Below are 127,118 nucleotides of genomic sequence, written 5' to 3'. Positions count from 1 at the left end.
TGATGGACGATTCTACTTTAACTGACTTAAGTCAAATGACAGTAAATGTCAAAAGTGACACCACTTCACCATATATATGACATAAAAGTACAGTTTTTAAACTAAGTCAAGTTACGGATTCCAGCTTTAAAGCAATAGTTTGGATTAAAGTTTAAAGTGTGGTTGCATGAGGTACAGTGTACAGTAGATGGCAGAAGGAATAAGGACACTTTTTATTTAGAACCAATCCAGGGGGATCTACTGGGAACCTTTTCATATTTCAAAGGTTTTATCTAGAACACATCCATGAGGTTTTACTGAGAACCATTTTATATTGAACAACGAACCCTTGACAAAAGAGTTCTTCAAGGACTTCAACCCTCCTTGAAGAACTCTTTCTTCTAAAAAAAAGTTAATTGGATAAAAGGGGTTATTAATTAATAATAAAAAAAAATAAATAATTAAAAGGGTTCTCTATCTTACAACGAACCCTTGAAAAAACATTTCTTCCAAAAAGCGTTCTTCAGAAGAAGATGGTTCTGGCTAGAACCTCAGCCCTTCAAGAAGAACCATTTTGAATGCATTATTTCTAAGAGTGTCAAGCAGCAACTCCTGAGTCCTGCGAGCTAAAATTACTGATTTTATCAATGGAGTTTGGTTGGTCTGGAAACAGTGATATTTAGCTCATATAGAAGCAGTTTTCTGTCAGAAAGGTCCGTCTGACAGCAAAGTGAAGTGGTGAAAATATTCTAAATATAGTGTTCACTTAAACTGACATGCATCCTGCACCAGTACTCCTGCTGCTTCTCCATCTGCTGCAGGTAACACAACCTCAAGGTTACACACACAGACACACACACACACACACACACACACACACACACACACACACACACACACACACACACACACACACACACACACACACGCTGCAGCTTCCCAAAGTATGAGGAAAAGTTACTTGGAACGTTTCTGTTGCCTGAGGCGAGACAATATAACACAATGTTAGGTGGACACACACACACACACACACACACACACACACACACACACACACACACACACACACACACACACACACACCTCATCTGTAATAATAACTTTATTTCACAGTGGAGATCATTAAAATCACAGCTCTCCTCCTCTTTTCTCTGTGATGACATTCCTCTGTGCAGCTGATCAAACCTGATAGACAAACAAGACAAACACACCTCAGTGTGTGTGTGTGTGTGTGTGTGTGTGTGTGTGTGTGTGTTGACCAATCAGGAGAAAATAACAGCAGACAGCAAGTCCACTGATGCAAATACTACAGTGCTGATAACCAAATGTGTGAAACAGCAGCAGCAGATTGTTTCAGAGCTTCAGAGATCAGAGTGGAAACAGCAGGAGGAGCGACTGCAGCTGACACATTCAAGTGTCACAGCTTCTCTCACACACTGATGTTTAGGATAAGCACTTACAGATAATGGATGGATGGATGTTTTACTACATTTCACAGAGATATGTTGAACTATTTTTCCTTCCCTTCCTTCCTTCCTCCTCTCCTCTCCTCTCCTCTCCTCTCCTCTCCTCTCCTCTCCTCTCCTCTCCTCTCCTCTCCTCTTTATTGGTGTAATAAACCAAACATACTTTATGTCTCTCCATTAGAGCGGCACTCAGTGCAGCCATTTGCAAGGTGTTATATCAACAGTGGCACCTTTACGCCTCCTCTCAGTCTCAATTTCAATTTTCAATTTAATGACCTTTATTGGCATGAAAAGACAGTGTTTTATTGCCAAAGCAAACAAATATCAACAAAAATAACAGCTAGGTATAAACAGCTAATAATGACAACAGTTATTAAAAACAATACACCCACTTGTGCAATCACAGTCCCTGCCTCTCTAAAGCTGTGCTCAGAGACTACAGAAGTTTTAAAACCCTCACCAATTTTGAAATCTGGTTGCATCATGAGGAGAAACTTCACAGATGTTGTCTTTAACCTCAAACACACAACAAGAAAATAGTGTTGCATCACAAACTATAGGACGCTGTTGGGGTTACGAAAGAGAGCTCGATCTCAGGTGATTTCCTGGGGAAGCAGAGGAAAACAAAACTGAGACTGACGAGGAGCAACAGCTTGTTGTAGTGACACTTTGTAATGAGAAAAACAAAAACAAAACCACGAGGATAAACAAGTCTGGATGAGGAGACCTGGGTTGTCTGTTCTTCAAAAAGAAGTGGAGGTGAGATTAAAGGTTAGCCTCAAGGCCTACGAAGTTTACTGTTGCTTAGCAACACTGTTACCATCTTGTTGACATATATGTTATTGGCTCTCAATGGACTGTGGTAAACATTCAGATATTAACTTGCGGCCCAAATGAGTCTGCAAGCAGGTCAGGAGGTTATTATCATTAAGAAAACAGTCAGACAAAAATGCAACACTCAATAAAGAAATCACCTGGAAAGCTCGCATGGCGTAAAATCATTTAAAAGGTAATATAGCTCACAGAGATGGCTGCAGGTGGGAAATAGGGTTCCTCTCCCCAGTAAGTATGAGCACATTCACACACAAGGCACAGCAGTGCAACTTCTTTCTAATCATTAAAGTAAATCATTAAAGAAAACAGACATCAATACAACACACAATAAAGAAATCACCTGGAAAGCTCGCACTGCTCATAATCATTTAAAAGCATATATAGCCTACAGGGGTGGGGAAATGTGTGTGCATATTTACGCACAAAGCAGAGCAGCGCAACTTCTTTGATGATCTAATTCTGTTTCCTCTGTCCTGTCAAGTTATAACCATCAGAATCTGCTGATAAATGGAGGCTTCGTCACATCGCCTGTAAATAAATTTAATTTAATTTGACTTGGCTGTGATTTTCACTGCAGTCTGATTAACACACAGGTTGAAACGTATCTGTGTCCTCAGAGGAAACACTGAACAAATAATACTTCCTGCAGGGTGGAAATGTCTTCATTGAGTCTGTGACAAACAGTCACACTCCCAAAACTATACTTTTTACTTTTTAAAAAAATATTTCCTGCAGTAACATTACTGTGATCTCTCTAATCATCAAAGTAAACTGTCAAAGAAAACACTCAGACATCAACACAACACACTAAAAAAATCACCTGGAAAATTTGCGCTACTTGACATAATTTAAAAGATAATAAAACCAACAGACGGGTAGAGGTGTCAGTCTCTATATCAGAGAAAATAAAATGCTCAGGTGGGTGGCAGGTGGATGATTTATGCATCCATGCAGATTCAGATGAAGAGGAGCAGAATCCTTCATCTGGCTGCTGTAAATCAGATCCAAAATAAAACTTTGCAGCCTCTTCACTCCCTGATGAAAAGATGCTGCTGCACTGTTAACTACTACAGAGAGACATTACCACAGAGAGGCTGAGAGAGGACATTTCCTGTCTAACAGCAGGAATCATTAATAACATGTGAGTGTGTAATGAGTGGAGGATTACTGCTGGCACAGATGCACACATTTACATTTAGATGGGTGGATGGTTTTGGCAGCGTGAGGGCGGCGGTTTGTCACAGCCTGAATGAAGACATTTCCACCGTGCAGGAATTAATTTGAGATGTTAAGACTTTATGGCCCTGACATTATTGTGCGTTCAGTGTTTCCTCTGAGGACGTTTCAGCCTCTGAGTCTTAATCGGATTGCAGTGAAAATCACAGCCAAGTCAAATTAAATGAAATTGAATTTATTTACAGAACATGTGGCGAAGCCTCCAATTATCAGCAGATTCTGGTGGTGAAACAAACGAATACCAGATCATTTGTTTATTAATGTATATTTATACTCTGGCTCAGGGTTCTGGGTCATCATGAGGAGAGAGGAGGTGAGGAAATGAGACGTATGGAGAGGATGAGGAGGAGAGGACAGGATAGAAAACTGTAAGGAGGCGAAATGATGACAGGATATTTGAGAAATGAGAAATGAATTGTATGTTATTGTACCTCAAGTCTTTAAAAGGAAAATTCTGCACTTTTCATGAGGATGTCCAGTCAGTGTTGATGGTAAATTGAAGTAATAAATTTGATAAGATTTGATGAGTTGGGAGAGGAACTGGGAGGAAACGTGGCAAAGGAGTGGAAGGAAATGAGAAAGTAAAATATTGGAGACTAAATAAACATCATGTACAAAATCAAAAATCAGTTAACTAAAGTAGAAACTTAACTTAAATAACTAATGTACTTTTTTAAACACAAACCATCTTTTCAAAAACTGCAACCATTTCACAACATTAACAATGATGAAGATCACAAAGACAACGACGGCTACCTGAACATGACGATGAAGCGGACCCAAATATTGTTACCATGGTGACACCATGACGTCACCTGACCTCACTGTTTCTTGCATGTCTCATAATATGCAATAGACTAGACAGCTTTAAATCAAACACACAAAGCTGAATATTCTGAAGTGCTTGAAATGCTGTAAAGAGCATGAACAAAATCAGCTGTTTGCCACAACCTTCTAAAACCACGTATAAAGAGTTTTTCTGCTCTGAAGACGTTACTTTCAGCTCCTCCTAAACTGTTACACAGACCCAAAGAACCGTTTTTAACCTGCCACTTCCTTGGATGAGGTTCGGCACAAACTGACTTGGTAAAGATTAAGAAAACATGGTGATGGTTAAAGGAAATTGTTGGCCATTAGAGGTCGCTGTCCAACCATAAATATCAAATATAGGCTGTAAAAAGCTGTTTGTAGGGACCTATACAGTCATTTTTCAGCTGTTGACAGCACATTTTTAACTATGCATCATATTAACAGTTAAAAGTTTGAGAAGGACCAAAACGTTCAGGTGATTAATTCATTCTGAAAGGAACTGTAGTCTGCAGATGTCGGCAATATATGTGTTCAAAACAGCAAGATCAGTGAGTCATCTGTGTGTTTGTGCTTCAATAAAACTTTACTGAGCGCTGATGACTCAACAAACTCTCAGTTTCAGTCTGTGTGTGTGTGTGTGTGTGTGTGTGTGTGTGTGTGTGTTTGTGTGTGTGTGTGTGTGTGTGTTTTGTATAAAGTGAGAGGTGACATCAGGTTGGGCTCCGGCTACTGGGATGGCCTGCTGTTTTATGAGCTTCTGTGTGTGTGTGTGTGTGTGTGTGTGTGTGTGTGTGTGTGAGTGTGTGAGAGTGTGTGTGTGTGTGTGTGTGAGTGTGAGTGTGAGTGTGTGTGTCACACTTTTACTCACTTGCTCTAATTCACCCTCCAACGTTTCCTGACACCTAAAAAAATCCTGTGACAAGCAGTTTCATGCAAACAACATGTCGCCTTAATGATCAACAGTCATTTAATGTGTGAAACACGTCAACGAGCTCAGAGGACCACGCTAATGAGACAGTGTGTGTGTGTGTGTGTGTGTGTGTGTGTGTGTTTGTGTGTTTGAACTGCTAATTACCAGCTTTACTTTGAGTGAGTGTGACATAAAGTGTGTGTCTTTCAACATAAGGCTACTTTGTCTCCTCGCTCTTTGGAATTACACACAGAGGAGAAAAATATTCAGTATATAATCAAATTAGTTTTACAAGTATTAATTTAAATTTTTTTGAGTCCACAGCAGCAGGACGTCACTGAGCACGCTCAGAACCTTTTCTTAAACATTTGGTCCAAACGAGGTTGACTGGCTGAAAATGAACAAACAGGTTTTTTCTTGTCAGTTCAGTCCATACTGTCACAGCTTATACCTCATTACTAGTTAAAACCATGTCACCACTAACCAAAAGTTACAAAACATAACCGTTAGTAGAAATTTAAGTTAAACTTACTGCTTTACTGTTAAAACAAACTCAGTATTTCCTGTTTCCATTTCATATTAAAAGCCCTCTGGTGTTTCAGTGGACAGAAAACCTCCCATTTCTTAAGAAGGCTTTTATTGTGAAATATTTGCAGGAACTGTTGTGTTCAACTGCAGCTCCACTTTCATTCTCAGGCTCATTATGCCGCACCCTAATTCTAAAATTCATTATACTGCTCTGGTATTTGGTTTAATATCAAGCCAGTTGATCTATATGGCTGAAATCAGGTGTAGTCAAATGGATGAGACACTCATTTTCAGATTTTTATAATTGTCTCATCACCTTGAGAAAATAAAATGTTTTTTTCTCATGATAAATTCTCGTTATCTTGACAAATTGGCCTTTTGCTTTCTTGAGATAACAAGATGAACACTTTATCACCAGTAAATGAGTTCTGCTGTCCCAAAATAACAAAATAATTAAGTCATGATCGTGAGATAATTTAAAACATAACATTAAAAATCTGCAAGCATGGCCCATCTCAGCAATCCAAAATTTATTTAACTTTAATTTACAGATACAAGAACATAATTCTCATATTTGAGGCCTTTTAACCATCACATATTTACTTATATCTTTACCATAATTATCATCTATTTGGCTTTTCCCTGTTGACTAATTGATTGCCTTCATTCAACAGTTGTTCTGCCATGTTCCCACATATGAATCGAAACTGACAGTGCTGACAGGATGCCATTAATTGTGAGCTGAACCTTGAAAAACTTTTTTCTCATCATCCTAAAACTACTCAAAGACTGAAGACAAGTGCAGCAGAGCGTCTACAGGAGGCTGATGAAGATTTGACTTTGCGCAAATGTCTTCAGACGTTGTGAAACCAAAGTGCTGAGTTATTTTTCAGCTCCACTCCACCATGTGAAACAACTTCTGACAGAGTGGTTGCAGTCAACAGCTTCCAAATTGTCTCCAATATCATTTAATGAGCGAAGACGACCTGAAAAAGAAAAGCACTTTACTCCAGAAATAAACTACTATGTCTTGGGGCAACAACAGAAAGTAAAAACCAAAATCTAAGCTGAGTATGTAAATTTCACTCAACACAAACGTCTGCGAGCGTGAGACTTCAGCAACAAGAGGTTTCCTCTCATTAAGGCTCAGAAAGTTCGTCTCATTCTCTTCTCTTCGGACAGATTGTCTCAGAAACTCCTCTCACGTGCTGCTGCCTCCAACATCTTACCACAGATTAGTGCGCTGTTTTCCACGACTGTCGACTGAGATATCAAAGAATTTTATAACATTTGCAAATAAAAAAGAGATGAACTGACATTCTTGGACCAATTCAAGGAGAGTTAAGAAGTTTGCTAATAAAGAAAGCGGACTTGCTCACGGTCTGATACTGTTTCAGTTATCTAAGGCTCAGAGTGATGTAATGGTTTGGTGTTTTTGGAAAGCTTTGTATCTACTGAGCTGCACTGAGACTGGCACCAGCCACTGACCAAATATGGCTCCTCTCACCCGCTGAGGACGGTCTTATTCAACAGGACAGCTGGTAAAATGAGAGAAGTGAGTGATGAAAGTTCAAGATGAGCCAGCTGCTGCTGCTGCTGCTGAAAACGCTGATGAAATGAAGACGTTTGTTTCCCACACAGAACATTGAAACCAGCCGTCACAGGAACCTCAACATGTGGGTACAAGAACGTCAGCCAGAACCTCTGTTCATTTACCCCGTCTGACAGCGATGGGAGACAAGAGGTCTTTGTTTTCCAGCTGACGTTGGACACTGGAGGTCGGCTCTGCTGCAGATCAGCGGCAGCGTGGATCTTTGAAAAGACGCAGCGATCATTAAAACATGAGTGGAGGACTGAAGGGGTATATTTACACCCTCCGGCCAGATTTACAAGGAGAAGCATGGTGGAACAGTTCATTAACTGTGGCCTTACAGCAAGAGGAGGGTTTTGTATCTGACCCAGCTTGTTCAGTTTCCATCCTACACTATCACCACACAGTTCTTGTAAATACCACAAAGTGACCCGCCCTTACAAAGCTGCTGAGCTGCAGATAAAAATCATTATCTCATGATCACAACATCAACAGATGAAACATTACTGCATGTTAATGACAGCTGTGTGTGCTGTGAGATCAGTTGTAACAGAGAAGGTGTAGAAACAGCCAAAAAACATCAGTCCCCAGGTGTAAATTAGCTTTATTTATGCAGCAAAACACACAAAACGTCTCCACTGTAACAATTCTTCTAATGTGGCTGCTGAAATCATTTCCAGTGTGTGTACATTCAGCATCAGGATTACACAACTACAGCTTTCTAAGGTTAGGGACAGCAGGTCTAAGGTTATGTTAATTGCAGGTCAGGGACAGTAAACTCTGGTCGTTTGCCAAGAATTTCCAAAACCAGCGACAAGCGTACTGGACCTTCATGATACCGGGCCTTTGTTGGCACATGGTTAACATGAAAGGGTCACAAACTACTTGATAGGTGCTGACACAAACTTTGTTGCTCTTGTACTACGTCACCCGACTTCCTCCTTTGCTTCCATCACAGCCACTAGAGGTCGCTGCCGTACCATGAGACTTCAAAATAGGGAGGATTTCAGAACCAAAGTCAGAGACCTGGTGGTCCTGTCCCACAAACAAACAAAAAAAACAAAAAAACAAACAAACATGAGTTTCACAGACTTTGTTTCCTGCATTCTGGTGACTTTTAAATAATAACAATAACAAAATAATAAGTAACACAAGTGACACATTTTCTTTGCAAGTAGATGCCTACAGATAACTTACAAATGACAACTACTAGTTAGAAAACACAATGGGCGCACAGCATTTAGCTTTGCTTAATGCTGCCATTTAAAATTTGATTACAATAAGACAGAACATTTTACAAATCTTTTTTCTAAGCTCTTAGAAAAAAATGTTCCCCCATCCTTTCAAACCTTCAATAATGGGAAAAAAAACAAAAGTTGTGACTGTGACCTTGGGATGAAACTGAGACAGGGCAATGAAAAAATGACCAGGAAAATCAGGAGGGTTGGCAAGTACGGTCTCCACCTAACAAAAATATGGGCTGTAATAACCTGCTTGTGTTCAATCTTTTCCTAAACCTTACCAAAGTGCAAAAACACCATGTTAACCATGACTAAGATCACCATGACGACAAAGGTTGTCTGACTATTGTTCCAACGTCCAAAACTCAAACTCTACCAGACTAACTGGTTTTATTTAGACCATGTTGTAGAGCTCTGATATACCCAACTTAATGCTTAATAACACACATGGCCTGAAAGACAAAAACACTTCACGTCATCCAGAGTCCGTCACTCACAGTAATTCAACCCAGATTTGATGAATATACTGTAGAGCTACGCTGTCAATGCCCAGTATTTTTAATTCTAAAACAACAACCCCTTGCTTGTTGAGTCTAGTGATGAGAATAAAAGTCTTTGTCATCGTGGCATCCCAACCCCTCACCAAAATCATGCAGCTTGCCAACCTTCTGAAGCAGCCAGACTGGTGAGACAGTGAGACCACATGAGAATCCATCCTTCCAGGCTTCAAGTCCTGCTCTTGTGACTGAAGGACACTGCTTCAGACCAGTCAGTGTCCTTAGAGGAACCAGTCTATTGGCAGCTATGTGCATGGTTTCTGTGTGATGAAAGTGAAAAGCAACTGTTTGTTCAAAAACAACAAAGGCAGCTCTTAAAGAGAATAGAGAAGCTGCTGTAGCATCAGTTATATCAGGACTGGAGAGAATTTCTTCACTGAAAGAAGAGCAAAGAACGACAGTGAAGATTTTCCTCGATTTCGCTCTTCTCTCGACCAGTTACAGCAAAACCTTTGACATACGTTACATGTTTTGTTTTGTTGATCTGATTGGTTGAAGTTAGCCCATGACAGACGGTGACGGACAGATGGTTCATCCAATCACCTGCCAAATATATTTTTTGATCAGCTGCCTTAATGCTCAGCTTCACAATAATTCACCGTGAGCTACGAAATACAACCTTTCTACCATGAGCATCCACATTAAACTGTCTTAGAAAGGTTAAAGAAGAGTTGCACACTCCACAGAAAAACCTAAAGACACTTTAACAAGTCCAAAATAAGGAGACTATAATATATTTCCCCTAAAACTATCCCAACTTCTCTTTGACTCCTGAATAGTTCAGACCTTTTAACTTGGAGTTAGCTCTGACACCTTTTAAAGTGGTTCTGGGTTGCCCATTTGACTTTTAAGAAACGTCTCAAGTACTCATGACCCGTTACAAGGAAGGAAGGTCCCTGATATCAACAGTAACTTTTGAGGGATTAACAAACCCTCTTATCAACACAAACTTAACAATCAGTCCAACAGAGGGATTATATTCAGGAAACACTGGAAGATGATCACAGTCAGTCAGAGTTTGCAGGCCTGAGCTCTCTTACAGAAAACGTAACAAAGCTTTGTTGTGACCCTGAAATTAGAAAGTGTGATAAAGACGAGCCAAGAAACAGGAGCTGAACAGAAAAGGTAGAGCGTATTTTATTAAATTCTTAAACTTTTTCAGTTTTTACTTCATATCAGATACCTGACAGCTATCAGTGTGCTGCTGGCATTTCAGTGACTGAAGGAGCTCAGTGATACTTCAGCTGATAACTGATATTCTTCAGCAGCGCAGAGATACTAAAAATACCTCTCAGTCTTTTTCAGACACTAATCCTGCAGATTAGTGGGCTTCCATCAACCTGCCCTTCTCTCTTTTCACCTCTCTGTCCTTTCTAGCGTTTCTCTCACATTCTTCTACTTGCATTCCTCTCTCCTCCCTCATTCATTCCTCCTTCTCCTTCGGCCCTTTGTTGTTATCTCTCTGCTGTTTTCTTTTCTTCATCCCTTCCTTTGCTTTCCTGCTTGCCCTCCGACACAGTTTTATCCACAAACTGTGCACTTTGGCTTCTACCAAAATGAAACAGCAGCCTCCTGTACCTGATGACATGTAAGAATGTCTTTGTGGTCAGCGTCTTGTCTGCGGGACAAAGACATCAGATTCATGCTGTGAGAACATTAAACCTGCCTTAAAGAACAGATTGAGGTTCTTCAAATTACAAACAACACAAAAGCTCAGAGGTTCTTTGTAGATTGTCTTTACAAACTGAAGCAGTTTTCTCTCGAGACAAAGCCTACAGTCAAGAACTCAGATAAACTCGGGTAGTTTTCAACATTCAGCAGCTTGTTTCTTGGAACCACAGGAGAAGAAGAGGAAAATGGACACAAACTGCTTTGTCTGATGTCCTCTGGCCACTTTGCCTCATCTCTCTGTGATTTACGGTGTTTCCTGATTGACAGATGGCTTCACTTGTTGGTAAAGTAACTGCTAGCTACTGTTATCCACCATAAGCTAGTTAGCTTACCTAGGTTTTTAGCTGTGCTGCGTCCAGTTTTCAAATGTAAAACAAACTACAGGATAAAAACATAAAATGCCTCCATGCTGCCCGTCTGGTGTAATCCACATCTCCTAAAGACCCAACATGCCAAGTTGACTTGAAAGACATCTTACTCCATGTTTTTATCCTGAGTCTTCACTGTAGATCCTTAGCTTGGAGCCACATTCACGTGCACACTGTCTGAACTGATATGGTACTGGTAGCATTTCATGAGTTTCTTTAAGTGTTTTTTTACATTTGAAAAGTGGCCACTATTCACTTCCTTTGTTTGGAAGATTGTGCAACACATGAGGCATGAGGGTGAGTAGATAATGACTGAAGTTCCATTTTTGGGTGAACTACCCCTTTAAGGGAAGGTGTAAATGCAAGTCAAACTACCTCCAGATGTGATCAGATCTGTCAGAAAACATCTGGAGGTGTAAACACAGTCTGAACAACAATCCGGATAAGATACAGATCAGATTTAATACCAGGTGTAAACAGGAAGTGAGAGCCTGTTTACACCTGGCATTAAAATGTGTCTTTATCTTAATGCTCCAGCATACAATGATATTATAAATAACAGTGTTCCTCCATCTTTGTGTCAGCAGTTTGTGTTCGTCTCTTTCCTGTTTCTATGTGACAAAGAAAAGGTTTGTCTGCACAGAACCTCAACATGTACTGATGCACCTGAACACAACACTGTGTCTCAGAGGGAGGAACTGGACATGAACTCTCTCTCTGCAGGTGAACGCTGACTCACTCTCACAGGTGTTTGTACTCCTCCTCCTCCTCCTCCTCCTCCTCCTCTTGTCTTTCACTAGGAGATAATTGAGAGTGGCATCCGAGGGAGGAGGAGGAGGAGAAGGAGGAGGAAGGGAGGAGGTGACCAGAGAGGAGAGGAGTGAAAGGATCAAGGAGAAAAGAGAGGAGAATTAAAAGAGAAAACTGTAAAAGAAAACAAAGCAGAAGAAGAGAGGAGATGAGGGGAGGACGGCGGTCTGGCTGATATAATCTGGCCCGTCCTCCCCACCAGCTCACATCCACATAATGTGATGAAATATGTATGAAGAGACCAGGAGGGATGAGTTTAGGGAGGAGGAGGCGAGTTTTTGTGATTACAATATGAATTAAATGTCACTTTGTCCTGAGAACGCGGAGCTGCAGATGTGATTTTAATCATTAACTGTTGACAGAGTCTCACATAGTATTTCTCTAACAGTCAAACTCAATATCTGTGTAAAATCCACCTCCATCTGCCTCTGAATCCTCTCTAATCCTCCTCTCTACATCTCTCTATAAACCATCTTCACTCTCTGAACTCTTCAGATTAATTGAATTTGTTTTAAAGAACCCAGAGAGCAAAACTGCCAGATATGAAGAGAAAAAAGGCTGTTAAAGTTAATCGTGTTTTCTGACTAACAAAAACTTTGGCCAGTTTCAGTGAGTTGTTTTAATGTTCAAAGATTAATCTGAGGAAGAAAGTTGGAAGAAAAAACTTTATTTTCCTACTCAAAGTAGAATCAGGGGACATGTTGACCAGCAGCTACTGTAGGTTTTTATATCACGTCGACACATCTGTCTCTGACTCCCCTGAGACTGTGAATATAAAACTGCCATTAGCCTCCTGATTCTAGTGACACTCTCCTCCCCTTCTGATATCAGCGTCCTCTCGCTATATGAAACACAACAACCTCTGAGTTATGAACCTGCAGGCTGAAAATGGCTAATTGCCCAACCTGGACACAAACTAGCAGCTGTTAGCTTTTCTTTTGAAAGGATTTAGCCATTTTTATGCCAGGGCTCACCTCTCCATGTACAAAAAAAGTTCCCCTTGACACTATTTTGCAGGGAGTCCATCACTGCATCCTGGGTTTAGCCCTGCCCAAGATGACTGTGATTGGTTTAAAGAAGTTTTTTCCCTTGCCTATTCCAGAACGATGATGTGTGGAGCCAGAACTTTGACCAGTAACAGACAGAAGAGCACTAAAACAAAGTGTGGAGATCGATCTGGCTGCATCTGCACTCCGAGAAATATTAATATGAGCAGATGAAATAGTGCAAAACATTTCTGAAGTCACATCTCTCACTGAAACATTTACAGCTTCCTGCTCCTCTTCTGTTCAAACCTGCAGTTTATCTACTGGTCAGCACACACACACACACACACACACACACACACACACACACACACACACACACACACACACACACACACACAGTGTACACCGCTAACCTCTGTGTGTGTGTGAGCTGTGGTTCATACTGCTGGGAACTTTACGAGTGTGTGTGAACCGCTCGGTTTGGCCTGAGGCTGCTGGTAGGGTATGGAAAATACATTAAACACACACACACACACACACACACACACTCTCACACACTTTCTCTCCCTCCCTCTTTCTGTCTTTCTTCCTACCATCTGTCTTCGTCTCTCTGCTTCAGTTTGAGTTTTCATTTTTCACTTAATGAGTTTTGTTGGAGTTAAAGTGAAAACATCAAAACAGCCAACAGTGTCTCCACCTTCTGTCTCCGTCCTCCATCACTACTTTGTCTCCTTCCATCTCTCATCATGGAGCTCATTTTAAGAGGGAATACGCTAAATGACATGGCCAAAACTATATGGACGCTCCTGTCCAGCAGATTGTTTTGGTTTCACTCCTGTTTCTTCATGACATGTCCCCATAAATCTGACACACTGGACATTTAAATAGGACCTAACTAACAGGAAGGAGACTTGACTGGACCGTGTCCTTGTCTCCTGAGCCGTGCCCAGACTGACACTTGCGCTACATTCTGGAGACCATCAGAACTGGGTCAACAATGTCACTTGTGGAGCGAATGTTCAGGTGTCCACTTACTTTTGGCAGAGGCAGGCAGAGGCAGCTGGCTCTGCTCAAACCTGAGAAATAAAATTTTAATGAAACACTTAATGAAACGCTCAGGATCAAATTACTGTGTGTGTGTGTGTGTGCGTGTGTGTGTGTGTGTGTGTTGTTATGAGTCTCAATTAGCTCCTCTGTTGTTTTTGGCGAAAACAACTTTTCACACTTTTAACGTTCAGACCTGCTGACACACTGACACACAGTGACATCATCAGTGACATCATCATTATCACACATACGTGTTTATTACGTAATTGAAATTTTACTGAAATCACAACATGGTCTGCTGCAGTTTTCTAATTGATGTGGAGGTGAAATGTTTGTCAGAATAAAATTTTAAATTAGATACTGTGGAGCTGCAGAGGTGTCCTGACCAACACATCACTCTCTACAGTGTTTGGTTCAGATCCTTGAAAAAAAGTGTTTTTTTCAGTCAAAATAATGGCAATTCACTATTTCTTCTTCGTTCAACTCTCACAGCCGAGCCAAAAATCAGACATCTACATGAATGAAGGAGCAAACAAATGATGAATTAACTGATTAACTGAATGAACAAGTGATCAATCAGGCAAAACAACAAATGAATGAATGAGTGATCTGTCCACACACAGACATATAACCATCTGTGGTTGTTCACTCTACAGCTGGTGTCATACACACACACACACACACACACACACACACACACACACACACACACACACACACACACACACACACACACACACACACACACACACACAAGGTGAGAACTCACTGTCACAATGACTGAAATAATCAACCAGTGAACAAATGAATGAATGAACAACTGATCACAACAGATGATGAGGCCAGCTGATCTGATGATCAATAGAATATTCTAACGATTGAACAAACTGCAGAATAAATGAATCAATCACATGATCGGTCAATCAATGGAAGTAAAATAAGACGTCTAAAGAACAAATGAACCAGCAGATGATTAAACAACAGTTTGTTTGAAAAGTCAAACACAGAGGATGAACGTTGAGACGTATGAGAGGATCAGTCCTGAATATTTAACTGAATACTTTTATTTTATCATCATCATGAGTCGTCATCAAACTAAGATCACTGGAAATTGAAATCGTTCAAAATTTCATTTCCTTCTTTGTTGTTATTCCTCCTTTTTGCTGAGGAGCCCTCACAACTTCTTCAAGACCCACTGTTGGTCCCTGGACCCCAGTTTGAAAACCCCTGGTCTAACAGATGACTGAATGACTGAATGAACAGACTGTCACTGATGTGATGTGTGACATTAAAACTGAAGATTATCAGCAGTCTTGACTTATCAAACATGTCAAACGTGCAGAAGAAGAAGTTTGTTTTGACGTTCAGATGCGACATTTTTGTCTTTAAATTTGAAGATAAATACAAACACAAACTAAACCTTGGACGAAACGGTGCAGACATCAACAGACAGCTGCTCGCAGTATTTTTGGATTTTATATTTGTAGCAGTGTGACAACAGAGGAGCTGAAGATGAATTTCTGATAATATCTGGAAGGAATGAATCAAAGCATCAAAGCGTGACTTCAAAATAAAAGCACTCTGCAGTGATGAAAGAATAAACCAGATGGAAATAATGTCTGACTGCAAGATTTCATGAAAGAGTCGTGACTTTTTCTGCATCATGACGAGCGGTTTTGTTAATGGAAGCACGTGACATGAAGAGGCCGAGGCGTTCTCGGGCACACGGGTGGAAAATATGAGTTTAAAAAAAAAAAAGAAGAGAGAGGACAGAAGTGGGATGAAGCGAAGAGGAAACAAGTGTGTGGAGGATGGAAACATGGGAAGAAGAAGAGACAAATGAAAGATGGAAATCGAATAAATCACTGCTGTCAGATGAAAATGCTGCATCTCTGAGAACACTGGTTTTCCAACGCAGTTTGAAAAACACACAAAGAGCTTTTCTTAATGTTGCCAAAGATTTTTTTCACGAGGAAACTCCAATACAAAACTTAACTTTCTGTTCAAGTGAGAAGTGCAGCGTTTTCTCCCGACAGCAGGAAAACACAACATGGAAAACATGAATGACATGAAGAACAAAACATGAATGAAGGAAAAAAAACATTTAAAACGGCAACAGAATTTAAGAAAAGTGCTGCACTGTGTTCACATGGTTTCATATTATCCACTGTGCTTTAATTAAATTCATCCTATAATGTGAAATTAAATCAAAGAGCACTTTTCCTCAATGTGAAGTCTCAAGTTTAATCATCTCACAAATATTTCATTTAATATCTTGTCATTAAAAGTACAGTTGCCTTGTAAAATATTGGACTTTCTGCAATGAAATCATTAGAATAATAATTATGGGCTCATAATGTGGCTTTAATGCCTCACAGACACTTAAAATAAAGAGAAACACTGATTCAATTAGAATAAGAGGATTAAACGTCTCAGTATCTCCAGATTATAATGAAATAGACTTTGGACACTGCAATCATTAGATTTAATTCCTGTACTGCTGGTGTGACTGAGGCTGCAGACGGTTTTATTGTTTCAGTCACAGACGTGTTTCTGTTGATTTGCTCTCACAGCTGTTTGTTTTTGAGGAAATCAGATCATTAAATTGATTGATTTCTGTGGTCGACGTGTTGTTTGTGGTTCTGACTGACTGTGTGATCGATGGAAGCTGGGAGTGTGTGTGTTGTTTGCATCCTGTTTACTGCACAACACCGCAAACCACCCTCCTCTACACCCGACACACTATACTTGTGAGGACCTTCACTGCAGGTGTGTGTTCACTTTCCACTGTGGAAGTCGGACTCCAGTGCAGGAGCTTTACTTCTATGTTTACACAGAACTCAACGTTGCACAGAAGCGAAATGGAACACATACATGGTCGGGTAGCGAACTTGTGTCTAGAAGGGAACCCTAGACTGGTGAAACTTGCAAGATTAGTGTGATTAACAGAGATTAGTATGTGCTGTTTCTTCCTTGTGTCATCGTTGTGTTGTGGACTCCATCACTCAAGTTAGAACAAAATCTAAAATGATATTTATAGTTATGAATCCTGGATGACGACGGCCCTATAGAGTTTGATTCCAGCTTCAGTTTTTGGTTTGAGGCTTCTCACGTGTTTAAGAAGCAGATGTAGATGTGATGTGGATTTTCTGCCTGTAAAGTGAATAAAACTCTTCACCTCTGCTCGGACGTATCGACTCTTCTGTCAGCTTCACAGCTGTGAGAGCAACTTGTTTATTTTCTGTCAGTTCAACACATAAATCATTCTGTCCTGACACGTTCTCATCTCGAAGAGACGCCACACGGTGACCGAGTCGGGTTCCTACCGTGTCTGTGCAGGGTCGTCCACAGCAGGACGACTGGGACGACATGACGGAGCCTCCACCTTCCTCCTCCTCCTCCTCCTCCTCCTCCTCCTCTGCTGCTGCTGCTGCCTGTACAGGACTCCCTGCGGAACAGAGGGGGAGAACATCAGTGAGAACAACACAGAACCTGTTGTTGTTTTCACACCAGCCGTCAACATACTCGTCATATTCGGACGAGTGTGTGATTCAGCTTGTTTACACTCCCACTGCTTCATTACTGTGAACCCTCAACGTCCGGGCCTCAGTGAACCCTGTGTGTGTGTGTGTGTGTGTGTGTGTGTGTGTGTGTGTGTGTGTATACAAGCATCACACCCTCAGCTCAGAGAATAACGTCCCCTGAGAGCCAATCAAATCGCTCCATCAGGTGATGATAATGTTGCTACAAAGTAACTGATAAACTGCAGAATGTTTTAAAAACGTGACAGGAGCAACAAAAGACTTTGAAAGTTGTGGACGTCGTGTCCTCTGGACTAAAGAGGAAAAGGACCGTCCAGATTGTTCTGTGGACTGTTGAGCAGCTGAAGACGAATATTAAGAAAGAATGAGACAAAAGTGACCTTTAAGACTTCAACAGTTCACAAACACTGACTGAGTGTTAGAAGAAAAGATGATGGATCACAGAGAGAAACAGGATCCTGAAACAACTTTTTTAGAACATGTTGAAGGCATCAAACTCAGAATGAGTGAATATTTACAAAAAACAAAAGTTGATCAGTTTGTACTTTAACTCTTTGTTCTGTATTTAATTGAACGTAGGTCTTTTTTTTTTTGCAAATCATTGCATTCAGTTTTTTATTTGTTTTACACAGAAGACTAAGTTTCCACAGTAAATTCATCTTTTAAACTAATTCAGATCATATCAACATGCTGCAGTTCTATATGAGACTTGCTACTTCAACCACCCTGATTTTCATACATTCAATTCAATGCTTGAATTTTAATCTCATGTTTTCGAGGTTTGAAAAAATATTCACATTTAAGAAGGTGAAATCAGAGAATTTGGACTCTAATACAATGACAAGTCTACTTACAGACACATGACACATTTTGAAATAAGAAACTTTGTTGTGTAGAATTCTGTCATGAAACATTCTGTTGGTTGTTTATAGCACAATAACATCTGATTTTAACATTTTGAGCATTTATATGTATAGAAATATGTCATTTACCACGGCTGTAAGGTGCTGGAAACCCTGAAAGTGCTTGAAAAGTGCTTGAATTTGACTTTGGAAAAGGTGCAAGAACCCTGTCTCCACCTCACTACATGAGGACACACTTGTCTGTGGACGAACGTCATGTATGGAATCATCTAACATGGATATTATTCATAGAATAATTCCAGTGAGTCGACAGTAACATGAATAAAAACTTGCTTTGTGCTAAAGAGTTCATGAAAAAATGAAAACATCACAGCAGTGTTAGAGTTATTAGACCATGCAGAACTTCTGTTTGTTGTAATTTAATGAAGCAAAACTACAAAACATTCACAGCTTCCTCATTGTGAATATTTGCTGCTTTTGTCTGTTGTGTTAGAAATATTTCTTATTTTTTATTCTCATGAACTGGCATACAGCAGGATGCCATGTTTAAGCACATTTTTCACGGCATGTTTTTGTATTTTATTCTACCATTTGGTCTGGTGCATTTTTGAGTTTTTGATCTTCATGTTTAATGCTGCGACATTTCTGACATTCTGACCTGAGGTTTTTTTTTATTTACAACAGTCTATCTTAAATATCTCTACATAAATCAGCACAGACTAAAAGGTGTGAAATGATCCATGAAAAAAAAAAAAACACTTGTGATTAAACAGAAATTGACCTACAGGATTTAGTGACATCTAGTTGTGAGGTTTGAGATCACAACCAGCTGAACTGTGTGCAGGAGAAACTATGGAAACTACTGAAAACATACTGATGGATAATAATATAATAATCAGTCTATTAATCAGAAAAATCATCAACTCATTAATCAATAATGAACAGATTTATTTACTGCAGCCATAAATCACAAACAACAATATTTACACACCACAGAACACTTGAGTCCAACTGAACGTTTCACAGCAGGAGAGACGAGGTCAGAGCAGAGTCACACACACACACACACACACACACACACACACACACACACACACACACACACACACACACACAGAGGTATTATGAACAGTGTGACAGCAGCTGTCAGCCGTCTGACACCTGAGTTCATGTGTGATGTGCTGACGGAGGTCGAGACGCTCTTATCAGCTCTCCTGAGACTCAGACTGAAGGTGGAGGACGTCCATCATCTACAGTTCATGAAGGTTCAAAACTCGAACACGAGAGAGACGAGTCTGTGGAGGAAACGCTGAGGCGAAGAAACGGCTTGTTTCATCAGAAAAACATCAGGTAGAGGAGGAGGAGGAGGAGGAAGAGGAGGAGGAAGAGGAGGAGGAAGAGGAGGAGGAGGAGGAGGGTTTTGGAAGAAATGTCCTGATGTTACAGAGTACTTTAGAGCGAGTTAATCTGGGCTTGAACTGTGAGCTTCCCATCAACAGGTATCTGTGTGTGACTTCACCGACGTCCCTGCTGTAACGTTTTTATTGTATTTGGCAGATAAACGTGATTCGTCTCGAGTTCTCGCGTGACGAATAACAAACTTTGTTTTATCTCAACACGTTGTTGCTTTTTCAGCGTCTGTTACTCAACACAGCTGATGTTTGTGTTCAGGAACTAAACTGATCAGAAAATCTCCTCATTTCCACAGAACAGACCCGACAGGGGGGAATTTTAAAGGCTCACGCCCCAAAAACATACAGTATGATGTGACGCCGCGGCTTATCTGGCAACAAAAAGCTGGTGAAAGATGACGTGATCGTGTTTTTATTCCCAGAACTCGTCTGTCTATCACAGGTTCTCTCTCAGTTCCACTCGTTCTCTTTCACTCTGGGAACCAGGGACTCGCCTCAGTAACCCCTGCAGTGATCCTGCACTCATGTGGTGTCAGAATAATCAGACAAATCAGTTCCTTACTGGAGAAAAACACGAGTGGAACAACATGTCAGAAAGTCTGCAGATATCAAACACGGCAGATGATTCGAACAGTTTCTGTCTATCATCCTGCTGATTACATGTTACACCTGTAACACCTGAACAGTTCAAAGATTTGGCAAATATTTATGTGATTAAAAAAACAATAGTGACCTGCTCACTGTACATGATGAATTTTAAAATGATTTTAGTGATTTATCAATGATTTTGTTGAGTCTGTGATCAGAACTGTGTCCATAACAACGGTCTGTTATACAGAAATAACAGACCTTAGGATGCTGCAATGAACCAATGAGCATCGAGTATTTAAAAAAGCCATATAATAATCTGTCATACCTACTTTAAATACTAACATTAAAGTATCTCTCGGGTCACTTTGTTATGTTTACTCTTTATTTTAAAGAAAAAACAGTAAAGTGTCAAACTTCAGTTGGACCTCTTTTCTCAGGCTGAAGACTCGTCCTCAGAATCTCACCATGAAAAATAGTTTGATTTTGATGATTTTTGATTTACTTTTTTTTTTAATCCATTTGATTGTTTTTGTGAGCAGCATGAAGGGAACTAACACCTTTATTCACACACCTACTCATTATTCAACTCTGTGCTGTAAAATGAGCCAGAAATTAAAAGAACCTTTACAAAATGTAAAAAAACAAACAAACAAACAAGGCACATCTATAAAAACTGGTCAAACAGTACTTAAGGAGGCAAATCAGATTTCTGGAGAAGCCAGAAAAATCTAAATCATGTTGTAACATAAAACTTCAGTCTGACACTCGTCTCAGCCAATCATCACGCAGACAGGTCAGTGTGATCAGGTACAACAACAACAACAACAACAACAACAACAACAACAACAACTCCTCTTTGCTTTGTAGCGTCCATGTTGTTTTCACACGATGAAGCTCAGGAACACACAGAAGTCTGGAGAACGACCATCTCAGGAGCACTTGAACACAACATGACAAACAGCTGACCTGTTTTGTTTGAATCTGAACATCACAGTTTGATTTCAGCTCTGAAGTTCAGAGTTCATGTTGTCAGACGTCTTCATCAGCAGGATGTCAAACCAAAATAAAAAAATGTTTCTGATCTGATGCCACTTTGATTAAAGTTTGATTGAGTAAAAAACTTTGATCAGGTTCAGAGAAACACTCCGTTTACTGTCAGAATACTACTTTATTAATGTGACGACGAGACGTTTGAGGACGACACCTTGGACTTGAGAAAGTGCTCAACCCTTTAATCGACCATGAAAATAATCAGAACTGCAGCTCTGTAATGAAGAATAATGAAGAACAGTGAACATGTCAGAGCTGCGTTTGCAGGACAACCTACACCCTGACGATCCTAAACACACACATGCGCAGCTTTCAGTCCAGCAGCAGCTCCATGTGTTGACATTTATCATGTTTCTGTTCAGCAGTGAATGAAGCAGCAGAAGATTCAGTCACATTACAGAGCATCAGCAATTAGAAGGTCGAAGGTCAGAGGTCACATGATCACCACAACATGACATCATCAGTGTACAATCTGCTCCGACTTCCACCACAACCAGCGACCGTCAGAGCCGCGGTCGACTGGAACGTATCAGAGCTGCAGACAGAAGACAAACACAACTCCTCCTTTAGAATCAAAGTCACACAACCAACGAACAAAACACCGAAACAAGGCGACATTTAACCGTGAGGCTTCAGTTTTAGACGTTCATCAGGTGAAAGGTTTGTCTGATGAAGACAGCAGATCAATATCTATGTGAACATCACTCTGTCAAAAAGGACAAAGTCTCAAATCTCAACACAAAAGAATCAACAATTAAAAGCACTGTGTGTTTCACACAAAGTATCAGGGAGGAAAACTTCAGGTAAAACAAGACTTTATTCTCTAAATCCAGCAACTTCTGAAGTTTTACACTGAGGACTAAAAGAGACAGAGTTTGTCTCACAGGTCAAAGTTTTCTCATGTTGATGTTAAACCGGAGACAGACAGAAAGTGTTTGAATCAGCTGATGTGACAGGTGCACACGTCCCGATCAAACTCACGAATCATTCAACTCACAGAGGACTGAAATTAAAAAAGTAGAAAGTAAAAAGAGATGAAGACTGAGAGGAGAAGTTTGAAACTGACTGAACTTTAAATTAAATTCTTTTTCTCTCTCTTCATGTGAAGTGAACTCCTCTCATACTTGGAAACACGGCGTGTGTGTGAGCATCATAAATATTAAAGCAGCGAGAACAGAACTCGATTTAATTTCACTGTCCGTCGTCGTCGTCGTCGTCGCTGCGTCCAGCGCTGCAAATTCATGCAGCTCCTGACATTAAAGAAAACTCGCCTCTTTGTCAAGTCATGCGTCTTGTTTCCTCGTTTCTCCCCTCCTCCCCGCCTCCAGCTCCGGCGTTGGAAACGGGAGTGAATGACAAGTGGAGCGAGGTCAGCGAACGAGGCCGCGGACACGACCGCATAAAGGGAGCGATTCATGTGTCCTGCAGGGGCTGGACGACAGCCGGCAAAACCCTCCGGCCTCCAGTCAGACATTTTGTGGGCCAGAAGTCCTCAATCACACAACCGCACCGCGGGTTTCACACCAAATAAATGAAGAAACGTGAACTACAACAGCTGCTACTAACTGATATTTTCACACTGTCTCATGCGTGTTTCCTGAAATGATTGATGCATCTGATTCTTTGGAAGACTCGGTCTGTCTTTGACTGAGATTAACATCTGAGTCTGTGATTTTCATCCATATTCATTCAGCTGAAATCTCCACATCTGGTCACGTGTAATTAGTCTAATAAACATTAAAGCTCTGTTTTCTGCTCTAATCAAATCTGGGGGTGGAGTTTGAATTAATGTGGCTCTTAAATTTCCCTCCAGTGTCACATTTTTAGGAATCTTTGAGCGTTGGTGGAGGTCTGAGCTGCACACAGAGACACAGCTGTGGCCGAGCTCCCGTCATACATGTGGCTGTAAATCTGTTCTCTCTCTGCTGAATCACATTGTGAGTGTATTTACATAAAACCGCTGCCCTCCACCCACTCACGAAATTAGGACAGAAAAATGAACTTTAAGTAGCTGTCTGTCCTCTCCTCTCAGAGACATGTATGATTTTAACCACACGTTCATGTCTGTATCGTGATTGGCTGATGGTGTGGATTTTTTTCTTACTGTGGTGCTTTAATAATAAAGTTTTATTGGACTTTGTTGAAGCATACCGTCATTAGCATAGAGTAGTATGCAGGTGCAGAATAAATAATGTTTTTTCTGGAGTTTTCTTTACTTAAACTCGTATTAAACAGTAGATAACTGACATTCAGAGAAGTTATAATGAAGTTTGTTAGCAACAGTGTCAGTCTCGACTGCTTTGTCTCAGGCGAGACATCTCTGCCCTTCAGGAAGGACTGAGGGGATTATTTTTGGTCCCACTGTAAATCAAAATGAGCAGGAAAGGCTAACATTAAGCTAATGCTAATGCTAGCACTGCACCTTTACAGCTTCAGCTCTGATGCAGTCGTATCCCTTGCTGAAGCTTTGTGATCCAGCCTTGAAGTGCAGCGTCTTTTTGGAGACGTGGTAAAACAAACCTAACACTGAATGTCTGCGCACGGCGTGAAGAGTTGAAAAGATGGCGTGTCGTGTCCACCATTCATCCATCAGACAGCTGATCGGACTGACAGTGGTCACTTTAAGCGATCATCCTCCACTTTTACACAAAATGATACAGACAGTGTTTTATATCAGGTTTATATGGTAAGAGTTCTCTGCTGCGCCCTCTAGTGGAATCAGGTATTTTGCTCAGGTGAGTGCGTGAAAAATTAAGTTCATTACACAGCTGACTGTCTACAGCTATATACTGTAACTGTTTACACATACGTCCACATGCAGGAGGTGAACTCTTGTCTCAGGTGAGGACGTCCTGCAGCCTCCTTCCTGAACAAACGTCACCAGTGAACCAAACTCTCTCAGTCAGTTTCCTGCAGAACAGATTTCAGCCAAACCAATCAGTGGTGTTTAAATGTCATTTTCAGGCCACTGAGCTGCTTCAACAGGTCAGATTCACAGGTTTGGGTTCGTTGAGGTGGAACTTCTTCTCTATTTCAGTTCCATTTTGTGTTTGAGCCAAAAACGGGGGCAGAAACGTCTCACCTCATGCGCTTTAATGTCAGCGGTGATTCCCCGGCCTGCCTGCTTTAATGAGGAAGGAGAGACGAGGGAAATAACGTCCTCGTTCTCCTCAGTATCACATCATCAGGATCAAAGTGAGCTGCAGGTGGAGATCTGATCTTCATCCTTCACTTTAATTAAACCACATTCCTCCCTGCACCACCTCCACCTTCATCTCACTCACTTTATCAGCTAAACCTTCACCTTTAAACCGTCTTCAGGGACCAGAGATGTCCGTCCACACACCTGAGGGGCAGGTAACCCCCCCCCCTCCTCTGACACACACTTCCAGTCAACAGGATGTTACCTGACGTCACCTCTCGTCTCTGTTTTAAAGACAGCCTGTTCAGACCTTCAGCCTTCAGGGACCACAACATGTTTTCTGGGCGTATCGCCTTCACAGGTTGTGTAAGAGCTGGCAGAGACGGAGCGAGTCCACCTTAAACAACACTTTCTTTGATAAAGTCACAATCACATCACTGCACTGGAACTCTGGACACTTTTTACTCTCATTCTGTCATTTTAATGTCCACAATAACGTCCCTGCGGCTGCTTTCACCTCTTTTATGTCTCTGAGAAGCTTTTTCTTTGGGTCCAACTTTGACCAAGTTTGATATCTGATGGGATTTTCCCATGATTTTGTGTCTCAGTGACTAACGGAGAAAACAGTTTTTAAAACTGGTCCAGTATTGATATCACAATTGAAATATGATTTACAATATGAGAGAATTTTTGCAGGCATGTGAACCAAACAAAGATGTTTTCTAAATTTATTTTTTATCTATTTGGAACCACATTAGCTGAAACTACAGACAGAAACTACAATAACCAATGAAGAACAAAGTCAACACCAATAAAACTACCAATGACAGCATCACATTCCTACATTATATCTAGAAACAGTCAGTGAGGCATCTCATTCTGCTCAGAGCAGAAATGACAGAACTAAATATAACTGAGTGAAAAATCAAATAATTCATGACCATCAGTTCATAAAGAGAAGCCGTTGTCTAACCAACCTCAGGTTGTGTACAAAAGATATTTTTAAAACAGTATTTTGACATAAATATCACCTTTAACAAATGTCGTGCCTCCTGCAGTTTGAAAATTGCAGCAGACCATATTGTGATTTTAATAAAATTCAATAAATTAGTGTCAGAGAGCGCTGCAGTAATGTCATCCTTATGGTCGATGCACGTCCACTAAAACTGCTTCATTTTGCAGAGACGGACCTTTTAGTCAAAGACTAAGACGTGTTTTGTTGAACCAGAAACAGACATTTTATTTCTCTCTCCAAACCCACCAGACTCCATTTACAGAAAGACTCATTTTATCATCGTCTTCATTTAAACTCCACAGAAAGTAGAGCTGCACAAAGTAATCAAAACACAATACAGTAAACTGCAGCATCTCAATAAATAGATGTTGCATCTGCAATTTTTTAATAAAAGAAGAATGTAACGAAACAGAATTATAATGAAGTCCAGTGCAGAGCTGCAGAAATGCTCTGGACTACAAATCCTGTTCTCCAGATGTAAGAAAACATGTTTTCAAATGTTGCATCATTGTTATTTTAATAGTTTTTTTTTCTGTGAAAATGAAAATTGTGAGATAAAAACTATCATTCCCACTAATGAGTGTCACAATGTAAGTCAAAATAATCTTAAAATAATAATCTTCTACTGTGACCAATCAGCAGCTCTGGTTTGGTCAAAATAAACTCTTCTGTCAGAGAGTTTGATGTGAAAGTATCAGGACAGGAGCGACGGAGACGTCAGACATCAGAGAAACGACGTGTAGAACCAGAATATTTTCACATCTAACTCTGTGAATTCAGAGTTTATCTGAACCAAACCAGAGTCGGTGATTGTTGGAGCAGCAGAAAGACGAACTAAGACGTTTTATTGAGTTTTTTATTGATTTTTGTAAATGGAGTCTGGTTGGTTTGGTTAAAGAAAAGTATCTGACTTTCCAACAAAAGTCTCTGTGTCTCTTTAATGTTGTCAGACGCTGAGAATAACAACCTGAGCCTGTCGGTGGAAATAAACAGGAGCTTTTAGTGGACGGACTTTGACGGAGCTCAGAGGGATCAAACTGCAGCTCAGTTTAGCTTCTGACAGCTGCAACTCTGGACCAGTTTCAACTGTCCTGGTCCCCTTCAGTCACTCAGACACAAAGTCCAGGACATTTTTTTTAACAGAGGGTCTGGTCTTTAAATTTCACCTGTATGGGTCAAAATAATTCTTAGGTTCACCTGAAGGGTCAGATCGAGGACAAACGGGGTTGTGGGAAACAGAAACACAACACAGTCTGACAGCAGCACCAACGACGTGGAAGAAGTAACGATCGATCGATCGATCATCATAAAAGTCAGTGATTAATTAATCTGTCAGGTGACTGATCAGTTCAGTTCTCTGTCACTTCAGTCTGTCCTAATTTTTTTAGGCTGTAAGACAAAACAAACACTCTGTGATCAGAATTTGAACAATTAAACACTTGTATTAAGTTTTTATTTCAATGCTGAATCCAGTATTTTTTGACTCAACTTTTAAACGAGACAAACAACAAAATGATTAAAGTTTTTCAGAACTTTTTCAAAAACACCTGAACATGATTTCATGATTTAGTCTTTAAAATGTTGTGAAAAATTCTCCACAATTATTTCCCACAGTCCAAAGTGATGTTTTCAAATGTCTTCTATTGCCTGATGTCCATATTGTTCTATAGTTTTATTTATCTTTATAACCAATTCCAATCAATCAATCAATCAATCACTCAAAGAGCAAACAACAGCAAAATCTCATTTAACATCCTGGTTGTGAAGAGAAACAAATCACTTTGTATCTTGGATCTATATATGGATCTATATTGTGAAAAATGGGTCCAGACTGACGTCTTCAGATGTCGTCTTCTGTCCAGCTGACTGGACTCAAACTGAAGCTACAGTCAATTATAAAAATTGTTGGCGGCTAATTTTCAGTCACATTTGCCGCCTGACAGAAGAGCTGAATTAAAAACAGCAGCACTGAGTTTGGATGGATTCACTTCCCGACACACACACACACACACACACACACACACACATTAACAGTCTGTCTGATCCTGATCTGTAAACCTGAATTTAAAGACCAAACCAGATGAGCTTCAGCTGGACGTCCTGAACACAAACAGAGTTCAGCTGCAGCTCTCCTCCTCTACAAACTGACACAAACACACAAAGAGCCACAGAACTGGAAACAGGACCAACAACCCCGTCTTTATCCGAACATTTGAAGATTTGGTCGACTTGGTTCAAATCAAGAGACGACTAAAGTGTCAGAAGCTGTTTCAAAGTCAGTCTGAGAAGAATAATCTGTGTATTCAGAGGGAAAGTCATCGCAGCACCGTCAGAGGAGCGACTGTACCGAATAACAAAATGAAAATATGTTCAACAATCAATAAGTTTAAAGATCAGACTGGATGGATTTGTACTGATCAGAGAGGATGTGAAGGATGATTTGTTTTGTTTTATTCTGATTGTTTGTTCTGGTTGTGTTATCAATGTTTACTTTTAATGGATTTGATTTTCGTTTGGTGAAATTTGGGTCACAGAGCTGGAAAATTCACGTTTAACACAAATATAACGTTTTCACCTCGAACTCCTTTAGGGACTCAAACTATTCACCATGAATTTTATTAAACGTTTGCTTTTCATTTGTTCTTCTTGTCTTTGTCTTTTTTCTTTTTTTTTGTAGGCCTTTTTATTTTTTACATTTTCACAATAAAATCTGATCTAATAAAAGAAATCCAGTCAGGCTTTTATTCTCTGTACAAACGGACTGAAAAGCTGCGACACATTCACACTTTATTTTATCTGTTTATGATCAGATGCTGTCTTAGAGCCACAACAGGGACATTTTCAGAGTTACAGCAGGAAAGTGGATGGAAAAAATATAAAGAAGCATCAGCAGCTCCTGCCTCCATCCTTTGATTTAATCATGATTCTACTAATAAATCTATAAAAGCATCATTATAATAATCCTGACTGCACATGTTTGATATTTTTACATGACTCATTTTCCCTGCAGGTTTTCTGTCAGTTTGTCTTCTTGTGTGAAGAGACTAAAGTGTCTCCATGTCCACTGAGCTCTGAGAGACAGATTGTAAACATATGCAGCAGCTATAGGCAGCCAATAACATCATGGAAAACAGCTTCTCTTTTTTTTCTGATTTTTCCAGAGCAGAGTTCAGCTCTCAGCCGAAAAACACAAAGACAGAAAACAGAAAACATTCACTTTTTTCTGTCTTTCCTCTGATTTTCAATCAAACTTTCACCTCAAACACAAACTGAGCTTTTGACTCTTTAATGAAAACGTTCTGGCAGCAGTGAGGAGAGAAAATACGCGCAGCTGCATCAGATCATCTCGGAGGAACTGAAGTGAATTTAAAGTAAAAACAAAGAGTTTGTCATTCAGACTCAAGTTCACGTTGGAATAAATTATTTTGCGCGTAAAAACGCGATCGACTCGCGTCACTTTGGATCAACTTGAGGAACAAACACTGAGCTCAACATGTTTCAGCAGCAGATTTCAGGAGCGAGGTGAAGAAATTCAACTTCAGACACTAAATGTTTCCTTCACCTGTTGCTTTTTTGACGCTTAAAATCACATTTAAGGGGAAATAAAACGCACAAACCCGCGTGTTGAAGCCAGAGCACGAACATGTTGGTTTGATGCCTCCATCAAACAGCGACATGTATATGAATCTATATGTGAGTACTTACATGTGTTCACTGGAGGGGCAGCTGGTCCCCCTGCAGGATCATTTCTCCTCCACAAACTTTCACAAAACTTTTCGGTTTCTTTTCCTCGCGCTGAAAAAGTTTGGAGACTCGAAAACCAACTAAATCCAGAGCGCAGAATCCAGAGTGCAGCGCACTGACGCGCAAAAGTCTCCAAAGTTTGGAGAGTGAGACACAGAGAGAGAGAGAGGGAGACACTCTAACGCCTGGGTGTGTTCGCTTTACTGATCCGGACTCCCCGGCGGTGCAGGCGGTGTGAAGATGCGTCCAGTCTGCACCGAATGCAGAGAGAGAAGAAGCAGCGGGGAAACTGGAGGTGAAGAGCGAAATGAAGCTGGACTGAGTGAAACAAAGCGCTTCTGGTCAGGCTGTCAAAATAAATGCAGCTGGACAGATGTAGGGCCAGATTTTCAAAATAAAATCAGTCACACAGACACACATCTCACTTCAGGTCAGAGACCAAGTTCATAAAAATAAATTCTACACCAATAAACATCTGTTTATGTTCAATAAATTAAAATAACCTGACAGAGAACCTGGTGGGAATGAATAAATGAAAGTAGGAAACATCTCAGATTACAGAAGTTCTGAGAAGCAAATGAAAAAAGTTCTGATGATCCATTTTATAAATCTGATATAAATTATTTTGTCTCTTGTGTTTATGACTGAAGAAAATCTGGGAAACTTTTTTTTCTGGGTGATTTTTCTAAGATTGTTCTTTCTTTGTGAAACAAGATTCCACCAAAACTTCATCCAGTGTTTCTCAAACTTTATCATGTAAAGAAATTCAACCACAGACCTTCACGTTAAGATTTTTGTTTTAAGATGTTATATTACAGAAGGTTTATGTAACACATGATAAAAAGTCAGGTTTAGAATTACAGTGAGAATAAATGATTCCCTTTTTTTTTTCTCTGGGAAGCTCTGATCCAGTACACAGCTGGACGCTGTCCACAGAGGACGTTTCATCTGAAAAGTGGATTTTAAGGCAAAAATATGCAACATTTTCCTTCAAAAAAATATTTACAGACTCATGTAAAGATAATCCCTGTCAGTCATGATTCTGACCTGCTGTCAGTGTGTGTGTGTGTGTGTGTGTGTGTGTGTGTGTGTGTGTGTGTGTGTGTGTGTGTGTGTGTCTGCAGAGACACTGCAGCCCTCTGCCTTATTTTATCATAAGTTAATGGTATTTTATCTTTCTGGTGCGTTTACGAACAGCTCGGACAATCTGACGCTACCTTTAAAACGAGCACAGAAATGTGCTTCTGTGATGCAGACAGAAGGTGGACTGTCTGTGTGTCCCTGTCAAACTGTTCAGTGAACATTGTTTTTCTCTTGTTACGTCTCTTCTGTCTTGTTACATCTTTTTTGTCTTGTTACATATTTAATGTTATGTTTTGTCTTGTGCTGTCTTTTTACTTGTTAAATCTTATGTCCATATTAACGAGAGCAGGAAGGTGTCTCACTTTTCACCTCAGACATGAAGTCTTGCTGGACTTTCTGTCCATCGTGGACAGCCTGGACAAACAGCCTGATGTGATGACAGATGTTGGACCTCCTCCATGACAGCACTTCCTCCTGACTGAGATGACGCTCTTTGACCTAAATGTCTTCGTCACACCAGGAAGCAGCTCACGGCTGCACTGATACAAACCTGACTGTCTGTCTCTGTGTGAGACAAACTGTTGAGGACGTTCTGTAATGATGAAGACTGACGGCTGAAGTGAAGAGAAGAGAATATTTGTATGTGATCAGGTTGAGTCAGTTTGACCAGCAGAGTGAATTCATGTGTTCATCATGAGGGAAATATCAGTGAAATTAAACATGTTGTGATAATCATGGAGGACAAAGGACAGACTCAGGTCTCATTTGCCTCTGACGTTTTTATCAGACAGGAAGCCCATTCAGCGTGGAGCGATGAGGATGCACAGATTTGCATCCTGATGAAAAAAAAAACAACGTGTCCATCATCACCTCATTCACTGAGTCAGACAGGAAACTTTTATTTTTACTCTTTTATCAGCAGAAACACACCTGAGACGAATCTGTGAATCAGAGATTTAAAGTGAATCTGTGTAACTTGATGAAGACTGATGCTGAATCGTGTCCTGCAGGTTTTATATTTGAGTCAAACAGAACAGACGGTGTCAGTTTGTGTCCAGAGCTGAAAACACAACATCATGACAGAGGAATCAGCTCAGTAAAGAACTTGGTTGCATAACATGAATGAAAAGAAAACTTTTTGTCCCTGGCAGAGACACACTCTCTGGTACAGAATAAAACCAGTTTTATGACAGAGGACTGGACATGAAGTCCAGGGACTCAGACTGAAAAACTTGGCTGATAGACTGACCTGATTTCTTCTAAAAATAAAATCAAACATGGACAGAACAGACACCAGGAGAGACACTAAACACAGTGAGACAGAAAAAGACTTTTATTTTGGAAAGCAGGTAGAGGACAGATGTCCTCCTCCATCTTCAAATGACTTCTTAAATCATAAAGGAATATTTTATTCAGAATCAAAACTGAAAAAGACCAAACAAAAACAAACAAAACCAAGATTTGAAAAAATCTTCACTCAACAGATTTTCAACATCAGAATCCATTAAAACTACATTTACTCAGCATTGAATCTTTAGATCAAAGTTCCCAAAAGACAACAGAATAATCTCTGATTTGTCCTCAAAACTTTTCAGTTCTCACAAACTTCACTTTGTCCTCAAACAGAAAAGTGAAGACGGAGACGGAAACTGTTCTTATCTGAACGTCGTCTTTGATTTTCTTGTGACATTTTATGCACAAATATCAGAGATAAAAATGTGTAATGAGTTCTGAAAATAGGAGCTAAACATTTAAAGCTGTCTTAAAATCCAAAGTTCAGGTCTTTTTGCAGAGCAGGGACAGACAGACAGTTTAAGGACGTGTTGATGTGTTTGAAGAGGTGAGACACTTTGAACTTCAGCTCTGTAACTTCCTGTCCCCCTCAGAAAACATCATCAGGAGCTAAACTGGAACCACATGTGACTCGTGTCTCTCCTGAAACTACAGCATCAGTCACTGATGTTTGTGCTGGTGTCCTCTTTAGCTCCGCCCATCACGAGGTGCACCTGGCCTGGGGGAGGAGCTTGAACACACCTGTAGCAGCAGCAGGAGGCGTGCAGGCTTTGTTTTGGTGATTTCACTGCAGCTTTTCTTAAAAGTTTTAATGAATGTTCAAATATTTTTAGGAAACTACAGGAAAAAGTCACAGATACAGATTTTTTTTTAAATATAATTCATTAAAAATCAAAAGCAGCTTGATGCAGAAGGAATAAAAATTTTAAAAATATTTTTTTTCTAAGCTCATCCAAAGGGCTCAAGGTTACAAAAACTGTTTTCTTTGCAGGGGTGGCAGTAACTAATTACAAATATTCAAACTGCTGTAATTAAGTAGTTTATTTTAGAACTTTAGGTTCTGAGTTTGTGAAGTTGGGTTCCTTTTCATTTTTAAAGTGTTCCTGATAAAAACCTCTGTGCTTAAATTACTTATTTTCTTCATGTTTTTGTGCTCAGTATCTTTTATGAATCAAACTCAAGCTGAAATCTAAGAACAGTTTTATAAACGAGGCCCCAGGAGAAGCAAGAAAATGATTCCAGTCGCCCAAAGAGGGAAAACCGTAAAGAGGAAAAAAAAAATGAAAAAGTAAACACGCAGCTTCATGTTTCAGATCTTACACACAGTGAGCGAGTCAGACACACAAAGAAGAAAACAACACATCATCATCTCAAATATTTTATTCAAATCCCTCGGAATCATCATCTCGCTGTAACCGAGTGAAAACCTTTAAAGTCCCACTAAAATAAACTCTAAGAAACTTACATGTTAAATAGAAACCAGAAGAGAAACCACAGAAATCCTCCCAAAACCAGAAATAATCTACATACAGACAGAGTGATATGTCAAACCAAAGGTCAGAGGTCGAGCTGTGGATTAGCGCCTCCTGTTGGAGAGTTTTATTCCCTCACTGATTCACTGGATTGTAAAGTTTCTTTCCTCCACATTAATTGAATTTATTGTCTGAGCTTTGGAACAAAAACTGAACAGATGAGACACTTTTATCTCGTCAAACAGCAAACATGTGGAAACGTTACGACAAAACGCAGACGCCAAACAAATTCTGTACTGTTTTTAAACAAACGAGAAAACAGGAGGAAAAAAAAACTGATTTTGTGGCTTCAGACTTTCAGATTTTCAGATTTTCCTTTCAGATGATGATGGATGAAGATTTTGTTCAGTCTCAGCTGGAAAACAAAACTTTAAAGTCAGTAGATTTTCTGCTTGTAAACGATGTGAAGTCTGTGAGCCGTCAGTCAGTCAGTCAGTCCATCGTTTCAACTTAAAGCATTTTAACTAAAGTCAGTCGTCTTTTAGTGTCCTCGTTAGCCTAGCTTAGCATCAAGACTGTAAACAGGGAAAAGGACCAGATCTGTCAACATTCACAACTGATTATTTGATCAATAACACTTTCAGAAGTGATTTTTTTTTAATACATATAAATATTGTAATATTAAGCTAAATGTATTTAAATTTATTGTTTTATCGATTTCATTACGGTCCTTAAAATTAGAAAAGTTTTCATTTTCTGACCTCCAGTTATTTTTCTGCAGTAGGTTTTTAATGTGTTTTTCTCACATCGTCCGACAGAAACATGTTGGACAGAAAAATGAAAAATCACTGGTCATTCTTGATTCCCCTTAAATAAACTGACACTAATCGATTGATTTCTCCCAATAAATCAACAATAATTAACAGAAGACACAAAGGATTTTCAGTAGTTTTAGTGTTAAAGTTTCCTGACTTTGAAAACGAGAGTTTGATGAAAATATCTGAACTAAAGGTCCATTCTGAACTTTTTTACAGCTTTGGTTTGATCGTTTACTGTTTATAGATTTAGTTTTAATGATTTGATCCCGTCTTATTCATTTTACACAAGTTGTAAACCAGTTTCAAATGTCTCCAGCCGTGTTTCTGTCTGTATATTTTTATTTTAAAGAATTGCATCAGAAAAGACTGATGGAAACAGAAAAAAAACAAAAAAACTTCCAGTTTTGATTTCAGTTGTTCTTTTCCTAAAAGGTGTTCATGAGAAATGTAAAGTATTTTTCTGAACACTTCAGTTTCCAGGTTCCATAATTTAGAAAGTAGGTGGTAATTACTGATTAATATATTTAAAACTTCTTAGAAATCCACCACAAATGTATGTGATAATTAACCAGTACCATATTTATAGTAAGTGGTAATTATGAAGCAACATATTTAAAAATTTACACGCAAATTACATGGTAAGTATGAGATAAATAGCCAGTCTCGTTTTCATGCAAGTAGCCGTTGTACTTAATTAATTAACTGCTGATTATCACATATTTACCCAGAAATTTGGGGAAACTTTGCAATAAATTAAAAAAAAAAAGTTCAAACATGTTGCTTTGCAAATTGTCGCCTATTTGCATGAAAACAAAAATTGTAAAATGATCACATACTTAACATGAAATTTGAGGGTAATTTCTCAGAAATGTTCCTTGATAATTATCTCCTATTACATGAAAATGCTACCTGCTGATTATCACATAATGATCAATGAAATTTGGAGGTAATTTGTGGGTAATTTCTAAGTATTTTCATACATATTACTCAGTAATTACCATCTATTCACTATGAAATTATGGGACCTGGAAACCGAAACCCTCTTTTAACGACGTCATCTTGTTACGTCCTCTTCTTCTGCAGTGGTGTCGTGTTTTTCTGACTGAAAAATTGGCACCAACTATTGATTATCTCAATTAATCAGTTGCTAATAATCACATCACAGAAACAAGCATTCACTCACATATTTTTACCTGCAAGTTTACTTGAAAATCAGATAAAATTTGTAAAATATATGGATGGAAACACAGTTACTGTATAAAGAATCAGCCTCAGACTGGAACCACAGATGCTCCAAAAAACAGTCAGTAAGTGAACCTTTGAGTTGAGATTATTTTGTCAAATTAATTTTATTTGAGCTGCAATGATTTAGAGCTCTGTGACAAAATTGATTAACCAGCTCATTATGATCGGTAAAGAAGGGGAGTTTTAATAATTAATAAAGAGTTGACGTGTTCTGCAGTCAGTCAGTCAGTCAGTCAGTCAGTCAGTCAGTCAGTCAGTGCGACACAGTATCACACACAGGCAGCCATTGTTGCAGACTGATTTCCATCATGTCCTCTGACGACGAGCTGAGCGTCTCTTCACAGGCCAGCCTCAGTGTGTGTGTGTGTGTGTGTGTGTGTGTGTGAGCGTGTGTGTGTGTGTGTGTGTGTGTGCGTGCGGGGCGTCCTCAGCTCGCTGTGTTCCAGATCAGTGACAGATAGAGCGGCGCTGCTGTGGAGAAAAGAGGGGGATGGAGAGAAGGAAGGAGGGATGGAGGGATCAGATCGACAGCAGGAGGACAAAGGCTTCATTCTTTGCCGGTGGTGAGGAGCTTCAGGGCTTTCTGGAGGTTCTGGATCGCCGTGCCGACGTCCTCGTACTGCAGCGCGCTGCCCGCGTACTTACAGTACTTCTGAGCCTTGGTGAAGTCGTCCGGGGAGAGATGGACGCCGCCTGGAGGGAGGGAGGGACGGAGGAAGGAAGACAAGAAAAAGATGAGATCAGAGTCAGATATGAATTAATGTCCAACAAAGAGGACGAATCAGTCCTCATTACTGAGTCACTCAGGATGTGACGAGCAGCACAAAGAGGTGGACAATTCAACAATTCAACTGTCATCAAACACCACAGAAAGATTCACTCAACCAACAACCAACCAAACTGAAACAGCATCAGTGTCTCTGTCTTATTCTGAGACAGGACACCTTTCATTTGACTCGAGGGACACAACTAACAATTATTGTCATTCTAGATGAATCTGTCAATGTTTAGTCTATAAAATGTTCAGTTAAAGTTTTGTTTGTCCAAAACCTGAAAGCATTCAATTTAGAGCTGAAAAAGGTTTTCGATTTTTGTTTTTTTTTGATTGGAAAACTACTACTTATATAAGAATTATGATTATTATTATCAAGATTTTATCAAGTTTCCCTTTTCTTGCTAAAACACAAAACAAACCTTGAAAGGAAGAAATGGACAAGAAAGACTGCTGAAGATGAGAGTGATCATTTTCTGATGAATATTTTCTGGTTTCTTTCCTCCACTCTGACATTAAACTGAATGATTTAAACTGAATAATAATATTTTTAGACATTTGAGGACGTCATCTCAGACTTTGATAGAGATTTTATGGACCAAACAACTGATTGATTATTGGAAAATTATGCCAGATGGTTGAAAAACAGGTCTGTGCGCTCCACCTGTTTACACAAGTTTGGACTTATCTTTCAATTAACAAGATTGTGACGGGGTTAATTAGTTGATTAATCATTCTGAGAGATTCAGAGGCTCTTTGAACAGCAGTTTAAATTTAAACTCTGAGGTGATTAAAGTTGTGAAGCTGCAGCTGAGGTCGAACACGAAGCGTTCAGTGTGTGTCGACAGTTACATTCATGCAATTTCACACGTTCACACCACAGACTCCCTCTGTTCTGCATCAGCCGCATCACGAGCAGCTGAAGTCGACGCACAGAGACGAATCAATAGAATCAATAAAGTCCAAACGATTCTTACGTAGAGAACATGAAGGGATCTTATGGTCCAAAGTGCAGAACTGTCTGGATGTCAGACATATTTGTAGGAAACTTCCTGTTCAAACTATTAAAGGTCCATGATGACCTGCGTCATGGAAAGACATCAGCACCAGCCCATCATCAGCTGTCAGCACCCAGGGGATCATGGGTAATTTATGATGGAGGAGTACCTGCAGCAGAGCTCAGAGGTCTGAACCGTTTCAAAGAAAGCCGGGTCTGTAATCTGCCTGATGATGGCAGCTGTCAGTGTGTGTGTGTGTGTGTGTGTGTGTGTGTGTGTGTGTGTGTGTGTGTGTGTGTGTGTGTGTGTGCGTGTAGCTTCCCTTTGATCAGCTCTGTAGTATTTAATAGAGACAGACTCGTCTGGTCCTCTGACCTCTGAGACAAACCACCTCCTGTGAGCTCATCACGTCCACCACATGTCTCTCCCTCTCTACAAACTTTAGCTTCATATCTGAACTATGAAACCAACTTCAAACCTAAACTTTCTAATCATCATTATTTTTCTAAATCTAAAGATTTATCAGTGACAGACAAGCTGAAGAAAAACTGCCGTATGAGTCGTCCATACAAGCAGCTTTTTAAGAACAATAATTACATTTATTCTGAGGCAGCGACCTCTAGTGGCCGTAGTAATTATGACAGCAGAAGTATAAAGAGTGAGCAAAATAAATGCTGACTAATTTAAAGTTCTAACTTAAATAAGTTTGATTATGTTTTTGACTTCTGTCATGTGGGGCTGCAGTTTCACAACATTAATCACATTTTAATGTGACATATTTATCAGTTTCCCGTCAGAGACGAGGAAAGAAACCACAAAATATTCACATTTAAGAATCTGGAATCAGAATTTTGACAGTTTCTGATTATTCAATTATTAAATTAATCACCACCTATTTTGATAATCGATTAATCGTTGCAGCGCTACACATCTTGTTGTGACCTTTTCCGATAACGAAAGAATAATTACAACGTGCCAAACTGAAAGAAATACAGAACCGAAACAAAACTTTGTCCTGGTTTTATTCAGTGAAGTTTGCTGTCTGGGTTTTCAGTCACTTCTGATACTCAGAACAGAAAATCTGCTGATATGAAAAGGTTATGGATAAAATTTACACCTGCTGACATTTCAAACTTTGATTTTTGTTAGAACTTGGATTGAACTGCTGTCTGAACAAAGCGGAGCAGTGATGACGATGTTTTCAACCGCAGAGACGGAGAAGAAATTTGTGAGTTTGTGCAGGAAACAAAGACTTCAGTTGGACTTTTTGCACGATCTGAGAGCAGAAAATGAAAATTCTTTTTATGTATGATGATGCAACATGATCTCAAAACCTGGGTTTACTTTATTCAGAGTCTCCTCTGAGCACGTGTCAAAATATTTCTTTTCTTGGACATACAGAATCAGATAAAACCTGCCGTTCACTGCCAAAGAACAGACACTAAAACATTTCAATTAAAACAGCGAGACAGTCCAACGAGACGTTGAAGCTAATTCGATATGTTCTGTCTCCTGTTGGGTTTTCTTTCTGCTGTTTTACATCATTCTACTTTGACTTTGTTTAGAGATTTATTATTGATTAGCTCTGTGTTGGTAAAGTTTTCTTTCTCTGTAATGTTCCACATAATTTTTGACTTGGTGTGTTTCCACAGCTTGTTACAGTCAGAGTCCTCCACCCCTCAGGGTCCCTGGAGGACATCAGCTGAGCCTGGACGAACTACAACATCTTATAGTGGGTGGAACACTATAGACTACATATACCCTCCTTCACATACAGGACTCCAGTGTATACTGCAGGAATGTAAAGCCCAGAAAAGCCCCCTTGTAGAGTGCAAAGCCTCAAAGATCCATCCTGCAGAAAAGAGTCGACTGTCTCAGGACACCGTCAATGTTTCTCTCTCTTCTTTTCATTTACTAGTTTTCTGTCCCTCTTCTCTCAACATCAGTGTCATCTCTCTGACATCTTAAGCTGCGTTTCCACCTGAAGTACTCTGAACTTTTAGTCCCATGAGCTTCTTTTCGAGGCACTAAAAAGGTTCCTTCTGCCTGTTGTTCTCTGTTCCTGCAGCAGCCTAAAGAACCATGAAGATCAGGTAAATTAGTTCACTGATGTATGAAAAAGCAAAAGCTGATTTTAAACTGACTTTGCAACAATGATCAAGTGACAGACAGGCATCATTACTGTGTGACTGAAACTGATTTGTTCCGGTTCAGGCTGGATTTTGTCGTCAGCATAAACGCTCAATCAGAGCAGGGGCCTCATTTATAAAACTGACTTACAATCAGTTTGATCTCAAGTCATACTTCAGATTAAAACCAAGCAAAAGTAGATATTTATAAGGACTGAGTCTGAAATGATCTCGTCTCTAAGCAAAGTCCTGGACTTGACTGAGGTGATTTTCCTGCAGGTTACTGCTGTGTGGGACACATATGCACCCAGACCTGTGGTGAACTCTGCTTCAGTTTTATGAACAATGTGACAGGAATTATCAATTAAAAGAGTGAAGCTTTAAGTGTGACAAGTGTTACCCAGATTTAATCCCCTCTAACACTGCTGTGCATTTTAAGTTCATTTTAAGAGATTTGTAGTTCACAGGTGTGTAAGTTACAAAATAAGAAACAAAAAGCAAACTTGTTTGCAGCTACAGATTTTTTAAAAAGGTGGCTGAAATAAAACGCTGCAAGTACTCGACCAATCAGAAACTAAAGTTCCTATATTTTTGGAAAGTACCACTCCTTGAGCAGGGACACTCTGGGGGGTAAAATAAAAGTAAAATATGTTTATGGGGGACTTATAAAAGGGGTGGGAGTCATTTAGCCACGATTAGATTAGATTGTGATTCAGAGAGCTTCGATTTGATTATTAAATGATTATTGATGCATCAAAATTTGAAGCTTGTAAGTCAGAGGCTGTTGGTTGGATCATATCCACCTGCAGCTGCTCACATTCAGCCGTCCTCGTTTGGAACATGTTTCTGTCTGATGTCTCCATCTGATTGGTTCAGCCATAAAAATCATAAAACCCATCTCACTAAATTATTACAAGCCATGATAATGTTGATATTTTTGAGATTTCTGCACGAGTCATAGTCTTTCAAGATAGATAGATTTTTTCTTCCAATGACATCTCAGAAGCAAGCTAACTAGCAAGCTAACGATTGATGTGGATTAGTTAGCTATGTTTTTGCTAACATAAGATGTGACTGGGAGAAATAATTGATTGAGAGATGCTGTGTGACTCACTAACTAACTGGCTAACTTAAGATGTGACTACAAAAACTGGAACCTCCCACCTCCTCCTGTGGTACTGACTAATGATTTATCTGTTTATTTATTTATTGGTAATCTATAAGGCTCGTTCCTTTTATATCTAAATGTGCTCACGGATTCGTACCAATAAAATGTCATATAAAGATACAGAAGTTCAGATTTTGTTTTGTTCAGGTTTGTTTCAGGTTTTGTTTTGTTTCAGGTTTTGTTTTGTTCAGGTTTGTTTCAGGTTTTGATCAGTTCAATGTTTCAATCAATGTTTTTTTTTTTTGCCACTGTTAGCGGCTAACGTTCCCTCAGATGCAGTGACACAAACTGGATCAGTTTCTGAACTGGTGAACTGCTGTGGGAGACGATCCTGCATCAGTCAAAGCCTCAGAGTCTTAATATGTTCACTTGTCAGACGGTGAAGCTGAGCTGAATGTGGTGAAATCCTGTCACAGCCGTGTTTATCTTTGCTCCTTTTTTTCTTTTGTCACGTTATATTATTTTTCTCAGTTATTTGGGAAGGCGGTCCACACACTGAGTTCCCCCAAAGGTTCCTTGCCCCTGGGGGAAGTTGTTGGGGTGGAAACGCAGCTATAATTCTTCTGAGAGACTCTAAGAAGAACAAGTTCCCCAAAACAACATCTGTTTATGTTCAAGTGAGAAAGCACTTTCTTCCTCTTCATCCTTTCATTACTTTCTTTTACATTTCTCTTTTCCGCTCCGTTGCTTTATCCTCTCTTTATATTCCACCCGATTTCTCTTTCTTCCCTCATATCCCCTTTTAAATTTAATATGTTTTACACAGCGGGTGTGTTATTGGCATATTGGACTCATATTTTTGTGAAACCAGCAGAAATCTTTCTTAACCGATGATAATAAAAATGCTGAAAGGTGTTCTGCCTGGAGGCTGTCAGGATTAATGGCCACCAGACTTTTAACTGAGTCACAAAATCTTGATCATATCATCCTTATTTCAGCTTCCTGCCTGTTTTAGAATTGATTTTAAATTTTAATCTTGATCTCGTGTGGTACGGCGCTGAGCTACCTGACTGAGCTTTTAAATCATACCTCACCGGCCCGGAGCCTGAAGTCCTCTGATAAGAACCAGGTCCCCGGTCAAGACTGAAGACCAAAGACAATTATTTTATTTTATTTTTTATACATTATTTTATCTTTACTCTTCTATTTGTTGGCTGTGATTCTGCATTTTATTGCTCTGTTCTCTTTTATTTGTCTGTGATTGTGAAACACTTCATTATTATTAAGGAGAGCAACGTGGATATTTTATATTTTTGATACTAAATTATACAAAATTTTAGTTTCTCTTTTATTTCACACGTTTGAAACTTCCCTTTCTGTCTCCTTTCTTTCCTGACTGTCTCTTCTTCCCCTCAGTCCCTCTTTCTATCTTTTATCCTTTCTTTCTTTCTTGTCCCCCCGACATCTTAACTTCTGTCTTTCCTCCTTTGTCCCCCCGACTCCTCTACTTCTCTCTCCCTCCCTCCATCCTCCCGTCCCCAGACGACTGTCTTTAACTCAAACCATGCCTGGGCTGTCCTCCGCCCTCCACACTGTGCTCTGTCAACAGGACATGAGACACACGCAGGACACGTTCTCCGTATCAAACCCAGTCATTCATATAGCTGCAGATTTCAGCTGCACGTTTCCATGAAGTGACTGATGGCACAAAATCAAACATATAACTAAGAATAATATTCAACAACTCGGCTTCACGCCTGACAAAACCACAGCAGTTTTACAGTAGAGCCTCTGTGTTTCAGAGTCTGAGGACTTCATTCACTGCTTTGTGTCTCAGTGTCTCAGATAATCCACAGACCACGCTGGACAATCTATCAATATTATCACATGAGAACAGATATCATCGTATTGTTACATGATGAAATGGCATAAATGTTGTCTTTTACTGTAGCTTTCTAAATGCTGCATTTAGATTAATAATTAATTAAATTCAACTATTTTGAGAAGCCCAAATTCTCTGATTTCAGTTTTTTAAATGTGAATATTTTCTGGTTTCTTCACTCCTTAATGACATTAAACCGAATATTTTTTAGATGTGGACTAAACGAGATATTTCTGGACGTCATCTTGGTGAACACATTCATTTCAAAACGGTTTTGTCTGCACTGAGAACTAGCACTGAGAATATTACACCCAGTGACAGTTAATGTTATTGATATAAAGTGTGAACAGAACAGAACTTTGGTTGAAAATATTGTGATACCCTTTATATTCAGTTGGGTAGTTTAATTAAGAGCGATGCATCATATTGTTCATCACTACGTGTGAGTTCACGTTGTCTAGTCGCTCTGGAGTTTTAGACGTGGTGACAATAATCAAAACAAGACGTTTCTGTTCGACATTTTTCAACATTTTATGAACCAAACAACTAATCAGTTAATTGAGAAAATACTTTTCCTGCTGTTTTATTATTTGACTTTAACCACTTAGTCATTATATCCACATTACTGATGCTTATTGACAAAAAGTCTCATCATGTTCATATTTTGTGAGCCTAAAGCAACAAGAGTCATCCCTACTGTATTGTTGCAACATCTGTATTCTAGTGATGTGTTTGATAAGTCAACTACATGATTAAACAATACACGATTAAAAAATAACAGCATCTGATTCTTGGTTGATGTGTATCTACCACCAAACTACCACTTGGACCTCCTCTGTGATTCTGTCTCTCCTCTCTGGTTACACCATGAAGTCACCGGTGTATTTTGGCGTCTAACAGCCACAGCAGGCGGTGGTTCAAAACTTTTCTTTCACACAACAGAAGTGATAAATCTAAAGATCCACAATCCAATCCTCCAGTCACGGAGTTAATGATCTGCACATGAAACAATAATGACACCAAATTATTTTTCCACTTAAATGTTAACACGTTGGGACCCCATAAAGGACCTCTGGAGGTCCCTGGACCCCAGTTTGAGAAGCAGAGCAGACTGAAGGAACAGAGCAACAGATAATGTGTCTCTTGACTCAGTAACAGTCATAAAACATGGTCCTCTGCTCTTTAAAATGTCCTGCAGAAGACCAGGGAAAAAAAAAACATGATTGAATAATGTTGCACCATAAGCCTCTAATCCCCCCGGCCGATTTCTCTCCTCCTCCAAAAAGCTGGGAAAGACTCGCAAATATGCTGACTGCAAACTCCACCAAGGATGGGAAGAGGCTGAGAGGAGGAGGAGGGAAAATATCAGAAAAATGAAAGGAGAAAGTCAGCAAAGAGATGGGCGACGGCCAGAAACCACAGCGCTCCATGGAGAGAGAGATTTGGAGAGGGACGGCACTGAAAAAGGTGCTAACGATGAAAAATGATCTGAGGAATCATTTTCTAAAAACCACATCATCTTTTATGATAGAAAGAATAAAACTGAGGAGACAATCAGCTTTTGTAAAGAGAAATCGATCAGTTCTCATCAAAATTAACAAAACAAATGTATTATTACTGCAACTGGAACTATTGTCGATTAATCTCAGTTATTTCTATGAGTTGTTTTGTTCACGAAATGTTAGAAAATATTAACAAATGTTGATCATCATTTGCAGTCATCAAATTGTTTGTTTGCTACATCCATCCAGGCATCCCAAACCCAACAAACGTTCAATCGACAGAAACTTCGCAGCAAAAATATCAAGAAAATTACACTAACAGCCCTCGGTGACTCTCTGACTGTTGACACCAGCTTTATTAATCTACCGCACCGTTTGGCAATCAATCAACATTTATTCCCAAGACACTAAAATTGTTCAATTGAGCCTGAGACGTTGAAGGACGGACCTGTTGATTGGACACAACGGGATACTCCAACAGCGCTGGTTTTACTCTTTTTGCTTTTACTTATGTTTGTAAGATAAATGTCTGAATTTCTCTGCAAATTTCCCGTACACCTTCATGCGCCTGCATCAAGAAACTGACTTGAGGACTTTCTCCTCCACCCTCACACTCAGCAGTGTACACTGAAGTTTAAGCAACTTCCTGTGTCATGGCGAAGCATTTGCGCCATTTGACGCAACATCACAGTTTTCAAAATACAGCGGGTCTTACGGCCTTTCTAATTTCAGTTGGATATGGTAAACTTGCTAGGAGGAGAGCCACAGAGCATCGGTGAACCGTGCCGCGGGGGCTCTTGTTCAGGGGGTGTGACCAAATAATTTGGCTACAAAATTTTTCACCTGCACGTGCCAAGTTTTAATCACCATCGAGAACATTGAGGCCCTCAAACACGTGACTGAAAACTGCAGAGGAGAAGAAGAAGAAGAAGAAGAAGAAGAAGAAGAAGAAGAAGAAGAAGAAGAAGAAGAAGAAGAATTGGATTAATTCAATCAGGTCCTTGCACCATTCGGTGCACGGGCTCTAAATATATGGTGCTCCAGTACCTTTAAAGCAACCTGGAAGTCCAACAACGTAATAAATGCTTAAGACCTTGAGCCCCCTTTAATTAAGGGTAGAGGATGAATGGTACATTGGAGTATTTTTTGTTGCTCTGCATTACGTCACACGAGAAGAGCTGAAAGAGGACTGCTGACTGAATGGATCACAAAGTTTCATACCTCCACTCCTGAATAGAAAGTGCAGGACAGATATTCAGAGCTTCTGAGCAGAAAACACATGCTTACTGGGTAATTTGCCTCCTCTTTTCAGGCTGGTTGACATCTTTTAATGGAGTGCTGCGAGCAACATTTCCCCTCATTCATCTGCATGGACTCAAAGGCTTAATGCTCCTCTCAAATGGGCTTTTTTCATTTTAATTGTAACAGCGATCGGACAAAAGTGTAATTGCCTGAGTCGAACGGTTTATCGAGCGCGCCGGGGCTCACGCTGTGAGGAGAGAAAGTACAGATTTGAAAAGAGAAAACTACTTTTCCTCTTTCAATGACTTGGCAGTTCAGTCTGAACCAAGTGTCCAAAAGAGGCTGAATTATTCATTTCACCTCTTTATACAGTTAAGGGTTCTGCTGAGCACACACACTAATCTGTATAGAAAAATAAAGACCAACAAAAAGCTGTTTCCACGCGTCTCAAATCCTCCTGTATCGGCAATATTCAGCTGAAGAATTGCAGCATGATTTTAATGTCATTTATCCACGACAGGCTGACTCAGCGACATGCTTCGTCTTTATTTAAAACTCTGTAATTTCCTTTAAAACAGTTACATATTAATGTAAAATAGGTAAATGAAGTGGGGTTGTATGAGGTACTTATGCAGCCTGTGTATTACCTCAAGAGTAGCAGGAGTACCAGTGTAGAAAGCTAAGCAATGTCCTTCTGTGGACAGGGTCAGCAGTAACATGTTTTTAGACACCTAAAAAAATCTAGTACACACTATATTTAGGATATTTTCAGCACTTTATCTCGCTGTCAGACAGTGTTCTGATGGGAAACTGCCACAATATGAACCAAATATCACTCTCTCCAAACCAACCAAACTCAAGAGGAAAAAACATTCATTTTACCTCACAGAACACAGGAGTTGTTGGTCTACTTCTGCCTCCACTGGTTAGTAGTTTAGTATTTTAAAAGGTAATGTCAGACTAATAATACAGGTGCATTATCATAGTTTCACACGTGTCTTGAGTTTCTGTCTCGGTGACAAAACATTTCAGAAATACCCAAAGCTGAATTGAACTAAAGCTCCCTCTGCTCTCTGGGGAAAATACTACACCAAACTCCCTTTAAAAAACATGACAATTAACAATTTCTTGCATGTCTGGAAAAAGACATAACCATAGAATCACAAGATAAAAGTCATCAAATGCTGACAATCTTCTTGTAAATTCGGCATCAATATAATCCATTAAAACACTGCATTTACACACAAACTTTACATTTTGGATTTTGTTGCTTCAAACCTACACCAGCCTCCCTTTGTTAGCTGCACAATTTTAGTCTAACTCAAGTGGACAGTGGAATCCACACCACAGTTCCTTTATATTTATCGTAATTGATGTGGACGGTCCCGAAGACCTTGGAAATGAGAGATGAACTGTTTCAAAAGTTAGATTTCTTGCTAAAATAAGTGCTGGTTGGTGGATCAGATACACGGTGAATTAAACACAGACTCATAACTCTGTTAACTCACCGTGCATCGTGTGTGTGATGGTATCTGAGGAGCTTTTTCAGCCATTACCGAAGCAATTACCTGGTTTGTTGCTTCCTGTTTGATGCGGGGGAGAGTGTGTGTGTGGGGGGGCTGCATCTTTAGATAACATTAAACATGACTGAATTTATTGGGACATTAAGGTGAAAAAAAGACTGACTGTCAAACTTTTTTTTTTTGCTGTGCTGGCAAATATTTTGTACATTTTATCTTGGAAAGTTGTACAATCAAAAAGTGTGGATGCAAAAACACCCCAATCTGATAGTGGAGGTGCAGCTGCTCAGGCGCCTTTGCATCAGCAAACCATCAGCAGCAGGAGGTGATGTCAAACTGTGTTAAAGATGGAGGAGTAAGTTCTCATCTGGGGGTCCAACCTGCAGATTTCCAGTCTGCTTGCACTCTGTGATCACATATCAGTAACCGGTTTTCTCCCAGTAACCTAGTAGGCACCGAAAGAGTGAATTATGGGAGAAGGATGCAGCTTCATGACGGTTCTCGCTCCCTCTGCGGCTAACCACCAGCAGCTAATGACAGTCTAGGCAGCAGCGAAAGTGGCGGCGGCGGTGCTTGAAATGATAGGTTGGGATGGCAGACAGACGACGACTGGTGCAGATGGCAACCGTCACCGTCACCACCGTCTCCCGCAGCGTCGCTTTTTCAGTGGTGACTCACCGGCTATTTCACATCCCCTGGTGTTCAGAGGAGGACAGAGAAGGGGGGGGGGGTATTTTTAGGATGGGACTCCTGTTGTGCTGTTTGGTAACAGAAGCCACGTTATCGTCCCTCCATCTTTCTCCAGACTCACCGCTTTCATGTCTTCTTCAGAGAATTTAAAAATAGTTTGCTGGATCACACCGTTTTTAACATAATAAAAGGAATGTGGTACTTTTTACTGTGATAAACTTTTTTTTAATCAGACGTGCAAAACTTTCAGGTAAACAGGCTTCTTAATTCAGTCGTCTTTGACTTTTCTCATCATTTTCTAACATTTTATGAACCACAAAACTAATTGATTAGTGGGAAAATTATTGCCAGATTGATCTCTTGTTGAAAAATAGGTTCAAACGTGAAAACAGGTGGAGTGCACGGACGTACAACCTATTTTTCAATTGATAAGATTGTGACAGGATCAATTAATTAATCAGTTAAACACTTTGAGTCAGAGTTTCAGTTGGCATCACTCTCCTCTCTGTCGTCTCTCTGTCTTTCTGTCCTCTTTACAAACTTTATTCTTGTTCCAGCTTTGAAAAGAGAGACTGAAGCGACCAGCTGACCTCCAAACACGACCATAACTTCAAAGTGGACTTCAAAGACCTCTCAGGACGGACCGGACGTGTCTTTTCTACCAACTCCTCTAAGCACCGATGTCCCTGAATGCAAAATACATAAACCGCATGAAAACGTGAGGAAATGTTAAAAATCCGCTGCACAGAAACGAGGAGAGCTGCGACAGCGAGAGGTTTTATGTTGTGATGACATCAGCGTATCGAGTTTGTGTCACCGTCTCATAATCCTGTCAGTGATGGAGAAATGTTCAAATGCAGGCTCAGATTTAGGAGAGAACTAAAAATCCTGCCACTTCAGCTCAAACACAGAAATCCTACATTCTGCAGGACCGTTAACGCATCACTCAGCAGATTTTAAACCACCCAGGAACATCCACTGTACGTCCTACATTCTTAACGGACAGTAAACGTCTCAGAAGACAGGAGATGAAGAGGACATGAAAATCGTCTCTTTAAATAATGTTTTCTGATTTTTCTCCTTGTCGGCTAATTTTTCATTTCCTCTCTGTCGTTACAAATCAAACCATCTTGTCAGAAAACAGAATCTGTCATGTTTTTCTGATTCAAAGTGAAAATGATTTTTGCAGAGTGACTTCAGAGGTCGTACCTGATAAAGATAACAGCTACACGACATCTAGAGTTCTTTCTTTTTTTTATTTCCTCCTGTTTTCTCCTCTCTTACTTTTCTTTTTCTTTTTTTGGTTTCCCTCCTGGATGCTTTGGATATTTACATATTTTCACACAAACAATAAACTGATGAAGTTTGTATTTTTATTGTGCGTCTCATCTTTTTATTGTTGTTCCATTACTGTCTTGTTTTTAATCTGGATTAAATGAATTTTGATGTGAAGGACAACTATTGAAAATTATTACTGAACCTGATGTTAGTGTGAAAGCCTCCCAGCATGCACTGAGGCAGCAGACTCATTTTATTAATGTTTATGGTGTTACTGAGCTGTACATTGTGTTCTAACATGTTCTCACTGTTTCCACAGGTACATTAGCGATGCTGTGTGCAGAACTGCTGACGTTTTCCCAGCATGAGTGTATAAAGAGCTGCCATGGAGGACTGCTGTCTTTTTTTTTTTTTTTGAGGTTTGGTGGTTTCGGCTTTGACTGACAGCTAGCTTGGTTTGCTAGCTTTAGTTAGTTCATTAAAAAAAACAAAAACATACTGAATGTATATGTGATGGATGATCAGAGAGGAGAACTGTCAAAGTCAGAGCAGAGGTGTGCAGGTTGATTTTGATTTGTCTCATTATTTGCTCTTGCTGTGTCATGAATTTTATATTTGATTTAATTGTGTTTGGTGAAAATCGGGGCAAAGAACAGGAGCACTCAAGCATTTCAGACACTTCATGGATGAATTATAAAAAAGGGTGAAGGACTTGATACGTGTCCACTTTTTCCTACTTCTTCTCAGACATAAATCATTTATTTTTGCTAAAAGTTTCCTGCCAAGTTCACTTGTGACTTTTGTTTGCTTTTTTCATACTTGTATATTCTATTGCATTTTCTTTTGTCATGTTTGAAATCTGATCTAATTCTAATCTGCTAAAGTACATTTTTGTTGTGGCTGAGCCAGCGAAGTGTTCACACAACTCCACCCAACAATTTGTACTCATTCTACAGAGTTTTTAACCTTTTCTGTTCTGAGCTCACTGTGAGGGGAAAAACAGTTTTTACAGACTGATCTGATCTTAGAGGATTAATTCTCCTCCAAACCTTGAAATAGTCATAGTTTATTAAACTGTTTTTGTCTTTGAGAGACAATGAGAAGAAGAAAAAGACCTGCAGATAATCTCTTGCTCTTTCTGTGCTTTGTGCTGCTGCAGCAACGTTAACACACTGTAGTGTAACGTTCAGAGCTGCATGAAAGGGGCTTTACATATATTTGTGGATTTTTTTTTGGTATATATGTTCAGTTCTCAGCACTGCCTTCCTCTGCACATACAGACAGTCAGGGCACAACATGAAGGATCATAAAGAAAAAAGACGTTCCTGCAGACAAACACTGATGTTTCCAGTGAACACAGATGGAGACAAACAGTCAGAAAGTATATTTCATCTTTAAACAAACACAAATATGTCTGATAGTTTAATATGGAAATACAGGATGACTAAAGTAAAAACAGAAATAATGACCAAGAGAAAAGAGGTTTAATGAAAAGAAAAAAGACAACTCTGCACACTTTCACAGTTTGTCCTGTAGTAACAGACTGGTCCCACATGGAGCACAGAGTGTGTGTGTGTTCTTACCCTGCTGCTGGGCGTTGAGCAGTGTGGGGTCGACAGTGGGCACTGATCGGGGAAGAGGCACTGGTTTAACTGCTTCTGCTGGTCAACAAAAACACCTCAAATTATGATCAATACTTAAAGAAAAACTAAATGATTAATCTGAATAATTCTTCATATATTGTCCTTTTATGGGTGATATTTTGAGTAACATAACGGGATATTTTGTGATTAAGATCAGTCCAACAACTCAATTTTCTCTTTAAAATGGGTCTTTTATGTTTTAATCTCGACGGTTTTGCACTGGATCTGCTTTTTCTGCAACATCTTACATCTCAGAAGATGAAAAGATGTGTCAATATTGGCAGCTGAGGATGTGGCATTAATATTTAATGATTAATTTGTGACTGACTTTAACTTCAGCAAAACTAAATTTCCATGTTTGTTTCTGTAACGTTTGTGAAGCAGAACTGACACTGTGATTTTTCATACTGAATCACTAAAAGCTATCATGTCCTGTACGTGTTCAGACACTGCTCACACATGAACTGCAGACATGACAAGAAAACACACAAAACACAGACAAAAATAAACAATATTAGAAATGTATGTGTTGAAAAACAGACTGCTGGAAGATCCAGTGATGTGACAAGTTCTTTTTCAGCCACCTGCCCTTTAGAGGATACCTGCAGAACTTTTACTTGCAGTGGTTGTAGTCGTGCTTTTGCACAAGTAAACGTCCAACCGTGGTCAGCACACCCACACTTTTAATACTGGCCGTGCTTCACCTTCAAGGAGGGTTTGAGGGAAACTTGTGTTTAACAGAGTTTAGTGGATTTGTTGTGAGTTTTTCCCAGTGTGTAGTTATGTTACTTTTGTTAGCCACAATGTGTGTAGATAAGCTCAGGCTGTGTGTTGTGTTTGCTGTCGCAGAAAAGAAATAAAAAGTCTGTTTTTTGTTGTTTGGAGATGCAGGGCTGGAAACCACACGGATCAGATCAATAAACTTTTCTTTTGAGAAAAAAGGCAATGACTCGTAGGCAATGCTAACTAGCTAGCTTTGAGCTCAGTGGAGTACACAGCTCTACAGAGTCACATAGTTGCCACTTCATGACGTTTCAGAAATAAATTCAGAAGAAGGTGTGGTGATAATGTTATATAACGGAAACACTGGCCAGGAGAAACACTGTGGGCTAAAAACAAGATGGCCACTCGTGTCTCCGCTGTGCAGTGCATTTGGTATCAAATATGCATCACAGTCAGAAACATGGGAAAACAGATAAAGACGAACAGACAACTACCTGAGTAATTTTACTTTCCCAAACACAGAGCTCACCTACTCCGGATGAGCTCTTAAATCCTGAAACTGATTCAGAAGTACTTTGTTTTTTTGTTTTTTTTTGACGAAACCAGACTTTTTTTTAAACTGTAACTGTGAATGAGGTTCTCTTGCAGCGGGAACACCTCATAATGATGATGGATGATGTTTCTAGTGAAGTGAAATTGAAAGTAAAAATGAAAACAGAATCCCTCAAAAGAAGTAAAACAACATGGTTAAACGTCAATGTTTGAACTGTTTGCACTTCACAAATTATTATTCAGAGTACAAACAATTAAAAGGAAGCAAGAATAGATGCACAAAATAAAGTTCTGCATGAGGTTTCTGCCTTTTCCTCACCACGGTCACCTCAGTGCTTGCTCACTGTGGGAACTGTAGGGTCTCTGTACATAATATTATAAAGAGTCCAGTGTAGACCTGCTGTGTATGAAAAGAACCCTGAGATAACTCATATCCTGTCTGTTTCCCACTCGTTCACTATCAGCAGCGCTCGCAGCTCGTCTGGTGATTGGACGAACACCAAAGTCAACTTCATCATCACTTCTGACTAACAGCAGCAACAACAGGAGGTGAAATGCCAGTCGGACGGAGAACACCCAACATCGCGTGAGTGGGAAAGTGCTTGTATTTAGTGTTGCCAGCTCTTTGTAATCTGCAATCGCCCTAAAAGACTTTTGTGCGCTATACTTTGTCTGGTGCTTCGTCCCTCAACACGAGAAACAAAAACTAAACTTCCTGTCAACCACCAACACCCACATGTGGAGGCAAGAAAACGAGGTTACATAAGCCTTTGTCTTTGGACTCTGATTTGCCCCAAGGGTCCAATTAAGTCTTCTTGTGTGTACACACACACACACACACTCACACATATATACACACACTTTAACTTCCCGACAATCACAATAATAACTGAACTTTACACAGACTCTATAAAGTAAAAGTAAAATTTCTCACTTTGTCTTGTCTTTATATCCTCATGAGAACTTCTGCATTTGCTCAAGTGAAACACACACACACACACACACACACACACACACACACACACACACACACACACACACACACACACCACTTGTTGCGGAGTGTATGAGGAGTCTCTCGGGGGGTTTTGTTATTGAATGCAGTGGCAGGATGTTGTAATGCTGTCACGTACTCGGTGTTATCGTCAGGGGAAATTAGTGAGAAGGAGGGATTCCCCGACAGACGATAAGATGAGCTGAGTAGTAAAATAATGAAAGATGATGTTCCTCAGTTCAACAATCAGAGAATAAAAATGAGACTGGAAACACTGTTCCAGTGACGACCCCATCATTACCAGTATATGATATCACAAGATTCAACAGTGAGTAAGTGCATCACAGACCCACCCTTTCCAAGGAGTTTCAGATAAATTCATCACAGCTGCACTTGGCTTCATTTCCTGAAGTCCATCCAATTAGGTCGACTCTGAACTATGGCAGGTTTATTTCATCTGAATGAGAGGAGCTGCTGTTGTCAACCGATCGGGATCAATTACTGTGATCACTTCAGGATAAACTCTCAGCTTCTGTATCTGTTTCTCAGTTGACATTTCTTTCGTCGGCCTGTCTGATAAAACACTCTCTTCAAGTTGTTTTTACATTTTTTCATTAGTGATCTCTAAGACTTGCTCCAGTCCTCTCTGTCCTGCTCTTATTACAGACATGTCTGAGCTCCTCTGTCGAGCTGTGATGTATAACACATGAGAAGTTAGGTCTTATGGGAATATGGAGTTCATTAAAAGCAGCTAAAAACAGATATTATCTAAATATATGATGTGGACTACATGACATACTGTTGAGAAAAGCTGTGCCATGGTTTGATTTTTTGAAGTTCTGGTTTTATTCTGGCTCTCTATTCAAACTAAAGAAAAAAGCTGATTTGAATCAAGTTTTGAATGAAACATATTTACTCAGAAATACGTTGGGGAACTTTATAATTTGCTCACTGACTTACTTCAGCTGTGTTTTTTTTAAAATGTTCAACTTCTTTTGAGTTTATAGTGATATTGTAGATAGAGAGGCAAAGTCCCTTCACCCTTGGATTACCAACACGGGGCCTTAGAAAAATGTTTGGTTTGGTTTTGTTGTTGCTAATTCAACCCCCCCCCCCCCCCCCAAGTACTGTCCCAGTCACTGCCAGCTCCTACTGTTTGGTACATAGAGGGAAGCTTGTTAAGAACTAAATCACATGGCAGTCTGTCCACTATCAGTCAAGATATTTCACTTTCCACAAAACTGGTGGATGGACTTTTGCCACTTTTCCACTGCAGGAACTTTCCCTGAGACCAGGAGCCTTTGGAGGAACTCAGTATGTTCAGAATCTAAATTAAGTTTCAGGGACATTATTTAACATCTCTGCAGTATTTTCCAAAAGTAGAAGAACTTTGGGAGTGGGGTCAGGGTCAAAGACTCACAGCATTTTATTTCAGCGATTTTCAAAAATCGGCAGTTTGTTTTTGCTTATTGTGCTTCAACACATTCAACATGCTTTTTCATACATCAGCAGATTAATTTGCCTGCTCTTTGCAATCTTTAGGGTCTTGAAAAGTACCTCCTGGGACTAAAAGTCCCAGAATACTTTGGGTGGACAGGCAGCTAATGATTACCATCTTAAGAGTCGTGCAGCTAACAAGTTTACAACCATCATGTAGATAGAAACAAAACCTCTCTGCTCCATACCTGTGGGTGGAGGCAGCTCGGCGGGAGTGTTGGCCGGCGCGTGGGCTCCTGGTGGGATGTGGATGTTGTTGAAGTTGGTGGTGGGGGGACCAGCCGGACCTGATCCTGGGCTGGGAGAGAAGCCGATCCCTGGGGCAGGACCTGGACCTAAACTCTGGTCCTGGTCCTGGTAGGACTGAGAGGGAGGTCCTGCTCCGAAGGAACCTCCGTGGGAGGGACCTTGGCCTGAGAAACCTTCAGCTCCAAACTCATCTAGCAGAGAGACAGAAAGAAGAGATTGCTGAGACTGATGAACCTTCCAGTTTCTTTTATGTGACTGTCTCTTCCTGACTATGTGATGGGTACATTATTCAGAGGATGTACTAGAGATTCTTTGTTCGTCGTGATGGTGCCAAGTCTTTTACTTGACGGATGCTACATCAATCTGGGGTGTGGACATACTGTGCCCAGTGGAATCAACCAATAGCTCAGAGAATTAAGGGTTTATATAACTTAAACCCAAGTTCGTGATTGTTTGAGCAGTAGAAAGACAAACCAAGATGGTTTTGATGAGTTTTATTGTGTTACTATTGAATGTAATGTGTTTTAAAATGAGTTGAAAAGGCAATTAAGCTAGCCATAGTTTGGTAAAAGAGAGGACCTTGAATTCAGAAGGTGGTTGTTCTGATGAATCTTAACGTATAGCCCAATCAGTATGTGTATGTCCAAGTATAAGACTGTTCAAAACATTGAGTAGTTCATTAAATGGTTCATTAAATAGTTAACAGGACTGCTTTTTGTAGGAGCTTGTCCTTTAACACTTTTCTAGAAATTACCATTGTCTGGTTCCAGACCTCTTGAAACACAACCCATATTTTTGATCTCTTCAATGATTCAGTCGGAAACAAACTGAATCAATCAAAGTTTGGTAGGTGGGAACAGGAATGTGGACATTGTCTTCCTGTGCCAAAGCCAGAACAATGGCCACAGAAATGAAAACAAGCAGCACTGGCGATTTGGGAGAGACTGGAACATCTGATATCAAAGCTATTACATTTTAGTATTAATATGTAATTTCTGTATTTCATTTACATCATATTGGCAATGTAAGAAAAAGGAACAAGACAGAAGGGAATTGAATGTCTGATAATGTTATGTCAAAGATGTTCTATAAAACTATAAAATTAACCAGGTGCTTCAGATGAAGCTTACACTGAGCTCATAAGAAAATCACACCTCACATCTCTCATGTAAACCTTGTCCTGAAACAGTCACTGCTGATTCCTGATGTGTTAATTCCTTAGATTATAAAAAGGTGTTGGTGCTTTAAAAGTAATCAGGTTCTAATCTTCAGACATTAAACTCAGCTGCTGCAGAAGCTTTAAACAGACTGGTGGTGAATGGAGGAGCTCGAACCTCTTGACCTCACTTGATTTGAATCATACACCAAAAACAGTTTCTTCATGAAAAGCACATCAGGTGAGGAGACGTTCAAAAATGAGTTCAGCTGAACTGATCAGAATTCATGAGAGTGAGATTAAACCAGCTGCCAGACAGTGTGTAAATCACATTCACCGATGTTCAATCAGAAAACTGGCTTTAGATGAAAAATGGGACACGAAGCAGACTTTGACTGTGTGCTGAGGGACTGCTGATGACCTGATCAGACATTTTTGTTATTACGTGTCTGCATTTGTTTGCAACATTCATGAATTCTGGACATTAGAATACGTTTGTTAATTGTTGAGTACACGTTGACCTCTGTAAACATCAACCCAGTAAGACTTTAATGTTGTTTACCCAACCTGACTGGTCAAGATGGCCTCTGAGAACCTGGTTCTGCTTGAGGTTTCTGCCAGTTAAAAGGGAGTTTTCTTCCTCACCACTCTCACCATGTGTTTGCTCATGGTGGGAGCTGTTGGGTCTCTGTAAATAAATAAGATGAAGAGTAAGGTTTATGAAGAGCGCCCTGATATGCTATATAACTAAAGCTGACTTCACCTCACTATTTCTACAAAGGTTTAACACGATACACTGTACAGAAATGTTTAAATGCACTCCAATACATAATAAACCATCCTCGTAACATGAATCAACCTTTTCATAAAATCCTACAAATTGAAACCCATTCTTGCACCCTGATGAGCCCCCAGTTGTGTTACGTCAATCAACCACATAAAACATCAGGAATCAGATTCAAATTAAAGTTATTTTATGTACGGCTCATCTTAATATTTCCCAAAGGTTCTCAAAATGCGGACTGGAGGAGAACGGACAAAGCAGTCGTGCCAAACAAAAGAAATCAAATATCAGAAACAGCCAGAATTTGTGTACTGATGTCACATCTGTTCCACTTTTGATGTTTCTGAGCTTGGCTACATCCACCTGACCAACAATTCAGTTGCTTTTGTTCAGGAGGTAAGACTTGTTAAAATGTGGACAGGATGAAGTCAAATCATTTCTGAAGTGGAAGAAGTTTGAGATTGTGCTTCAGTTTAAACTGGTCTGTCAAGGTTAACAAACGTTTCTTGATTTGCCTTGGCTTTTAGAAAGAAAGAGCAGGAAAAAGGAAAGAAAGAAAGAAAGAAAGAAAGAAAGAAAGAAGAAATGGTTCAAACAAAGGATAGAGGGATGATTCAAGAAGTCTTAAAGAAAAAGTGTTTTCATCAGTGAACATGAGCCTCGTGCTGAAAACTCTGCCTCTCTCAGCAAACCACACCTAACACAAAGCAAACATTTCTTGACAGCCAAAGATGTTTTGACAGATTAAAAGCGTTTGGCGGGTTCTGCAGACACAGGCTGTATTTGACACCATGTTAAGCTCTGAACTCTGTCATTACTGCGTTACGGGCAGGAAGGCAGACGGGCGTTAAGAGGAGATCCGACACTCGACAAACGTTCCCTGGAATATTTTGTCTTTCATTAAATTATTAAACTTTGTTGATCCAGAGAAAGTTAAGTGAGCGTTTACGCTGTTTTTCAGCCTCACACTTCTCACTTCTCTGTGGTCACATCTGGGCACACACACACACACACACACACACACACACACACACACACACACACACACACACACACACACACACACACACTGTGACTACATTCTTTAACTGCTGACATGTTGATAGTAAGATGACATGAGGACATTAACTAAACAGACTCTTGTTAAATCAACTAGAGTGACAGTTTATATTACATTAGAACTGACGTAATTACTTTAAATTATCTTCATGAATCTGAGAGGAAAAACAACAAGGCCGACATCTGTATACGGACTGTTAATGGAAAGTGCTAAAGATTTGTTTAGCATGCGGCGTCGGAATAATGTTGGAACAGTTTGCTCACGACTGGAACAAATTCATGCTAATGATCCCTTCAAATCGGAACAACTTAGACAATCAGCGCAAATTTTAGGATGATAATTGCTGAGATGTTAATGTCATAAAAAGAGGCAAAGCCCCTCGTCTTCCAGCAAGCACCATGGGACCTTACTGGACAAAAAATATGAACAGTTTATGACAAGAGACCAATTTAATTTTGGCAATTTGAAAGTTTTACAAGTCAAGAAAGTCAATGTCGTAACACTGAGGTAACACAACTAATGATTATTTTCATGTCAATTAATAGAGTAACAGTTTTGTCTATAAAATATCAGAAAATGCTGCAAAAATGTTGATCAGTGTTTCCCAAAAATGAAGACGACGTCCTCAAATGTCTTGTGTTGTGAGGAAAGAAACCAGAAAATATTCACGATTGAAGCTGAAATCAGAAAATATTTACTATTTTTTTCTTTAAAAGATTACTCACATAGATTAATCGATTATCAACACAGTTGGCGATTAATTTAATAATCGATTTATAATTGATTAATGCATTAATGAATTAATTTTGTTTATTGGACATAGTGAACATACCCAGCATGAGTAACATAGTGAATTCACCGCTTGCACACATCTCCCAGCTCAGACTCAAGAGGACAGGAGGAGGTGGGAGGGAGGACAAAGACATCGCCTGTTGCTGACTAATTGGTTGACGATGGTCAATTGGAAATTTTAACATATCGTCCAACTCTAGTCTACACACCTAGAAGTCACATAAATGGCGTCATCATTTTCTTCCTCCACAAGCTAATGTCAGCTGAAGCTATGATGCCTGTGTGTTTGTGTACGAGAATCTGGTCACATGACCAACAAGTCTTCATTCGTTCTTTTCTTTTTCCAGTTGATAAAAGGACCAGGAGTCACTGGCAGAACACTTCAGGTTTGATGATCTTTACTATGTGAGATGAGAGATGTAAAGAAATGTGTGGAAGCTGCTAAAGCTGCTCTGTAGCATCCATGTGGTCTCCAAGTACAACTTAAAACCTCATGAACACAATGGAGTCTGAAGAATGAATTCCCAACTCCGGAAACAGGACCATCTGAGGAGCCTGTGAGTGCAGCAAAAATTTTAAAAGACCCTCAACTAACTTAAATTGAACAACTTTAAATTTGCTCAGCCAAAACATTGTTCATTTTCACCCTGAACAGTGGATCAAATGTGTAACTTTGTTTTTTATTATATTCTCAGTGTTTTGTGCAGATAATATTAAGTGTTTTTCCACCATAAAGTTTCAGTTTGCGAGGTTGTATCAGTTCATATTCATTTAGAAAAAAAATAATTTTTTTCTTTCTTTTTATAATACTTAATTGGTGATAATAACCATGCTGTGAATGGCAATGGACCCTGAAAGGCAATTTTTTCCCCACACAGCTATTAAGTTCCAAAGAGAAGAGTGTGCCATGAATGAAATACAGCCCGAGAGCTTCACTAATCTCCATCAGCTCTCTGCCAACACGAGCTGGGACCAGTAACAGACGGGGAAATGGTTTGGAGAGGGACAGGGGCGCACACACATTCACATACACACACACACACACAAATGTATAGACACACAAACAAGAATAAATGCATTCACAGAGACATGGATGCAGACATGAGCAAGAACATTATGAGATAATTAATGACAGATGTAAAGACGAGTGGGTAACAGATGATTTGGTCAGATGTGTGTGTGTGTATTTCTGTGTATCAGTACATGTGCCATCATTTAGGTTGTGGGACAACACGTTCTCAAATGCTGCACAAGCTGTCTCTTGTCCCTGTTTGCTTTCTGATGTCACACTTCACTCATGACAGCACCGTAGACATTAGAGGACAAAGCCACAGTGATGTCACTCATTGGTTTGTGGACGACCGTTTTGGAGCCTCTAGTTTGGCATTATGGGAATCTTGGTGTGTTGCAACCAGAGCGTGTTCAGGAGCGTGGAGCTGGTGGGTGACGTACTGCAATAATACTGGCCTGTCTGATCGTGATCTTTGTCATATTACATCCACACAGTCACGAAAATATAACACAACCTAGACGACACAGGCGATGCACTAACAGAATATTGTTCAATATTTGATCAGTACTGTGTAGTTTTACAGTTTGATGTCAGTTTCAGGACGCACACACCTCCATTCCTCAGTCCACTGTACCTCCTTTTCATATGACCATGATGAGATTCCAAGATGGCCTCCACCGTTCAACGAGGGAGCAGTGAGGCCGTCCTGCCAGAGATTGTTCTGGTGTCCGTCTGGGTTTTCACCTGTGTGACTGTCCTGTTGGAACCCCTGGCTATTAAATCCCTGGAGTTGGCTACAACAGCCGCTGACGAAAAACCCCGACTGGACTCAACTGGACTGGATTCACTGAGAAGCGACTCCTGGTAATCCCCGAGTTTAATTATTTTATTTTTGCGTTGAACTGAACTGTTGAACAGGATGTGACTTTTTGTTTTGAGATTTTTTGCTTGAAAATACAGACTGGATTTTAGGGTTTTCTACAAGGGACTGATTGCTCTGATTTCTCTGTTGTTTTTTGTAGTCCATGATTTTCTTCAACACACTTATTTGAACTGTTTTGATTGTGGCTTTGTTTGCGTTTGGTTGTGTGTTCTTATGGGTTTTTTGTTTTACATGCTCTGATTTTCCACCTCTATGTTTGATTGACAAATTAAAAAAAATACTGGCTCACACCTGACAAAGTATTATTAGCCGCTGACATAATCATCCCCCATAAGCATGAAATGGACGGGACATCAGGGACTGTTGTGTCCACACAGACAGACCCTTGTCCACAACATCCTGGATCAAGACTGTTGCACCTGAGGGGCGACTCACAGTCCAAGCTAACAGGATACAACATAATTCTGTGTTTTTGCATTGATGATGGTATTTGTACAAACTCAGTCAAAGTTGATGGACAATTTTCCCAAATTTTGAACTTTTAATGTGACAATATCAGCCATATTATCATCACCATCTTCTCACTTACATTCAACCTGCAGCAAATTCAAAAAATGACCCTCAGAATTATTTCCTGGTATATATTTGTGTATGTGTTTGTTTGTTTCATATTTTCTTTAGATTATCTGTATATTTGTACATTTTTTTGTTTAATATGAAGGAACTTCAACTCTAACTTTGGTGTATAACCCTGTGTTGTACAATGATAAATGTCCTTGAATCCTTAAATGAGCATCATGCTGTATTGAAGAAGGCTTGAAACTAGAGACTGAGGCCATAAACTCAGTAGGAAACTGTTCGCTGAGGTGATAAATCAAATGAGATGTAGCTCAAAACCTTCATTTAGGCAGACAAGTTCATTAAGATCATTGAGGGAAACCACCAACAATCAGTTTACGCCTGCTGGTTGTGGATTCTGGTTTACTGGTATGTTGCTGTATCAGCCTCTCTGACACTAAAATCCATCATCTGGAGGGTTTTTCTATTCTAAAATTCTCATTTGGTTGGTGTAATACCCAGAATGGCTGTTGGGTTTTAAAAATAAGCAGACACTGAGGCCAGTTTGGACTAAAAACGTCTGTTTCCTGCCATCCTGAAGAAGACACCCTTGTTTCCAGCAGTAGTAGGGAGGATGATTCACAGTGCAACTGTTCTGCTGCTGCACTCTGAGCAGCTCCACAGGGACAATTAGTGGATGAGTGTGCTGCCAAAGGGCACTTTTGACAATAGTTACTGAGCTCTTTCAGTCACTCAGACAGTCAATCCGGCTGCTCTTTAAGAGCTCTCAACCTTGCATTAGCTGGCAGATGTTTCAGGACATTTTGGCCATGAGTCCATCAGCAGGATAACTGAGCTGACCACAGCTGTGGTACCAACACCGACTGCAGTCAAACTGTGACTATCCCCCTCCTCAAACCAACACAGGTGCATGTCTATGCTGTAGACAAAGTCCATCTGTGTTCAGCTCTCAGTACTTCTGTAGTTTGGAACTGAATATCTGTGGTTTGGAGCTCAGTTTCACTCCTGTGTTCATGTTTGATCAACTGGGGTCAAGGAAATCTTGAAGTCATTGTGGTTTGCACAATACATGACTGATCAGTATCAGGGGATCACACAATACAAGATCTTTCACCAGGAGCAATTCCAGACCTTTGTCTGCTCTCCAAACTACATTTTGTCACATGCAGCATGTTTCTGTAGTAGCTGTCTTTCAGAGTCAGTCCTGTCTCCACAGCACTGCATCAGCAATGCTGGAGGTGGAGCTAGTTGAAGACATTTTATTAGAAACTAAACCTGCTTGGTCTCGTTTGGGCATCTGCATGGCATCAGCGAGCACAAAGTGATAGATGCTCACATGAGTGTGCTCTGACATGCCTCTGATCTGAGATCTTTTGTTGCAAATAGAAAATCAGGGCTAATATCCTATAGTGTGAACTCTACTTAAGTATGGAATCTCTTAGTTTATTTTTGATTTCCAAGGGCCATTATCAATAAGCACGGACCAAGATGCCTCTGGATGCACATGGATACACCTACAACCAATCAGAGCAACGAAAAGTGTGCTGTCCCACTAAGCAACACAGGCAGGTTGGACAGTGCTTGGTCTGTTTGCAAGCAGGACACAGCCTCCTGGTCACAGTCTGTCTCATATCACTGCTACACAGGACACAAAATGTCTTTCTGGGAACAAACAGTTTGATCAAAGTTTTTTGAGCCTGGTGACTTCCCAAGTCTGTGTTGGTAAGACTTGTCTGTCAGTTGTCATATCAAACCGCATACTGAGTAACAAGAGTCACTGAAATCTTTTCAGATTTGTTTGGTTCCCAGGCTACTCAATGTCCACAGTTCACTTGTGAACCAGCAGGAGACTTTTATTGTGAAGTAGCATCATGAAATGCAACATGTTTCCCATGAATGGTTTTTCCACGACTCAGCTCTGCACAAGACTTTCCATAAGCTGGTCAGGTTTGAGAATCTCTAAATTCTGTATCTGTCCCAAACATACATCCTGTTGCCATCAACTACATGAGATGCATCCCCCTGTTTGTAGATGGGTGTCTGACGTCAGTGTGTTGACAGCTCAATTCGTCTCTCCCTCTCTCTCTTAAAAAAAAAAGTTTTCACACTTGAAATGAACCAAACCTTCATTCAGTTTGATCCAGACTGAGACCACCTCTCTTGGCAGGACCAGTGTTTGGCTGTTTGGTCTGAAAAGTCAAAGTAGGTGTGAAAGTTGCTCCATCATCACGTGAGTTATTAGTCAGTCACTGAGAATTTATCAACAAGTTTGACTAAAATAAAATCTTATTATTAAAGATTCAAACCAAACTTTCCGTCTGTCTCTCACTGGATCTTATAAAGATTTCACAACTCTTTCAATACATTTTCCTGACAACTGGGTCACAGAACACATCCTTTATATTTTTACAACTCAGCACTGGATGTTTTCTCTCTCTGGCCCCCCACCCTCCACCCCTCCCTCCATCCATTCCTTTCCTCTTGCTAAACACGTCCCCCTCCCAGCCAATGGAAAGTCAGACTACAGCAGCTGTGAGACAATGGTCTTTCTGTAAGTACCACTGGTATATTTCTGAGTTGGTGAGTGTGAGACACTTTGTGTGTGTGTGAGACACTTTGTGTGTGTGTGTGTGTGTGTGTGTGTGTGTGTGTGTGTGTGTGTGTGTGTGTGTGTGTGTGTGTGTCACACTGCTCTCAAGAGGTTAATTAACCCACTTAAACTGGTTCATATCGCTGCAGTGTCCGGTCCCTGCTGTGACACAGAATGAACCAGCTGATGGAGGTCTGTCCAACAGAACAGTGTGGTGCCGACTAAATAAAATCCAACAAGACTTTTCACCTGTGAGAGTCAAAAGACTGCCACAGTCCCTCCGCATATAGAAGCAGAGAGCGGCAGGATGGCCTAATTATTACGTAAGAATCTATTTTTACACCTCATTCTGACAGCATGAGGCTGTCCAGACCATGTGGTTCACTGGAACCACCGAGCCTGAGCGTAACACACACGTAACAAAACGTAACACACCAGGGAGTCCCTTCATATTGTCTCCTTGTCCATTTGTGAAGGCAGTAACAGCTGATCTAAGCCTCGAAGATGAAGACAGGAAATCTGTTAGGAACTGATGAAAAAGAATCCTCTCTGTATTTTAATACAACTATCTATACCTTCTCTTCCTTACATTTTCAAAACAGGATTCTTACTTTAGTTTCAATGCATTTGAGGGGAATTTTGTGTTATATTTATTTTGCATCAAAAAAGACATCAGTGCGCATCACAGCAAAAAAGATGTAAGAAGACAAAAATGATGAAAGATATAAAAAATGACAAAAGAGGTCAAAGACAAAAAACACCTAAAAGATGTAAACACAAATCAAAGATGTAACAAGATGGAAAAGATATAACAAGATGAAAAATGACGTAAAAGACGAAAAAGATGTAACAAGACATAAAAGACTGTTAAAGACGTAACAAAACGTAAATGACCTAACAGCTAGCAGAAGATGTAAAAAGACGTAACACAACGAGAAACACACAGAGAGCTACTCTGCATTTCAGAGCCTGACTCAATTTTTAGTATTTGTACTTTTTCTTGAGTAAAGAATGTTTGTACTTTAGACACCTCTACATAATTATTCACCTGACTGATCAGAGGATGTGGGCTCTCAATAATCAAAAAGCAATAAGGTGTTATCATCATTATTATTAGTATATGCTATTAAACTGGCAAAGATCCCAGACTCTTTAGTAAAATGATGTGAGTTGCTTTCACCCACAAAGGGGTGGGGGGTATGACACAAAGTTCACACATATGCAGCTCTCATCTTTATCACTCCTTTTACTCTCTTCACGTTTCTTGTGAATTTACTGTCAAATGAGGACAAAAAATGCCCCAAACCTCAGGACCCCTTAGTGTCAAACACAAACCAGAAAAATGACGTCCACCTCCCACGGTCATGTTGTGTCTACACAATGAAACACAACAATCAATCCAAAATGATCATATCAGAGAGGAATGTCCTCTGATAGAGGGACAGATGTGCTCTCTGACAAACACAAAAACAAACATCTGGAATATGTAGGTTAATAGCTGAGAAGACTGACGGCCGGTGGTAAAAACTGACCTGAAGTCAGATGATACAAGCAGGTAAAAAATACTAACACACCACACACACGTACACACACACACACACACACGCTGGGTGGATGATATCAGCTGGCGGCTCCGTCCATCAGTGGGAATAAGCTATCATGATGTCATCACTGACACAGAGACCTCAAAGCACACTGGGAGAGAAGGAGTGGGCCGTGGAAGAAAACACAGAAAGTCAAAGTGTGAGAGGAGAAGAATGAAAGCACTGCACGCACGCACGCACGCACGCACGCACGCACGCACGCACACACACACACACACACACACACACACACACACAGAGTTAAAGTGTGTGTGTACTGTACATGCATGTGCAGCTGAGGTGATGTCATGTGCGAGCAGGCGATGTTTAGGTCAAACACACCCACATGTACGTGCAGCGAGCGTGTGGGCGTGGACGAGCAGATGGCCTTTATTTTGGCGAGGAATTCGTCAACATCACTTCACTGACATGAAAAATACGTTCAGAGTTTTCCCAGCAGGGACGGGGGAACGTGTGTGAGCCCATAGGTGTTCATGTCTCAAGTCCTCCTGAGGGACGTCTGATGCAACTTCTCGCCCTCAAAGTGCAATCTGAAAATGAGTCCAGATGCTGCGGAGTCCCCCGGCGCTCTGTGTAAATTCTACTCGTGGCTCGAGTCACTGGAGTCCTGGAATTATCTGAATTATCACACAGTTCAGAGAAGTGAGGGCTGCGCTGGAGGAGGTTCACTATCGTTCAAAGATCCAGTTTATATTCATCTTCAGCTGCTTGATCTCAGGCTCTGACTTTGGCCTTTTCTTCAACCTCCACCTCATGTCCTTTATTGACTCCCCAAAATGATATTTTTATGTTTAACGTCATATTACATGCCGTCATGTACAGTTGTTGTTGGTCCTTTATGCTGTTTGTCCATAAGAAATTCCCTGAGGGACAGTAAAGGTTTCATTCACTCATATTTCACTTGTCTCAGTCTTTATCTTCATCTCCTCCTCGAAGACTGAAACTCGTGTAATGATGAATGAAGATCAAAAAAAGAAAATCCTCTCCTGAGGGATTCATTTCCATTATAATGAAGCCAGCTTCCCTCATATTTAAATGCACTATATTATCAAAAGTTATGTCAATGAATTAAACTTGAAGACTAATTCTAAAACAACAGGTAAACGCATCTGTCTTCAGCGTGTAACTGAAGTTTTATTTTTCTTTCTTCAGGAATCTTTACCTTTGTAACAGACGAGGAATACAGATCCATTATTTTAATAACCAAGTATTCTACCAATTATTTCATCACTTATCAAGTAACAGGACAAGAAATACTTTTGCTTTTTGAAGAGCAGTAGTACATAAACAAAAAAAAATCTCAAGCCAATTCAAGTCTTTTAGAATTAGCATTTTTATAATTCTATAAAGTAAATATAATACTAATATTATTGTCTAGTTCCAAGTTACAGCAGTGAAAATTGAGGAGAGAGTGACGGCTTTTAAATCAGTTGCTCTTCCTATTTTTTTGTTCACACAGAGTGAAACACAGCACACAGTCCGTCTCTGCACTGACATTCAGGGAATTATTACATGAAAAACTAACAGCAGGAATAAAACTGTATTTCACATTATGATGGTTAAATTTTCTGTCACGTTTGGATGACAAATGAGTAAAAGACTATGGAAGACATTCTGCAAATTAAAGATTAATATCTGTAATACACCTTTTATAAAAACCTGTTACTTCTGAGTAAATGCACAGATTTAATCTCATTTATAAAGTCGTATTATTTTACCTCATTTCATGTTTTTCCCCATTGTCATATTTCTTTGCTGTTTCTGACTTTAACTTTAAGTTTTCTTATCCAATGAAAGGCTCTGCCAGACAAAAATACTGCACTTAATGCCATTTCTAGACTAAGAAATAATACAGTTATAATTTGTTAAAAACTTAATGGCAAATAATTGATTAATGATTAATCATTAATATCCCTACTTATTTCATTTGTTATATCTAAAAACCTAACTAGCCCTGTGATGAACTGGCGACTTGTCCAGGATGAATCCCGCCTCTCGCCTAATGTCAGCCCGCGACCCTTACGGAATAAACGGTTACAGAAAATGAATGAATGAATGAATAAAAACCTAACTATTCTGTCAGGTAGTGATTTATTATGACAATAATGCGATTGCAGTTTCAAGCTGTTTGTTTTAGAGAAGCTGCTGATAAATTAGATATTCTAGGCCAGAACAATCTGAAGAAAACAATCCTGGAGTGACTGTTTCTTAGTGCATTTACATGTTTGTTTTATGCAACAGAATAAAAGATGTTTGAGGTCAGACAAGACAAAGACAAGAAAAACACGTCTGAGAACATTTCAGTGTGGACTTTAGCTTTAACCAAGTTGACACTGAACTGAATTACCACCTGCCAAAAGCAAACTGCTGGTGAGCTTTGAGGACGACTGGTAAACAGAGCCACTCAAACAGTCATCCCATCATCCAGAGGTCTTAATCTGTCAGAAATCTGCTGGCTGCTAAAACGGGGGACTATAGGAAGAAACGTCCCCAGTGGCAGCAGGACAAAAAGGTTAGTTTCCTGTCCTGCTTTTTCCCACCACACGCCTCTCGGAACGCAATGAACTTTAAAGGCTGCAATGGCCATTTTGTTGTCTTATTCATTCATTCAATCTCGTCAGGATCTGGTGGTGTTTTCCCATGCTTTCTTTCTCCTAAAGGTTACGTTTTATGGTATTACTCTGGTACAGAGAGGCCGGAGCTTTTTCAATGTGATAAAGGTCAGGGACTCAGACTTGATCCACGCTGGATATGATGGCAGCACAGAGTAATACAATAAATATCAGAGCAATCTCACACACATTAACACACACAGAGGAAAAGTGAGGCCTTAATATATTCAGACACACACACACGCACACACACACACACAGAGCAGTGTCTTTCACATAAGCAAACAGTGACTTACTTCAGGCATAAGAGGACATTAATCTACTCTCCACACACTGCCAATCTCACAAAGTTTCTGGTTTCTACTGCAGGGCTTTCCTGCAACAGTCCCAGAGTCTGATAAGACACACAATACAACACGCAAACACACTCTCACACACACTTAGGTGAAGACAAAACCATGTCAACAAAGGAAGTTCTCCTCTGTGTTTTTTAAAGAGCAGCTCAGGAGAGAACGTGGAAAGTGTGTGCGTGTTCCATATCAGTGTGTCCCACCTGCTTCCCCGTCCTCGTCCATACCGATTGGCCCGGCCTGCGGCGTCTCTCCGTTCTTCAGACAGTTGTGGATGTAGGTGGCCTTCCAGCGGGCGTACTTCCTGTGCTGAATGTTCTGGCAGAGGTTGCATAAAGGGGCACAGAAACATGAAAGGGCTTATTAGTCGTCTTGTAAGGAAGTTTAAAAGCAGCAGGGGTAATAAATCATAGTTGATAGTTGATGAGTGTTGAGGGACGGGGTATCATGAAAGTCGAGGCTTGCAAAAGGTTGAAATTTGCTAATTGGTAGTGACCGGGAAGTGGGTATGAATGGCCAGGAGGCAGAAGATAAGGTGGGCATAGTTAAAAATAAACATAAGGGGTAACCAACACAGGTACAACCAAGTCATCGGGCCTCATGCAAGAACATTTTCTTATTTCTATCTTAAATTTCTCTGAATTTTTTCTGTACGCAAATTAGCAAATGCTCATGTTAATAATTCACCTGTGCATATTAGAGTGCACCTGCATTAGACTAATAATAATACCATATATAGCTACGCTTCCTGCTTTATATGTCATGAAAATGGCAACAAAGAGAAAAGAAGAACTTCATGATTTCAGAGTTTGAAGTTCTGCTTTCAGAGGTCCATAAAGGAGAATCTGACAGTGTGAGCCACAGCAAGGGGCGAGCGATGACTGCAGCACGAGGAGGAGGTTAAGGGGAAGTTTCCATCAGAGACAGAGGAAAGAATAAAGTGAGGATGTTCTCCTGGACAGAGACTTCATAAACCTGCATGTGCAAATATACAGCCAATTTTTCAAACTCAAAGGTCTTCAAACTAATGAAATATACAATCAATAATGAAAAACTTCAGTTTGGATACCAGCAGACTGACTGCACATGACTCTACGACAGGTGTGGAACACTCATAGATTGTGTTCGCATCTGAAAGAAAATTCAAAATACAAGTCAATTATTGAATGCAACAAGTTCTCCTAAATCACTGGTACACACTAGTTAACGTACGTTAACGTATGTTTTGCAAGTCACTAATAAGTCTTTGCACCCAAATCAAGACTGACCTGTTCCACGTCCCACAAATTTTGAGTTTCAAGTCCTAAACAAATCACGCCACTTTACCAACGAAGCCTCGCCTTACTGTTGTTTGTGCAACTTCAAATGTTGAACAAAGTTGGAAAATAGATCTCTGTCTGTAATTCTCGACCTGAACAATTTGTTTTCTGTTTTTTTCATCCTGATGAAGGCCAGACCTGCCAGAGCCGAAAGTGATGGTCTTTAAATAAAAATTTTTGATGTAGTACAAGTGTTGCTAACGTTTTGCCTTTTTGATGCTCGTCCTAATTCAACCCTCTCCATCTGTCCACAACTGGGACAAACAATTAGGAATGGCTTGTGGGGAGCAACCTGGCATTCAGTATCTTGATTCTGGGATTCTGAGACCAATCAAGTAATGTAGTTGTCGGGGCATTAAAAGAAGTAGCACTTTTTAGGGCAGAGACTGAAAAGGTTAAGGTGCTTAGGCTTCAGGAGAGGAATAGGTAGGGTCTCTGTGAGGACGGCAGAGAGAAGAGGTAACAGAGGAAAGGATGGAAGAAGGGTAAGTAGACACGCAGGGGGTTATTTGGGGTAAGGGTGGTAGGGGTACATGAGAATGGGTTGAAAAAGCAGGATGTCTGAAAGGGCTGCAGAGGCAAAGAGAGACGCGGGCAGCAGATTTACACCGACACGAAGCTGATAAGACTGAAAGGAGAAATTCCTGCTTCGACCTGATAAGTGCCATGTTTTCAGCAGCTGCTCAGAAACAATGGCATACTGGAACCCTTTGGTATCTTCTGAGGTAAGATTTGTGTTTGTTTAGCCCCAATCTCATTGTAAAAAAAGAGCGGCTAAAGGCAGTCATTTCTAATCACTGGAATAACACTGCTGCGGCATTATACCATGGAAGGAAAGCGATTTTAATGAAAGGAAAGGTGACTCACCGTGAAGATATTTAATAACAAATTTGGGAGAAAAAAATGGAAAAGATCTCTGACAGTATGAAAACTCCAAGTAACAAAATACAATCAAATCTTAATCTTTACTTTACTGGATGGTTTTGGATTGAAGAGTCCCATAATCTGTTCAATTTAACCTGAATAATTTTAGATCTTCTATTTGAGCAGGTATTCCCTAAAAAAACACGATGTGTCTGTACTGTATGTTTGGAAATTTCATTCAACCACAATCTTTAGACATATTCACAAGAATCTAAACAGTCAAGCTTTAAGATGCCAGATGATGGTGCAGTTCAGAGGCATCTGGCCTTTTCCTCAGGTTCTCTACGACCTCCTGTAAAGAGCCATGAGTCAGGTGGAACATAAATAACCTGTTCTGTGAACCCTGGACGGATGATTAACTTCTGAATGTGGGACATACAGCCTGTCACTGTCCCTGTCAGGGCTCACTGACTGACGGTGCAGAGCGATAATCACGGCTGTAGGCAGTGAAACAGATGGTCAACGCTGCCTTTGTCTGCAGCGATTCAGCGCTGCGTCAGCCTGAGTGATAGGACGGTGCAGATACGGCTTCCTGCTGAAACACAGCATCGATTCCTTTATAGGCTTTTTACACAGGGAGGGTAAAGACTTTGAGCATTTACAGAGGAGTTTTAACTAACCAGAGGACCTGGCATGTTTATACCAAGTAAAATTCAAAATACTGCAGCAAGTCTGTGATGTCACGGTGACAGTGAATTCCTCTGGGTTTTAAGACGGTGCATATCACCCAGGTTTGGCTCCTGTTGATATTTCTGAACTGATCATTTCCCACACGCCTGAGATTCTCTGGCAGGGCCGCCATAGAAGTTTAAAAGATGCAGAGTGAAGAGTCACGCTGCGTTCATAAACTTAGATATACTGTATACCAGGCCTGGAACAGGATCGTTTTTGGTCTTTGCAACTCACATTCAAGCACTTTCAAGGTACATTTTCAAGTTTTTCCAGCACCTCAAACCAGCATTTCCCAAACTTTTTAAAAATGACAGACCATCACGACTGAATTAAGGCCCTAACAATAACTAACAATTAATCTTGGGAAGAGTTCATTTGTACATAAATAAACAAACATTCCTGAGTATTTTTACTTCCATTTCTGTATCACCTTGTATTATCTTGATGCATTTTATTTAAATCAATCAACATTTTAAATACTTCATGTATGAGAAATACATTTATTTAAGAAAAGTTAACGGGCCATCTTCTTATTTTTATTTCCTCTCATCTTTAATAGTATGTTCTTGTTGCTCAAAGACACTTCAGCAGGATGGATTCTACCCTGTATGGAGGGTTTGAGCCCGGTTTCTTCTCCTCCCTCCTCTCTCCAGACCAGCAGGACGGCGTCAGTGAGAATCGGGGCTCCTGATGGACGACAGCGTTACACAACACGATGCCAACTGGCCTGATCACTGCCTGCACTCAGCCGCTGAAAACCTCTTTTTACTGGCTGAAACTCAATCACTCCTGACTGTCTGTGTGCAGAGCACTCAGCACCGGCCGCTCTGAGGACTCATTGTCTGCTGCCGGCCTCAGAGTGTGTGTGTGTGTGTGTGTGTGTGTGTGTGTGTGTGTGTGTGTCTGTCAGGCCTCACTCAGAGCAGCAGCTCACTGTACAGACGCAAGTGTCCTGTTGATGTTTTAATGGCTTCTGGGTGGTTTGGACACAATGTGGAGAAAAGACCTGCTGTGTGTCACATGTTTACATGGAGAAGAAGGTGTGTGTGTGTGTGTGTGTGTGTGTGTGTGTGTGTGTGTGTGTGTGTGTGTGTGTGTGTGTGTGTGTGTGTGTGTGTGTGTGAGACAACCTCTGAAAAGACACATTACTGAAAGATTTCCAAAGGATTACAGGGTTCTAATATTTTTATACTGCACTGCCATACTGTGATTTTGATAATATTTCAATTAAAATAAATAAAAATGTCTCAAAGTCGTACTGGAGCCTGACTACCACGAGTTTATTTCATTATTTTTACTTTATTTTATAAAAGGACGGTTGTGTTGTTTTTATTCTACAATTGTAATTAAAGCATTTATTGACAAAAAACTGTTCATGCCAACTTTTTGCACATAGCTGACTACTTTTATTTTATTTTTATTTTATTAAAGCAGGGGCACTTTAATCAAAAGCAAAAACAAGTTTTATACAAGCAAAAAAGAAATGCACACGTTAGATTATTATTCAATAAAGGTTTTTTTTAAATATCATATTGTATACTTTTTATCATACCTTAAGTTTTTGGTATCAATACATTTGAGCAGCAATGATTAATTGATTGTTAAATTAATCACAAAATATTTTGATAATCGATTAACCATTTTTTAATTTAAAACAAAATGTCCCAATTCTCTGATTTCAGCTCCTCAAATATGAATATTTTCTGGTTTCTTTAGTCCCATGGTCCACGGTTAACTGAATATCTTTTGGTTGTGGATAAACAACTAATGAAATGAAAATAATCATTAGTTGCAGCCCGACATGACATTCTGACAACCGATGAATCTTTGATTGTGTTGGGGAGTTCGACTGCAGATTAAAAATCTTGCACACATGCACACTTCCACACATGATGTGTTCCTGATAAACGCTGCTGCAGTTTAACTCCTTACATCACAGCCTTCCTGTTTTATTTCTTCAGAAGTCACCTCAGGTTTGTTTAAATCATCTTACTTATTATTCTGTCTGATGAGATGTTGGCGTACAGGAGACGTATCACAATTTTACAGAGTGTTGAGAAGAACCTGAATGCTCCATGAGAGGATATAGTGCAGTGGATGTCTCTGAATGATGTGTGTCTCTTTTTTATGTTTTAGTTTCAGTTTAGAGGCACAGACACACAATTGTTAATGCATCTATGACAACACAGATGACACAGGACGAATGTTTTGTTGGTTTTGGTTTCTTAGGGGATTTTTTTAAAAGATAAAACAAAGCTGCAGCTGCATCCTTGAACAGATGTTTGATCCAGACCGGTCTAGTCAGGTAATCTGCTTTTTGTTGATTATCATCACTTAAAAGAGAGTAATCTTTATCTTACCTCCTCTGACAACTCCCCGAACACAGTCAAGACGTCCAGCAGCAGACTGGCCGAGTAGAAAGACTTGATCATGTTCCTGAAGGAAGACAGGAGGACAGATAGAAAGAAAGACGGGACACGAGAAGGATTGAAAGAGGTAGACAGGAATGGAGAAATAAGGTGGGATATGAGAGGTGAAAGATGGAGGCGACAGAAAGAAAAACAAACAGATAAACTATTAGTTCAGTGTTTGACTGAGGTGTGATGCAATAATATGTGTCAGAACTGTGCAAGTTAAAAACAAGCTTCATATTTTTGAGTTAAACCTGCAGGAGAAACATTTATGACCAAGTTCTTGACTTCCATCTCCCCATATTTAATAAAAAAAACAGTTTAATGAGCAAATATCAACAGGGTTCAATGTTAATGTGTTTTTTTTTAATTGTCCCTGGACTGGTCCCTGAATTACGGGGGAGCTACGAGGAACTCAGCTGCCCTGAAACTCTCCTCTGACACATTCAGGAAGAACCATGAACACTGTCCATTTCTAAGTTAAAGTTTATTTTCTGTTCATTAAGGCTGCTTGGACAAATGATAATAACAATAATAATAACAATATAATGTGTCAGTGTTGTGTGTTTATTCCCCTATCACACTCCAGTTTTGTCCTCTGATGTAAAAACAAGCATCTCAGTGAGTTAATTTAGATTCACAAACTCACAAAGATCAGATGATGATGTTGATACCAGGTTTAGTAAAAGCTTTAAACTCCTTGAACAGTGTAAGAAGTCTCTCTGTGGTTAAAAAAAACAAAAACAAAACATGTTTACTTAATAAATGTTCAGCTTCATTGTTCTTCTCATGTGATATCAGCTGAGAGCGTTGAAAAAAAAAGCCACTAAGTGAACCTTTAGATGGGACGTTTTTGCCAAACATCCAAAGTTTGTGTTTTATCTTTGGCTCAACATTTCTTAAATGTTCTGACCAAAGTTCAGCTGTACACACACCAACAAAACCTAAATATGAATTATTATTCACTGATTATTATTACCAGCTTCTCATAAATCAGTCTGTCCTCCTCTGACAGAACACAGAAACATCCTGTTTCAACAGCTGATAGTTTCAAAAACTGAGAGAGTGTGTGTGAATGCCTGTGCGCATGTAAATGCATGTGCGTGTGTGTGTGTGCGTGTGTGTGTGTGTGTGTGTTGGCAGGAATCAAAGTGGCAGATTAGTGCTGTGATCACAGCAACAGAATTGAGAGGGACGAACAAACATAAGAACAAGCTTCTTCCACAGAAACAAACAAACACACACACACACACACACACACACAAGTGATGGTGGCTGATGGTTTTGAATATTCATAAGCTGTATTAATTAACAAATGGAACAGAAAACATCCTACAACAAATAAAAAAAGGTTTTCACACAGCAGTTGCTGAAGAATTAAAATCACAGACTTGACAATTGAGCGACACGACACCAGAGGGTGATCTTTAACATGATTATTAGCATGACAGTGATGCGTTCAGGACCGAGGCACTTGTGTAAGCATCACTGTCATGATAATAATCACGTTAAATCATGTCAAAACACAGTGACAGAACTGATGTCGCACCACCAAAATTTCATAACATTTGTGTTTTGTAAGAAGGATGAGAAACAAAACGTGTCTGACAGCAGACTACAGAACCACAAGTGTCTGACCCACAGAGACATCATGTCACTGTGAGAGCAGCTAACATGTAGCATCACTGTTCCTCCACACTCCACTTCCTCTACACGGTCAAATTCAATCCAAACCACAACACTGTTCATAAGAAACAGAGCAGCAGATCATCTTACGGCAAAAAATGCATTTTAAACAGTTTTAAGTGTGTTCACAGATTCTCAGTTAGGCTACAGGATCTCATTTATACACAAGACTCATAATAAGATGTTAACACCACAGTTCAGGCAGCACCTGTGTTAAAGGGATGGTCTCCTGCAATCTAACACTGATATTATTTTTTTTATCAGATACTCTGCATTGAGGTCTTGGCATCAGGAGAGAAAAAGTTGGCTCGATGAATTCCTGCTGGAGAAGACGACATATAAGACATATCTGGATAGGACCACAGCAAATTTAATCTTATTATTAAATCAAATAATATTTATAATGTTTATTTCCAAGTTCTTTCCTATAATAATAATAATAATCTAATAACATTTTGGAGTTACGGAGTCTCAGGTTTCCTGTCTTTTAAGTAGACAAACAGCCTCAGCCCAGATTTACCGGCACTTGGTTCGGGGTGATTTCCCATCATGACACATTCTCACACACACACACACACACACTGACACACACACACACACACACACACACACACACACACACACACACACACACACACACACACACACACATACATACAAACACACACACAGTTGTCAGGTAAGGAATATGAATGGGCTCCTTGTCACACAGCGTGTGAGCTACTGGGCAGTGGCCTCAACATGTTGGAGGAAGTTTCTTATTCCACCAAAGTTTCCCATAAACATCCACCTTAACATGTGTGTATGTGTGTGTGTGTGTGTGTGTCATGAAGTTTGTGTACCAATGCATGCTTATATGTATTTATAAGTATTTCTGCCTGTGTATATGTACCTACATGTGCAGACCAGTTTTTATTTGTGACTGTGTGTTTACTCTGTTTGTACCTGTGTATGTGTGTGTGTGTGTGTGTGTATGTGTATGTGTGTGTGTGTGTGTGTGTGTGTGTGTGTGTGTGTAGTGGAGACATAACACACGGCTGGCTCCTGTTAGCTCAGACCGCTGCTCCTCATAAAAAGCGCAGGCTGTTTGTGTTCCCCTTCAGCAGGAACAGAAATAAAAGCTGCTCCTGTTTAATAAGGCTGCTGAAACACAGAGCTCTTGATGGTTCTTTACACCACAAACACGTCCAGAGAACCCGTCGCCTGCCTCCATTCATCGTCCACAACCTGCCGCACGCCGCTCGCTGATGGGGAGGGAAACCCACCTTCCTGTTGTGGTTCCCTGTTTATCCCCAAAGAAAGTTCAAGGTGTCATTGAAAGAGTTCATGGAGGAGAGTTTACCAGAATCTCAAGTCCACAATTTTCCATTAAACTGAAGAGAAACTGTGTTTTTAATGTACATTGTGTAAATTTTTCCTCAGGAATAAAAGTGAACAACACACACCACCCTGTATGTTTACACGCTCAGTTCAGATAAGGAACTGCTCCTGCTAAAGAAAGATGAAAAGAAGAAACCTCAGGGAGATGAAGACAGAAGGGACCGTCTGGGAGGACGCAGTGTTACCATATGAAAGACGTATAAACATTCTTTCTCCCATGATGACTTACTTAATTCCCAGATATTTCCTGTCAGGGAAACATCCCTTAAAAACTCCTCCACGTATCACCCTCCAGATGATAAGCGGTGAGAACGGAATGAACCGGGGAGAAAAATTTAAGAATCATAAATAATCCAGTGAAACTAATCCTTTCATTCAACTGGTCCAATCAGTTAAATCTGGTTCCTTATTGGTCTGTGTCCTTAAATATGATGATTCAAAATGAGCCCTGATGGATTTATTCATCATTAGAAATGTTCAGAGCTGAACCGATTAACCAAACAGTAATCAAATATTAAATTAATCGATAATCAGTTAATTGTTTTGGGTCATTCTTTCACAAAAAATGTCCAAATTCTCTGATTTCAGCTTCTTAAATGTAAATGTTCTCTAGTTTCTTTAGTCCTCTTATGAGAATAAACTAAATATCTTTGTATTTTTCACATAACAAGACATTTGAGGATGTCATCATTTCTAACACTTTATAGATCAAACAATTAATCAATTAATTGAGGAAATAATCAACAGATTCATGAATAATGAACATAATTATTAGTTGCGGACCTAAAAACAAATGAATTGATCAGTTTTGACTGAGAAAATCATGTGCAGTCCTGTAGCATGAGATATCTGACATATATAAAGTAGGGATGTTCCTGGTGATTAATTTCCCCGTCAATTAAACACAAATATTAATTTAGACTAGTTGACCAGTCTAACAGTAAGAAACCACTCAAAGAGCATTAAAATTGAGCACAACTGAATTGAATTGACTTAAATGAACACAAATAGTTTAACTGACTAGTATTTCTGGTGTCGACTGGATGGTGATGTTTCATCATGTGGTCAACTAATCACTCACATGTCTAATATAAAGCAGTAAAGGAAACTTTTAGTAACATATCTTGTTTAAAACAAAAAACAAACAACCATCTGGATGATAATTTTCAAACAGTAAAAAGTGGGACTGCTTCGCTACTTAAATCTTTTTTTTTTACCCTCCCCCTCCTCTCTGTTTTTCCTTGCACCTTTTTCTAAAGTATTTTCAATTTCTGTGGAAAAGGAAGTTCTGATAATGGAGAAAACCATCAAAGATTTTTTGGTATTTCAAAATTGTTGCCAACCCACAGGAGAAAACAAGCTTATCACACACTTTGATATCAAACACTCATAAGCACACACACACACACACACACACACACACACACACACACACACAGATCAACAGGTTGCCAGGCTGCTCGCTGGCTGCGGTGGTTTCCTGACCTAAATAAGCAGCAGCTCTGCAGATGAAGCCTTCCATGGAAGGAGAAGTGACCTGCTGACCTGTCTGGAACCGACTGTACAGACTGTAAACTGTCTGAGACAAATATGTGATTCTGGACTATCAAAATACAGAATTTGATTTTAATTGTCCCGAGAGATCAGAAAAGCACAGTTTAGTTTCGTTGCCTGTCTGGGAAAATCTGGGAGAAGAAACTGGTGCAGACGAGAGTGAGCATCAGAAACAGTCTGTTAACATTAAAGGCGCCCTGTGGAGATCTGATGTAAACAAATTAAAGTTTTGTTTACACCATAACTCTTGGTTCTTCATCAATAAATGGACCAAAATATATTTTGATGTCATAAAAGAGCCTCAGTGATATCATGAGGTACAAGCCCTCCTTTAAATAACCTTATTCTGAAATCTGCATTGATACTGAGAAGCTCTCCTTCGAGTTAGAGATCAGTACCAGCTGGTCTGGAGGTGGACTGAAGCTGAAAATATGAAACTTCAGACGTGTTTCTTACTTGTGGAACCGTCCTGCTCGGTCCTCGTTGTCAGCATACAGGAACATCTTTAAGGCGTAGTTCTCAATGTGGGCGTTACCAACCACCTCCTGATTGATGGAGTCGTTGTCTGCCAGCTCCTTCTTCATCTGGAAGACACACACACACACACACACACACACACACACACACAGAATTACTAAAAAGCAATTAATCAGACTTTAATTCACTCTACAGAGAAAAACACTGCATGGATCTCTGAGCAGTAAGACTGTAATTGCCTTAGACTTTTATTGTGAAAGGTCAAATATGCAGAATATTCCTTGGAGGAAAAAATAAGAGAATAGATGAGATGTCATTGTGATGAGAGAGAGAACACACAGGAACAGCTGTTTCTCACACACACACACACACACACACACACACGCACACACACACACACACACACACACACACAGAGTGAGAGAGTGAAACCTCGAGGGAGAGAAAACAAACACACAGAAGCAATCAAGAAAAAACAGATTAAAGGAGGAAGAGAAGAGAAGAAGAAAAATAAAAGGACACGACCAAGACTACCGCTGCTCATCACAACCAAACCACACACAGAGAGAGAGAGAGAGAATAAAGAACTCTCTTTCACACAGATTCATCACTTTCATCATCACTTCTCTCCATTAAGAAGCAGCAAAGTGTCTCAGATAGTTATTATAATCAGAGTTTGACTCATTCAGTTGAGCTGATATTTCATAAATACTCTCTTTTTAAGAAGTGTAAGAAACACTTCAGTGAGCAGGGAGCACAACGATGAGGCTTGCACGATTGCCTGCGACATGAAAACTGCAACTCAGGCTGGTAAATCTAGCAACTCTTTTGCCCACGTGGGAAACAAATAACAAACAACCCGGAGATTTTTTTTCGCTGATGAGAGCTGCTCATGTGCAGAACTGATCACACACTTGTGAGTAGGGCTGCGACTTTTGCGATTTTCATCATTGATTAATCTCACACAACAAACAGAGTCTGAATCATCTCGTTAGCCTGAAGATGACCATGTGAAATGTCTCAACTAAATATCTTTCTAGTGAGTTCATGATCTGAAATTAGTTGCCAACAAATTTGTCTGGCATCAGTTCATTGGTAGCATCATCTCGTGTGTGTTTCACACTGTGGAGCTGAACTAAACATGTTTTTTTCTACAGCTGATAGAAGAAGAGTGTGAGCCACCTTCCTGTTCCTTCCCGTCTCTGCTGAGAGGTGCACATGTGCAACAGCGACCAGGAGGCGACAGCAACATGTTTAAACTGTGGGGGCATTTCATTCTGACTGAGGTTGGCAAAATATACAGATTCACTCAAAAAAAGAGTTCGTCCATCTCTTAACATGCATGTTCTTCACTGTTCTGTAGTTGATCTTTTCTGTGAAGCACTCAGCCCTCTGCCTCTCTGCTTCTGTCTCCATCACAGCAGAGTCCAGCACAGCTTCAGGTTTCTTATAAAAGCACTAAAACAAACACACTGGTTCCCTCCAGCAGGTGGACCCTGACCAGCCTCAATAGATACACTGTTCACTGACTTCATCTATCCCTGTGTGTGTGTGTGTGTGTGTGTGTGTGTGTGTGTGTGTGTAAGCAGAGGAATGTAAAACCACTGAGCTGAGTGCAGAATGAAGAAAGAACAACTGATCAGGGAATATTAAGAATCTGCGATCAAAGGAAACTCTCTCCTCTGACTGTTTACAAAACTTTAAGTGAATTATAAGATTTTTAGAAACTTTTTAAGAGTAAAAACCTGAAAAAATTAAATGGCAGTTGGACTTTTTTTCTATCAGAATCACAAGAAAATCATAAGTCTATCAACATATGAATAGATTGTTATATTCACACTGCAGCTTCACCTGCCACGTTCACCAGTGAAAAACTGAGATTTTTGTAGGTTTTTTTAAACATTTATCATCACTTCTATCAAAATGAGATGATCAGGTCACTGTCAACACACTCTTACACTCTTAATTTAGCTGATCCTTCCAGTTTTTCACTGTAAACTAAACCATCAAACTGCTCTGATTTACTGATGAATATCTAATGTCACAGAGAACATGAATGACATAAAAAGTTTGCTTGTTATTTAAATAGAGAGTCTCATATCAGATACAACATCTGTTTTTCCTGCAAAATTAATTGATAAAAATTACAAGCATCAAGGTGAAACAGAGTAAGTTTCATCCTGGTTTGATTAAACCACTTAATGTGTAAAAGATGCAGTGATCAGTCAAAATTAGGCAGCAGTCATATTTTAATTTTCTCCTGTTTTTACATCACAAAGCAGCAGCAAGGCGATAAAAAATGCTTGCTGATGAAAACACCTTGTTGTTCACACTCATGAGGACCAATGAGAGTGATTTTTAACCAAAGTCATCTCACAGGTTGGTTATAAATGGCATGGCTAACAGCAAGGTGACCCATGTTGTGGTTAACATTGTCAAACAGTCACGGTTTGGTTTATTCAACAAAACTACTTGGTTCAATTAAGCTACAGATCACAGTTTGGGTCCAATAGTTAAAGTTTAAGTTGTCCTATATGACATTTACTCTAGAGGTCGCTGAAGAGCACCGGCATCACAGACCAAAACATATGCATGCTTTGTTTTTTTAAATAAAGTTGGGGACGTTTTTCTCCTCTGACAGTTTTATATTTTCCACATCCACCAGGGTTTTGCACAATCTAACACTGATCATTAGATGTTTGGTCTATAAAATGGTGAAAAATATTGATCAGTGTTTCCTTAAGCCCAAGATGATGTTGTCAAATGTCTTGTTTTGTCTACAATCAGTTTACTGTCAGAGAAGAGTAAAGAAACTAGAAAATATTCACATTTAAGAAGCTGAAATCAGAGAATTTGGATAATCTTTATTTTAAAAATGATGCAAAGGAATTAACTGATTATCAAAATAGTTCATTGTTAATTTAATAGGCCATTAATCGATCGATTAATCACTGCAGCTCTACTGTTATTCATAAGGCATTTAGTCAGACCAGGCTGTTCTTAACTGCTGTATGTTTCCATAAACCAAACAGTCACAGGCTGGAAAAGAAAAGTTCTCAGGTTTTAATCTGAACAATCCAAATAAAAAGTAGAGAAAATAGGAGTCAAATAAAAACAAACCAGGTGTTGGTGAATAATTAACAGCATGAATCACAGCAGCCAGATCGTCTGCAAAGTGTTTGAAAGCTAAACATCATTAACTCCTGCTGATATTAACAGCCGGCTGATTAGTAAAGAGAATCAGGAAACAGAGGACATTAGATTAACTGCAGGAAGGCTAAAATAAGAGTGCATCTCTTAAATAAATAGCAGTTTTCACACATTTACCAAGGATGGATTGAATTTTCACCAATCATCACACATTTATCGAGAGCCAATTAAAAGAAAATGTATCTAAATGTATTTTTAGATGATAACCTGTATGAGTGATGAAGCAGACACACCTCTAAATTTAGCAGCAACTGACTGCTGAGTTTCCCACCTTGTTTAAAGTGATTTTTAAACAAGTGATTTTCCATCGTCCCAGTGAGAGCGAAGCCTCAGAGAGTTGAGCGGGCGATGACGGTGGAAAATAGAATTAATGAGTCCAACATGTATTGTATGTCGGAGCCAGGAGGGTCATCAGGGAGAGACAGAGAGAGGGAGAAACGCTGCTGCGGTTTGTGTCTCGCTTCGCTCACTCTGTAGAAATGAGTCACAACTACCAGCAACAGTTCATTAAAAAAAAATAAGAAGCAACTTAGGGCATCCCCGTGTTTCACAAAGCTGCACGAGGAACAACTTTTCAGGAGGGGAAACGTTTTACAGGAAAATGCTTTGTTTCCATCGAGACAGTAAAGACATGTCCTAAATAAATAATCCAGCTTCTCCATGTGTGGTGGACTGCTGCTGTCAATACAAGCCTGGGAAGCTTCTGTCCCTGCGTTTGGACATCTGGAGACAGAACTGTAACCAGGAAGAAAACCCTGGATTCAAAGTACTGAACCATTTTCAAACAGTCAAACCCATCTTGTGTCTAACAGATGATGGCAAAGACAAATTTAGGAGATATGTGGACTTCTGCCATCGCCTGCTGCCCAAAACCCTTACTGGTTGTTCTGATGTGTTTATTTTGAATGTGTGTGATAAAGGACTAAGTGTTAACACTTTCTGTGAAGGTCATATATAATGCATTATAAGCACATTCATCAGACACTATCATGCTTTTGTAAGGCTTTATAAAGTGTTTATGTTTAGCCAGTCATAAAGAATTGCTCAAACGAATCATTACAGATATACAATAAATTCTAAGTTTGTGAAAATAATGTTGCACAAACATCAATAATATGGTTTTCTTGACTTTATGGCATAACAAAAAAAGCAAATTCCAACACTACGAACAGCTAATGGGAACACACACATCAAAGCAGCGGATGTGAGACATCCTCACATCCTCTGTAAAATTACCTCAAGGGTGTGTGTGTGTGTGCATGTTTTCATCCTGGTCCTCTGCTTCTTTTAATTGGCTCTGAGCGATCAATAAAATGAGCCCAGCATCACCGCAGGCCTTCCCATCTCCTCACCCTCGTCCCCTCCATAAAAACCTCTCATTCACCTCTTCTTTTCACACCTCTGTACTCTTCTCTCGATACTCTGAGACCGTCCTTCACGATCTTCAAAATGTCGCTGCTGGTACTCAGAAATTAATCTGCAACAACAATCAGAATATATCCTTTTATGTAATTATCTATATGTCATAAAGGAAAATGGCACCAGGGGATCAAAATCATGTAGAAATGTAAACTGAGGCCTGCAGGATTTGAGATGTTCTCTGCAGCTCATTTGTTTGACCCCCGCTGGGACCCTCTGAGGTCGTCCACCTCCTCTCGTCTCATCTCGCCTCCTCCCTCCTCATCATAACAACTCTATAAAATCTAATTAGTCTGTCCCCTGTTGACAAGCACCCTAAAGTTACGTAAATGTGTGTCAAATGAAATCTCAGGCCTCGCCACAGTTTGGTGACTACAAGCTTTAAAGGGACAGTTCACCCAAAAATGAAAATTCAATCATTATCTACTCACCCTCATACTGACTGAAGGTCAGGTTTAGATTTTTAGTTTAGTGTCCACAAAACACTGCTGGAGTTTCACAGGAAAACAGTGCTGCAGACCAGTTTTTAAACATAAATACTGCTCATCTGATGTAATCCAAGTGTCTTAGAGCCCAACATGCCAAGTTGACTAAAAAAATGTTATTTACACCACGTTTTAGCCTGAATCTTCACTGTAGATCTTCAGCTTGGAACCACATTCACGTGCACACTGTCTGAACTGGGCGTGTGTGCTTTATGTTTTTTCTTTTCCAGTTGTTTTTTATGTTTGAAAACTGGTTCACTTCCATTGTTTGGAAGATTCTGCAACACTGTTTTCCAGCAGTATTTTGTGGACTAAATAACTAAACCTGACCTTCAATCAGCATGAGGGTGAAGAGATGATGACTGAATTTTCATTTTTGGGTGAACTGTCCAACTAACTAAATATGTAGCAACCTGTAAGGTCGAGAACAGATGGTGTCAATTCACTGGATAAGAAAACGTACGATGTCTGACATCCAACAAAAAATGTTTGGAAGGCACATTTTGCAGGCAGATCACGGTCCAAACAGACAGACGAACAGAGCCAACCTTAGAGTCACACCGCTAGCTTAGCTAAAGATAATCAAATGAAATGGTTTATATAAAGGGAGTAACTTAAACTACACCTTGGCACTAAGACTGGGAAATATGACAATATTCTGTGTGATTTTGTTCAGTGTTGCAAATCAATGAGCAGCAAGGATTTATGGAAATGTTGATATGATGAAGACCCTTTATTTGTCAGGTATTTAATGCACTAAACTAGCCAAAAAAAAAAAACCAAATACTCCCATATGATACAAGGATTAGATAATAAGAGTGAAAGCTAGAGACCATCTGCACAATCCCTCTTTCAGTTTCGACAACTTCTGTTTCCAAGTTCAAAAGTGAACTTTCAGTCTCTGCTTTTAAACAAAAATGGATGAAAAGTCCTTCAGGTGATTATAAAAATGCTAATCTGAAGATCTCAGTGACAACTGAGCAAACTGCATCTCCTACAGAACACAGGATAAGAAGATTTAGTTTATTAATCCCCTTTGGGAGAAACTGGACCTGGCAAAAGTTTAATTCAATTTACATAAAAATGACAATATGATAACAAGTATACTTCTTTTATGGTTATTACATGTACTGTGATGTGTTGGAGGATTTTCTTGTTATTAACCCCTCCTAGGGACCATGGGAGTCCACCCAGGGAGAAACAGGACTGAAGCAGGTCTAACTTACCGACTCCAGCTGGTCCATGAGTTTGATCAGGAACTTTCGGCACTCTGGTGATTTACTGTCCAGCTTCATGCCCGTCTGCATCGCATAGAGCCGACCTGAAGGACAGGACAGGACAGGATGGGACAGGACAGGACAGGAGGAGGGAAGGGGGAAATGAAACATCTTTTTACTGCTCAGTAAAGTCCGTTCCTCTACAGCCACATTCAAAGGTCCGGCTCACTCATGTGGAAGACCAATTACACAAAGTCCTGATGAATTTTTCACAGTGAAGCGGCAGAGAAGTCCCCAGACAAGGTGCGGACATTTCCGTCTCCTCTGCACCTCCTCTCTCTGATCAAACACAAACCCACACCGCACCAGGAGGAAAAACCAAAAAAAGAAAAGTGAAGAGAAGGTGGAAAGTTTTCCACCTGAGCCGCCACAGGCCTGAACGTACAGAGAAGATTCTCTGTCAGAACTCCAACTCCCACAATCCCTCATCTGTCAATTAGTTGTGCAGTCAGATTCTTGTCTTCACATGATGTAAAGCCTGAAACTTTCCAGCTAACGCAGCAGAGAGCCTGCAGAGACGCCTGACTGACTGGTTTGATTAGCAGATAACTGTTTACTAAAGATGCTATTGATTAATCAATGATCAATTACTTGGCTGTTAACAATTTGATTGATCAAGTAAAATCTAATCAATGGAGTATCAAATAAAGATCTGAAATATAACAGATTATTTTTATGAGGCTACATAATGCTGTCAAAGAATATCAATATGTTGCTGTGGAAATTAAGATTTGACTGATGGGGAAAAACATATTAAATTAAATATTATGTTTTTTTAATAACAATTAATTTTTACCAATGATCCATTAAGGAAAGTGCTTGCAAATTGCAACCCTACAATTTACAAATTACTAATTTATTGCAGGTTAAACCAAATACAAAAATACACAGGGACACACACCTGTTTTATCTTGAATGATGTTGTGACACACTAATTACAGACATTTTCATACTTTTCAAACAGATGCAATCTTTTCCAAGACTGAAATCAATTTGAATTGAGGAACTCTAATGGAACTCTTTGCAATTCTTTGGAAATTCTCAAATTAGTTATTTTTTTTGCAACATGCAGTCCCGTTTCCACCTCTTTCCCCAGAGACTAGGAACCTCAGGAGGAACTAATAGGCCTTTTTCACCAACATGGAACTGGCCCTGTTCCTGTTTGCACACCTTATTTTGAACTGTTGGCACCAAAGATAAATTGGTTTGGAATGTGAAAAATCAGCTCCCAGCTGGAACCAAGAAAACAGCAGGTTTTCCTTGGGAGCTAAAGTGGCTGTCTCATATTCTACAGGTCATTCTGGGTGGATAAGAGCAGCCATATGTTATGTTCCATGTCCACGTTCCGTTCATTTATCATTGTTGAATAGTCTCCTGCAAAAATTAGGATGTAAAAAGCAATCATAACTTTTTTTAAGCTGCCTAATATTTGTAAGTTTTTAGACTGCAGTGGAAGGAACCTTTTAATTTCTTGAAAAGTAGCTCCTGGGACTTAAAGTTCCAGGTACTTTGGTTCAAAACACAGCTCTGTGTCTGTTAACACCTCTAATAGACTGTTTTTACAGTTTTACAACCCTGAGATTGAGGTGCTTTTTAGGAAGCTGAGGACATATTTGGTCTGTTTGAGGGTTAAGATTTTTTTTTTTTCTTTTAGGGGGGGGGGGGGGGGGGGTTATTAGAATTAGTTTAGGGTTGGTGGAATGTATTATATCAGTGAGGTTGAGGGTTAAAATAATTTTTGTTTTTAGCCGAGGATCATGATGCTGTGCAAACAAGCACAACTGATCTATTGCACACAAAAAGCTGCACAGTAAAATGATATTAATTGTTCTGTCAATATTATGCACACACACAAGCTTCCTTCTCCAAAAGCATAAATATAAATTAAATCAGCATGTCAGCACATACAGGTGAGTTTGAGTGCACGCAGGAGAATCAGAGGGTAAATATACTCAGCTGTGTGTACTGCCTGCAAACAAACACTACAGCTCAGATCCTTCTAATCCACAACAAGTGTGTGTGTGTGTGTGTGTGTGTGTGTGCCGTATGTGTGCAGTTATGTGTGCGAGCAGGCAGAATGAGCCGAGTCAACAGCAGCGCAGCATCAGTCTGAGTTGAAGTGAACTGGTTCAGATTCTCTCCTCCTCTCTGTCTGTGATGCTGCAGGATCATCGGCTGACATGGACTCAGATCAGATTACCTCAACACTTTACTTTGTTACAGAAACAGGAGCAGTGCTGCATGTGGAGAACCAGGGAACACTGACGGACACGGGTCAAACAACATCTGTGCTTCGCCTGAGCAGAAAAGAACTCCTACTAACTGAGGAGGAATTATTACACTTTCACATCATACGGGGCTTTATCACAGAGGAAAGGTCATATATTTAAAGAGTGAGGGGAATATTTTCTACTAACTAAACTGACCATGACTGACTTGTTGGCTGGAAAAAAATAAAGGAGACAAACAGCTCAGTCAAAGCTCAAAAAACTAACTGATTCTCTGGAGGAAATCTGAGAGAGTCAATAATAAAAATTTACAATTTCAAAAATCATGTAGCATGTATCAGGGCCCAACTTTAACTTTTAAAAATGGTTTCTAGGCTGGAAACTATCATCATCAAAAGCTTTTAGTTTCTGAAAATGAAATAAGTGAAAATGTGACATAAAGAGGTTTAAAAGGTTCCCTACAGTAACATGTGGTTCTGTAGATTATTTGTTTATTTGATTATTTGTTTGATTATTTATTTCCATACAGCTCAAAGATGCTGATAAAGGTTTCACAAATTTGATTTTTATTTTTCATTATTTTACAGCAGTTAAATGTTTTTTTATGATTTCTAATAAGATTTATGGATATTTCAATTGCAACCATGGAAAAGTATCAGTCACAGTGATGAGTATGTGTATTGTGTCTGCATGTTCAAAGAATCTAAATATTAGAGACGCACCGATTTCAATTTTCTTAGCCAATTCCTATTTCTGAATGGGTCTCTTCTGGGTCTGACCTGCCGATTTTGACCGATTACGATTTTCAGTCTTTCCTAGAACTGTAATTGACAGCATTCACAAACATTTTTGCTACTTTTTTTGTAAAAATTAGATTGGATGTTCATAATAAGACACTGACTATTAAATATTCATTAAATACTATTTAATTTTTCTCCAAAGTCCTCCAGGTTACAGCCAGGCCTTATTATAGTTTTATATTAAGATTACAAACTGGGTGAACATGATCTCGCGGGATCATGGAATCTCACGGGATTTCACGGGACGTGACCATCGTGCAGAACACGTGTGTGACGATGACGGGCACAGAATCGGATTTGTGACGCTGACTGGCTGGTCACCGGTCAGGGCCTGTCACATGAAAACCGGCCCGATTCCGAGCATTGCCGATTAATCGGTGCAAGTCTACTAAATATGAATAACAAACCTGTGGTTTTCACCTCTCACAGTATCTTTGCTTTGCACCCCCTGCAACTATTTTAACTTCCAAATAAAAGGCAAAACAGTCCCTCCAAGAAGCTGCAATCACAACAATTCACACAAATTCAACCAATCCTCATGAACTCTGCACGACCTTGCAATTTTGTTCAAACTGCAAACATCATACATGTACGTCTCAATGAACGCTCCAAGTGCACTTCTGCATATTTTGTTATAGTTTTTGTAATTGTGAGCCTTTTTGGTAGGGCTACTTATAACTTTTAATGAATTACACAAAACAAAAATGAAATCAGACATTTTAGACCACAACAATCCCAAAGACAGCCTGTGAAATCCTGGCCTGGCAAAATGCCAAAAACAAAACAGGGTTTATGTGCAAATATTTTCTGAATCTGTTTACTACTTGCATGATGCATGCTGGGTGGCATTTACCCACAAAAATCAACACTCAATTGTTTGAAATTGAAAATGAAATGTTGCTTTCTGTTGACTTTTCACCAACTGAAAGTGTAGCTGAAAATGCAAAACTGATGCAACTTCAACAAACTGCTGCATCCAAAAGAGAACAAATAACATACGACCAATTACTCTGCGCCACTCTTCCAGAAAGGTTTGTCATGTGGTGGAGTCTGCTACCAGACAACAGTCCACATGTTGTCGTACTGTGCAGCGTGCACGGTGAGACGTCCGTTTCCACCTCATGTTTAGTGTTTGAGTCACAGCAGCAGTGTCACTGTCCTGCACAGCATCAACAGAACAATGTCCCATTTCACAGGCAGAACGATGGGGAGCCACCGCCAAGAAACAGTCAGTCTTTCCTAAAAACATCAGCATAACACACATGTATGTATGTGGAGGCCTCACAGGCTGTTAACCAGTCAGTGCAGAGAGACACACATCCAGCAAGTCCTCAACTACTGAAGCAGCCAGTAAGAAAGTCGGTCAGTCAGCCAGTCTTCGAGTGACAAAGAGTTTCTTTGTGCTGTGTGGCCGAACAGCGCTGCGTTCACTGACTGTTCACAGACAATGAAGAGCAACACAGAAGGCTTTGACAGCACAGAGGATGTCAGGACACAGACACTGAAGACAAGACCGGACTGTGAGACACACATGTTCACCCACAGCTGGAGCCCCCTGCTGCTCATTAAAGGTACTGTGTGTTTGTTGTTACATGGTTTTATACAAGTCATTTCTCACATCTATCACAGGGATTCACAAAGTTATTACTCAAAGTTCTGATTCAGATTTTTATTCAAGGTCAGAATGGTTGGCAATAACAAAATAACTTGGGCTGCAACTAATGATCATTTTCACAGTCAACTGATTGGTTGATTATTTTCTCTATTAATAATTGTTTGTTTTACGTCAGAATGAGGAATGAGGTCCGGATGTCAGACAATTGTGAAAAATGTCAGTCAGTGTTTTCCAAAGTCCAAGATGACGTCCTCAAATGTTTTACTCACAACTCAAAGATATTCAGTTTACTGTCAGAGAGGAGTTTAGAAACCAGAAAATAGTCACATTTAAGAAGCTGAAATCAGAGAATTTGGACTTTTTTTCTTTAAAAAATTACTCAAAATGATTAATCGATTAATTTTTGTTGATGTAAAGATAACATTTAACCACCTCACTTAAAACTTTTCAGCAACGTCACATGATGGGCCAACATGAAACCGAGGCAGACGCGGCCCTTGAGGCTTTTCACAAAGCAGTTAGCCCCAGGCTAAGGGAGCTGTTAGCATAGGGCTAAAAGAGCTTTCACACTGTCACAATCCTGAAACGTTCCAAACTGGGCTAACCCTGACTTTAGCCTCGGGGTAGCTGGTCCTGCTCTGGAGCAGGGTTAGTCCAGAGTTTGCAGGGTTATTCCCCGAAAATCAGCTGAACCCCGGGCTAAAAGCTGCTAATGAGAAACAAGGCTAAAAGATTAGAAGAAGAAGATAATCAGCCAGGTTAATGCAAAACACCTGTGTGGGTGTACAGAGGCTTTAACCCAGAGCGAGACGAAGGGCAGTGTGAATCATATGTGCCTGGGGTATCAATGTGTGTCAAAAGGGGTGAAGTTTTCCCAGAGATGAGGAGACTTCTACAACACTGTTTTCCTGTGAAACTCCAGCAATGTCCTGTGGACTAAAAATCTAAACCTGACCTTCAATCGGCATGAGAGTGAGTAGATAACAACTGGATTTTCATTTGAACTATCCCTTTAATTCCCATGTATTTTGCTGTCATTTACGGTTTCAAATGCTAGTTTCTGTCCTCTGCTCTTAGTGTTTCACTTATTTTACTGTAAGTGTGATAAAAGTTTCCCCAATGAGAGTATTTTATCAGTGTAATCATCTAAAAACAGAGATGGACAGATGTCACCCCCAAACATCTGAAATTCAGGTCAAAATATCTGTTTTTTAAACCCACCCAAACTGAATCTGATGAGTAATGACTGTACATGACAAAAAAGAGTGAATCACTGGGAATAAAATATGGGAGGATTAGTAAAATGTGACTCCTTTAACTGTTTGTTCATGTCCAAATGCTCTCCACAAAGCAGTCAACATGAGGAAACACTGATTCTACTTCTCTTGTACTGTCACACTGCTACTTTTCATGAGACACTTGCAGTACAATTTTTATGAAATATAATATTAGGCTGCAGTGACTCACACAGCGAAGGCAACATATTTCACAAGCGAGGCTGCAGTTTAAAATGTCGTGTATTAAACTATTCTGATAGCAACATGAGATGAGTCAGTATCCGTCTGATTCAGCTCAGCTGGGGACTGATTTATCCATCAGATTGTACGTTCACTTCACTGCAGTGAATCAGAGCTGTCAGCCCAATCAGTCACAATCAGGTGTGATGTGTGAAGGGAAAAAACTCATCTCTGCAGGTCAGACACCAGGTTACAGGTAGTTTGACAATCACCAGCTGCTACCTCGGAGTCTGAATCCAGTGGGAATTCAGCTAAAGTTTGTCTCATTGAGCCAGACAGCTTCATTCTTCTTGTGTTTTACTTTTTCTACTGCATAAACACAGGTAGAGCAGTGGGGAAATGACACAGAGGAGTTTTGTTTTGTTCTTGAGAAGCTGCAGCCTTCATTCACTGACAGATGATAACCTGCACTGTACATTTACTGCCAGAGTGACAAGTTCACAGCTCACAGAGTCCAGCTGAACCGTACCATGCAGTGGTGAAACTGAGAAAATAAGCCTGGACAATAAAACAATCCCGTTATATCCAATGAAAATGGATTTTTATTTTCAAATGATTATACACTAATAAAAACATACTTATTAATATTATATTCAATTTCTGGCATATTCTGTTAACAAATCCCTTTACATGATGCACTCTGGATCTGATTTTAACATGTATTTATGTATTTTTTTTTGCAAAAACAGCTATGAATTGTTAGACAATTAAGTCTTCATTTGTAAAGATCAACATGTCTTTGGATTTATGCCCTTTTATGCACTATTCTCATTTACCATGATAAAAAAAGTCCATGATACAATATGTATAGCAATAAAAAAAAATTAAAAAAAAATGTCTCGATGCTTGTCTTTGAATTGTCTGTCATCGGTCTAGTTTGATGTTTGTGGTTCTTCAGATGGAAACACAAGGAACTGAAGGAACTCTTTGTTCTTGGGACCATCTGGTCTCAGAGAGGACTTTGCAAGATTGAGCTGCAAGCTTCAAAACCTCAACATTTACTGGCAACAGACAGTCTGTTATGGCTGATTTGTTTTGACAGTGTTTTCATTGGGTTTCTCATTACACACTGAAGCATGTAAAGACCAATCAATACCAGGGGTCACAAGAGGAAAACATGCAAAAATCTCTGGAGCAACCATCAATATTAGAGCAGAGATCAGTTGAAGCTGCCAGTCTTCCCTCTAATCACCGTTTACAGTAACACCAGCAGTCTGAACTTCACACTGCAGGAAAGATTAGACACTTCTTTAACCCTGAAGGAGTTTTTCTGATTGTCTCTGATCTCAAAGTGACAGCTGTCATCCAGAGTGACTGTGGCTGTAAGAAAACATGTTTTTCTGGGAGGAATTAACATTAACATAAAGAGTGCTGGCAAAGCGCCACGGCCTCGACGCAGGTTTGACGTTGGTCTTCAAGAATCTGAATCTGGGCCAATGTCGTCTCTCTGTCACGTAAATGACAAGGACGATATTACAGAGAAACGCTGCGTCTCTCAGAGAGGAGCTCAGACTGCAGAGAAGAGGAAGGACCACAGAGTTTCAATCACTGTCTCAGTTAAAGACATAACAAGAGCTTTATTACACCACAAACTGTCAATGTTAGTATCCTCATAAACCGTGTTCAGTCTCTATATCAGTCATTCCCAAACACTGGGTCCGGACCCACAGGTGGGTCACAGGAGATTTTATTTGAATCCACAAATAAATAAAATGGAGGAAATTCTGTAAATTTAAGATTTATACCTGCAGTACAACTCTTATAAAGCATTTAAAATGTGTAAGAGCCTGTTAATTCCATCTAAATGCACTTTATTTTGTAAGGAGAATCTTGTTTTCCTAGTAAAAGGAAATAAAATCTATGAGATGGCCTGTAAATGCAGCCTAATTACATATATTTCTCATTTAGAAAGTTTCAACACATGTATATGTTAACAGTAAAGTGTCACAATAGTAAAATGTGATGTGGAAATAGTAGTAAAAATGGTTAGAAATGTTCATTTATGCAAGAATGAACTCTTCCCAAACTTTACTGATAAGGTTTGTTGTTATTTGGGTCACGATGGTTTGTCATCTTTAGAAAGCAGGTCCTCAGGAAAAAAGTTTGAGAAACACTGCTCCATATCATCAATAAAAACACTGTAGAAAAGCTTCCATACATCACAAAGCAGCTGGTCAAAACAAAAAACTTAAACTATTCCTGATGTGACGATCCAAATCACAGCTGGTTTAAAGGTGCTATACATAAGAAATGGCCACCTGCTGAGTTCTTACACCAAACAAATAGGGGGCAGAATATCACAAGACTTACCACTAGCTGCTGCTAACTGGCTAACTGTAGCTGCTATTAGTTAGCCGTGCAGCTGGCAGTCCTCTTTGTGGTTGATGGGGGGGTCAACAGGGAATACAGCACCAGGGTGATTTACAACACGTCCAACTCCAGGAATGACACAGCAGCTTCAGGCAAAGGATTTATCTAGTTAATAATTTTCTGGTGGTATTTGACCAAATGAAGCACTCTTTGGAGCAAGTTGTCCAATGAACGCTGACTAGGGTTGTAACTTTAATAACTGCTGCACTATTGTGCAAGTAAGTGGAAGGAAACTAAATATTCAATCAACAATGATCAGTCCACGTTCATAGTGAGGTCAGATAAAGTGTAACAGTACCAGAGCTGCAATGACTCAGATTTACAAAAACATTTCCACAACCACAAATCTGTGAAGTCCTCCTTAGCTTGTCACTCAAATGGGGTAGCAAAGGAAAATGAACAGGACCACATTAATTATTTTTTTTATCATGAGTTGACTTCAAATTAATTTTAATGAATAATTAGTTCTCATGATCTAAATTTGGATTTGGGAAAATGAAAATCTCTAAAGTTGAGGGGTTTTTTTTCCTGGTTTCCCTCAGATTTATCGACCACTGCCTGGAAGACACACCTGAATGTCTTTCCAAACTGCCGTCTCCCCTTTATGATTTTTCATCAAACAACTGCTGAGTATCAGAATAAAATGTTCTCGATGGTTATAAATCGCCTTTTAAGAAGACAAATATTCACGGCCAACTCAGAGCAGTGAAATAGAGCCATCTGAGCTCAGGAGGAACCGAACAAATCAAGTCAAAACACTTTGACTTCAAATAAATTACCATTTTTCACACTCATATAAGTAAATACATTTAAGATGGAAGTAAACAGGAGTCTGTGTCTGTCCCCAGAGACAGAGGTAAGGTACCTGTGTCCAACCTCCGCTCATTAATAACGTCAACGATCCAATCAGTGTGAAACAGCAGCTGAAACGCAGCCAAACGCTGTCAGGCAGGAAGCTGCTCGTGAATTACGTGGCTTCATTACAGCTAAACAAATCACGGCTTTGACTCAACCCCCTATTGATCGGCCTGTTCTGGGGTGGAGGTGAGTTAAAATATTGGCCGGCATTAGCAGGCTAATTTAGACGGACCTGCTGATGTAGGTCTGAGGCCGGGTGATGGATAAAATACATCAAGAGTCAAATGAAAAGGACAGAAGCACAACAGCCCTGATTCAGCCTGAAGACTGACGGATGGTTTCTGAATTAATGCTCAGAGACGAGTGATGACGATGTAAACTTAACTTCTAGCCATCGTGATTAATGACAAGTGAACTGTGTACTGAATGCTTTTGCTTCAAAGTTCTGTTTGATGCCGCGGTATCTGAACAGTGAAACAGCCTCAGTTTCTCTCGTGCTGTCGATGTTTTGTCAGTCTGCATCAAGCTGAAGTTGAAGTTGCTGCTGACGCTTCTTCCAGCAGCTCCGCCTGCCTGCTGTCCTGATCTCACCAATGTGTATGGTTGAGTATCATTTGGATTAGAACTGCAATGATTAATCAATTTTTAAATTTATATCAAACTATTTGGATAATCAATAATCAAAGCAACGATTCATTAATTAACTGATGAGTTGCTTACTATTAAATTCATTGCCAGCTATTTTGATAATTTAATTGTTTTCAGTAGTGTTTAAGAGAAAAAGGTCAAAATTCTCTGATTTCAGATTGAATATCTGAATATCTTTGGGTTGAAGACAAAACAAGACATTTGAGGACGTCATCTTGGACACTGAGAAACAGTGATCACTATTTCCTGAACTAGTGGTCTAGTCTATTTAATGGTCTAGTTTGCATTATAATGATTCTGCTAATTATCACAGATCAATATCAGAGGAAACACTGTACTACAGAACTGTAACAAGAGTCTCTTTTCTTCAACATTTCGGGGTTTACTGAGGCAACATTACTGTAAAGATAGAAGACCGTTCTTGTAAAACATTTTGTAAAGCAACTGAGTGGGTGAAGTGAGAATAATGTTTGACTCAGGATTTAACAAGACAAGTGCATTAGGAGGCAGGAAGGTGTGCATGCATTCAACTTGCATGTCAGGTAGCCAGGGTGATATACAGTAGGTGTTTGCTGTACATGGTTTAATTTGACACTAGCATGAGTGAATCCAGGAATTTCTTAATAATTCCTTTGGAATCGATTCTCGATGCCCAACACACCAATGTGTCGCTGCCCACAAATGAGGAGACGTTTGTGTATTTCTGTCTCTGTCTCTGTCTCTGATGGAGCGAGACGGAAAAGAGGAGGTCCTGCAATGTTGCAAAGTTAATTTTGCACCTTGCTAGGACTGCATCAAAGTTTAAACTACAGTATCATGGCAACATTATCAGCCAGTGGGTCATCAATGTAGTTTTTGGACAAAACTGGAGTAGAAACATTCAGTGTTGGTTTAGGTCAAGATGTGTTGTCACGAAAATAAAATATAAAATATCAGATGCTTCCAAAGCTTAAGTGTTAAAAGAACTTTCTCTGGTGTCTGTAATGAAGACTTAACATGCCCCAGAATACTTACAAAATACAGAATATCACCAGACTTTCACTTTAATATAAAACACACAGGTCCACACACACTCTGTCCAATCTGTTCAACCCAAACTCTGCCTGGACAGATTTGTAACCATCTGTTTAGCCAGTTAGTTAATTTTTAAATTAGTTGTGGGAAAAGTGTTGGAGAAAACCAACATGTCTGTAATTAATTTTCACAATAAACACACATATTTGACTGCCTATTTCATCATATTTTTATATCTCAGCAGGAGGATTCTTGGCAACAGTGTTTGTGTCTCAGAGAAATTCAGCCGCACCCATCATGTTTATGCTCCGTTTGTTACAGAAATGTGTCAAAACTCTTTCTCACATACAATCTTACTCTGTTAGGCAACTTATGGTTCCAGCCATCATGATAACGTATGTCCTCTCACACACACACACACACACACACACACACAAACAGAGTCACAGCCAGGCTCAGAGGCCCAGACACATGGTGCTGCTGACCTCCAGTGGTCTGGCTGGATCACTGGTCCAGCAAACAGTGTGGCCGCATGCCAAACAGCTCACATCCACCCTGCACCACTGAAAAGGTTCCTACAGCGCTGACAGATGATAACAGATACCGTGTCTGAGGCTTTTTGTAGCTGAAAAGACTTGGAAATAATCCAAATCAATTCCCACACAACATTCTTCACGTTCAGCTCCCTGTCAATCACTTCGATCACAAAACATCAAACATCAATGAGAGAAGCTTGTTCTTTGCTTTGAGATGAAGTTAAACCGCTTATCTGCTGCCGACGGAGCCAACACACTTTTCATGATACGAGCAACCTCGGCTCGTTCCCTTTAAAACGGCCAAACTCCCCGATCCCTCGCTCTAATTTAATCCACTAAGTACCCTGTCTGAGGAAAAAACACATCACAGGAGCAGCCGCACGCTTTGACTGACAGGTGAAGGATTCACAACAAAAACTAAACTGAACATCACACCCAAACTGTGTTGAAACACAGTTCAAATAAGGGATCACAGTTTGTCCTACAAAGAAAGTTCCTGCCACCTCCTGCTCCTGACAAAAGTCGATGTATTCACATTCACACAACTAACATTTATTTTCGTTGTGAATCTCTTCATCATTTTCTCAATTGATCAATTAGTTGTTCGGTTTACAAAATGTCAGAAAATGGTGAAAAATGTTGATCACTGTTTTTGGGAAAAACGATGGTCGGGGAAACACTGTAAGATAGTAGAATATTATCAGGTTCTATGAAATTCTAATGATATACTAAGATTATCTAATTATTAATACTATACGTTATACTATTAGCACATTTAGCTGCTTGTGAAATGTGTAAATGAAAGCAAAGACTCCCTGTTAGATTCATGTTCAACTACACAGCAAGAGAACTTCAGTTGACTGTAAATGAAAACTAAATGTTCTATTTGATTTGATTTTAAATAACTTTGATTTGCTTCAAATTAGTGCAGAAGCTTTTTTGTTTTATCTGATATAATGTGAAAAAGGACAGGACACAGAAAATATGCTTCAACATGATATTTGTCATTTTTCAGTCATATAACGATTAGAACTCCTAAAATACGCTGCTTGTAAAAAGTATTTGCTTGAGTCAGTTGTGGTCTCAGTGTGAGATTAGGATGGTCCCACGTCCACCTCATGCCTGACACCAAACACTTTATAAAGCTTAACACTGTTTATAATCTGTCAGTAGAGCAGCTGTGTCCCTCTCTATGTGGTAGAGAATAAAAAATGACACCAGGCACAATAACTCCATTTTTAATTAACAAATTTTTCTACATTCCAGTTTTGAGAAAAAAACAAACCAAATATGTGAATCTTTAGTTGCCAGAGGCACACACACAAAAACACACACAAACACACACACACACGCAGCTCTCCTTAATCACTGCACCTTTCATGGATATTGAGTTCAGCCTCTTTCACTTTGCTCTACAGTTTCAGAGTCTATAATGCATCAGATTAATAACTCTCTCACTGATTATGTTCACAACGCACTAAATAATCTGTTTATTTAATATGTCTGATTAATGATACGAGTGTGTCTACATTAAGAAAGGGCATTTTTACTCATGTGGCACAGCGGCAGTCACTTCATTAATTATTCACAAGGAACAGTATGAAATTGTTTGGGGCTGAATATTATATTTCATTTCATTAAAATAACAAGAAGGACTCTCTCAATACTCAACCGTCCCTGAGGCTGACTGTTGGAGGGGGGGTGGAGGGTTCTTATGTGAAACAAAAGCACATAAATTTGGTAAATAACACGTTGAGTTAGGGTCATCGGTTGCATTAAAGATCTTTACATAAATAGAAATAGGACAACTAGTACAAATGGTACAAACACAGTGGTACAAGTTCATGATACAACATTTAAAGCAATTATTAAAAACAAAGAAGAATGACGACTTGTGTTATTAAATAATAAATCTGATGTGTACAGCATTTTTTTGATCATATATTTTTTTTTCCTTAAACTTAAAGTGCTTCTGCTTTTCTTCATTAATAAAACAAAATAAAAGTATCAGCCACGACTTAAACAAGTGCAAAATATTGGTATGAATTGTTTTTGCCAATGAATGTTTGAATTATGTACAACTGTACAAGAAAATATTGCAGCAGTTAGTATATAAAAAATAATAAACAACCATGTGGCATCGCAGTAGATATTTTCACAACCAAGATGATATCAAGATATTTTTTTATTCAACATTTGATGTTTTGTTACACCCCCACAGGGCAAGCTAGCTCAGCTAACCAGCTTAACACTTAACTAGGCTAACAGTTACCAGTACAGCGATGAGAGACAGAGATGATGAACGGAAAAAGAAAAAAACAGAAACAAACCTGTATTGTAAAAATAATGGTCTCTGAGCATAAATTCACAACATACTAAATTAAGTATTTAGTTTCTTTCTGGGTGGGAGGTCGACCACAGGGTTATTATAGGGGAAACACTGCTAACACCACTCCTTAAAAAACAACAAAACTAAGAATATACAGGATTTAATCGATGCTCTGCTAACTGGTGCAATGATTAGTCACATTTTGATAATTGATTACCCATTTCATGCCATTTTTCAAGCAAAAAAAACCCCCCAAACATTTGCTGGTTGCAGCTCATTAAATGTAAGGATTTACTGCTTTTCTTTCTCATTTATGACAGGAAATCAAAAGTCTTTGGGTTGCTTGGACAAAAAGATGAAAAACATCAGTTTCAGCTCCAGGAAATTGTAATGAGCATTTTTCAGAATCTTTTGACAGTTCAGAAAAAAGTTTTTTTTTGAAAAAAGTCATACTGCGATTATTTTGACTGAAATTACTACAATGACATGATAAATGGTAATAATCATTTTTGCATGACAGTTTTCATTTTCACAGAAAAAACTATATAATGTTCTTGCAGGCCAGGTCATCTCTGCAGCACTACAGTGCCTCATTATAATGCTGTTTTCTCATATTTTTATCCTTTGCCAAAAGACTGGAATTTGGTTCTGCACATTGGATATTGCACTTGGCCATACTGTGATTTCAATAATATTGCAATTAACAGTGCTGTTTTAAGCCTGAAAATAAAAAGCAGATTAACTGACAATAAAAATAATCATTAGTTGCAGGACAGTTACTGTTGCCTCCCCTTTAGACAGAATCTACAACATCATGGACAGAAATGACCCCAATCCTGAAACTAGAAGTATAATCTATTGGACCAATAAAACTGGAAAGTGTCCAACCATTTAATTTGGAAGGCATATTCTCTGCAAACATTAACATTAAATGGTTAAAATGTTGCCAAGAATTTGTTCTTATTTACAGCAACCACTTCAGAATAAACCAAAAACCTCAAAGTAAATAAACCGTCTCTCACTCTGTTTGCTTTTAACCTTGAGGAAATGATTTAAAGACGCCTGTCTGCCGTCACGCCATTTAAAACACAACTTATAAAGTAAATATGGAAATCACCACCCTGCCAAGTTCTCTTCAGTTTATAGCTTAAAGCTGTCAGTGATTCAGGTCCACCACATCTAATGTTTTATCAATAAAACTGTCAAAATAGGGAGAGAAATACACAGAAAAAAACTAACAGCAGAGCTTGTTCGGGTAACAAATTTGTTCCAGGCAGGTTATGGATACTCATACACTTGTCATTATGGCAGATTTCACCACCAGCAGGTTTTTAAAATGTGTTTAAGCACGCTGTTAACACACACGATCAGAACTGCCAATTTACAATCATCCAGCACAGACACACAAACATCATCCATCTGAGAAACAAACAGCCTCATTCACCTCAGAAAAATAGGAAATTATCTTCTGGAGCAGATTGTTAACACACACAGTCAATGCTTATCGCCAACACACACACACACACACACACACACGCACACACGCACGCACGCACGCACGCACACCACCACCACTCTCGTCTTGGTCTAATCACTTCCCAGCTGGCCCTCTGCCTCTCCTCCATTCTGTCATCCTCACCCTCAGTCATCTGTAGCCAATCAGGGATCAGTAATGAGCCATGCTGAGTCTCTGATTGGTTGTGTTTCCACAGCAAGGCTGAATGAAACATTCCACAAACATCAGAGACTCAAAAAAATAAGCACAAATACACAACAGTAATACTCAAAAATCATCAGCAACCCAGATATTTATACAAAGAATTGTCAACTAACTACTAACTAAAATTGTCGAGAACCCAAATATCAACACTAGAAATCATCAAGAACGCAGATATCAATGCTAAAAATTTTGAAGAGCCCGGATATCAATGTTATAAACCACCAGGAACCTCAAAATCAACACCGAAAATCATCAAGAACCCAGATATCAATGCTCAAAACTGTCAAGGACCCAGAAATCAACACTACAAATCATCAAGAACCTGAAAATCAGCACCTACAATCTGAAAACCATCAAGAACTCAAATATCAACACTAAAACTCATCACGAACACAGATATCGGCCCTAAAAATGTTTAAAAACACAAATATCAACACTGTAAATTGTCGAGAACCTCAATATGAAGCCTTCTGAAAATCACAGCCCTCTAGATAAACGGTTTAATTAAAGCTGTGAAGGGAAACATGAACAAATGCCTACAGATCTGACTACAAGACCAGCTGAAATTAAAATGTGTGTTTATTACTCAGGGAAATTAGTCTCCAGGAACATCCCTCATAATAACAGGGAGAAGTTCTCACACTGTTGAATGATGTAGAGGAGAGCAGCTCTGCAGCAACAGCTGAGGGAACAAAACTCAGTAGAACTCAGAGGAGAGACGATCAGAAGTTGATCAGCTGCATTAAAGCCGATACTGATCCATTAATATAATCCTGGAGCTATTTTTAATGTAGATATTCCGGTTGTTCCCTTGGTGGATTTACATGAACACTGATTCCATGATTCACATCCTCTGGATCCTGGTTTGGCAGTCACAGGTACTTTATTCCTCCACTCCGTGTCTTTTTGTGCCTTTTTTCTTCATCTTTCCATCATTTCTGGTATAACCTACAACAGAACCTGCATGCTACTCTGAGTTTCTATAGACTTAACAAGCACTGGGAGGTGGCAGCATCTCTCACAGCAGGGAGCCACAGTGAACAGCTGAAGGATAATATCCCTGAAATTTCTGCCAAGATGAGGATGACGACAATGATGACAGAGTGCAGAACCTGAAGGACTTCAAAGTGTTGAGAACGTCTACACCAGCACAGAACATCACACGCACTGTGCTATTCTGGTGTCAGTGCAAAGTCATAAAGTTGTGCAGGAGCAGTGTGACGAGTTAGGAGGCACCATGAGCGACATATCCAGGTTCAAACCATCGAGGCAGGAAGCATGAATCCTTAAACATCAATATTTCTAATTTCAGTGAGTCTTAGTGTGATTCTTAAACATGATCATGAACATAGTAGGAGCAGTAGAAGGATCTTGTGATTGAGATAAATAAAGTCACCAACTATTTTGATGATCAATTAATTGGTTTGAGTAATTTTTTTAAGAAAAAAAATACAAATTCTCTGATTTCAGCTTCTTAAATGTGAATACTTTCTGGTTTCTTTACTTCTCTCTGACAGTAAACTGAATATCTTTGGTTTGTGAGTAAAACAAGACATTTGAGGACGTCATCTTAAGTTTTGGGAAACACTGATCAAGATTTTTCACCATTTTCTGATATTTTAAAACAAACTATTAATAAATGAATCAAGAAAAAAATTGACAAACTAATCACCAATGTCAGTAGTAAAGAATAGTTTCTGGTTCAGACAGAAGAAATAAAACATGTCTAATGTGAAAAGAATCAGTTCTTTTACACTTTGCTTGTCACTACATGTTATATAACATCTGTCTGCTCCTCTATGTTAAGTTTCATTTTAGTCACATGGTGCATTGTTTGCATTCACAGGTGATTAGTCAGCCGTGCCTGATAAAGACTCCACACTCACTGAATTAGCATGCAGCATGACTAACTATGAAAACAAAACCTCTGTGTAATTATCCATTTACCATGTAATATTATTTATTTTTATATATATATATATATATATATATATATATACTGTATATGTGTGTGTGTGTGTATATATGTATATATATATATATATATATATATATATATATATATATATATATATATATATATATATATATATATATATATATATATGTGTGTGTTTGTGTGTGTATACATATATATATATATGTGTATACATATATATATATATAAATACACATATATGTATGTATGTATATATACATATATATATATATATATATATATATATATATATATATATATATATATAAAAAAAACATGCATGCAATTATTCTGCACAATTATCCATTCTCTCCAGGATGTTGCAGGCTGAAAAATTTCTAAAAATGTGATGCATGCTGCAATGTTTTTAGGCCTTTTTTTACAATGAAACTGCATGAGCAAGCAAAAATTCCAAAACAAAGCTGCGGTTTCATTTGTGTAATTCTTTCAAATCAAAGACAACTTGTTCCAGGGAGACAAAAAAAAACTCACCAAAAAAGGTTCAGGAACACAAGAACTCTACATGAAGAAGCGCACAAAGGAGCAAAATCTTTTTTGGAGCTCAAATTCAGTCAACAAGTAACAAAATTAGAAAATATAAAAGTACACAGAGCATTGATAATTGTCAATAACAATGACAAATGTTGTGTTCTTTTTAATACCAGTGATAAAATTTTAAAAAGTGCAAAAAATAGTGAATAATCAAACAAAACACTGAGCTGGTTCATTAAAATGAATATGTATGATGTTCATAGGACAGACTGCTATGACCGGTAGCAGTTGCGAGAAGCAACAATGATTGGTCAAATTTGCAGAAAAGTCTGAACAAATCTGCACGGTCACAGAGAATTTGTGGGGATTTGTTGACTTTGTGAGTTGTGGACTTCCTGGGGGGCCTGATTATATCTGTCCATAGAGCCATATATTTCCATATATCTGTACAAGTGAAAAGTGTATTTAGTATAGTCTGTCTTTAGTTTTTACTTTTCACACCCACTCCTTTCACTGTGTGCTTTTTAAGCTGCTGTAATGTGAATTTCCCTGCTGTGGGATCAATAAAGTTTATTTTATCTTAAATTACAATATTAGAAATATGTGCTATGAGTAATAAGCAACCTTATCATGTTCTCCAAAAAACAACTTGATGGTAAGACGGTCAGAAGAGTTCATTTTACACCAGGTGGTTTCTAGTCCTGCCAACAACACCAGAAGTCAGTTGGTAAGAAGCCACAGAACGGACTCATTATAACTTCAATCAAATCTAAATCAAACTGCCAGACAGCCAGTTATCAAGTGAAGAACTTTTCCAGTCTGAAATTCTTCCCCTCAGCTGTCAGAAGAAACAGGCACATGTCTCTGTCTGTCAGCTCGTTGGACACGTGGTTTTGATCTGACAGCTTTTTTTGTCTTTTCCATACCTCTTCATGCGCATCTCGCCTGCAGCAGCTCCCCCATGTCACAGCTCAACTGGGTCAGAAACAGACCCCTGCTGCAGCGAAGCCTGCGTCGACTCTATGTTATCAATCAAAAGTCATCTGATGGAACTCGCCCTACTTCAGCTTCACGCCACTTCAGATACTGTGATCTTATGGAGCCTATACCTGCTTCTATCATGTTCACTAAATGCAAATCTGTTTCACTGTTATTTCAAAGAAAGAAGACCATATTTCTGCTCTTGTTGATATTTCAACCTGTGTAGCAGCACAGTGCGGCTAAAACTACATAATCAGTGCTGGTAATTTATAGTCACAATAAAGCCGAATGAACCAGTTTCAATATTTGAAAACTCGACTGCAGCGGGGAGAATTCTGACGTTTGGATAAAATCTGAGGTTTATTTTAGATGGCGGAGGGTTCCTCCTCAGGAAATTGTTCAGCAGATGAGATAAGTCACAATTATTAAATATATATGAAATTTGTTGTGTGAAATTGCACCTCTGTTCTTCCTCTCTGACAGACACTGTTATGTTTCATTAAAGTGTTTTATTTTTAGGATTTTGATAGATGTGGTGAGGTGGTCAACTTTAATAAGGCAAAAGGTCCTGCACAGAACAAAGGTGCACAAACAGTTTAAAAAGGCTCAGAAATGTCGTAAAACAGCTGCTCACTGTGATTTTAATGTATTTATTATATATTTATGAATATTCAAGATGTAATAGTAATCTCAAAGTGATCAAATGTAATAAGTGAGATTATTTTTATTAGGCATGCACAATATGGATTTTATCAGCAGATATTACAACCAATAAATACATGCTTCTTGTTACTGATAATTTCACATTTTTGTATTTTAAAACTAAGTTGATATAACCTGATGTTTATATACACCTGATGGTAAGAAAGAGTATCTACGGTGCAGTGAGCAAAGATTTAATATTCCACAGCTGACTGAAGGAAGTTCATCAAACAACTTCACAAATATACTTTGGCTTTAGCAAAGCATTTTATCTAAGAATTCAAATCAAACTCTTTGACATAATCTGTCAAATAAGATATGCAGCATTTTATGATTGAGACACATCTGATATATTAATATTATTGAATAAATCTGTCTAAAGAATAGAAAGTTCAGTGCCTGAGCAGTATTCCTGTCTTTTTTAAACCAGGAAGTGAGACATGGGTCCTTAGGGTACAGATGACCCTTTTTATGCCTGATTAAATCAAGTTTTACAGGGCCAACATTTTCATAGATGATATATTTTAAAACAAAGATGATTGCAACAGCACATTTGTACACCTGTGTTATCAGTAGGTATTGCTAGTTTTAGATATTGAAGGATTTTAACACATTTTTAAATTGTTTGAATTCTTGTCTGAGACAAGGCTGTTTTCTGAGACAGAGCAAATTTAGACATTAAAAAAGGTAAAGCAAACCAAAACATTTCATAAATTACATATTTTCCATATATATAAATCCTTAAAAATACAATTCACCAAAAAAATGGAATTAGAGAGTTGGTATTAATCATTTTTAAAGTTTTTTGTGGTAGAACATGATTTGTCCCCATTCTCAAGAATAGGTGAAATAATACTTCATACAGATTTCTTATTACAGATCGATAATTTATCAGCCTTGATATTTATTGTGCATCTCTAATTTTGATGACGTAATTAAATTAGTTGATTATGAATTACTTACTACTTTTTTAACAGTGTAACTACCAGAGCTGCACTGATTCATTGATTACTGATCAATTATTAACTTACTCAACGACTATTCTGATAATCAATTAACCATTTTGAATAATTTTTTTATAAAAACAAATCCAAATTTTTTCATTTCAGCTTCTCAAACGTGAATATGTTCTAGTTTCTTGACTCCTTTCTGACAGAAAACTGAATATCTTTGAGTTTTGGAATAAACGAGATGTCTGAGAAAGTAAACTTGGGCTTTACAAAACAGCTATCAGTGATTTTCCACTAACTAATGGATTAATATAGGATTAAAAAAGAAAATCATCAATGGTGACAACAACTTGCAGCCTCGGTATCTACATGTGAAAAGTAACCCTCCCAGTGTTGATCTACTGACACCTTACAGGGCAGCAGGGTGGAGTTCATTCTTTAGATCTGAGACAGACAGACATACAGACATGTCTCACTGTGGACACTCGCCTCTGTCTGTTCACTGACACACTAACAATGACAGCAAGAACCGAGCTGGACGAGGACTTTACCTCAGACCCCAGTCTGTCACTAACTAGCTGTGGAGCTCAGTGACAGTTATCAAAGTCTGATTAAGAGGAGAACTTCTGAAAATCAGCTGATTTCTGCTTCAGTTCTCAGGATTAATCAGAGTTAAGCCTCACAGAACCCATCATGTCTGAGTCCCACATATGAAAAGTCTCCCTCAGTGAATGTGACACAGGTAAATAAAGACGTTAAGGACACGTTAGCCTGCTAGGGAAGTTTGAAGTGTGTCAGAGCTAACATCAGCTAACATCAGCTAACATTACAGAGCAGATGTGATGTGATGTGATGTGATGTGAACCCGCAGCCCAGAGCCTCCTTAAACGTCTCAAACAGTCGTTTTGTGAAAGCAGATCATGTCTAAAGTCACAGCTTGTACAAAAGTTGGAGGCTAAGCTAACACACTCAGGTGAACACAGCTGGGATGCTAACAGCAGCTAACATGCTAACATTGGAACTCACAGTAATAAGCCACCACCGGGTCCCGCTTGTCGTGCTCCTGAGCGGTCCGCAGGTGGTGCTGGATGGGTTTGAGCTGCGGTGGTAAAGCCATGTCCGATTAAAAGTCCTCCAGGAGACAGAGACACATCAGTGAGAACACAGAGACAACAGTGAGAACAGCTTCCCTGTTGTTGTTAGCAGAGTTCCCTTCACTTCCGCGTCTGTGTCCAATAGGAGCGGCCGCCTACACGGGCCAGGTGACGTCACCAGCTATCAGGCGCTCCTCCTGATTCATGGCAGAACCCCGCGGGGGAAATTCATGGGGAACTCCCTTTTTTAAATATTCACTGGGGAAACAGCCTGACTTTAAATGTTCAGGGATCTGGGAAAAATTTAAGGGATAGTTCACCCAAAAATGAAAATTCAGTCATTATCTACCCACTTTCATGCCAACTGAAGGTCAGGTTTAGTTTTTTTAGTCCACAAAACACTGCTGGAGTTTCACAGGAAAACAGTGTTGAACTACTACCTGAATATACTGAATGATCAGATTTTTACATCAATGGATTTTTTCTTCCCTGATGACACGGACATATTCCAAGATGACAACGTCAGGATTCATGGGGCTCAAATAGTGAAAGAGACATCATTTCACACATGGACTGTCCACCACAGAGTCCAGACCTGAACCCCACTGAGAATCTCTTGGATGTTCTGGAGAAGACTTTACACAGCGGTCCAACTCTCCCATCATCAATACAAGATCTGAATGAAAAATTAATGCAACTCTGGACAGAAACAAATGTTGTGACATTAAATAAGCTTATTGAAACGATGCCATGGAGAATGTGTGTTGTAATCAAAGTTAAAGGTGGTCAGACGTTACACAGTGGATGTTCCAATAAAACACATGATGAAGTTTAAGGTATGTAAGTCTGTTATCACCAAATCAGAGTCAGAAACACCAAATTCACCAAATGTACAAATTACACAGGAATCTGACTTGATGATGCAGTGCAGCGGGACAAGAAAGAAAAAAAGTTTAAAGAGACTAACTTAAAAGGTAAAAAAAATAAAATTTTATTCAAGAATTATGTACAAATTATAATATACACAAATAAGAATGTCATATAACTGGAAGATTAAGATAGGAATAATAAAGTACAGTTTGAGTTAAGAGAAATAAGTATCCTGCTAAACTGGCAGTAAATACAATTAATTAATAATTTTATTTATTCCTAAGAAGCTAATTAGAAAATATCCATAAAAATAGAGGACAGGAGATGAATAGGTTGGTAGAGATGGCAAGAAATATTCTTTGCAATCATCTAAATATTATTTTCAAATAAAAAATGACAGTGGAAAAAGTATTTGTGCTAGCCCTGACAGAAACAAACTCATTATAACCACATTACTTGAAGACAGTAATTGAATTTTGATCACACGTGGAGGCAGACAAGAGGTGGACCCTGGATGACATTCCATCAGACTCTGTTTTTAAAAGTTCCTGTCAGGATCTTCAGCTCTGAGGTCGAGTTAAAACCATGAGGCAGACGGGAGCACGAGCCAAAACATATTCTCAATAAACAAAATGAAGACATACTGAACTCACAACAAGCTCTACAAATTGAACAAAATTGCATCGTTTCCCAGAGAGCGGGTGGGCTCAGAGCAGAGAGGTCGTCTGTAACAGTTAGGAGAGTTTATGGCCCGTGGTAAAAGTGAGAACTTTGATCTGTTTGGTTTGGATTGTGATTGAGTGAACCTGTGACCTGAGAGGCACAACAAAGAAAAAGACTAGAAAGGTTTGACGTTCTCTGGGCTTTTCATAAAGCTGCGGTAAAGCCTGTCTGCTGTTTTCTTTGGTCCAAACCATCGTGGAAAACCTTGTCGTGTGTGGTGCGTTTAGGTTCACTGTGGTTTGGAAACAAAAGTCACACGAAGTTTGGAGGGCGGTTGTGGTTCGAGGTTTTGGTCGAGGAGAATCTATGGGTTGATGGATCGACCAAAACACCCTGCTCCAAGCCCACCCACTTCCTTGGTAATTCATTTTTGCACTTTTTGGCTCGCACCGCACCAGAATTCATCCAGTCATTTGTTGACTGGATGAATGGAGCTGAACTAATGTTGGCCTAAACCCACCAGAGCTGCTAGATACATCGAGAAAGAAAGTGAGGCTAAATCCAAATCCCACACATGGAAGTGGTCATGGAAACACAGTAAGGTCAGGAGAGGTTCAGAAACAAAACAACAACAAAAAACTTCATCACCAGGAGAACAAAACATTTTATTATTCATTTTATTTTGTTATTTTCATTTTTTTAGGAGTCACAAAGAAAAAAAAAAAAACAGTTATTTTTGTTGTGAAAATCCTCCCCATTTTTGAGATGTCGAGGTTGGCAAATAAACTCTAAACTTAAGTACCAATAATGGATCTAGAAAAATGAGAACATTAAGAAAACACCAGCAGATAAAACCAACACGTCTCATCTGTGACGCGGTTTTGACCTGTCATCCATACGACATCATGCCCATCACGCCACTCGGCCGTAACACAAAGTTAAAGTCAGAAGAAGCTGAAACCTTGAGCAGAACCAGGCTTTAAGGTGGGAGATCATCTCCTGTGGCTGGTTGGGTTAAGAGAGGTGGAGATATTTTGATTTTTAGTCCATACTGCAGCTGCTTTTACAAAGAACATACTGCATGCAGGATGCATACATTTGAGACATACTGGCTTGCATACTGCAAAATCCAACCGGATGCAGTCAGACATCCTGGTATTATTGGCATACTGCGTTTGACATAGTATGTAATAGAACGTACTAAATCTTTTTCTGTGTGGTAGTACGAGTACTGGAACGCAGGATGTGTCTCACAGTCTGTATGCTGCCTGACAGACAAAACCCAGGGCCTGGACCAAGTCTTCAAAGTCTTTGTTGTTGCTCATAAAGTGTATTGAGTGCACAGTAATAATTACATGCAACCTTCAAATACCAACATTTTCATCTGAATTATGACAGTCGGAGGACATTTATTTAATTTTATTTTGAAAATTCCCAGTGGTTCTTGTATCCAGAGTTCCCCCGCACTTGAAAACTTGTGGACATACATGTCTCTGTGAAACTCTTGAGTACAGAAGGCTGTCCAAATCCACAATTTGTCAAGTCTACAAGAGCTCTCCAGTGGATCTGCAGATTTCCTACAGGAAATAAGAGATTCTGGAGAAAGATATTTGATTGTTGAGTCGATGAGACATTTTAAGAATGAGATTAAACTATCAGTTATCTTACCAACCTGTGACTGTCCAAAGTCTCATGTCACAAGGAAGAGCAGAAGTCTAATTTTCCCTCAGACCACCTGAATTACATCACGCTTGAAGGTTATTATGGAACTTTTGTCCGATGATACCAAAAATAAATGGTGTATATCCAGATTTTAAAAAAACTGGGCTACAGACTAAGAATGTGGATGTGATGACGTACAATAAATAAATAATAATAATGTATATACAGTATATACAATAAATGAATCACCTGTTTAGGCAGTACATCATGTGCAGTCTAAATGTACCATACCGCTGTTCTTTTTCATTTTTATGTGAGTTTATTGATGCACTGAGTTTTCATATTGCAGAGAACATCCTGTATAGACTTGAGATTGGTTTCTATTCAGCTAAGAAAAAAATGACCACTTATCATGTGAGCATCCTCAGCTGTGAATAAAACATTTACAGCGTTGGTACTCATGTAAAGAAAAATGTTTACCTTGTGCATCAACAGAGGACCCTGAACACATCTCACACAATCTACCAATGCCGAGAGCCATTCAGGACCATACTTACACAGATTACAGGGGCAACAACCTGTATTCATATCCATGGAAACCAAAGAGACCTCAAGTCCTGTCTCACTGTTAATTTAATCCCCTCCCCTCCTGGCGCCTCTGTATATTTGCTCGGTCCACGTGTCCTATGGATTGATCCAGAGACAGAGAGGGGGACATCATGTCCCACATGTCTCAAAGTGCCTCCTTCATCTCACCTCACTAACTTTTTGTCCTTTCTTTGTCTCCATCAAGCTTGTTTGGTATAAAGCACCATATAAATTAATGTAATGTGATTTATGAGAGCTGTCATTTAAAGTGGGGCTGGGCTTTGTTTACTGCTGAGCAGAGGTACACATGGAGAACTGTATGTACCCGCTGACTTTCCCCTGCAAAGAACCAATCTGTCTCTCCATCCATTTATCTTATCCTCTACTTTCAGAAAGGGGGGACCACTAACTAATTAGTTTACTAACTTAAAACTCAATTATGGCCACATCCAATCCGACCAATCATTTTCTTGTAAGATTGATTGTCTATAAAATGCCACAAAATTGGTAAAAATGAGCACCACAATTTCCCAGAACCAAATATGACATCTTTAAATTTCCTGTTTTGTCCCAACAGCAGCCCAAAATCCAAAGACAAAAATCAATTATAGTGATAAAAACAGAGAAAAGCAGCAAAAGTGAATGTTATCATTTTTATGACGAGTTTAAAATGTATCACTTCACTTGAGGTCAAGGAAAACATTCATGACACACTTACAACGTGTGTCATGACAGCCAGTGTCAAAACCAACCACTTATGACAGTTTAATGTTATGTTAACACATGAAGCTGTTTCTTTAAGTTTGATTATGTCAAGTTGTCATAACAAATATTATTTGCTTGATAAATATTACGTCGGAACAAGCAATGTAAACTTTGCATTAAAATGTCAAAATTGACTAAATGACAGTTAAAGACACATTCATAAAGACTCCTTGTTCATGACAGATGTCATGGCATTGTTATAACAGTGTAATGACAGTCTTGTGCACACCCCTTCAAATAAAGTATTAGCAATTATTTTATGTAATGTTTGAGTGAGGGGATTAGTAATTGCTTTATGATTCATAAATTCTTTTTAAAACTTTGTCTGCAGTAAATACTTCCACATACTAAATCAGGTCAACAACTCAATCAAAAATGAGACAAAGACAATTGTAGGACATTTTTAATCAATCATCTCAAGACAAAACAAATAGGAGAATAACTGGTCACCTGAACAGTAGCAAACACAAACAGTTTTGTCTCAATATGTATGCGTTGGTCATAAAATGTGCCTCTTTTTCTTTGACATAGCTGTGAGGTCATGGACAAAATGAGCTCAATAGAGAGACAGACAAACAGGTAATGAAAAATGAAATTAATCTTAGCTTTATGTTAACCTGTAACAACATCAGTAAAAATCAAAGATATAAAAATCAAAGATGAATTTTAAATGTAGTGTGCTGTATGATGCATCATTGAATTTTCACAAATTACCCTGATATTGGTGGTGAAAAGAAGCATCAAGACAGATTAAAGATACATGCCCCGATTTTGTAAATAGTTCTCAATTGTAGTCCAAAAACCAGTACAGTACCTCCCAGCGTGATGTTGATATTTCACAACACAGCTGAGTTCATCAAAAGTTTGGGATTTGGTGGTGCTATTTAAAAAATCAGGGGTTGTATCTTCAATTCTGCTTAGACCAGTAATAAAATAATAATAATAGTAATATGTCCCAATCTCTACAGTTATTCACCAGAATCTTATCAATGACTCAAACTTGTCAAAATACACCATCTGCTTTCCAAGTTTACTAACTAAATCAATCATTCTAAGACAGTTAACCACAGCTTCATGTACAAATCTGAACAAGTTCTTTACCAAGACTAGCCCAAATGTTTAAGCCTGTGGAATAAATGTTATTATACCCCAATAAAAAAACTAAACCTTAGTCAACCTGAGAAAAAATTACTTAAAATGGTTGTGGAGTATTTAGTCAAAATTAGAGATGTTAATAACACTAGCTAACAACTGACATAGCTAGTTCATCCATGCATCTCCATTAAAAATAGGTGGTGCTAGAAGCTTAGCTTACAAATACTGGCTATTTGTAAGCTATTGGCAAACCACTATAGCTTGCAAGCTAGCCGCTACACTGCTAACCAGCTGGAAACAGGCTAGTGTTAGTCAGTCACAACAGCCCTCCATGGATGGTGAGAAAAATATCTTGTTCGACCAAATGCACATTTGCCCAACAGCTTGCTATCTCGGAATAAAAAAGCCCATCTCTCCGAAGGCCCATTGCTCCGAAAATACACACTCTGCCTGCAGTCATTAACTCTAAATCAAACCTATCTTACAACTCCGGTGATGGAGACGCACACCAACTGAGGTAAAACTGTAATCGTTTTATTCTGACATCGAAAATTTGTCTGCAAGAGTATAATTGCTTTAAATGTTATTTAGTGCTAAAAAAGTTAGTCTTTATTTGAAGTTAGCCCATGAGGGGCCAAAGCCTCCCTCGTTCAGCGTAATTGAGAGGGCCATTAGTCACTGAACTAAAAAATGTTGGGGATGAATTTCCACATATGGTCTGAAAAATGTCCTATTGGGCCAAAAGCCCATTTGTCCACAGCCCGTTATCCCCAAAACAAACACCCCTTGCTCCAAAAATACACATTCTCCCTGTAGTTGCTAACCCCATCCTATCTCATGGTGGAGGTGTGCACCAACTGAGGTAAAACTGTCACAATTTTATTCCAGCATTGGAAATTTTTCTGTGACAGTAAAATAACTTTAAATGCCATTTGGTGTAAGGCCAGAAAGAAAGCCTATTCAGGGCAAAAGCCCCAACTATTCAGCACAATGAGCAACGCAGGCATTCACTAAACAAACAGCTGAAGGGAAAGTGTGTATATGGGCCTTCAGAGCAATGGTCGTTTGTATGTGGGATGATAGGCTGTCAGACAAATGGGCTTTTGGTCCAATGGGACAGTTTTTAGACTATTAGGGTTTTCAGAACAATGGGCCATCGAAACAAGAGTCAGTCCCCTCTCCATGCTACATTAGCTTCCTTGGAAGCTTCCTAGGCACTTATATAAAAGAGGATGGTGCAACACAGCGAATAAGTTATGATAGCTTCTTCAGTTTTTGACTCTCTCTGTTCCCGTAAAAGGTAGGCCTGACAAGTTGGTTTGTTACTGGTCATCAATGCAAATTCCTGTTCTCCAAAGTTGAACTTGAGGTGAAATATTTGTATGGCTAATCGTAGTTAATACATCATACTGTTTTATACCCCAGAGATGAACTCAGATATTGGCATCAAAGCAGCAAAACAAGGCAAGTTATAAAAGAAAAATCACTTGTTTGGCATGTTTTTTGTAGAGGATTGCCTAACATCCAGTGAGTTTGTAATTAAACATTATTTCTGTAATAAATTGTATGACCCTCTCAGTGACCTAAATGTCAGGGCTACAGGGGATAGCTATCCAGGACTGATACGTAAAATGACGATCTTGGATCAGGGCCACGTTGATGGCCCCAGATTTGAACCCATTCACGTTTCACATTCCCCTATGTGAGCTGAACAGCACAGGTGTGGAGTTCGACACTTTTATTTGGTGTAAACAAGGCCTAAGTCTTGGTGACAGAACTTTTAGAGGCAAAATTTAAAACCATCCTCCACTAACAGATACCAGAACGCAGACGACCCCAAATCACAGGAGTCACATACCTGTTTCAAATCCTCTTAAAGCCTATGAGACTGACGAGGCCTTAGATACTGTAGGCTGGGATCAATTGGAGTGGTCCCTCAGTGCTGAAAACACTTATCAAAGGGTTTAAAAGGATTTGAAATGAGGGTTTGATCCACTTTTGTCTGGTAATGCAATTTTGTACCTGAGATGATAAACAGATTGCTGAAAACTTCATAACAAAAGTTGGATGGATGTCTGATTAAAAAAAAAAAACATTACAAAACATTAGAGGTAATAATTTTCAAAATACAATGACAGTGACACTGAAGGCAAAATTACGTAAAGTATTATGTGTAGTACTACAAGCGAAGAAAAGGTGATATAAAGAGAATTTGGGGTAGAGGAGAGATGGTTAAGAATCAGACATGGACAAAGGGTCAACCATTGTTTCAAATATATCTGGACTGAATGAGAGCTGTTTGTTTTTGCTTTGATCCATCAAATTATTTGTTGTTAAATTAAATATGAGACCAATGTTGACTTGAATCTCAAATTTCTGTGCTGATTTTGTCCGTGTCTGTTAAGAATTACACTACACAGTGACATTTTTGAGACTTCATCAGCCTTACATTGGATGTTGAGACATCCAATCTGTTTGCACAATTGTAATAAAAATCTATGCACAAAAATTGTGCAGTATTTCTTCTTACTGGCAGTTGATGATTATTTCAGATACTTAAAAGACATTGCAACTTGTAGTACTGTTAAATATTTTCATTCCAACACATCTGTATACCCAGACTTAAATAATATTTATCATTGATCCTTAAGACCATAAATTTCTTTCAAGTTTCAGTCCTTGCTTTTTTTATTATAACATCAACACCTCTATGTTATTTTTGTGTCTTTGAGGAGATCTTAACCCTCAAAGACTTAAACCATATTTCGTGATGGCATCATTCTCAGAATACATCTTTGTTCTAAGATGCCTTTGGATCTCATGGAAGCAAACCGTCATTTGTTTTAGCCTTTCTGGTGCATGAGATTGGTGGACTGTTTGAGACAGACTTTCTCCATTCTACGATTCAAGTTGTTCAAGACCCACCAAGCTGAAACAGATATTAGATAAGGCAGACAACCCCATCAAAGGTCCACAACAAAGTTGTGGCATTAAAGTCGATGGAGGTCAATGTCAGAACGGGCTGGAAGCAATAGCAGACATATATTGGAAGCGATAAATGTCACACATGGAAGTGTCAGGAGCAATGGCACCTGCAATTCAACCGCCCATGGGTAAAGTTACTGGATCACAGTTTCTAAAGAATGACATAAGTGATAATCTGGTGCCAGCTTTATAGTCTGCCTGTCATATTTGATCAGCACCTGGAAGACAAGCTAGACTATAGTGTTGATATGCACTTTGATACAGAATTATGTGACTAGCTTAATTATTTGCATTGTTGGCATTACATGAAGACTGTAGGCCTTTCAATCAAAGATTTCTAAAACTTCAGAAATCTCTCGATATGGAGCTGTTTCAGTCCATTGTTGGAACTCTATTCTGGTGAATTCCAGAGAAGACGCATCAAGTTGGTTTGATAAACCTTGATGCATTTTGTGCACACCAGACCCTTGAGCATATGGCAAAAATATGTGCAGCTAATGCTTCCAGGGTGTTTCTTCCTATAAAAGTATCAGATCTGAGGTACAACTGGGTACAACTCCAAGAACACAGTTTTAGGGACCCTCAAACTGTTATGGGCCACCAAGTGTATGACAAACTAGGCTCTAATTTGACCATGGTCACAGGTTTTAGTTTTAGCACCCTGAAATTGATGCCTGTCTTTCAGTCATCATGTGAAAAAAAAAGAAAACTAGAACTCTTTCTATCCCATTCCCCAATGGTTCAGAGTCAGAGGTACATATTCTCTGGCCACCACGTCCATACAACACCCTTGGACACAGCCAGTACAGACCCACTGATATCTGAAATACAACTAGGGATGAGCACTCTATTGTTAAGGGCAAAAAACACCTAGAAAATATTTCAGACTTGCCAGCTATGACGCTGTCGCACATTCTCAAATTTCTTGGTGCAACCGACTCACGATGGACCACAGGTGAGGTTTTGCTCTCACGTTAGCTTCCTGTTTGATAAAAGTCCAGCAGTAGCTAACAAAGAGCCCGTTAAAAACTGGCAGAAATAGTGTCATATATATTCACCCTTAGTCATTTTATGTGTGCTTGTGTGTCTGTGTCATTGGTTGTTGAGATAACCAAGCCGTCGGCAGAGTATCTCAAATATCTCAGCAATACAGAGAAGTATGGTAATCACAGTGAAGGTGTACATGGCACTGAGGAAGATGGTTTTTTCAAAGTGTTCGGGCACCATGCACTTAGTCACATTAAAGGCCTTTTCCAAAGCACTGGCATCACACATGTACAGTGGGTGGACCTGGGAGAAAAAAGAGAAACACAAGGTGGTCATACTTTCATGATTGTCTGACATTCCAACCACTGACTGTACAATCCTTAAAGCTCTCTCTCTTTTATACAGATGACACTGTGCACTTTTACATGGTAATATCCTCAGTCTTATTATGAAATGATTCCCTAGTTGGGTCCTGTCAAGTACTTGTTAGCTGTATCTATCATGCACTGGGCAAGACCTACATTCATAAGTCTGTCTCTAAACGTTTTGCTCAATAGACTGAGGACAGTCTCCTAGCTTTGACTGTTAAAACTGTGTAGAAACAATCTGAGAGTTTTCAAGAAGTCCTACATTGTAGAACCAATCCAAAGTATTTTGGATGGCCCTTCATACTGGGGCGATGACATGCAGAAGTCTGAAGAGAATGGAGGAAGAGTATTGTTTCTGGTACGGCATGTCCTTTGAATAAATGTAAGCGGCATAGGTTTGTTAGCAGCTGTACTCTGCCATTCAAGCCACTACCATACATTAAGAAATCCCAAGACAATCTGTAGTCGTGGAGATCTTTGACTGTATGGTGCTGCAAGACTAGGCAAGACCACTGGTACCAAAGCAGCCAAGGCTGAATTTAAAATCCAAATGTTCCACAGGAATCGTGATCCATGTTGTCACTACAGAAAGATATTTCACTGACACAGTCAACATTGTCACCATCATGTTCCACAAACCATCTTGAAATCCTAATAGCTTTTTTTTAGGATCCTGAACACTATCCAGCTGGCAGAATAACAATGTAAAAGATCAGACAATGGCCATTTTCCACCACCACTAGTCAGTATCATTGACACCAAACAGGCTGGATGCATAGATTCACAGTGGACTCTACCAGCAGCACTCTTCAATGCAGCCCTTTGGTTAACTAAACTTCTTCTCCTTGTTCAGTGATGACAGAAGCAGAGGTCAGCGGTTCTCTGCAAGTAACCAATTTGATTAGATGTTTATTCCCCCGTTTAATGTTTCTATTTGTACTATGTCTTCTGTCATCTGATGTGTTAGAAAAGGTGTCTCAAAACTTTGTGGAAAAGCTTTGTAGAAAGACTGGCCCCTGGACATGGAAGAACTTCCTACCCTTTGATGCAGAACCAGGCTTTCTTGACAACTTGCATTTAGAAATCCCCAGACAATCTGTAGGTGGAGAGATGTCCAGATGTCTGGTCTAGTCAGACCAGGCCACCATTTCCAGCCAACAGCTGAGGCAACCAGAAGAATCTTGATCCATGCTAACAAAAGTGTTGGCAAGAATTTCAGCAACACAGTCATGTTGCAAACTTCTCCAGGAACCTAATGCCCAAAAGTACTCCTTTGTGTAATTTGGGCTGTTCTGCAGGGCATGAAGGAAAAGGATGCCACCATGTTTCAGGAACCATCTTGAAATGCTAAGAGCTTTGTGACAGACTTCACAGCACTCTTCAGTCTTCAATCAAACCTCGTTGGTCATGCCTCTTCTTCTTGGTCATTGCAGACAGGAGCAGAGGTCAATGGTTCTCTGGTGCTAACCTAATTGATTGGATGTTAATTCCATCATTTTTAAATGTACCATAGGTACCATATCCCTCACTTCTGGCTGTTGATGTTTATTAGCAAGATGTGTCAAATCTTTGTGGAAAACCTTTGTGGAAAGATTGGGCCAGGAAGAACTAACTCACTAACCCCTAACATTTGGTGTGGAGCCAGGCTATCTTGGCAACTTGGAAATCCCCAGATGATCTGTAGGCAGGGAAATCTCCGACTGTCAGGGATTGGGAAGTGGTGGATGCATGGATTCTTGGTGGACCCTACCAACAGCATTATTCAATCTTCAATCAAACCTCTCTGGCTGACCAGGCTTCTCGTCCTTGTTCATTGCTGATGGGAGCAGAGCCCAGTGGTTCTCTGGATGTTTACCCATAATTTTTTAATGTTGCCTTGTTGTTACAGTATGTACTTCCTCAAATCTGCCTGTTGTTTTAATATCTCTTAGCAAGGTGTCTTTGTGGAAATGCTTTGTCCAAAGATTGACAATTGGGCAAGGAAGAATTTCCCGACTTTGGGTACAGAGCCAGGGTGTCTTGACAACTGCTGAACCACTGATTAAGGTTTCTTCAAAGAGTGGCATGCTTCAATATTTAAAGGGTCTTGAATACATGAATCTGATATGAACATACTGGCTGCAGTAGGAGATAGTTGATGTGATTCCAGGACAGTAAAGGTATCCCATTTCTTTAGAGTTGTTCCACTTATGACGAAATGCAAAAGGAACCCTTGGCAACCTGAGACATGCTGGGAGAATTGCGCCTCCTGGTTGGCCTGGGATGGAGCTGGTACCCCAAGGATGTACAGTAAGTGATACATTCCACGGTCTTTTGTCACCATGACCATGAGAGGCAACTTGAAAATGGATGGATACATAACTGTGACATTCACAAACACTTTATTGATTTTAGCAAATCTTAAATTATTAGAAATGTACAGACCTGGAAGCCAAAGAGGTGGCTTTGTAGCCAGAAGGCGATGACTTCAAGAATGATGCGTAGAAGAACAGAGATTATGTAGAAGACGGTGTAGATGGGTCGTTCGAGGATTTCTTCCTGGTCAATGTTTTTACAGGCTGCATAGAGGTGGAACACCGCCCCAGGAACTAGAACTGTTACCAACTGTAACGCCCAAAACACCTGCAGAGGCAGACAGAAAGACGGGCAGGAGTGACAAAACCAATAGAAGGAAAAAAGTTGTGGGGTTGGAATTGCAGGTAAACAAAATATGGTATTTGTATCTTTGATAACTGAGGCAGCAGGAACATACTCGAGGTCAATGTTTGCTAAAATGTTTCACCTCTCCAAAATTGTATTTTCTACCAATATGGAAAAACTGTCATGCTGAACACAGTCTCTGGCTGTTTTTTTGACTGGATTTGTTCCTAAAGAAGCCTCAAGTGGAAAATTCAGAATTTATTTGTGAGTTTATGTACAGTCATGTTCCAGTTTCCAGAGTTTCCAGTCCTAAACAAGTCATTATGTGGTTTTCACCAAATGTGATACAAGTTTAACAGCAGAGATTTGGCTTAATTTTCTTTGGTCAACTTCAAATGCTGAACAAAGTTCTCATTTCTCCCCATATTTTCACATCTAATGTGGTGAATTAAGGGTTTATATCAACCAAACCAAAGCTGGTGATTGTTGGAACAGTGGAAAGTCAAAAAAGACAATTTTGGTGAGTTTTATTTTGTTTGTGTCGACTTTGAATGAACTGTGTTTATTATTTTGCTATGAGTGGAATCTGGTGAGTTTGGTAAGAGTGATAAAACTGCTGCTTCTGGTTAAACTTTAAAGATATTACACTTCGACAACATTATGGAAAGGAACCATACAAAGAGACACCTTTTTTGTTAGGCTTTGACAGGCGTAATGGCCCATAAGGATTAAATTGCAGCCCATTTTGCAGCAGATGGCTGCAGCGGTCTCACTCAATACTGGACCAATTTCAAAATCTTATGTCCCTATTAGTCACTTTGACACAAAAAACATGGGAAAATAGGATCCAGGTTGAAAATTACCCTTAAAACATCTGTTATTATTAAAAGTATAATAGTTGTGACCAAGATATGTGCTGAAATACGTGCCGAACAGAGCAGAAAATAGACTTTTCAGCACTCTCTGGTGGACTGACTGTGTAACTGCATCACTGCTTATAAATTATCTCATGTTTTACAATTACTTTCACTACAGTTTCTGTCGATATAAGCATGTGATAGCTTAACCTAATTTACTTCAGTTCTATACAATAAGTTTTACTGGTACAGCTCTGTGTAACTATTTTAGTCGTACCTGAGGCGTTATGGGTCTGAACTGGTTGTAACAGTACAAGTTGAGTTCTCGGCGATCAGGGTCGCAGCTGAAGTGCAGAGCTTCATTCCCGTAGACGGCGAAGCCAAGAACACCCAGGAAGAACATCCGCACCGAGCCGAAGAACAAGGTGTGGAACTGGCCTATCACCGTAGGAGGCCTGAGCTGTAACACACACACACACACACACACACACACACACACACACACACACACACACACACACGCACACACACACACACAGACAGGTAAGCAAGAACACACACGAGCCCAATTACACAATGCAACACAGAGGCACATTAATGTAGGCAGACAGGGACAAACACACAACCAAGAACACACTCGTGTGCACATAAACACACACATGGACACAAAGGCATTATATATCATCGACACACACACACACGTGTGCAAACAAGCATTCAGATTTTCATTGCACAAGCATGGACACACAGACGTGCGTGCACACACACACACACACACACACACACACACACACACACAGTGGGAAACAAAGACAAAATAGCTTTTGTCAGCCAGATAAATGCAGCTGCACCAGAGGCTCACTGAGGCCCTGAGCTCTGAAGGCTAAAACAAAACCCATTCAGAGGAAACATTTCCCATCTCCTCTCTCTACCTGCTAACACTGAGTCATGTTTACCAGAAAAAAAGGCCAGAATGACACTCACACAAAGCAAAGAGCCTTTTGGCTTACAAATATGTCACTCAGCCGCATGAAGACGGCGGTAAGAGGAGATGGATTAAGAAGCTGAGAATGAAAACAGATCAATGTCTTTTCCTTTTAAGCCTCGAGAGGGATAATTGTTTGGCGTCGTTGCTCTGTAACTGTCAAATCCTGAAAGGTAAAAAGTGTCTGGATGAAATTAACAATAAAAGGCCTTTGTCATCTACTTACGCATCCTTCATAGAAGTTTTTGATGTAGTTTAAAGACATGGTTTGCCTGTCGGTGTCCCCTGTTTTATTCCGGGGCGGCTCTGGGCCCTCATGGCCGGTTTGCTGCTGGCACCAGTTAAAGGCCGCCAACAGTCGGGCTCCAAAATCTCCAACTGACCCCTCTCCCTCGCGCTCTCTCTCTCTCTGCCCTGAAAGCCCGTGTCAATGCATATTTTTTTTTGCCTTTTATCCCTCCATCAATTGACTCGCTCAGTAGAAAAAGGACAACAGAGACAGAGGGGCCAACAATGGCCTGGGGGGCATGTGGTCCCTGCATTATAATCCCTATAGAACTATGTCAGCGAAAAAAACAACCTCCTGTCACACACAATGCAGAGAGAGAGAGAGAGATGGCAAACATGCAACAAAAATACAATGCACCTGGTTGGGTAAAGTAGCTCAACATAATTTTTGATATTTTAATAATTTTGAGCTTTATTTTGAAAAGCACCTGTTACTTAATTAATCAATTCTAATAAATAAAATACTTTAAATGTGATACATAAACAATTTATGATCTTTTTTTGACACAAAGTTTACTACTTGGTTTTGTGCAGTTTGTTTACGTGGACACATGACTAAATCACGCTCAGCAAAATAAAAAGTCAAAAACAAGAGTGATGACAACACACCCTGCACTGCAAATACTTCTGGAAGAGCATTGACGGAGCTGCTGTTGTCCCAAATACAGTCCCCTTGGCGAGCTACGGGCGACCAGCCACCACCACAGAAAGAAACCCCGATCAAAATTCAAATTCCAAAAGTCAAAACTGGACAAAGTGAAATAAAATGGAAGTCCACACACCAACCGTAATCCAGGCGGCGTGTTGTTCATTCCCCCCTCTTTTTCCACTCAGGGATCCTAAACTCATGCCAGTTGCGGGACCGTGCGGGACAGAGAGCAGAGTCAAGCCAGACGGAATAAACATGGGCCACTTCCTGTCGCAGCTTTCAAAATAAACACAGGGGCTGGAAATGGAGAGATGCTAGGAGATAACAACTGAGGAACAAAACAAGCAGCTAATGATCCCTCCCCCAAAAAAGAGAAGTAGCTTTTGACATTTCTCCGCTTTACAAAAACAGCGAAAGATGCATGCTAAAAAAGAAAGAAAACTTGGGTGAGACATTTTGTGATTTAAGATGTTAATTAATTAATATTTTTTACAACTGCTTAAGAAAATATAATATCATCTGGGGCTGAAACAAAGGCTTCATTATCAAATAAGTTGTTGACCATTTTCCGATGAATTGATCAGTTCTTTGGTTCATAAAATGTCAGAAAATTGTGAAAAATATGATCACTGTCCTGAAATTGTCTTGTTTTGTCCAGAGCCCAAAGATATTCATTTTACTGTCATACAGATTGAAAAGAACCAGAAAATATTAACATCTGAGAAGCTGGAATCAAAGAATTTGAAAAATTTTTCTGCCTCAGAACGATGAATCGATGATCAAAATAGTTAGAGATTAACTAAACAGTAGACAACTAATCAATCAATAGACTAATCGTTTCAGTTTTAATGTCACTGCAGACAGATTGAGATCGTGATGCACACATCTGTCAGACCACATGTCAGCTTGAAGATGAGGGTTTGAGTTTCAGTCAAACTGTTAAAATGTCTGTTAGCTCGACTCTCAGTATGGCTGCAAGAGAAAGGAGCTTTTTTCTCTGTGGGGGTTTTGTGCTTTTATATTGAAGGTCCAGTCCCAGAACTTCCGGCATCAGTCATACTAACGGTGTCTTACTTGATATGACTTTGGCAGCCAACTTCTGCTGGCTCGTACCTGCTGTACGCCCGGAACAAGAGGACCAGCTCTGTGCGTAAAAGCGCCATGGCTGCGGCTGCCACAAACATGGCGTCACAAACACAACAAGACTGGAAGAGCTGATCTGAGGTCAACCGATACCTGAGTGTTTGGGTGACAGACTAATCATTTTAGCCATGAGTGTATTAGTGTAAACACAGGTCATCCGATGCAAAGATGGCGCCTCTTCAGTCCAGTGAGATTTGCAAAAAGTGTTCTAGCTTCTGGATTTAGTTCCACGGTAAGTCTTTAACTGAATATGCACAGTAATGTTTCTCCTGCTGGCCCCGGCTGCAACTTCCCACTCAGTCTGTAGATTTTACATTATGATGACATCACAGTTTTAAATAGCCTTTCTTGGCTCAAGGAAAGTTTTACAAATATAAAATCTCCATGGATCAAAAATTCATTACAGAGTCACTAATGACACTGTTTGAAGTTTCAGATTTCTTGTCAACAGTTTTACAAGTGTCTTTTTTTTAGAATGGTGGCTTATGAAGGAAAACAATTTGTGGGCCAAAGGGAAATTTTTTGATGCAACACTGCGAGGTGTCATTCATGCTGCAAGTGAGTCAGGCATGTTCCTAACTTGCACCTCGCACACACGGACATAAACATGATCTGTAGCAGTGTTTTTTTTTTTTTTTGACAATGCACTCCCACACACAAGGCTGAGTCCTAGTAAAAAGGCATTGAATATGTTTTTTAATTCCACATTTTCCACATTTATTTCACATTCTTGAACTCTTTCTGCACTTGTTCATGGTCAAACTGTATATTTACTGCCACAAGACAACACCTGATGGAGGCTGTAGACTGACTGCTTCAGTGTGGCGTGAACACTGTCATCATGCAAGCATGAAGCTAACGTGACGTCTGCGGTCTACATGTATGTGCAGAGCACCACAGTTTGGCTCATAATTTAACTATGATACAGCAGCGTGTTTCTGCCACACCAGAAAAATAAAACATAGCAGGTCATAACATAAAAACTATGTTTTCCATATCACATTAGAGCAAGAAACTTTCTTGTTACAGCAATATATTATTATTAAAACATGATAACTTGCATCATTTTAATGCAACATTATAACAATGTAAGTTATCACATTATAACTTGAAATGTTTTACGTTATAACAAGAAGTTATCATGTCATCATAAATAGTATATTGTTGCAGCAAGAAAAAAAATCTTAATATAACTTGATAAGTATGGATATTGTAATAATGTGTAAATATTTTGTTATGACCATAAACTTTTAACAGTGTTACATGAGACTGATTTTTCTTAGTACTTTTTAAATTACATTGTCAAGCATGAATCCCCAGAGAACCCAATATTCTTTTTAATCTTACATTTTTCTAATTCTAAACTGGAATATATTACTCATGTAGGTTTTATATCAACATGTGGGGGGACACATTGAGCCCCCAGGACATTTTGAGCGTCAAACACTTCACACCTCATTTTATAGTAGGAATGTCTTCATTTATGCAGCCTAAAGGAAAACACAAAATTCAGGCTCCAGCTGACAAATCAAAGGCAAGCGGTTTGTCAAAATAAAAGTCTTGTGTCATATTTTTATCAGAGGGGACAGATGCACATGTTCTAAATGTTTGGATGTAGTCTGTCCCCTCCATCCCTCCTGAAATCTACCCCTATGAACACACAAACCTAAACTGACATTATTAATACTTTCTGGTGTCAGAAGTTTTGTCATGATGGTAAAAAATACAGCAGAAGAAAAAACCTGGTTGAATCAACACAAAAGGCAGATTTTTAATAACTCACAGTTTTATGTTCTATGTCTGAACACACCAAATTTCTGCAATCAAAAATTACAGATCGGGTTTTTTAACGTCAGGAACTCATGGAGGCATCGCTCGCTGTAAGGAAACACTGCCATCTGTGAACAGCACAGGCAGAGACACACTCGGCCTGTAAAAGTGAACTAAGTCTGTTTGTTGCTAATTGAAGCGCCAGAATCACCAGCTCCAGATGGCAGGTTTGATCTTTAAAAAAAAACACTCCTGGTACTGGGCCAAAAAGTTAGAGACATGGAAGTAAAGAAAAAGTCGAGTTCAAAAAAAAAATGTCATGAATCATAATGCAAACTGTGACCTTGCTTTACCAAACTACCAAATTATTTGGTTTGACGCAGATGAAGTGAGTCACCAAAAAGCACTTCAGAGAAATGCTTTGACCCCAGAGCTGTTAGAGCTGTTTTTGTGGGAGTTCATCCCTGAACCTGCTGCTGTTTCCCCTGTTGTTTCATTAAGTGCATTCATCTCAGATTCTGAGAAGATGAAGGTCAGCATCACACCAAAACAGGTTGAATGAGGTTCAAAATGTGAAAAGATTAGACAGAATTCAACACGTTTCTGAACATGTTTGTTTGTGCTTTTCCCTCCTTTTCGTTCTCCTGATAGTGATGGAAACATGCAGGATTAGAGGACGTCCTCCTATAGTGCAGAGACGTGTAGGAAACCTGGACATTTAATGATATGCTGAATTAATCCACACAAAGTAAACTGCTGTGCTTTTGACAAAAAGAAGAACATGCAGGTGTTAGTGGAAGATAAGCCCATCAGTGTATTTTATCCCACTCTTCATGCTTCTCATGGACTCCTGTACATGTGTTGAATCTCGCTGGTCGCCTACCTGCAGCTTTTTAAGCCCAATCACTGGCAGGGTTTTGTGCAGAAATCAGGAAAATGCATCGCAGCCGCCTTTTTGCAGGATCTGTTGTGGAGGTGAAGTGAAGAAATAACATCTTAAGAGATCAGTGCTCCCTCTGATCGTTTGTTGACCTGCGACGAGGAGATTATCACAGCAATGGCATTTTTTTTATCAGCTCCACTCTTTCTATCACAGGTTCAAACAATTAAATAAAAGTAAAAGGGCCCTCAGAGTGTGCAGACCTCCTCTAAGGCCTTGGCCCCTGCTACACCTGTCCACCAAGACACTTTATTTTGCAGTTTTGGTGCTGTTGTTTTATGGTTGGACCACATTTTTTCACAGTAAAAACTTTAATTACATCATCACTAAGACTCTTTTTTGATTCACAAATATAAAAATATCACAGCTAGCTGCTAACATTCTTGTAAAGTTTGCTGATGTGAGTGATGTTGTGACGTGATGTTGTGACTAAGTTAAACTTCCCTGCTGATCTCTGGTCCTACTTCGAACGGCAGCAGGGATACTGTGCAGCTGCAGTGTGCAACCTCACTGCTAGATGGCGCTAAATCCTACACACTTTACCTTTAAAGAAAGTCTTTGTGAGAACGACTGAAGCGGCTGGATCTGAAGACTTTGAATTTAATTATTTAACTCTGTATCATCTTATCTGTTTTTTTTTTACACTGATTTTCTGAGTTTCTAAATGGAACCAAAAGGAACATTTACTCTAGAATAACAGGAGCAGATTCATTTCTAACAGGCGGTCAGAAGGAAACTATTATGGTTCATGAATAAAAATGAACCAATCCTGAATCTCTCTCTCTCTCTCTCTCTCCCTTTCTCTCTCTCTCTCTCTCCCTCTCTCTCTCCCTTTCTCTCTCTCTCTCTCTCTCACACACACACACACACACACACACACACACACACACACACACACACACACACACACACACGTGTGCTATTAATGTATTATGAAATGTAAAACAGTTTGGACAGCTCTCATTTATTCTACAACAGCCTCCAGTCCCTCCTCTCTCCATCATGTCCAGTATCTCTCTGCCAATCTCCCAGTTTCTCTCTCCATCTCCTTCCTCCTTCTTCTTGTTCATGGCCAAAAGTATGTGGACATCTGAACACTGCAGACATATGTGACACTGCAACCGACTCCAAATGAGAATCGATTCCAAAATGTCAATTTCAGTTATGCTAACTGATTCTTACACAATGTGTCCTCACACTAGTCTGAAATTAAACTGCTATCTGTGCTTTAATAAGACAATTAAAGCAGACATCTAAAAGTAACACAAATGTTACTTATAAAAGGGGACATGTTGTCCATGAGAAGGACACCAGGGCACTTCATCATGTTTTATCCTTCATAAAGGCATCCAAGAAGGCACTTTTGTGTCAAGTTCACCATTGACTGTAACTAATTATCTAAAGTCATCAACACTTAATATATTATACACATTAAAATACATGTCTATTAAAATAAATACAGATTAAAAAGAGCGGTTCATGGTTCATTAATGACCATCACCCCTGTTAGAAATGCTGTCTGCAATCTCCTCGTCTCTGATTTTACTGTCACTGTCATCTTTGCTTCCTTCTCTCCACCCTGTTGCATCGATCCATCTGCCTTATCTATATCTATCTACATCTCTCTGTCCTCATCTTATATGATTCCTTGCTCCTCCTCCTCCTCCTCCTCCTCCTCCTCCTCCTCCTCCTCCTCCTCCTCCTTTTCT

The 127,118-nt window shown here is 39.5% G+C and overlaps 3 protein-coding genes across 5 annotated transcripts in view; all 3 read right to left on the bottom strand.

Annotated features, from left to right (window-relative positions):
• Positions 1-29,642, bottom strand: part of adgrg6 (adhesion G protein-coupled receptor G6) — a 105,545-nt gene extending 75,903 nt beyond the window's left edge. The window contains exons 1-2 of the mRNA XM_084736809.1: positions 29,358-29,642; positions 17,364-17,485 (exon numbers count right to left, since the gene is read on the bottom strand). Of these exons, the coding sequence (XP_084592935.1) occupies positions 17,364-17,485; positions 29,358-29,359 (124 nt within the window). The 5' untranslated portion in view covers positions 29,360-29,642. The remainder of the gene's footprint in view (positions 1-17,363; positions 17,486-29,357) is intronic.
• Positions 29,643-34,600: 4,958 nt separating this feature from the next.
• On the bottom strand, positions 34,601-106,297 carry vta1 (vesicle (multivesicular body) trafficking 1). Of its 2 annotated transcripts, none has more exons than XM_084737388.1 (8): positions 106,087-106,297; positions 84,272-84,366; positions 77,911-78,038; positions 72,784-72,859; positions 67,712-67,826; positions 54,026-54,277; positions 50,012-50,089; positions 34,601-36,000 (listed from the first exon to the last, which is right to left on the bottom strand). In XM_084737388.1, exons 1-8 carry the CDS (start codon positions 106,175-106,177, stop codon positions 35,855-35,857), a joined length of 981 nt encoding a protein of 326 aa, XP_084593514.1. In that variant the 5' UTR covers positions 106,178-106,297; the 3' UTR covers positions 34,601-35,854. The 2 variants fall into 2 exon arrangements, with proteins under 2 accessions (XP_084593514.1, XP_084593515.1); XM_084737389.1 differs by having other exon boundaries at positions 50,012-50,086.
• A 7,164-nt stretch (positions 106,298-113,461) lies between these two features.
• gje1a (gap junction protein epsilon 1a) lies at positions 113,462-121,789 on the bottom strand. 2 transcript variants are annotated; one of them, XM_084738185.1, is made up of 4 exons: positions 121,690-121,789; positions 119,912-120,094; positions 118,562-118,759; positions 113,462-116,072 (listed from the first exon to the last, which is right to left on the bottom strand). In XM_084738185.1, exons 1-4 carry the CDS (start codon positions 121,717-121,719, stop codon positions 115,875-115,877), a joined length of 609 nt encoding a protein of 202 aa, XP_084594311.1. In that variant the 5' UTR covers positions 121,720-121,789; the 3' UTR covers positions 113,462-115,874. The 2 variants fall into 2 exon arrangements, with proteins under 2 accessions (XP_084594311.1, XP_084594310.1); XM_084738184.1 differs by lacking the exon at positions 121,690-121,789 and adding an exon at positions 120,846-120,976.
• Between the last annotated feature and the right edge of the window lie 5,329 nt (positions 121,790-127,118).

Source organism: Lutjanus erythropterus, chromosome 15 (assembly GCF_056507025.1).
Source record: "Lutjanus erythropterus isolate fLutEry1 chromosome 15, fLutEry1.hap2, whole genome shotgun sequence".
Lineage (NCBI taxonomy): Eukaryota > Metazoa > Chordata > Actinopteri > Lutjaniformes > Lutjanidae > Lutjanus > Lutjanus erythropterus.
Note: the sequence above shows the minus strand (reverse complement) of the source record. Positions and strands in the feature narration are given on the sequence as shown.

Bases quoted from the DNA above. Each gene is read 5' to 3' on its own strand.
- vta1 (XM_084737388.1), bottom strand. From the start codon at position 106,177: ATGGCTTTACCACCGCAGCTCAAACCCATCCAGCACCACCTGCGGACC. The intron at 84,367-106,086 runs GTGAGTTCCAAT...CCTGTCCTTCAG, and splicing joins CCCGGTGGTGGCTTATTACT to GTCGGCTCTATGCGATGCAG. The intron at 36,001-50,011 runs GTAAGAACACAC...CCCTCCCTCCAG, and splicing joins GCTCAACGCCCAGCAGCAGG to GCGGCGTCCATCTCTCCCCG.
- gje1a (XM_084738184.1), bottom strand. From the start codon at position 120,884: ATGTCTTTAAACTACATCAAAAACTTCTATGAAGGATGC. The intron at 118,760-119,911 runs GTACGACTAAAA...CTGCCTCTGCAG, and splicing joins TCAGACCCATAACGCCTCAG to GTGTTTTGGGCGTTACAGTT. The intron at 116,073-118,561 runs GTCTGTACATTT...TTTTTCTCCCAG, and splicing joins GCCACCTCTTTGGCTTCCAG to GTCCACCCACTGTACATGTG.